Below are 144,179 nucleotides of genomic sequence, written 5' to 3' on the forward strand. Positions count from 1 at the left end.
ACTAAATGCAGGAGTTGTTTATATGGGCAATGACAATGCCTGTAAAACTGTTAGGATAGGTTCAATTCGATTGAAGAATCAAGATGGATCAACCAGAGTTCTGACGGATGTCCGATACGTGCCCAGTTTGAAGAAAAATCTCATCTCGTTGGGAGCCTTAGAATCCAAAGGCTCAGTAGTCACTATGAGAGATGGAGTTTTAAAAGTCACATATGGCGCACTTGTGATGATGAAGGGCATCAGGAAAAATAATTTGTATTACTACCAAGGTAGTACAATTATTGGAGCAGTTGTAGCAGCTTTCGGAGGTGATGATTTGGACGCAACCCAGTTGTGGCATATGCGGTTGGGACAAGCTGGAGAGAAATCCTTACAAATTCTGGCAAAGAAATGATTGTTGAAAGGTGCAAAGGCTTGCAAATTGAACTTTTGCGAGCATTGTGTTATGGGAAAGCAGAAGAGAGTGAAGTTTGGTACCACTATACATTATACAAAAGGTATTGTAGATTATATTCACTCAGATGTATGGGGTCCTTCAAAGACATCGTCTGTGGGAGGAAACCATTATTTTGTAACTTTTGTAGATGACTTTTCCAGAAGAGTTTGGGTGTATCCGATGAAGTCTAAAGATTTTCCTGAAATGGAAAAATATGATCGAGAACCAGACTGGTAGAAAGATCAAACGTCTTAGGACGGACAATGGAGGGGAATATAAAAGTGACTCATTCTTTGACGTTTGCCATGAGTATGGTATTGTTCGACACTTCACTATTAGACATACACCACAACAGAATGGGGTGGCAGAGCGTATGAATCGAACACTATTGGAGAAAGTTCGATGTATGTTGTCTAATGCTGGGTTAGGCAAGGCATTTTGGGCTGAGGCTGTGACATATGTTGGCCATCTCATTAATCGTCTGCCGTCATCAGCGATAGGAGGAGAAACACCATTGGAGGTATGGTCTGGAAAACCTGCTACTGATTATGACTCCTTACATGTATTTGGATCCACTACTTATTATCATGTGAAGGAATCCAAGCTTGATCCGAGAGCAAAGAAGGCTCTCTTTATGGGAATCACCCATGGAGTGAAGGGATTCCGCCTTTGGTGTTTAGACACCAAGAAGATAATTTGTAGCAGAGATGTTACCTTTGATGAATCTGTCCTAGTAAAGAAGGTAACAAGTGAAGCTGTCCAGACAAGTAGTACTTCGCAGCAAGTGGAGCATACTCCAAAATAGGTGGAGTTTCAGCAGATGATGATCCCAGAAGTTGATGCAGCTGATTCTTCAACTCCAATAGAAGAATCAGAAGATGAAGAGGTTCAAACCCAAAAACCATTGGAGACACCAGAAACACTTGCAGTTACAAGGCCAATGAGAGAAATTCGTAGACCTGCTCGATTTGTTGATATGGTGGCCTATGCTCTTCCCGTTGTTGATGATGATATCCCTATCACTTACCAAGAAGCAATACAAAGTTTGGAAAGTGATAAGTGGAAAAGTGTCATGGATGAAGAAATGCAATCTCTCCAAAAGAACGACACTTGGAAACTGGCACAATTATCGAAAGGTAAAAGAGCCATTAGATGCAAGTGGGTATTTGTAAAGAAAGATGGATCTCATAACATGAAAGATGTTCGCTACAAGGCACGATTGGTAGCTAAAGGCTACGCTCAAAAGGAGGGAATCGACTACAATGAAGTATTTTCCCCTGTTGTGAAGCATTCCTCCATTAGAATATTGTTGGCCTTGGTAGCACAGTTGAATTTGAAGCTAGCTCAACTTGATGTAAAGCCGACTTTCTTGCACGGTGATTTAGAAGAGGAGATCTATATGACACAGCAAGAAGGATACAAAGATGGTGGTTGTGAGAAATGGGTTTGTAAGCTGAACAAATCGCTATATGGATTGAAGCAATCTCCGAGGCAGTGGTACAAGCGATTTGATAGCTTTATGAGGAGGCAAAAGTATACTAGAAGCAAATATGATCATTGTGTATATTTGCAAAAGCTCAAAGATGGATCTTTTATTTATCTTCTCTTGTACGTTGACGATATGTTGATCGCTTCGAAGAGTCAAAAGGAGATAGACAAATTAAAGGCTCAGTTGAATCAAGAGTTTGAGATGAAAGATCTAGGTGAGGCCAAGAAGATTCTTGGTATGGAGATAAGCAGAGATAGACAGAGAGGGAAGCTTTGTTTAACACAGAAGTAGTATCTGAGAAAGGTATTATAATGTTTTGGCATGAATGAAAATACCAAACATGTAAGTATCCCATTGGCTTCTCATTTGAAACTTAGTTCTCAATTATCTCCTAAAACTAACGAAGAACGAGTGTATATGGCAAAAGTTCCATATGCTAATGCAGTTGGGAGCTTGATGTATGCAATGGTGTGTACGCATCCTGACATTTCACAAGCAGTTGGAGTTGTGAGCAGGTACATGCATGATCCTGGAGAAGGACATTGACAAGCTGTGAAATGGATTCTACGGTATCTCCAACAAACCGTGGATGTTGGTTTAGTTTTTGAACATGATGAAGCACTTGGTCAGTGTATGGTTGGATATGTTGATTCCGATTATGCTGGTGATTTGGATAAGCGTCGATCAACTATTGGTATTTGTTTACTCTTGCTAAAGCCCCAGTAAGTTGGAAGTCTACATTGCAATCTACGGTGGCCTTGTCTACTACAGAGGCAGAATACATGGCAGTTTCAGAGGCTGTAAAGGAAGCAATTTGGCTTAATGGGTTGATGGAAGACTTGGGAGTTGTTCAAAGTCACATTAGTCTCTATTGTGACAGTCAGAGCGCTATTCACTTAGCGAAAAATCAAGTCTACCATTCAAGGACTAAGCATATCGACGTGAGGTATCACTTTGTGCGGGAGATCTTTGAAGAAGGAAAGATTATACTTCAGAAAATTGCGACATCAGAAAATCCTGCAGATATGATGACCAAGGTGGTAACAGTAATCAAGTTCAATCATTGTTTGAACTTGATTAACATCCTGAAAGTATGAACACCTTCGGGTATGTGGCGCTTGTGAGCGCAATTAGAGGCACTACAAATTTGGGGAGTTGAAGAAGTTGAGTAGGCTTGGTAATTTCAAGTCAATGTCCAATCCTGTTAGATTTGTCTAGAAATTAAGTTGACAAGTTGGAAATTTCATCTTGGTTGGTGGCCAACTTATTGGAAATTTCATCTTGGTTGGTGGCCAAACTTTGAACATGTGAATTTCATATTTGGTAGCTAACTTGTACACATTGGAAAATTCTTTGGTAGGTGGCCAAACTTTGAACATATTGTTCTTGAAACTCAACTATAAATAGGCCTAAGTATTTCCATTAGAAATCATCCCAAAAACAAGTTCTCTCTTCCTCTTGTATTCTTCATTCTCCCACTTTGGGAATTCCAAAGAATTCCATTTGTTGTAATATTGGCGATATAGTGAAGTTATTATCCGGTGTGGTGCCCGAGGAGTAGACGATATTCTCGTCGAACCTCGTAAATTTGGTGTGTTCTCTCCTTTATTGTTTTTATTCGGTTCTTTTCTATTGTGTTTCAATATTCAATAGTTTGACAGGTTTATCCGCTGTGCAACCTTTGGTGGTTTTAATCTTGACATTTTAGGTCAATTTTAAAACTACGTTCGTGTGGGAAATAACTTGTTTTCCCAACAAATCCTTCATCCCAATATCCTATTAATGAAACAAGATGACGATGGCGAATTCGGGAAAAGACAACAATCTCTGTCTGAAATTCAAAAGGCCTTGGCCATGTCCTAGTTCACTCCTTTTGACGACAACTTTCTTACCATGAAACAATCCTTCATAGACTTTTCCAAATCCACCTTCTCCAATCAATAAACTGGAATCAAAGTTCTTGGTCGATTGCTCAATTTCATAATAAGGTATTCTAAGAGCAAGATTCAAGTTGGAAGGGGACATGTTGGCTGAAGATTGTATAGGCTTTGCTTTCCTGCACTTCAAAACCACAAGCACTGCCACTATCAAAATAATAACAAATGCACCCCCAACAACTGAACCAACAATAGCAAAGAGATTACTCCTTTTACTTGCAGGCTTCTTTGCAGGGAAAACAATATTCGATTTCTTCATGAACTCCATTATTTCGATTCCGTTCAAGAAGGCGTTTTGATCCTGAGAATCAGACCAAGGGCCTATGCTTATGTTCATGGTTCCAGATTCATCAGAATCAACCACAAAATTGAAGTAAAACGGAGTTGCCAACTGAACCGTTTGCTCATACGGACTAATTCTCTGGACAAACTTGTTGTAGATAGAGAGATTAAAGACAATCGAATCAAAAGAATCAGCAATTATTTCACATAATTGCAAGCGAACAGAGTGTCTAGAACTCTTACTCACATTAAAGCTCCGAGTTATATTGGACAGATTCAATTGCCCGCTCTCTTCTACATTCATTTCCTGTGCAGTCCTATAAACAGGACTTGGGGCAATATATTCAGTGACATTTCCTAATTGGTATTCAGGCTCACCACCAAAAAATGAACTAGCAGCTCTTGGATTAAATAAGAAACCATCATCTGGTATCAAGTTCCTCCACAGTACATCATTCTCTGGTGTGAGGATAGACCCTCCAACATTGATCCTATAAAGGGTATGTAGAACCTGAGATTGCAAACGATCGAAAGAATTTCCACGTCCGACCGCCGGAGTAATGAGCGGAACATTATCGTTTATGAACTTTTCAGGGGAAAGAAAGACTTCAATAGCGTTTATAAAAGCTAGATTTGATCCTTCAATAGGTACAAAGTGGATTCTAAATCTTCCTACTCTAACATTGACCAAAAATTCCCTGATGACAGGCAAACCAGGATTGTTTTTGACACTAAAATTTGACAATAGACTAGACTCTGAAGCTACAACACTGAATATATCGCTGGCTAGATTGGTAGAAAATGAAGGAACAAAGAAATGGAGACGTACAAAGTATGTTCCGCTTTCTTTCATCGTAAACTCGTAAAACGAAGGCTGTCGATAGGTTCTTGCGGACCAGTAGAGTGGAGACACGTCGGCCGAGGGACTCCTATCTTGGACAGTGCTGCTGCCTTGTCCTACGAAGAAGTAAACGCCGGAACATCGGTCGCCGACAAAGTTCCGACCGTTGTTGCCGTTGAAGTAGGAATTTGACCCATTGTTGATGAAGTACTCAGCATGGAGGCGTGCAAGCTGATGAGGAAGGTAGTACAAGAAGAAAGATGAATTGTTGGAACATAAGCTTTTTTATGGGAAAGAAATGAGATGTTTGTATTGTAGCTCTAGAGGTCATCATGTTAGGAAACTTTAAAACAGAGTAAAGGTGGTGCGAATCAACCAGGAATATGATTAGTTAAATTAAAATAAGATAAAGGAGCTTTAGAAAAATGTTGAAGACAAGAGGAAGTGGTGGTTGATTGTGTATTTTGAGTGGGAAAAATAGTGGAATGTGAAACACATGATTGACGTTGTATGTCCATGTAAATTAAAGTGACCTGTCAACAGAACAGGTTTACCCCGTCTCCCTGTTATGCATTAACAACTGATTTTCCACAAGATTTAGATTTTTGCTTTTATTAATGTTATAATATTGGTGTGGGTGCTCCAAAAAGTAGGATTATACTTTTCCTTTGCTCGCTTTAATAAAGAGTAATATCTAAACCCTAATCCAAAAGAACCCAAAGTGGTTGCGTTCATATACTGCATCCCAACAAGTAGGGGAGAGAGAGAATTTCTGCGTATAATTTAGAACATAAATAAATAAAAACTTGATCTTTCCATTTAGCATGTTCCAGCTATTTTTTTTAATAAGAAAGAGAACAAACTACTCTACGTAGAGTTTATACCCAGGACAAACTAAGCTTAGCTTTATCTAAAAGCTTGACGATGACAGGAGGAGGTTCCTCAAAAATTGCGATTCTGTCCGAGAGATCTGCTATCTTTGCTAAGGCCTCTGCAACAGCATTATTCCTACGGGGAGGTTCCACCTATTTTTAGTTGAGATTTAATTGATTATTTTGATCTATTTTTCAAAGGTAAATTTCATGGTTCCTCACTCTACTTTACTCTCTCCCTATTTTGCTCACTTTACTTTTAATTTTTCTAATTTGCTCACTAAACTTTACAAATTGAATCATTTTCCTAACTCTCATGTTTTCTTTCTAACATAGCATTTTTTTATTTAATATAAAATAATTTAAAAATAAAATAAAAAATAGAAGGTGGTCGGATGCCACCATCAACCACCGTTAACCGCTATAGATGGTGGTTGTTTGATCCCAAAATGGGATGGGTTGCTTCGCCTCAACGTCGTGAGTTTGAATCTGACCTCCATTTTGTCAGAAGTTAATCTAAAGTCCACGAATTTAAGATTGAAAGTGAGGAAATCAAAACGTTTCAGTCCAAATTCACAGGTTTTGGGATATTTTCCAGATAAACAAACACCAGATCTGGACTCAGGGGTCAATACAAATAAACCCATCCCATTTTAGGACCGAACGACCACTATCTACGGCGGTCGACGGTGGGCGGAATGAAAATGAAGTCGTGACCGGCGGAGATAAAATGGAGAAGAGAAGGCAAAATGATAAATTACACCATGAGTCATTAAACTTTACTCTATCTCATATTTTAATCATCAAAACGACGTCGTTTTATAGTATATTTGAGTTTTTCAATACATCGTCGTTTTGATTCACGTGCCACATTATAACGCCATTAAAGAGTTAACAATAAAGTGGGAAAAATAATTCAATCAGTAAAGTTCAGTGAGCAAATTAGAAAAATTAAAATATTGGTGAACAAAATAGGAGAGAGAGTAAAGTAGAATGAGGAACCGTGTACTTTACCCTTTTTAAATTGCTAAACGAATCAATTCATAAAATTTAATTATATATTTATCCCTTTAATGATTTATTTATATTTTAAAGTACACAAATAGTACTCCAACTATAAGGTATTGTTTTGTTGAGTCTCCCAACCATTAAAAGTTACAAAATGGTCTCCTAACTATAAGGTATTGCTTTGTTGAGTCTCTCGACTATTAAAAGTTATAAATTGATCACATAACTATTCATATGTTCCAAATTCATATTTAAAAAAAAATTGACGACAATATAAGATGCTCTAAATTCATTGTTGAGTCATTAGGAAAAATGATAAATTACAAAATGAGTCATTAAACTTTACTCTATCTCATATTTTACTCATCAAAATGACGTCGTTTTATAGTATATTTGAGTTTTTCAAAACAACGTCTTTTTATTCATGTGCCACATTATAATGCCGTTAAAGAGTTAACAATAAAGTGAGCAAAATAATTCAATATGTAAAGTTCAGTGAGCAAATTAGAAAAATTAAAAGTTCGGTGAGCAAAATAGGAAAGAGAGTAAAGTAGAATGAGGAACTGTGTAGTTTACCTTTTTTTAAACTGCTAAACGAATCAATTCATAAAATTTAATTATATATTTATTCCTTTAATGATTTATTTATATTTTAAAGTACACAAATAGAACTCCAACTATAAGGTATTGTCTTGTTCAGTCCTCTAACCATTAAAAGTTATAAAATGATCACATGACTATTCATATGTTCCAAATTCATTTTCTTCGTAAAAAATTTGATGACAATATGAGTTGGACGTTGATATGTTGATTGTGATATGATAGTTGTTTGAGATTTTGAGATTATATTTCATCATATCACAGTTAACATGTTAACGTCCAACTTAGATTGTCGTCAATTTTCTAACAAAATGACGAGTTTGAAACATATGAATAGTTGGGGTCTCAATAAAACAATGTTCTATACTCAAGGGACCATTTCATAACTTTTAATAGTTTGAGACTTAATAAAGCAACACCCTATAGTTGGGAACAGTGGCGGATGTACATTGACAGTATGGTAGACACGTTCCCACCCTGAAATTTCCTAAAATTCGAATTTTCTTCTTTAAAACTCGAAGTTTTCTTCATTAATATACACATGTTCACCCTAAAATTTGATCATATAAAAAAATTTATATTATTAATATATATGTGCCTACACTCAAAATTTTTTCTAGATCCACCATTGGTTGGGAGACTATTTATACACTTTACCCATATTTTTGTGAAACTTTGTCTATTTTTTATGACAAATTTTAACCCTTAAACTATTAAAGATTATCTCTGTTATCCTACTTTTTTAACACTGTTGAAAATATTTATCAACTAAAGTATGTTATGTGACAATTTTAACTGTATAATTTTAATGAAAAAGATGAATAATATTTTAAATCTTTGACAACATGATGTCCCAGAATTGGGAGAGCCAAAGTGCTTGGCGGAAGATTTTTGTGAGTTGTTATTGCATGTTTTAAGAGCTTGATGTTGTGGTCTTTCACGTTGATATCGAATAGCTAACTAGTACAGTTGGGAATTTGGTAATGGACCACAGTGGGTTATTCCAGTCACGAACCAGCCTGAATTTTATTGAAATTGGCTCGTTAAGCTGCACGAGCCTTGTGGGGAATTAACTGATCCTAACTAGTTCGGGCCTAAATAGATATACTATACGGGAGTAGGCCCAGCCTAATGAAACAAACAAAGCTTTTAATAAAGGAAATTTAATAGATACTCTATATAAATTAAAAAAAAGAACGCTCGTTTGTCTCTCCGTTCCGTTCCGTCCCTCTTTATCTCTATCTTGCTGCAAAATCTAATAGTAGGAGGCTCTCTTTTTATTTATTTTTACATTTCCCTTGCTCTTCTTCTCTCTCAGGCCTTGGGTCGCTCACTTAATGATAGTTTGAGCTTTCTATTGAAGCCGTTGGATTAGGCGGCTTTCGTAACTATGACCTCCATCACCTCCGTTGAGTTGAATTACCTCGTCTTCCGTTATCTTCAAGAATCAGGTCACTTCAAAATTTTCCTTTAATTTGTAGTCTCTCATTACAGCGATCCCTATTTTTGTTTTTTTTCTTTCTTTCGTTTTTATTTCGTTATAGTTCTATACTTATTGCATTTCCCCCTTTTTGCTGTATTTTCAACGAATAACTTGTAATTTAAGCAGTTATTTCATTGCTCCTGTAACTAATAGGAAAAAAAGGGGAAAATTATTAATTAGAGTGTAATTTTGAGGTTACTTTCTGGCATTATGATGTCCAGAAGAACTTTTTGGTTCTAATTAAAGAGGGATATAGAGTGTAATTGTGGTTATTTTGAATTTCATAGCATTTATTACCATGATTCAATGCTACTGTCTAGGGCACCGGATATTGAAATGAGAATCCCTTTATGAACTGTCTTTTTCTGAAAATATAACATATAATAGTTGCACTGATTGAGGTAGGCATCTCCTGGTTCACATTTTGCATACTCATGGTATTGAATTGAAAATCTACACATACTATACATATTTTGTTTATGAATTATCACTGTTTGGTAGGACTAGAGTTAGGAAAGAAAAAGTTTGAAAGGAAAATGGTTCTTTATTTCGTTGTTTTGGTGGAAGGAAAATAGCAGGGAAGGAAAATGGATGGCTAAGTACCTTTAGGTACGCTGCATGTTCTAGTTTTCTGTGTTTAAATCATTAAATGTAAAGATGTTATCATTCGTTAATTTACAAGATGTGGCTAGCTGCAAGAACCTGATTAGCTGCCCAATACAAATCACCTAAGTGGGAGGAAAACACTTATTTGACTTGAATCATTTTTTTTTCTTTCCTCACCTTTTTCTATTTCCTCCAATTTCCTTTCTTCAGAACAAGCAGAGCCTAAATTTGAATTCTAAGAGAACTAAGAAACAATTTTGCTATTTTTTCACATTTGTTTACATAGTGATTTTTATGTAGAGAAAAATTGGGAGAGGAATCCTTCGTTATACACAATTGTTTCTCAACTTTCAAATGAACCATCTTCTGCTTATCAAATGCCCGCAGGTTTTACGCATTCAGCATTTACTTTAGGATATGAAGCAGGCATTAATAAGTGTACTATCGATGGGAGTTTGGTTCCACCTGGTGCGCTTATCACATTTGTTCAGAAAGGACTTCAGTATTTGGAGATGGAAGCCAACCTGAGTAATGTTAGGATCCTTATTATTACCATTATCTTCATTATTGATATTTTTTTCATGGGTGGGGGAATCAGGTGATTTCTATTTGCTAATTCTATTATGTAAATACTCATCACAATTTGCTTTGTGTTTGTAGAATGATGCAGAAATGGATGAAGATTTCTCATTCTTGCAACCTTTGGATATAATAACAAAGGATGTAAATCAATTGCGGCAAATGATAAAAGAGAAAAGGAAGAATATCCGAAAGGATAAAACAAAGATAGGGATAAAGATAAAGAGGTTGATCGGGAGCATGAAGGAGAGCGTGGACGAGTGCGAGAGAAAGAAAGACACGAAAAGGAGAAGGAACGTGAAAAGGAGAAGGAACGTGAAATGGAAAGGAGGGCTGAAAGCAATAAGGAGAGAGAAAAGCAACCGGAAGAAGTTGCTTATAGAGAGATGGTTTTGGATCAAGAAGACAAGGATGTTGTTACGCATGAAGAAAATGGAACTTTTGTAGGTTAGAAACTCCTTTGTTATATTTATGCCTATTTTGATGTCAGTATCTTTCTATTAGCCTTGACCTTTTGTGTAAATCAATATTGACAATTCACATGAAATTTTGTTCATATATATTTGAAAAATAGCTCTGTTACCAGTGTGACAGGTCATTCATTTTAATTTTTATTGCTTCTCATTATGTAGGACCAGAAACCTATGGATATTGCTACTACGTCGAACCCTGCATCTGAAGATGCTTGTGAAATTCCTAGCTCTGAGGTTACCATTTTGGAAGGGCACACTTCTGAGGTTTGAGCCTTTCTGAATCTTCTTACGTGCCAACATGGACTTGCACATATGCACATTTATTCCGCCTCTCTCTCTCTGAGCATTTATTACTGCAGGTTTGTGCATGTGCATGGAGCTCGACTGGTTCACTTCTTGCATCAGGGTGAGTATTTTTCTGTAATGAAGTGTTTCTTATATTGATAGTTTGGTCTTTTACATATGTATTTTTACTTTATGCATTTCCACTCATTTTTACCTTTTCCCCCTTCTGTCAAAGCTTGTTGATTTGTGTTGCTACACGAGATGTATTTTTGTGTTAGATCAATGAGCAAGATTAGAAGTTCTAAAATGATACAAGTTAAGCCTTTATTGGTAGCAAACCATTTTAGTAGTCCTGCCCATCAGATAGGTGGTCTGTAAATGGAAATGCAATTGTGCACTCTCCAGTTATGTGACTATAGGACCTGTAGTCAGGTGTATTGTTGTTTAATATGTTCTGGGGCTGGACAGTTGAAGTTTTCGTCTCCATCAGAGATGCCTATTTACACTGTTATTATTGATACTGATTGAGGCCTTTCAGAAAACCAAACTGAGGTCACACTGCTCTTTGCCAAGAGTTCCATTATATATGATTGATTCTCTTGTTTTCTGATTTCTGTTAATTTACATGTCATCCGGGTAATTGATAAGCGTGTAGCATGGGTTTTAATCTCTGCTGCTGAATAGTGGAGTGTCTTTAATCTGTGTTGTGTGCATTCATAAAGTTTCTTTGTTTATGTCACTTCCTGAACTCTCATTGCATGAATTTCTAGATCTGGAGATTTACGGCTCGTATTTGGACAATATCCGATGGGCTTTTCAATCTGACGCACAAAACAGTCCTTCAAATGTTCTAGTTCTGAAGCATGTGAAAGGAAGAACAAATGAGAAAAGCAAAGATGTGACTACACTTGATTGGAATGTGAGTACTGTTGGAGGCTTAAGTTGTTGACTAATTTTTGGTTCCTTTTAGTACAGAACAGACCCAACACTGTATCTTCTCATTCACTTAATTTGATTATGGATTGCCACTTTATTTGACATACTTTGGCATAGAGCTGACACTACGCAGGAGAACTAATAAAATTTAATGTAATAAAAGAAATGACTTGATATCACAAAGAAGAGACAACAAGAATAGTTGGTAACTTTTTTTATGATAATACACTTCCTGCTTAGTTTTCCTAGAATACTTGGCTGCAGGAATTAGGTTGGCTTTGCAGCAGTCTTCTTCAGTTAAACTTGATCTGGTTTTCTCAAGATCATATAATAAACCTGATTAGCTCAGTTGTTATGACTGTATATAACATTGGTTCTTTGAGCGATGGATTTGGAGTGGCAGCCATTTTTTTTTTACATTCAGGTGTTGATGGAACAAAGGAATTGTTTTATCATCCTTGGATGGTTTTGTTTGTTAAAGCTTAATGGAAGTTGACCATGTCATTTTTACCAGTTTGTTTTCTGATGGATGGTCAGTTCATAAGGATTACAACTAATCCAAATACTTTTTCTCTTCAATGGTGTCTTTTTCTGTAAGAAGCAATTATTTCTATCTAAAGTGTGTATTTTTAGTTGGTCTTGCTCAGTAAGTGCACTTAACTGGAAATTCTAGAAATGGCAGTGTAGAATATAGGTGCTTGCCTATTTGTTTGTCACTCTACATTCCATTTAAAGTGTCTTTTTATTTGTCTTGTGCAGTGAGTGAAATTTTGGAAATTCTATAAATTGCACTTTAGCTACTTGCCTATCTGATTGTCATTCTTTTCAATATAGAACAAGTATAATTGCTTTTTCCTACTTGTATTCAGGGTGAAGGGACATTGCTTGCAACAGGGTCATATGATGGCCAAGCTAGGATTTGGACTACAAATGGTAAGTGGGGTTATATTATTGATGCCATTCTATACCCTGAAATTAAAGGCAACAAATCTATTTTGTTAAACCAGCCTTTGAGATGTTCAGATATACCAACTCAGTTTTTCCCTGTGTTTTTTATGCTCATAACATTCTTTTTTTATTAAATTAATAGCTGGTTGCCCGGGTAAAATAAGAGGTTTATTTGTGTTTTTAACTGAACTTGTTATACTTTTAGTTATGTATAATTACATTGCTATTTTGGAGTGATTTGTGAGAATTCTAAACCATCTTCCTTGACCCCTTTTTCTCTCTTTCACTCAATTTTTCTTGGTTTAGGCGAACTAAGGACTACATTGAGTAAACACAAAGGACCTATATTTTCTCTGAAGTGGAACAAGAAGGGTGATTATCTTCTTACGGGAAGCTGTGATAAAACGGCAATTGTGTGGGATGTGAAGGCAGAGGAATGGAAGCAGCAGTTTGAATTTCACTCAGGTGGACCATTGGACTAAACTTTAATCTATGGCTTTTGGTTGCATAGCCGATAATCATTTCCCTGAGTTTCACCGTTTTTACCTTTTAGGTCCAACCCTTGACGTTGATTGGAGGAACAATGTTTCATTTGCAACAAGCTCCACTGATAATATGATATATGTTTGCAAGATTGGAGAAACGCCCTATTAAAACCTTCGCAGGGCATCAGGTTGTTTCTGGTCTTAATGGTCCATAATCTCATAACGTTCTGGGTTGGTTCTTTTAGTTTTATGCAAAAGAGTAAGCTAACTGTTGGATCCAAACAAGATTCAAACTGACCAGGAAATGCCTAACCCTGATTGCTTTAGGTTTTAAAAATTCTAATCTTGATGCAACTTGTAGGCTGTATGAAATGCTTGTCTTCTACTGTAATGTCCCCATAAATTCATCTCTTCTCCACCCCTCTTTTTTTTGTTTCCCTTGTATCTAGATTAAATTTTGGTTACGTGCATATGATAAAGAAGGATTTAATAACACTTAGGTTGGAGATCAAGGTTCAATCTGAGCTGGAAATTTCAAACCCTAACTTCCCTTGTATGCTTGAACTGATATACTAATGCATCTCATAGCTTTTGTTTGTGTGAAATGAATGTTTATACGTCTTGGTAGTGTCTCTAAATTCTAAAATCCTTTTCTCCTTTAAAGGAGAATGTTTTAGGAGCTACTTATTTTTCATTTGCTAATCTCTCTTGTTTTTCTGCAAAACAAATTGCGAGGTAAGTTTACAACAATGAACAAGCCTTATGGCTTCAATAAGTTGCCAACAATGGGCTTTAATTTGCAGTGAAAAACAATGTTTGATTTGGGTTTTGATAAATAAAGCTTTGAATTGAATTTTATCTCTCTTCTTTTCATGTATCGAACTTTTTCAGGGTGAAGTCAATTGCGTCAAATGGGATCCTACAGGTTCACTGTTGGCCTCTTGTTCTGATGATATTACTGCAAAGGTTGTATATACAATCCTTTTATCATTACTTAGCAGACATCCTTCATGACAATATACAGTTTTGTTTGGTTTCACCTAGTCTGATTTTTTCCTTTTGGAAAATATATATATACATGTATATAAATTTTAAAATAACATGCCACCTTTTTGGATTGATATGCATTCATTTCTGTTGGTGTTGCGTCCGGTTCTCTTATGTTGCTGCAGCTTTATAATTTATTTTTTTTGGGTATTTGTTCTTATTCCAAACTCAACCACGGTAACACCATCAGCACATTACACAAAACATATAAAATCACCTAAACTAAACTTATCTGTACACTCGTAAACAAACTATATTAACTATCAAGTCCCCACGCTGTACAAAGGGCACTATTTATTAGACCTCTAGAGTTAACCTCCATACCGCTAAATTTCAACCGAACCACCCCCTTGATTTGATCAACCAAGCTACCCGCAGATGAAGCAACACCTTTGAAATGTCTACAATTACGTTCTCTCCAAACCAAAGCAATACAACAATTCCATGCAGCTTTATATTAGTTTTCATTAGTTTTTTCTTATATGTTTCAACTAATAGCAAGTCCTGATGCAGATATGGTGTATGAAGCAGGACAAGTATGTTCATGATCTGAGGGAGCATTCAAAGGTGCTTTTGGGTTCAGTTTCTTTATATAATTTGTTTGTGCATGTCCTGGTGCATATATTTGTAATTTTAGGGGAAATTTTAAACAAATGATCTGCAGGAGATATATGCCATCAGATGGAGTCCTACTGGGCCAGGGACAAACAATCCTAACCAGCAACTAGTTCTTGCAAGGTAAAATTAAGTTATGGATTCTTATTAGGTCTAACATTTCAAGCCACTTGATAGACCCACTTGACTTGGTTGTCTCAAATAGCAAAATACTGTCCTTTACATTTAGTCTTTTCAAGTTTGAACTTGATTGAACTTACCGATAAGAAGGGTAATTATATGTTTGTCGCTTTCTCTCCACGCTTTATCTCCATTATTTTTTTCTCTTTCCGGACACATTTTATGACAATTTTCAAAATTTTAATTTGATATTTCACGCTATGTAAGAGTGGGTCGTGACTTGTGAGACAAAGGCATTGTTTGTAAACTTGTACTGGTTGATTCCAATGTAGGATGCAGTGTTCTAGGATTAGATAAAGTTAAAAGAGCTATAGTTTTTTTTTTATAGGAAGAGCTATAGTTTTTTATTACAGATCGACGATATTGCAAGAACCTGAAGAGAGAAGGGAGAGATAAAGGAGAAGGATAACACGTGTCTGATTCATTCTTTGTTCACTATCATGCTATTCGGTGTGAAAGTAAATCCTTTTTAGTTCAAAGATGAACTTCTCGACATGCTCGTCTTTTTGTTTTTTTGTAGTGCATCATTTGACTCCTGTGAAGCTGTGGGATGTGGAACTAGGGAAGCTTATCTACAGCTTGAACGGACACAGGTACCAACCCAAATCTGTTATCTATTTCTTTCTTCTATGTAAAAGGATGGCAACACTATAAATACTTTTATAATTATGCACCATAAGATCTACTAGCATTGCCGATGCTGAAATGACCAATTAATCAAGCATGATTTAGGCAAAAATGTTGAGTGTAATGTGTTACACTTTTTTCACCGCATTTATTGATTGGTTATGGTAGGGACCCGTATACTCGGTTGCATTTAGCCCAAATGGAGAGTATCTAGCCAGTGGATCTCTTGATAAGTCATGCACATCTGGTCCTTGAAGGAAGGGAAGATTGTAAAAACATATACTGGCAACGGCGGAATATTTGAAGTCTGTTGGAACAAGGAAGGTGACAAGATCGCTGCTTGTTTCGCAAACAATACACTATGCGTCCTAGACTTCAGGATGTAACAAACGTAGAAACTTCCCGACATGTGGGGAAGAGGCAGCAAGCTCTTAAAATAATAAGTTAAATAGGTAGGTATTTTCATTGTAGTGAAAAGGGGAAGCTGTAACTATAGCGTAGGTTTTGTGCTTCGTGGATTAGGCATTCCTAACGGAATTTGGTGTGGTAATTTGTAATTGTGTACTATGGGTGTCTGAGTTGTGAGCTAAGTAGCCAATTATCAATGATGTATAGAATCGTTTTGAACTTCATAATCAAATTTTAATCATGCGTCTTTGCTACGACGTTGAAAGTCATGAAATGGATAATAATAATAATAATAATAATTTATTAAAAAATAAAAGAGATTTTAATATATTAAAGTAAAGAATGAAAAGAACAGTAAACTATATTTGTCACAACCCTAATAATAGAATAATAAATTAAAAATATAAAGAATTGATTGGTTGAAATTTGGGAACTAAATTGTAAAATCATGAAGTTGGCAAGTTGTTTAAGGAAGTTGTAGAAATTTTAGGGACTTGAACTCGAATTTTCCCTTTTTTATTATTCAGTGAAAATAACCCTATTCCCTTTCGGTTAACCCCAAAATTTTCCCCAAAATTATCAACCCAAATCCCTAACCTCTCGTCTCCTTCACCGCACGTTTTCCCCGTGTTCGCCGTCATAGCCGATGCGCACCCCCAAATAACCGTTGCCTTGCTCCGATCAAACGCACCCCTATCCTATCGTGAATCGGAGCCGTTCGTTGTAAAATCCATCATGAATTTTTTAATATTTTCAACCTCCGTCGCTCGTTTTCCTCGATTTCGGCCAGACTGTTGACCATCGTGCCTCACTGCCTTCACCGTTGCTTTCGCTGGTGACGTGCGACCAAAACCCGGTAGGGTTGGTTCCTTATCGTCGCGCCGCCGTCAATACCATTGGGTAAGTTAACGATCGGTTGGTGGTGATTTTTGGTATGATTTATTGGTGATATTGGATTGATTTTGGATGTAATTGAGGCCATAGTTGAATTGGAATAATCGACATGTGAAAATGGCCCCTGTCCGGTAATGCGCGTGGTGGTCTCCAGCCGATCCAAGATGTTTCTAGAACCAGTCCAGGAAGAATCGAACCGAGTTGACCCAACTCGAACTAAGTTGACCTGACTCGAACCGTTGACCGGCCAGGTTGTTGACTTTGATCGATTTGACCGTTGACTTTGACCAAAAAAGTCAATTTTTTTTGAAAAGTCATACTTTATGTTTTTCGACATCATGAGTTCGATTTTGAAGTCTATTTCGCCAAATTCTAATTCGAAAAACTCCAAATTGACCATCAAACCCAAACATGCTTTGTAATTAAGTGTTTTAATTTCAAATAATTAAAGTAAGGCTTGAGACTGATTACTTGTTGTTATTTGAAGGTTCATGAAACTCATCTGATCGCTTGCCAGCTCAACCCAGCTCTTCTCGATCTGCTAGACCTCGTGAGCCGATAATACTCGTAGACCATAACCTTATGAATACCCAGATTTGAATATTACTTCGATATTAACTCAATTTGCTATGAATTAGTCCGGACACTGTAGCAGAGATTAATGAGACCGGTGCTCAGTATATTTTGCTGTGTGACCCTATTTTGCGAGGTGTGTTCCCTATGTGCTACTCGATTATTTATCTGATTTGAAATATGTTTCACTGAAATTATGATTTACTGGTTGATGATTTATGGACTATGATTGAATGATACATGATATTGGAATATTTGTTTTCACTAGAAAATATAATTTTGCCGAATATGGATCATGGAAATTACTGTTCATTATGTGAACTGATTTATTGAAACATTTTCTTTGGGTAGGCTGAAGAATGAAGGTTCAGCTCTGATCAAGCTGGTAAATCCTTACGGACATAGGGCGACCCTTGGGTAGGCCTTGGCCCCAAGATCTTTCTTGGGTAGGCCCCGTGGCCCTGGGAACTTTCTTGGGTAGGTTCTCAGGCCCCAAGATGCTCTCTTAGGTTGACTCTTTATATCCAATAGGTATAATGTAAGCCCTATGGATGCAGTTCAAGGGAACTGCATATGGTGTACGGGAGGAGGGTAAACTACGAGTTTTAAAAACTTAAGCTTATCAGATTTCGATGATATTTTACTGATATTACTTGATTATTTTACATACTATGTTTTTATTGCACTATTGAGACACTGAATCCTAGCTCACTTTTCAAACTGTTTTTCCCCTTTTCAGACACTTTTAGATAAGCACCCCGAAACAGACACAGACACTTGGAGGATCGACACATTCTTGCAGAACTTTTTGTTGTAATGTTTTCCATCTTCCGAATTGCTTTCAATTACAGTGACATGTGCCTTTATTTTTAACTACTTATTTTTATGACGATGCTTACTGCTTTTGGCTACTAATACTCGATTTACCGTGATTTAGATTTATGATATTTTGTTTTACTCAGTCAATTTTTAGTTTATATTTACAAGTTGAGTTTTCTTTATCGTTAAGTATTATAGATTTTATGAATGTTATTTGTAATATGATTTTAAATTATCGAATAACGTTTTTGAAAAATGTTTTAAGAATTTTTTGTAATCCGTTAGACTTAATCGAAATGCGTAGGTTGGGGTCAAAGGGGTTACAATATTTATATTAAAGGTTTTTTATTAATCTTGGTTCATCAAGATAACAATCATCCTTTTAACCACAACGTCGTTTGATTCATGTTATATTAAAGGATTTTTAAATTTGATTTCTGTTCCACTTATTATAACTCAACATAAACATATATTATGAAGTAATGTATACATTATATGGATATATTTTTAATTAATACGTAAGTATAAAAAATAGGTTAAATAGTTTGCAAAATACATATTTTTCAGAATATATTTGAAATCTAATTTTTGTAGATTATGTTTCGAATGTATAATCTTTGGTTATTATAAGATCTTCTTTATAGTCCTCTCTCATCCACCGTTTTATTAGATACAAAAAATCTCAAACTTCCCATTCCATTGCTTTACAATAATTCAAAATCCCTCCATTCCATAAACATGTTCTCCATTTTGAATGCAATGAATCAACTAAACTCCATGACTTTATGGTGAGTCCGGATGCCAGTTTTTATCGGTTATTTAATCTTCTCACAATTAAAACAACGTATGATGATACAGGATGGTGAAGTAAATTGCGTAACACCCTTAGTTCTTTGCGCACTTAGTGGCTTATGTTGCAATTCTAGGTGAGTAATAAGGATTGAAAATGTCTACTTTTTTCATGGATTAAATGGAACCGAATCCTTAAATGGCCTTTTGCAGCCGTGATGGTGGTGGTAATTTTGCTGGTTCTCAAATACTTGACTGAGTTTGGTGACGAGAACGGTGACAGGAAGGGGTAAGGGCAGCAGCCGAGTCCGAGACAGACCCTTTATGCTCTGAAAAAACGTTTATTTTATCAGGTGGGCAAAAATGCATTTGGTGAAAACCTTTTTTTTTATAGGAAGTGTTTTCTGCTTATGTGATAAAAGACGGCAATTTTGAAGATTGAGTTAAACATGAAAAAAAATAACCAAAATATAAAATTAGTAAACTATATTAATACCTAAACTATTTTATTTCGTTTTGATAGTTAATTTATTATTTTTTAAAACCATACCTAATGTTAGTTATGTTTCATTTTGGTACCCCACCACTAAAAACTCAACAAAATTGTTGTATGTTGCATATTTTTATGGGTAAATTACATCATTCATCACTAAACTGTCTTCTCATTCTTATTTTTTTGGTCACTAAAGTTTAATATATTTCAATTAACTTTTCAACTTTCAAATTGCTCATATTTAATCATTATAGTTTATTTATTAAATTTTGTGATATGATATTTTTATTATTATTTTATCAATATATAATTAAAACAAAAAACTAAATTTGAAAGTTAAAGTGATTAAATTAGGAATAATGAAAAGTTAAGTAATTAAATTAAAAAAAATAAACTTCGATGACTAAATAAGAGTAAGAAGATAATTGAGGATGAATGATTAATTTACCCATAAAAAGTGCCACGTACAACAGTCCCATTAATTTTAACGATGAGGTACCAAAACGAAATAAAAAATAACTTTAGGTATGATTTTGAAGAAAAATGAAAGCTATGTACTAAAACGAGACAAATGTAATAGTTAGATACTAAACTTGTAGTTTACCTAAAAATATATATTTTTTAAATAAAAGTAGCTAATCTTATAAATAAATAAGAAAAATCTAAAATTACAATAAATTTACGACAAAAAATCGTAAATAGATACATAATTGAGAAATTCTAAAATCATTAAGAAACTAGCCACTCAAGATCATATCAAGACTATACAAGGAAAAGATGAAAATCTCATCCAAAAAAACTCGAACAAGTAGATATGATCATATCTGACTGTCATAGAAAACCAACACAATAGAAGATTTAAACTACTAAAACCATAGACAAAATGTAAATCAGAGCCAAGCATCACGAGATAATTATTTGCGATCGCAAGTTACGTATCCAAATCTAATTTGAGGGTCCAAAGCAGGGAAGATCAACGAGATAACAAATGAGCGTCATCTTGGTCAATCATGACAATGTCAAATCTAATCCTGTAAGAAAAAAATGTACCAAAAGACAGAGAAAAAAAGTGCTATGAAAGTAGAGAAATTCCTGTCATAAAGACATAGTTATTCTAAAAGAAAAAAAAAGACAAATATATGAATAAAGAGGAAATATTGGTGACGACTACCAGCATAAGGTGGTGTCGTCCCTACTAATGAAAGAGAAAAAAGACTAGTGCAGAGAGAAAAAAAAGCAAATCGCTAGGGCTTTAATTTGTAAACATATTTAAAAAATATATATGAATTTATCTAAAAAGAATAAACTATGTGAATATATAAATTTTATCTAAAAAGAATAATTATGTGCAATATATAACAAAGACAAAAAATAAGTACAAGTCAAGTTGAATAGCAACTACATACACATGTTAGTCCTATTTCAATCACTCAACAATATATGTTTAAAAGATTATATTTAAAATTTCAAACATCATATCTAAATAATGTGAGATTGATAAACTCGTAGAAAATTTTAAGACTTCTTAAACCTACTATGTATATATGAAATGTTTTAAGGTTAAATACAACTTTTGAGTGTTTAAAATGTTTCAAGCGATCGCAATTTAGTACTATAGGTGATATTTGAAGTTTAATTGGAGAGAAAGATGTTGCATATTTTTATGGGTAAATTACATCATTCATCACTAAACTGTCTTCTCATTCTTATTTTTTGGTCACTAAAGTTTAATATATTTCAATTTAACTTTTCAACTTTCAAATTGCTCATATTTAATCATTATAGTTTATTTTATTAATAATTTTTGTGATATGATATTTATTATTATTTTATCAATATATAATTAAAACAAAAACTAAATTTGAAAGTTAAAGTGATTAAATTAGGAATAATTGAAAAGTTAAGTAATTAAATTAAAAAAAATAAACTTCGATGACTAAAATAGTAAGAAGATAATTGAGTGATGAATGATTAATTTACCCATAAAAAGTGCCACGTACAACAGTCCCATTAAATTTTAACGACGAGGTACCAAAACGAAACAAAAAATAAACTTTAGGTATGATTTTGAAGAAAAATGAAAGCTATGTACTAAAACGAGACAAATGTAATATTTAGATACTAAACTTGTAGTTACCCTAAATATATATATATATATATATTTAAATAAAAGTAGCTAATCTTATAAATAAATAAGAAAAATCCAAAATTACAATAAAATTTACGACAAAAAATCGTAAATTAGATACATAATTGAGAAATTCTTCTAAATCATTAAGAAACTAGCCACTCAAGATCATATCAAGACTATACAAGGAAAAGATGAAAATCTCATCCAAAAAATCGAACAACAAGTAGATATGATCATATCTGACTGTCATAGAAAACCAACCACAATAGAAGATTTAAACTACTAAAAGACCATAGACAAAATGTAAATCAGAGCCAAGTATCACGAGATAATTATTTGCGATCGCAAGTTACGTATCCAAATCTAATTTGAGGGTCCAAAGCAGGGAAGATCAACGAGATAACAAATGAGCGTCATCTTGGTCAATCATGACAATGTCAAATCTAATCCTGTAAGAAAAAAAATGTACCAAAACAGAGAAAAAAAGTGCTATGAAAGTAGAGAAATTCCTGTCATAAAGACATAGTTATTCTAAAAGAAAAAAAAAGACAAATATATGAAATAAAGAGGAAATATTGGTGACGACTACCAGCATAAGGTTGGTGTCGTCGCCTACTAATGAAAGAGAAAAAAGACTAGTGCAGAGAGAAAAAAAGCAAATCGCTAGGGCTTTAATTTGTAAACATATTTTAAAAATTATATATGAATTTTATCTAAAAAGAATAACTATGTGTAATATATAAATTTTATCTAAAAGAATAATTATGTGCAATATATAACAAAGACAAAAAATTACATAAGTACAAGTCAAGTTGAATAGCACTACAATACACATGTTAGTCCTATTTTCAATCACTCAACAAATATGTTTTAAAAGATTATATTTAAACATTTCAAACATCTCATATCTAAATAATGTGAGATTTGATAACTCGTAGAAAATTTTAAGACTTCTTAAACCCTACTATGTATATATGAAATGTTTTAAGTGTTTAAATACAACTTTTGAGTGTTTAAATGTTTTAAGCGATCGCAATTTAGTACTATAGGTGATATTTGAAGTTTAATTGGAGAGAAAGATGAAGAAATCATAGATGGAAGGAGCTAAAGCCCATGAAGGATCATACGGATCATGAATCGCAAACAAAGAAGAAAAGTGTTGGGAGCTTATGGTCGGCCGCTTCAGTTTTCAACAATGGAGGCACAAACAAAAGGTTAAAAGGATGAAAAATGGAGGTGGGTCTGTTAGATTGCCAATGGAGAATTCCATATAGAGAAGACCTTGTGATGTAAATCCAAGGGGAATGAATTTGAGTGTTAGATTTGTTTATACTTTTTTTTTTCAATTAATTTGCAGTGAAGGATAAATCCATGGTCCTAACAACCATTTCTTCAAAATAACTACCCACACCATATCAAAACCCGGGAAAATCACCCCTAGCAAAATCACAATCAAGAAACATGAATGAGTATTTGAATCAAGTTAGATTGAATTAAATGGAAAAAAATTTAAATTCGATGAGTTTAATTATATTTTATAACTTAAATTTTATTTGAATTTTTTTTTGAATCTATTCGAATTTTTGCTTACTTTTTGTTGTAAATATTAATCGTAAGAATTAATAAAAAGATGCTATATCACCATGCTGTTAAAGAGAAAACGAGAGTGATAAAAAAATTTCAAATTTCAAATTCGAGTGAATAAATTAAAATTTTTATCGTTTAGTGATCAAGAATATACTTAAGTGATGAAGGGTTAGATTACGCAAACTGAAATTAAAAGACGTTGGCAGATAGCGTGGTGCTGCCACGCTTGGTTGTGGTCGCCACATTGTTGGCGACATCTCCACTCGGCCGACGTCCCTTGGTAATAATTAATGCCACGTGGTTTAGCCACATTTGATTTTCTTTTCTACCGTCATATACATAAGATTGTAAAATCAGAAAATCGTCCCTCTTTCTCTTTTATAATCCAATCTGAGGAACACAGCATGTAACTTGCCCGAAATGTACTATATAATTTGATATTGATTTGTTTATTTATACTTATAATACCAATTCAAAGGTTGATATGGTGGCTATTATTTTTTAGTTTATTTAATAATTTATGAATAAAGCATAAAATACAATTATATCCCACATGCCATTGCATCGTCAGAGATTGAAATTTAACTTATAAATTACTAATTAAAGTACGATGGAAATTTAGGCCGGAAAACAAGAAGACATCCAAGGTTTACATTGAGCGAAAAGAGTGGGAAGACCCCCGTGGTTTTCATTTTTATTTCAATCCAAGGAAGCTTTCCTTTTCTTGGGTAGCTAAAGCAATCCTCCCCGGAAGCCTGCACATCGGAATATGCCATCAGAAGACAACCGGCTTCCGCTGTTATCCGACCGGGATTCGGACCAGGATGCGGCGTACGAGTCGGGTGAAAAAATCCACATCGTCGGAATCAATGAAACGGGGGATGAAGGGTCACTGGGTGTCCCGCCTTTTTCCTGGAAAAAGCTTTGGCTTTTCACCGGACCCGGTTTTTTAATGTCGATAGCGTTTTTGGATCCTGGTAATTTAGAAGGGGATCTTCAAGCCGGAGCTATAGCGGGCTACTCTTTGCTGTGGCTGTTGATGTGGGCCACGGCTATTGGGTTGTTGGTTCAGCTGTTGTCGGCTAGGCTTGGTGTGGCGACGAGGAGACACTTGGCTGAGCTATGTAGAGAAGTATCCGACTTGGGCCAGGATGATTTTGTGGGTAATGGCGGAGTTGGCTTTGATTGGGGCTGATATACAGGAAGTTATTGGAAGTGCTATTGCTATTAAGATTTTGAGTAATGGTGCTTTGCCTTTGTGGGCTGGTGTTGTTATTACAGCTTTTGATTGGTCAGTATTCTTATGATTTTTGATGAATTATTTTCTTATTTCAATCTTTCACTAGTAACTTTTTCTCCAGTAAATTTTTTTATTACATATGATCTCTGAATTTTGAAGATTTTTGAGCTATTTTAGTAATATAAAACCAATTTTCTGAGCAAATGATAAAGTGGACTTTTTAATGTTATAATTTTGTCAAACCCTGATTAAGTTAATTTATTCTCGTACCTTTGCGAAGTATCGGGCTGTAACATCATAGCAACTTGTTGCAGTATGATCACTTTTCTTTCTCTACCTTGTTTCAGTTTTATCTTCTTGTTTCTTGAAAACTATGGAGTGAGAAAGCTGGAAGCATTTTTTGCTGTCCTTATTGCTACAATGGCAATCTCATTTGCTTGGATGTTTGGTCAAACAAAACCCAGTGGCACCGAAATTCTACTTGGTGAGGCACTCGGTTCCATTGTTGGCTGTAGCAATTTCTTTCGTACAATATTGTGTAGTTGACTTATCAGTTATGATCAAATGGTTTGGTTTTTCAGGTGTTTTGATTCCAAAACTTAGCTCCAATCCATCAAACAAGCTGTGGGAGTTGTGGGCTGCATTATTATGCCTCACAATGTATTCTTGCACTCTGCTCTCGTGCTATCACGTGAAATCGATCACAGCAAGAAAAGCCGAATGCAAGAAGCTCTCAATTATTACTCAATAGAGTCTGCCGGAGCACTTTTGATATCCTTTATAATCAATCTTCTTGTCACAGCCGTCTTTGCCAAGGCATTTTATGGCACAGAAATAGCCAGTGGCATTGGTCTTGTGAATGCTGGGCAGTTTCTTCAAGAAAAATTTGGAGGTGGGGTATTCCCGATTTTATATATCTGGCAATCGGGTTGTTAGCAGCCGGGCAAAGTAGCACTATTACCGGCACTTATGCAGGGCAGTTCATCATGGAGGTTTCTTGAACTTGAGGTTGAAAAAATGGCTAAGAGCATTGATCACTAGGAGTTTTGCAATTATTCCTACTATGATAGTTGCTCTTATTTTCGATACTTCTGAATCAGCGCTAGATGCATTAAATGAATGGCTTAATGTGCTTCAATCTATTCAAATCCCCTTTGCCCTTATCCCACTTCTTTGTTTGGTATCCAAGGAGCAAGTCATGGGCACCTTCAAAATTGGTTCTGTGCTCAAGGTATGCTACTGCTAATGTACTTGTTTTGTTGTCCAAAAGAATCCATGTGTCTATGTTACCATGCCACCGTTTCTGTTTATGCTCTTAAACGTTTCCCGTCTCTCACTCTCTCCTTTGCAGACAGTTGCATGGCTCGTGGCCATTCTGGTGATGTTGATCAACGGGTATCTTCTACTCGACTTCTTCTCCTCCCAAGTCACTGGTGTAATATTCACAAGTGTAGTTTTTTGCGTTCACCGGCGGATATGTTGCGTTTATAATCTACCTTGTTTCTGGAGGTTTACTTCATCTGCTTGTTACCCTCAAAGCAGACAAGGAACTGAGTGATGGATCTTACCCTTGTCAAGCGATGATATCAGCCAATTGATTTAGGAACAGTCAAGCTCTGCTTTCATTGATGAATTTCTCCATTAAAAAGCATATGGCTTTCTTAAGGCTAAAAATGTAGCAAGTACCAATTTGAAAACTGAAACTAGGTTCAAGTACCAATTGAAAAAGGTATAAATATCACTAAAAATCATAAAGCTAAACTGAGGTGCACGGTAGTATATTAACCCAAGACGTAACGGCGGCGTTCTTAGGGTTTTATACATTTTTTTTTTCATTCAGTTTGACGCAGAGTGCAAACCTATTTCTGGTTCGATACAAAACAAATTCTCCCTCTTTGCTGTTCAATTACTTCGCCTCTGCCCGTGCCACCGTAGTTGCCATCATGGCACGGGGCTCGTAACCCTCACCGTTGAAACCGTAGCTTGCGTCTCATAACTTAAGCTTTTAATGAGACTCTTTTGGTATTCAGCGTTAAAATTGTATTTCAATGGAATTCATACCACATTCTTAAGCAAAGTTCGGAAATATCTCCAATTTCAATACAAAAGCTTTACTGTGATGCCATGAAATTGTGGGTCTGGCTTTATTATTTTCTTATTGTGATTGCTTCTCTAATAGGACTCTATTCCGCACCGCTGAAGATGGTGATTTTTGTTGGTAGGTCCATTCCGTGAGCACTGACTGGTGCATGAATAAGGTTGAAGAGAATGTAAATTATCCTTTATTTTAGAGTTTTTAAACGGTGAATGTATTTTTCAAGTTTATTGGAAATTATTTATAAGTATGTACTAGTTCTAGTCCTAGTGTGTCCACCGATTCAGTACTGCCTACTTCGATTTTAACCTATTACAGGACTAGAACTCCAATCTATTTATTTTATAGAAAGACACATAGATTGATGCTTTTGTTGATTGTGTGTTGCTAAGTGATTTTTTATATACTATATTTAACTCTTAAGTTGATATTAATGGTTCACAGGTTAAACAAATGCCAACGGAGCATTTGATGGCAATAATTGATGAACTGTTAATGCAGACCTGCAGGTTAATTAGAATTTTAAAACATCTTACGGAAATGTTTTGGAAGATTTCTGGTCCGTTCATCAACCTACATTTCTAATACCACTGCAATTGTACGTCTTCCTTTAGATCATTCAAACTCTTTCAATATAAATTGTTTTCTTGTTTAAGTTTGCTTGCTGAACATAGTGTGAAGCCTCCATACCTTCGCAACTTATAAGTTGCTGCAATGGAAGTTTAGCCATCTACACGACAGTTTATTACAGTGTGTGCATGCAAATTTTTCTAAAAATATTTTTAACAGAAAAAAGAAATGTGTCGACATTTATTAATCACATCAAAAAAAATTGAAAACAAAAAACGATGAAGTGAAGAAAAACGCCCGAACCCAGCATCAGAATAGTCAAACTGGGGTATTATTAATTTATTTTCTTCTTATCTGTTGGGAAATAACCGAGAACGAGTAATTTCCCTATAACCAGATTAGTGAGAATGCGAAATAAAAGAGGAAAAATAATATCCGAAATTGATACAAAGTTCAGCCAATTTACTTACGTCTCCGGACTGCTGCAGATTTTTTACTAAGAGGAAAATTTACAGGTGTTTACAAACACTCACCACTCACAGAAAACTCTTAGCATTGGGAGAAAGAAAATGATTGGTATGGTTTTGAAGCTAAATGAGCTAGGGTATTTATAGTTGAAGCTTAAGAATCTTGTAAATACCCTAAAGTCTAGGGATTAATTGTGATTATCCCATTATCATTTTTCAACAAACATCTATTAAACTTTGAAAAACTATTTTTCAAAGAAGCATTTACCAAACTTTGAAAACCATTTTCAAAAAACTTTACCAAACTTTGAAAATACGAAATTTTTAATTGCCAATTCACCCCCTCTTGGCCGATTCCGTCGATCGATTAACTCAACAATTGGTATCAGAGCCTAACTCATTTGAAGGTTTAATCGCCTCTTAAGTTGATTCGGGAAGAGTTATATCGATTATTAAAGTCATCAATGGCCTCCGCTTCAAACTTCGACTCCGGTCTCGATTCGATGCCCGTCAACAAGCCTCATTTCTTCAATGGAGCTAACTATGCCTATTGGAAGAATAGAATGATGTACTTCATTCAAGCAAGTGACATGGGAGCATAGAATGCTGTAGAAGAAGGATACATCAAACCTCTCACTCATCCAAGGTTGTGGAGTGAAGGAGAGACAAGAATGTTCCAGCTCAACTCCAAAGCCATCCATATTATTTTGTGCTCTTGGACCAGATGAATACGGAAGAGTTTCATCGTGTACAACCTCCAAAGAAATATGGGACAAGCTTCAAGTCACACATGAAGGTACATATGAGGTAAAGAAATCAAAAATTAGTATTCTAACGCATAGCTATGAAAATTTCAGGATGAAACCAAATGAAGACATCAAAGCTATGACGGATAGATTTTCAACGATTGTCAATGGTCTCAAATCATATGGAGAGATCATCTCAAATGAAAAGCTTGTGAGGAAGTTAGTCTACTCCATCCCAAAATCATGGCAATCAAAGAAGACGGCAATCATCGAGTCTAAGGACCTATCGTCCTTAACTCTTGAAGAACTTATCGGTTCACTCCTCACTCATGAGATGATGCTTGAAGATGAGGTGGACCTTGATAAAGTTGAAGAGACACCAAAGGAAAAGGAGAAGAAGAAAAATATTGGAGTTGCTCTCAAATCCATAAAAGATGAGAGTGATTCTAATAATGATGATGACGACGAGGAAATGGCATTGTTTGCCAAACGGTTCAGAAAAATGATGAGACCTTACCAAGAAAGAAAATTCAAACGAAACGAAGGCCTAAAAAATGAACCAAAAGAAAAGGACCCAATCATTTGCTATGAATGCAAAAAGCTGGGGCATGTCAAATATGATTGCCCACAATTGAAGAAAAAGGGTCAATCAAAGAATAAGCACAAGGCTCATGTGGCTACATGGAGCGATGAAGAAAGTTCCGATGAAGAGGAACAAGAAGTAGCAAACTTGTGCTTGATGGCATTCGGGGAATATTCTAAGGTAACCTCTAACTCATCCGATTTTGATGATTTATCTTATGATGAGTTATTTGAGGAGTACAATGGGTTGGCTTCGGATTATGAGAAATTGTTTTTAAAATATAAAAATGATGTTTCAAAATTGAAAATTGAAAACAAACTCATATCCAAAACCAACAACGATCTTGAAAGTAAAACCAAAGATTTGCAAATCAAACTAGAAGAGTTTGAAAAGAAAATTTTAGATTTGCAAAATTTACTTTCAAAGATCAATGATGATCATCAAAAGAAAATTGATGATCTTAAAACTTCTTTTGATAAAGTTGGAACAAAACATTTTGAAAAAGGTGGAAATTCAAAATCCAACTTTGTTAGAAAAAGTTTTAGAAACTACAATAATCATAGAGGTCCCCAAATAACCTCTAATGGAAAAATCATTAGAAGTATGTGGGTTCCTAAAGAACTCATTACTACTAAAGATAAAAATATCCTACACAAATGAATACCTAAGGGGACTAGGATTTTGGAAACTAATGAATATGGACCCAAAAGAATTTGGGTACCAAAAATCAAAAATTAATCTATGTTTGTAGGGAAAGGATCATTGCTACAAGGCACGGGAAACAAATTCAAATTCATGGTACCTTGATAGTGGATGCTCAAGACATATGACCGGAGAAAAAAGCCGGTTCATTGGCTTAACGCCAAAAATGGAGGAGAAGTGACTTTTGGAGACAATTTAAAAGGTCACATTGAAGGTATTGGTACAATAGGTAATACCTCTTCCATACAAATTAAGAATGTTTTATATGTGAATGGATTAAAGCATAATCTATTGAGTATTAGTCAATTATGCGATAAAGGATTCAATGTCTTATTTGAAATTAATGGTTGTAAAGTCATTGACATTGCATCTAATCGGATTATGCTTGTTGGTCATAGAATAGGAAACATTTACATGGTGCATTTAGATTCTATTGATATGACTAATTTATGCCTAGTTACTAAGGATGAGCATGATAGTTGGTTATGGCATAGGAGACTAGGTCATGCTAGTATGAGTGTTTTGCAACGGTTAATTCAAGGAGACTTAGTAAGAGGGTTGCCTAAGCTTAAATTTGATAATGATAAAATATGTGATGCATGTGCTAAAGGAAAACAAAAGCGAGTTTCTTTTAAATCTATTAATGATGTATCAACTAGTAGAGTATTACAATTGATCCATTTAGATCTTTTTGGGCCAACTAGAACTACTAGCTTGGGAGGAAAACAATATGCATTTGTCTTGGTAGATGACTACTCTAGATACACTTGGGTTCTATTCTTAAGTACTAAAGATGAAGCATTAGAAAATTTCATCACATTTTCAAAAATAATCCAAAATGAAAAAGGTTACTCTATCACTAGTGTTAGAAGTGATCATGGAACTGAATTTGAAAATCGGGATTTATTGAGTTTTGTAATTCTAATGGTATTAGCCATAATTTTTCAGCACCTAGAACCCCTCAACAAAATGGAGTTGTTGAGAGGAAAAATCGAACTTTAGAAGAAATGGCTAGAACCATGTTTTGTGAAAATAATTTGCCAAAATATTTTTGGGCGGAAGCCACAAATACCGCTTGTTATGTTGTAAATCGAGTAATGATTAGGCCAATTTTAAAGAAAACTCCATATGAAATTCTCAAAAATAAAAAGCCTAACATTAGCTATTTTCATCCTTTTGGATGTAAATGTTTTGTTTTAAACAACGGTAAAGAAAACCTTGGCAAATTTGATGCTAAAAGTGATGAAGGAATTTTCTGGGTTATTCCTTAAATTCTAAAGCTTATCGTGTATTTAATAAAAGAACTTTAGTTGTAGAAGAGTCTATACATGTTGTTTTTTATGATAATCCCCTTCCGAGGAAGGATTCTTCTGTTAATGATGATGCAGGTATTGTACAAGCAAATGACGTTAGACATGACGTTGGAGAATCATCATCAAAGGAAGAAACAAAAGATGAGGAAACTCATGATCCCCTCGAGAATCCAACCGTGAAGAAAGGGAAGTATCTTTTCCAAGAGAGTACAACTATGTCAAGGATGGTGAAATTATAGGTGATCCATCAAAAGGGGTAACTACTCGATCTTCTCTTAGAAATATCTGTAATTATGTTTCATTTATTTCATGCATAGAGCCTAACAACATCAAAGAAGCATTAAAAGATGAACTTGGATTAGGCTATGCAAGAAGAATTAAATCAATTTGAGAGAAGTAAAGTATGGACATTAGTTGAAAGGCCTAGTAATAAATCTGTAGGTACTAGATGGGTTTTTAGAAATAAACTTGATGAAAGTGGTAATATGAGGAACAAGGATAGACTTGTGCTCAAGGCTATACTCAGAAGAGGGCATAGACTATGATGAAAATACGCTCCCGTAGCTAGGATGGAAGCATTAGAATGTTATTAGCATTTGCATGTTTCAATGAATTTAAATTATATCAAATGAATGTTAAAAGTGCATTTTTAAATGGTTTTATAAAAGAAGAAGTGTACGTGGAACAACCTCCAGGTTTTGAAGATTCAAATTTTCCGGATCATGTTTTAAAATTGATAAAAGCTCTTTATGGTTTAAAACAAGCTCCTAGAGCTTGGTATGAAAGATTGTCAAATTTTTTAATTGAAAAAGGTTTTTTAAAAGGAAAGGTTGACGCTACATTGTTTTTAAAGAGAAAAGGTAAAGATTTATTAGTAGTTCAAATTTGTTGATGATATAATATTTGGTTCTACTAATGATGTTCTTTGCCAAGAATTTTCTAAGCTAATGCAAAGTGAGTTTGAGATGAGCATGATGGGGGAGCTCTCATTTTTCTTGGGACTCCAAATCAAGCAAAGAAAAGATGGCATCTTCATTAATCAAGCTAAGTACATCAAAGATATGCTCAAGAAGTTTGGACTGGAAAATGGGAAACCTCATAACACTCCAATGAGCTCTTCAACAAAGCTTGACTTAGATGAAGGAGGTAAATGTGTAGATGTTAAATTATATAGGTCAATGATTAGCTCTTTGCTTTATCTAACCGCAAGTAGACCGGATATTATGTTTAGTGTTTGCTTGTGTGCTAGGTTTCAATCATGTCCTAAAGAATCACATTTACTAGCTGTTAAGAGAATCTTTAGATACCTTAAGGACACTCCTAGTTAGGACTTTGGTATCCTAGAGACTCTAGCTTTAGCTTGCATGCCTTTTCTGATGCGGATTATGGAGGATGCAAATTAGATAGGAAAAGCACTTCCGGTACTTGCCAATTCCTTGGAAATATGCTGATTTCTTGGTTTTCAAAGAAACAAAATTGTGTTGCATTATCTACCACTGAAGCGGAATACATTTCAGTCGGTAGTTGTTGTGCACAAGTTTTATGGATGAAACAACAACTTTTTGATTATGGAATTGAAGTAGGTACCATTCCTATCAAGTGTGACAATACTAGTGCTATTTGTCTCACTAAAAATCCCATCCAACACTCTAGAACTAAGCACATTGAAATAAGACATCACTTCATTAGAGACCATGTCACTAAGGAAGATGTAGTTCTAGAATATGTTGATACTTTGCATCAATTAGCGTATATCTTACAAAACCCTTAGACAAGGAAAGGTTTGGACACTTAGAAGAGAATTAGGTTTAACTAACCTATCTTCACTTAGTGTTTAAAATAATTTAGCACTTTTAATAAATACTGAAAAATGCTTATATAATAATTTTGATTGCATTCTTGCTATTAGTTAGGGGGAGTTTATGATTCTTAGTGAAAATTAATTTTATGTTCAAATAATGTTTAAAGATTAATTTAATTGTTTGAACATAATTATTTTTCAATATGAGTTGCCTATACCTAGAGAAGATTAATTTAGCATTTATGTGCTTAAAAGTCGGATTTTAGCATTTGGTGCAGAGGGAATCGATCCCCATGGGGAACCGATTCCCCTTTGAAGGGGAACCGATTCCCCCACAGGGGAATCGATACCCCTGGGGTTCTGTTAAAATCGGGCAAGAACACCCAAAACCCCAAAACCCTAAAAACTATTCCGCCGTTCTCTCCTCAAACACTCAAATCTCCATTCTTGCCTCAAATCATTGATTTTAATCGGAAATCACTTCAAATATCATCTCCTAAACTTGCAATCATCATTAAAATCGTGCAAACAACATCTAAATCCCCTCAATCTTCATCTTTCGAGGTAAATTTTTCTAAACTCTCTATTTCATTGATTTTGAACATAGGATTAGTTTTAATTAGTTCTAGGTTGAAATAGTGATCGGGCATTGATTGTTTAGTGATTAGAAACTAGATGTTACAACTAATTTCATCAAAAACACAAAAATTTTCCAAAAATTTTAAATTTTCAAAATTAAAAAAAAAATTATTGTTGTTTTTCAAATCATTGCGTTTTGATTAAATTATGTTATTGTTATGAAAACTATACATATATTGTTTCTCAAAACCATATTTTTTTTAAAAGTTTTTCAAAAACTTTGCCCATTAGGATTGATTTAGAGAACCTTGAAATATTGAGGACTCAATTGAGTTTTGGGATTAATTGACTCGGCTTACATAGCCAATACATTCGGATTAGATAATGAAGGGATTTCAAATGAAAAACAGGTTTTAGGATCTCGTTATAAAAGAAGGGATAGTGCAAGTGTCCTAGACCTTCATGAACGTTTTCTTCATCTAATGATTTCTTGGTGGTTTCGACCATCTGGAGGTCGTTATTCTACTCTTAGAGCCTTAGATCTTTGGTGGTTACATTGTTTCGAAACAATATTAAAATCAACCTACCTCAGATTATTTTTGTTGAAATTGTTGAAACCGTAAATCTTGTTCCTAATAAAAAACTTTGTTCATCTCTTGTTTACGGTTGTATTTTGAGTAATCTGTTTTCCAAAGCTGGGCTTAGAGTCGGTCTAGATGCCGTTTTCCTCTTAAGAAACAAATTAACATTCTTTCCTTAACGAGAGCGGGATGGATTAAGGATAAGGAAACCGGGGAATGGGTTCGAACTTCTGCAACTACTCCGGGAGCTAGTTCTTCACAAGCTCCACCCGAAGCTGACGAAGATCTCGAGCTTGAGCAACTAATGCGAGACATCGATGAAGCTGAAGCTGAACCTGAGCAGGCCGAGGAGCAGCCCGAAGAGCAAGCACAACAATCGACTCAAATGCCTCCATATTTTCAATCTTTTATGGAGACATTTGATTACCGATATGCGACCATGAATTCGCGCTTTATTTCTATAGAGTCCCATTTATCCACAATGATAGCTCAACAATTAGAAATTCTTCGGGAAATGCGTGCAAATAATGAAGCAACCAACGCACGTATTAATGACCTCACTAACGAAATGGCCGCTATGCGAGCTCGTTTTCCTCCTCCTAATCCGGATATATGATTAAATGTTTTACTTTGTTTTCCAAACTTATTGTTTTAACATTTTGAATTTTTGGGATGTTTGAATTTGAGGATTGTGAATTTGTTTGGATTTATGGATGGTTTGAACTTATATGTTGGTGTGATTATTTATTATTGCATCATTACATCATTATTAGCAATATGACCAATTTTGCCATATCACATTATTTATGAATATTGATTACGGAACTAATGGCTAACGTTTCTCTTAATTGTGATCTTAGCAGCTTATGCATATATATACCTAATCAATTGGCTTAATATTTTTCACGTTTATTTGAATCTTTTTGATTTAACAAAAAGGGGGAGAAGTGTGTTTTAAGTGTGTTTTTAAAATGATGATAAATGGGAGAAGTGTTAAAGTAAGGGGGAGTAATTTCAAAACTTGATTTCAAAAATCTTAAAATTAATAAAATGTTTTGTTATATCAAAAAGGGGGAGATTGTTGAAAACATTTTGATATTTTGATATAACAAATTAAGTTAAATGAATTTTAAGATTTTCCAAAATGATTTTCTAAGTATATTCGATATAATTATTCGAATATCAAAACATTACTCAAAATATTTCAAAAATCATTTTTAATCCTTACTTAAGTGTAAAATTAAGTTTTAATCTTAAAACACTTTCAAAATAATCTTTCGAAGTATTTCGAACCATTTCAAAGCCAAAAATTCCAGATTGCTCAGAGGGAACCGATTCCCCCATGGGGGTACGATTCCCCCCTGAATGGTTTGGCTCTGAGATTTCCAGAATGCTCGGAGGGAACCGATTCCCCATAGGGGGTACCGATTTCCCCCCTGTTCAACGGTCGAAATATTTGAATTTTACACTTAGGGAACGATTCCCCATAGGGGGTACGATTCCCCCACGCTCAAACTGTTTTATTAATTGTTTTCACACTAAAACGGCTATATGATCTTCACTAATCATCCCAACGTTCAGAAGAGATTCAAGGTGTATTTAAACAGTTCTGAAGCCCTGATCAACAAGAAATCATAGAGAACAAGAGAGAAGCATCAAACACCAAGTTTGTGCAAATCAAGCTAATTTTCCTTTCAATATTCATTTTGCTTTCAAGAACACCATTTGTGCTCATTTGTAATTATCTTGAGTGTTATTTTCTTGTTCTAGAATTGTGCAAACATCTTACCTTGTGAGTTTTCTTGTAAGTTTGCAAATTTGTAATCTTCTCTTTGGGAAAAAGAGTGTTCTCAAGAGTTGGGGTATACTCTTGAGGGATTTTGTAAGGTTATCTCTTTGGCCTCAAAAGAAAGAACAAATTAGTGAATTTGTTAGAAAACCCTTAGTGTGGATAGCTAAGGTAGTGGACGTAGACTTTGTTTGAGAAAGTCGAACCACTGTAAATCGCTGTGCAATTACTTTCAATTTTTCTGCAAAAGCTTCCACGAAATTTTTAATTGCCAATTCACCCCCTCTTGGCCGATTCCGTCGATCGATTAACTCAACATCTTCCAAGAAACTTTGGAGCCAAACCATCTCCTTGCTGGCTTCCGTAACAACAACATATTCTACTTCAATGTGGAGAGCAACTATCTTCTGTAGTTGAGAAACCCAACTCACTGCAGTACCTCCTAGAGTATAGACATACCCTGTATGCTCCTTTTAATGTCAACATTTCAGCTAAGTCAGCATCTACATAGCCTGTCAGTATCGTATCCACCTTCGAACGAAGTGCTTTGTTTGTAGTAACCCGCAGATATGAGGATCCATTTGACAGCTTCCCAGTGTACTTTGTCCGATTATTCATGTACCTGCTAACAGCTCCACTGCTGAGCAATATCTGGTCTGGTACAAACCATGACTACATCAGACTTCCAATTGCTTAGACATACGACACCTTCACCATGTGCACATTTTCCTCCGTCTTTGGTGATGTTCTTTAGAGAGTCTAAATGAACACTAAAGGTGTACTATAGTTTAGCATCTTGATGTTGAATCTGGAGAGTACTTTGTTGATGTACTCAGCCTGTGATAACATCAAAGTCCCTGACTTTGTGTCTCTCTGATCCTCATCCCAAGAATCTACTTTGCAGCGACCAGATCTTTTATAGCAAACTGTTTCGACAATTTTGCTTCAAGTTTATAATCTTGCATCTGAGCCTGCAATGAGCATGCCATCAACATACAATAATAAAAAATGAAGATGAAGCCTTTTGGCTGCCTCATATAGATTTCTCCTTCAATCACCATGAAGGAAAGCTGTCTTTACATCTAACTGCTCAAGATGTAAATTCTTGCAGCTATAATTTTCAACACCAGTATGATTGTAGACATTTACGACTAGAGAGAAAATTTCATTGTAGTCAATACCTTATTTTTGCTGAAAGCCTTTGACAACCAATCTTGCTTTGTAGCGTAGCATCGTGCTCTCATCTTTCATGGAAGACTCCCACTTGATTGAATCCTCCACCTGCATGCTTCATCATAGCACTCTGGTTCACCATGTCAGTCTGTAACAAGTAGTGCAAAGAAGGCGAATAACGCTGGGTGTTTAGGAATTTGGAGCGTCTTAGTTCTGGTGTGCCTGGTTCTTCTTGAACTGCTTCAGGACTGATCTGAACATCATTTCAGAAAATCTCTCGAACTCAGCAAATTCTTTATTTCAGCTTCAATATTGAGCTACTTGATTTTATGGTTGACATGTCTTTGTACATCACATTCTCATTGAAAATGACATCTCTGCTTCTGATGATCTTCCGATTTTCGTAGTCCCAAAATCGGTAATCGAACTTATCACCACCATAACCAACAAAGGCACATTTGTTGGACTTAGCATCAAGTTTACTTCTTTCAGCAGAGTCTATGTGTACATAAGAAATACAACCAAACACTCTTAAGTGTGAAAGGTTTATTTATTTCTTGCTCCAAAATTCCTCCGGTATTCCACCATTCAAGGGAACTGAGGGCCTACGTTGATTAGGTAAGCTGTAGGTTGATAGCTTCAGCCCATAGAAACTTGGGTAATCCGACATGTATCCTCATGTTTCTGGCATGTTCATTCAGAGTTCTGTTCATGCACTATGCTACGCCATTCTGTTGCAGTGTCATGAGAACTGTTATCTCCATGTTGATCCCATTGTTTGCGCAGAAATCTCTGAATCTTCTATTTTTGTACTCTCTTCCATTGTCAGATCTCAACCGCTTGACTTTCAAATCAGTCTTATTTTCCACCATGACCTTCCATTTTCTGAAGGTATCAAAGACTTCTGATTTCTTCTTCAGAAAATAAACTCACATCTTCCTTGTAGAATCATCGATGAAGGTGACATAATATAATGAGCCTGCAAGAGATGGAAGTGGAGATGGTCCCCATACGTCAGTATGAACCAACTCTAACTTTTCTGCCTTGAGTGTCTTGCCAATCTTTGCAAAACTGACTTTCTTTTGTTTGCCAAAGACGCAATCCTCGTATAGTCCGACATCTACACTCTTTAGATCTGATATCTTCCCTTTTGACAAAAGTGTATTCATCCCTTTCTCGCTCATATGGCCAAGCCTTTGGTTCCATATGTTTGATTTTCCATCAGCATCTGCTACTGCAATGATATTCTCTAAATTTGAAGTTACATAGAGAGTATCAGTCTTCTTACCACGAGCAATGACGAGTGCTCCTTTGGTAATCTTTCATTCACAGCTTGAAAAAGTTGTATTATATCCTTCTCCATCAAGCTGTCCTACAAAAATCAAATTTCTTTTGAGGCCAGGAATATGTCTTACTCCTTTTAGCATCCAGGTGGTCTGGTTTGACAACTTTAATCGGATGTCTCCTTTTCCGACGATCTTCAAGGTTTCATCATCAGCTATATGAACCTTCCCAAAATCACCACTGACATAGTTCTCCATGATTTCTCGGCATGGGATGGAGTGGAAAGATGCTCATGAATCCAAGATCCATGATTCAATCAGACTGTTGACGCTTAGAATCATGGCATCACTTGTATCCTCTATCACGTTGGCAGATTCCTGTGCGCCGATATTTTTCTTCGGTGCTCGACAATCTTTTTTAAAGTGACCCTTCTTGCCGCAGTTATAACAGGTAAAATTTTTCTTTCATGTTCTTGATTTTCCCCTTCTGGATTTGGATCTGCCACGATTTGAATTTCTTTCTGAAGTTCTCCCTCTGAACTCCTTGTGCAAGGCTGAGGAGGTTGATGCTTCACCCGATTCTCTTCGTCAAATTTCTTCGCTTAGTACCAGATCCCGAACATCGTCGAATTTCAATTTACTATTTCCCGACGAGCTACTAACTGCTGTAACAGTAGCATTCCAACTATCTGGTAGAGATGATAAGAGAATTAAAGCTCGAACTTCATCATCGAATTCAATTTCGACGGAACTCAACTGGGTTGTGATTGTGTTGAGTTCATTTAGGTGTTGAGCCACCGATGCCCCTTCCGCCATCCGCAAATTGAACAATCGCTTCATCAAATGAACTTTGTTTGAGGCCGATGGCTTCTCATACATATTGGAGAGAGCCGCCATAAGACCCGTCGTGGTCTTTTTCTTTGCTATGTTGAAAGCAACATTGCGGGATAACGTCAGTCGGATAACTCCGAGGGCTTGTCTGTCGAGAAGAGACCAGTCTTCATTCTTCATGCCATCTGGTTGCTTTCCTGAGAGAGGTTGATATATATTTTTCTGATACAGAAAATCTTCAGTCTACATCTTCCAAAAGCCAAAGTTCGCACCATCGAACTTTTCAATTTTCACATTCCCTTCGTCTGCAACCATCGCTCCCACTCGAATCTGGCTTCTTTGGATCGTTCTGACAAATTTTGCGAACCGTTGTGTATTAGAACACCTCCGTCGACAAATTCGTATCGCCGATAAAATTACAATATTCACAAAATTCACTATTTACATGAATAGTAACCTCGCAAAAATTGAAAAAATTCACAACCAAAAGCTCTGATTACTAGTTGTTGGGAAATAAACCGAGAACAAGTAATTTTCCTATAACCAGATTAGTGAGAATGCGAAATAAAAGCGGAAAAATAATACCCGAAATTGATAACGGAGTTCATCCAATTTTGCTTACGTCTCCGGACTGCTGTAGATATTTTACTAAGAGAGAAAATTTACAGGTGTTTACAAAACACTCACTACTCACAAGAAAGCTTTCTAGTATTAGGAGAAAGAAAATGATTTTGGGATGGTTTTGAAGCTAAATGAGCTAGGATATTTATAGTTGAAGTTTAAGGACTTAATCTTGTAAATATCTTAAAGTCTAGGGATTAATTGTGATTATCCCATTATTATTTTTCAATAAACATCTATCAAACTTTGAAAAACTATTTTTCAAAAAAAACATTTACCAAACTTTGAAAATCATTTTCAAAAAAACATTTACCAAACTTTGAAAATTATTTTTTCAAAATTAGTTGTCAAACTTTGAACTTAATTTTTAACAATACTTTCAACATCATCAAAAATTAAGAGACCAAAGCAAAAACACCCCAGAATTCACAGGCTGCATTAAGGTACCATTTCTTCTTTCCGTTTACTTTTTCATGTTCTTTTACTGTAGAATATCTGTTTACTACTCACTTTTAATTTTGATATACGCATTTCGATCCTCGTTTAATTTCCCTTATTTTCATTTGCTATATATAGATGTATCGGAGGTTGACCGTTACATGAAAAGCAACCCGTTTTTTTTTGGGGTTTGTTTCTGACACACACAATGTGAAATTCTGAAACAAAATGAAGAACATTACTTTGAAGTTACCGACTTGCAGGAATTGGTCAAAAGATAATGGTTAAAGGAATTTTCTAGAACCTTACACCTTATGAAATGTTTGCTTGAATCATATCATCTCAATGCAATAACATAAGTTTGTTTGTTTTATATCCCATTTCAGATTGGACAGCGAGGAGACCATAGGCGTTATAAGAGGCGAGACAGGTTTCGAAAGGTGCTCAGCTATGGCAGCGCATATCCAACGGTTAATTAATCGAGGGTGGAGGGTACAGGTTAAGTTCGTACCGAGAGAACGTAACTCAGTGGCCGATGGCCTTGCTGGTATGGCGTGGAACGCTACCGTGGGGATGCAATTGTCCCAAGAACCTCCGGCGGCATTGCAAACGACCTGGCTTGAGGAGAGTCGGGATATGAACCTGGTTTAAAACCGTTATCGCTCTTTGTAATAAAAAAAATTAATGTTATTTTAGTTATTTAATTTTGTTAAATTCTCAGCCTTTCGTTCTAGTTTTTTTTTACACTTAGTTATTTAAATTTGAAATTGTAAATCTATTAGCATCTTTATTAAGTTTTAGATTTTAGTTATTTAAGATTTTGAGCATATTTCCAGATTGATATGGAATAATGTTTTAAACACTGGGATTTGCCCACAAAAGAGATAAAATGTTCCAAAACTTAGATTAAGTTTACAATGCATAATCATCCTGGATTTGAGTCAACAAAAGCGTATAAAACAGGGATTTTTTTTTTACAAAATGTAATTTGTTAACTACACCAGTGGAGATCATCTGGCCTCACCAACCCTCAATGTTGAGAAAACTTGGCTAGCAGTTACACCTGAACTGTCGTCAAACACTACAGTTGCATCTTCTTCGTCATTCAAAGGTAACAAACGAAGAAATGGCGTCCTGAATTCTAATGAAGCATTAGTTGTACTATCTTCATACGGTCCACCGTTCATTGGACTTAACTGAAGATGCAATGCGTACTCTAAATCGCACAACACGTCCCGCATAATCGGCCTTTCTCTATCAGATGGCCTTAAACACTTTTCGGCTGTCTCAGCAAACTTCCCTAATGAGCTGGGGTTAATTGTATCCACTAGCATTGGATCAATTATCTTCTTAAGTTGTCCATTCCTCAGCCAAAGCATTCCCCATTCAGCTAAGTTCACTTCTTCCCTCCTATTCGAGGGGATAATGGTCAGCCTGGCACAGAGTACTTCGAGAAGCACCACTCCAAAAGAGTAGACATCGGATTTATCCGTCAATTGCAGTGATTGGAAGTATTCGGGGTCGAGATACCCGAAATTACCTTTGATGTTAGCACTGTGTTCAACATCAGGAAGGACTAATTTGGAGATACCGAAATCAGCAACTTTCGCTGCTAACTGTTCATCAAGTAGGATGTTTGTGAACTTAACATCACGGTGAATGATTCCTCCAGCTGAACCGGTGTAGGTAATTAAGTCCTTTGGCTGCACCAATGCAAATTTCAAGCCGAGCACTGTACGATTTGTCGAGAGAGGGAGTTGAGTACTAGAGATTATCTCTAAGGGTACCCCTCCCATGAACTCATACACCAATATCATTTCCAATCCTTCATCGCATTATCCTATTAATGAAACAAGGTGACGATGGCAAATTCGGGAAAAGACAACAATCTCTGTCTGAAATTCTAAAAGGCCTTGGCCATGTCCTGGTTCACTCCTTTCGACGAGAACTTTCTTACCATGAAACAATCATTCATAGACTTTTCCAAATCCACCTTCTCCAATCAACAAACTGGAATCAAGCTCTTGGTCGATTGCTCAATTTCATAATAAGGTATTCTAAGAGCAAGATTCAAGTTGGAAGGGGACATGTTGGCTGAAGATTGTGCAGGCTTTGCTTTCCTGCTCTACAAAACCACAAGTACTGCCACTATCAAAATAATAACAAATGCACCCCCAACAACTGAACCAACAATAGCAAAGAGATTACTCCTTTTACTTGCAATCTTCTCTGCAGGCAAAATAATCTTCACTGAATATATTGCCCCAAGTCCTATTTTTTCCTGAGAATCGGACCCATGGCCCATGCTTATGTTCATGGTTCCAGATTCATCAGAATCAACCACAAAATCGAAGTAAAACGGAGTTGCCAACTGAATCGTTTGCTCATACGGACTGGACAAACTTGTTGTAGATAGAGAGAATAAAGACAATCGAATCAAAAGAATCAGCAATTATTTCACAAAAATGCAAGCGAACAAAGTGTCTAGAACTCTTACTCACATTAAAGCTCTAAGTTATATTGGACAGATTCAATTGCCTGCTCTCTTCTACATTCATTTCCTGTGCAGTCCTATAAATAGGACTTGGGGCAATATATTCAGTGACATTTCCTAATTGGTATTCAGGCTCACCACCAAAAAATGAACTAGCAGCTCTTGGATTAAATAAGAAACCATCATCTGGTATCCAGTTCCTCCACAATGTATCATTCTCTGGTGTGAGGATAGACCCTCCAACATTGATCCTATAAAGGGTATGTAGAACATGAGATTGCGAACGGTCGAAAGAATTTCCACGTCCGGCCGCCGGAGTAATGAGCGGAACATTATCGTTTATGAACTTTTCAGGGCAAGAAAGACTTCAATGGCATTTATAAAAGCTAGATTTGATCCTTCAGTAGGTACAAAGTGAATTCTAAATCTTCCTGCTCTAACATTGACCAAAAATTCCCTGATGACAAGTAAACCAGGATTGTTTTTGAAATTGAAATTTGACAATAGACTAAACTCTGAATCTACAACACTGAATATATCGCTGGCTAGATTGGTAGAAGATGAAGGAACAAAGAAATAGTGACGTGCAAAGTATGCGCCGCTTTCTTTCATCGTAAACTCGTAAAATGAAGGTTGTCGATAGGTTCTTGCGGACCAGTAGAATGGAGACATGCCGGCCGAGGGACTCCTATCTTGGACAGTGCTGCTGCCTTGTCCTACGAAGAAGGAAACGCCAGAACGCCGGTCGCCGACAAAGTTGTGACCATTGTTGTCGTTGACGTTGGAATTTGACCCACTGTTGATGAAGTACTCAGAAGAAGGCGTGTAAGCTGATGAGGAAGGTAGTACAAGAAGAAAGATAAATTGTTGGAACATAAGCTTTTTCATTGGAGAGAAATGAGATGTTTGTATTGTAACTCTGGAGGTCATCATGTTAGGACACTTTAAAACAGAGTAAAGGTGGTGCGAATCAATCAGGAATATGATCAGTTAAAGTAAAATAGAGAAGTGAAGGCAAAAGGATAAATTACACCATGAGTCATTAGGAAAAAGGGTAAATTACACCATGAGTCACAGATGTAACACCCATTTCTTGTATACGTTTTTGTACATAAGTCACAAATGTCACATGACTTTTAGAACATTTCTTTATTTGTAAAACTCATAAAATTTTGTTTTGAAAATAAAATAAAATATTTTGATATAGTAATAAAACATTCTTTGTAACATATTATCAAAACTTATCACTTTAATACATTTCATAGCATTAATATATGCCAACAAATTTTCAAAATAGACATGATTGTCCTACTGTTACTGATGAGTCAACCTTGGATTGATGATAGTTGCTGATGTACTCCTTAATCGACTAGTCTTTGCTCTTACCTACGCGTGAAATTAACACACGTTAAGTATTTACTTAGTGAGGTAATATAATGTAAATAAACTGCAATTCATACATAAGCATATCATGGCTATTGAAATACGAACTAAATCGTATACTTCATAAGAATCAGTTAACAATCTCAGTTAAACCAAGTTTCTTTCATATAGTCATCGAAACTATTCTTAGTATGCCCAACATACTTATTTTTTCTGTATATTTTTCCCAATTATCCTTTATTTTGCTCAATGTATGTTAAATGAGAATGTAAGGTACATGCATTGCACCGAAGTGTTGAAATGGTCATTCACCTTTTATGAATACCATGAGTGGCACCCTTTATGTTGAAAATGTACCGTTATGCATTTAACTTTCATTAGTGACACCTTTTATGCCGAAATGCACCGTTATGCATTTAACTTTTATTAGTGACACTTTTTATGCCGAAATGCACCGTTATGCATTTAATTTTCATTAGTGGCACATTTTATGCCGAAATGCACCGTTATACATTTAACTTTCATTAGCGGCACCTTTCATGCCGAAATGCACCGATTTAAACATTTATTTTGGCAACATCGATAACCATTGCACAAAATCAACATTCATCCATTCATTTTAGAGCAATTCATACTCTAAAACTTATTCATAATATCATTTCTACACACACACGTTATGAAAATATACCAAAATGTTGTATAACATACATTTAAAAAAAACATTTGAGGTAGACTCATTGCGAGTCTTCCTCCTTTTATACAAGTAAAATAAATGCACTCACATGATATGCCTCACTAGTATGCTTTAATGATTTCCGACTTATCTTTTCCCTTTTTCTTGCTTGACTCAGGAGCTTGGTTATGATCTTTGGCTATGGGGAGAGCACGGTCACGGGGAAGAAGAAGGAGAAGAAGAGAACTTTGCTAGCTTTTCCCCATTTCTCCAAACCAACTTATTAAATATCCCCTTTTAAAAGAATATTAAATTCATTCATTCTAAAAGACTAAATTATCCTTCCATTCTTCCATTCTTACTAATTAGTCTTAAACACAATTTCTAAATCATTTCTTATAATTTATCATTTATTCAATTTAATCCTCCAAAATTTTAAATCCTTTTTCAAAATAGTCACTGACCCGATATTTGAGGTATTACATAAACTTTACTCTGTCTTATATTTTACTAATCAAAATGATGTCGTTTTAGAGTATATTTGAGTTTTTCAAAACAGTGTCGTTTTGATTCCTGTGCCACATTATAATGTAGTTAAAAAGTTAACGGGCAGAGTGAGTAAAATGATTCAATTTGTAAAGCTCAGTGAGAAAATTAGAAAAACTGAAAATTCGATGAGCAAAATAGGAGATAGAGTAAAGTAGAGTGAGAAACCATGAATAAAGTAACACCTTATAGTTGGGAGCAGTGGCGTATGTACATTGACAGTATGACCACCCTGAAATTTCCTAAAATTCAAATTTTTTTCTTTAAAACTCAAAGTTTCCTTCATTAATATACATGTTCCCACCATGAAATTTGATCGTATAATTTTTTTATCATTAATATATGTGTGATAACCCTCAAAATATTTTCTAGATCCTCAATTAGTTGGGAGACCATTTGTATACATTACCCTTATTTTTATCAAATTGTCTCTTTTTTTGGACAAATTTTAACCCTTAAACTATTAAAGATTATATCCGTTATCCTACTTTTTTTAAACACTGTTGAAAATATTTATCAACTAAAGTATGTTATATGACAATTTTAACTGTATAATTTTAATGAAAAAGATGAATAATATTTTAAATCTTTGACAACATGATGTCCCAGAATTGGGAGAGCCAAAGGACTTGGCGAAAGATTTTTGTGAGTTGTTATTGCATGTTTTAAGAGCTTGATGTTGTGGTCTTTCATGTTGATATCGAATAGCTAACTAGTTGATAACTTTGTAAAAGGCCACATTTTGGGGCCTTTTAACTTAAGTTATTGAATGTTTAAAGGCTCATTTAGGACCATATAGACGTATTTAGAAGCATGTGGTGGATTTCGATTTGCTGTGGCATTTTATTTTTACAGTGGTGCTACTTTATGGGAAAGGTACTTGTCTGATGATGTACAGGTATTGAGAGCAAGGAGAAGAGGAAAGAAAATGTCGTGACATAAGGAGATTGCTGAGCAAAATGAATTTGTCGAGGTCAACCGACATTTCGAAAGTGCTGTAAGTGCGGGAAGATATTTTTGAAGCCAGCTGTATCCAGCTGTCCGAGAGCTCTGCCCGAGAAATCCACCTCGAAGATACGCCTGAAGGGATCAGCACTGCAACCGCCGGTTCTGCTGATGACGCCACCTGACCCTGCAGATCCTGGCTGTCCTTGGGCGTCTGCCACGGGATTATGCCGGTCACTCAACCAGCTACCCAGGTTATATCATCACCTGTCTTGTCCGACTCCCAAGCAAAGTTAACCATGGTTTGGGAAAGTCAACTCTTAGTTCAAGGGTTAATTTTCCCCTATAAATAGAGGATGAAGCCACATTGTTAGAGACTTTGGTTCCACCCAGATTTGAGCTTAAAAAGTTAGAGAGAGAAGGTCTTATCTTTCTCCGTCAATCCTACTTGTCGTGGTATTTTTCCGTGACAAGCCTGCAGGAGTGGCGCTCTAGGCATCCGAGAGGAGCTAGTTCGCTGGGGGCAGTTTGTGGTGGCCGAGGGAAGCTCCGGTAGTGCACGTCGAAGGCTTTTTCTCCTTCCCTTAGTTCTTTTCTTTCATATTTTGTTATTTGGGTTGTAAGGAACAAATAATCTTGCTTTGTGCTTGTTTACACCATGAACTAATCCTATTTGGTGGGAGTTCATTTTGGATGTTTAAGTTTTATTTCAATGAATGGTTGATTTTTCTATGCTATAATCTGTTTTGTTTATGGAGTTTAATGCCTTAAGGATGTAGGAGCTACGAGAGTAGCCATTCCTTAGGAGATTCTTAGGGTTTTGAGAGAATACCTAGGTAACATATCCTTAGTGTTCGAGAGAAACTAGGGAGGAACTACATAAACAAGGGGTTCTAGGTAGTAACTAGGCCTAATCCACCTTAGAGATAAGGCTAGGATTTCATTCGAATAAAAGGAGTTGTGCATGAACAATAGGTTAGATGTTAATGCTACCGCAAAAAGGTATTACCGAGACATATCCTGTTATCTGGACCAATAGGATCACTGCAGGGGTTTACGCCAATTGGGTTTGCCAGAGCATCTTTAATCTGTCGAGTCCCTTACTAGAGATATCATAGGGGACCTTAGTAGACTCTATCTGGCAGACTAGGTATAGAAGAAAGACCATTCGGAGAAGTAGACTTAGATTTCCTTAGTGACTCCTATCACTCACTTCCATAGTTGCTTGTCGTGTGAGAAAGTCAAAGTCCTATTAATCAAATCATATATTTACATTTTATTTTGCCTTGACATTTTCATTTGTTTGCATTAAACATAATCTATTTTGCCACGACATATCCATTTGCTACCACATTACCATCGTTCCACTTCCACATCATTCATTCCATTTTGCCCATGCATTATCATTTGTATATACCATTACTAACTTTACTTAGGTGACAAAGTAAAGTGCCTTGACAAACTTATTTAATTTCCTCTAATCCCTGTGGAGACGATACTCTACTTATCACTTTATTACTTGTTCGATTGTGTATACTTTCACACATATCCACACCCATATTTAGTACTCACAAAGAGCGGACAAGTTTTTGGCGCCGTTGTCGGGGAACTTGGCAACTGGAAGTTAAATTGATTTGTCATAGCATTTTTATTTTACTTGTTCATATTTTCTTTTTAGTTAGCTTTATATTTTTTTACTTTCCTTAATTTTTCTTTATTTTTTTTCATTTATTTTTCTAGGTACATGACCCGAAGTAATCCTGAAGAGCCATTAGAACCTATTGATCCTGAAATCGAGAGGCTTTTTAGACACAGAAGACGTGCTCAACGTGTAAACATATATACCAAATCGAAAATCAAGGCATCGACCATGAGGAGGATCAGAATGCCGGGGTAAATTTAAATGCTGGGAATGCAACCAGACCTCATGCCATTCGTGATCACTTAAACCCGATCTTAGAAAATTTAAATCCTGGAATTGTGGCCCCAGATATTCAAGCAGCCCATTTCGAGCTTAAACCCATCATGTTCAATATGTTGAACTCCATAGGCCAGTTTGGGGGCATGCCAAATGAAGATGCCAGGCAGTATATTCGCAACTTCTTAGAGGTGTGCGATTCGTTCCGCCAACAAGGGGTGCACAAAGATGTTCTGAAATTAAATTTGTTTCCTTACTCTCTAAGTGACCGAGCAAGGGTGTGGTTGAGCGGCGTTCCAGCGGGATCAATGGAGTCGTGGACAGATCTGTGCAAAAAAATTTTGCTGCGGTATAATCTTCTGAATATGAACACCCAATTGAGGAACGACATTGCTTCCTTCCGTCAAGCTGATGACGAGTCGATGTATGAATGCTGAGATCGATACAAGGCATTGCTTTGCAAGTACTCAAATCATGGTTTTCAAGATTGGACCCAGGTGGTGATGTTCTATAATGGAGTAAACGCACCAACGAGGATGATGCTAGATGCCTCGGCAAATGGGACGTTACTCGACAAATCACAAGCAGAGGCATTTGACATCCTGGATAAGATTACCACTAATGATTATCAGTTTCCATCCACAAGGCTTGGCGTTGGACGAAAATCTCATGGAGCTTTCGAGCTAGATTCTAAAGATAATGTGTTCGCCCAACTTACTCCTATCACCAACATGCTGAAAAATTTGCAAAGGCCAAGTGAGGTGAGAGAAGTCAAGGCGACCCATTCAGCTTGTTTATTATGCCATGGCAATCACAATGAGAGTGACTGTCCGACCAATCAAGAATCCATCGACTTCGTGGGCAATTTTAATCGAGACAACAATAACCCCTATTCTAACACGTATAATCCTGGATGGCGTCAGCATCCAAACTTTTCGTGGGGAAATCAAGGATCCAGCAATGCCCGTCAACCAGCTCGTCAGCAGAATTTTAATGACTCCCAAGGTTATCAATCGAATATGCCATGGCATAATTGTAACAAGGGAGGGCCATCTTCATTAAATACAAGTTATTTGGAGGCCACAATGCAAGAGTTTATTGCGACAATAAAGACAATGCTGCAAGACTACGCAACATCCATCAAAAATCAAGGAGCTCTGCTTCATAGCCATAGTTTGTCGCTGAGGGAGTTGGAGAGTCAAGTTGGTCAAATTGTCACGGCATTACAAGAACGCAAACCAGGACAATTACCGAGTGACACTGAAGTCACTAAACCTCATGGCAAAGAGAGCTGCAATATGCTAACTCTCCGAAGTGGTACACAAATTAACGTTGAAGACAAGTTTAGGGGAAGACCGAAGGATGAGTTACCCCTTGTGATCGAGCAAACTAAGAATGAAGTGCAAGAAGAAGCACCAGTGGAAGAGGAAACGACTAAGGAGTCGTCAAGTAAAGAAACTAATAGGGAAAATAAAGATGCCAAGGCAACTTCTGTTCGCACCCCGTCAGTATAGGAAGCCAGACCCCCACCTCCTTTTCCGCAAAGGTTGAAGAAGCATAGCGAAGATATTCAGTTTAAAAATTTGTTGACATTCTGAGTCAACTGCAAATCAATGTTCCTTTTCTAGAGGCTATGGAACAAAGGCCCACCGATGCAAAATTTTTAAAGGAAATCGTTACCAAGAAGAGAAAGGTTGAGCAGTATGAAACAATTGCCACGGCAAAAGAATTTTGCTCTTCCTTAAATAAGCTGACATGATCCGGGCAGCTTCATCATCTCATGTTCAATAGGAGACAAATTTGATGGGAATACATTATGTGACATTGGCTCAAGTGTGAACTTGATGCCTAAGTTAATATTCGTCAAGCTTGGGATAGGAAATGCGAGACCCACCTCGGTCATCTTGTAATTAGCTGATCATTCGCACGTTCGACCAGAGGGAAGAATTGAAGATGTCATTGTGCGGGTTGCCAATTTCGTTTTTCCTGTTGATTTTCTGATTCTGGACTGTGAGGTCGACGCCACAACACCCATCATCTTAGGGAGACATTTCCTAGCTACCAGTCGTATTCTCATCGATTGCGAGAGGGGCGAGCTGACCATGCGAGTGACCGATCAACAAGTCACTGTGAATATCTTCTGATCACTTAAGTACATGGATGATTCTGAAGAATGCCAGAGCATTTTGGAATTGGATACAGTAATAACAAAAGAAGCAGATCAATTTTGCCAGGATAATTTTATTCAGCTGAGACCTGGTGAGAGGCTACTGGAAGCCTTAAGGGCCATAGAGCCTCATGAATTTTCATCCGAGAAACAACATGTTAGCTTTCTCAAGGCTAGCCCAGGTACTCATTTTGAACCTTTGAACTTTGAAGAGCTTGTTCCTCCAAGCCCTCATTACAGCATGCTTCTACCCTATAACTTAAGAATTTGCCACAGCATCTTAAATATGCTTATTTGGGTAGTGATGAAACTTTGCCTGTGATTATTTCCTCTGTCCTTACTCCTAACCAAGAATCGAGTTTGTTAAGTGTTTTGTCACAGCATAAGAAAGCGTTAGGATGGAAGATGGTAGATCTCAAGGGAATAAGTCCAAATATCTGCATGCACAAAATCCTGTTGGAATAATGCCATGGCAAATCCATAGAGCCACAGTGAACCCAATCATGAAGCAAGTTGTGATGAAGGAGATTCTCAAATGGCTTGATGCTGGAGTAATTTACCCCATTTCGGATAGTTCGTGGGTAAGTCACGTTCAATGTGTGCCCAAGAAGGGAGGCATGACCGTGGTGACAAGTGAAGACAACGAATTGATACCTACTCGCACGGTCACCAGATGGCGAATCTGCATGGACTACCGCAAGCTTAACAAGGCCACCAAGAAGGATCACTTCCCTTTGCTGTTCATCGATCAAATGCTGGATCGACTTGCTGGCAATGTATTTTACTGTTTCTTGGAAGGTTACTCGGGGTATAACCAGATTGCCATCGCACTAGAGGACCAAGAGAAAACCACGTTCAAGTGCCCCTATGGCACTTATGTTTTCCGCAGAATGCCTTTTGGACTCTGTAATGCCCCGACAACTTTTCAGCGCTGCATGCAAGCCATATTCTCTGACATGGTTGAAGATTATCTTGAAATTTTTATGGATGATTTTTCCATTTCTGGTGACGACTTTAAAAAATGCCTCGGTAATTTTGCAAAGGTACTGAAGCGGTGTGAAGAGGCTGATCTCGTACTGAATTGGGAGAAATGCTACTTCATGGTAACAGAAGGCATTGTTCTAGGCCACAAGATTTTTGCAAAGGGCATTGAGGTAGACAAGGCCAAGATCGAGGTGATCGAGAAACTCCCCCCACCAAACTCTGTCAAGGGCATTCGGAGTTTCCTTGGACATGCTGGATTTTATCGAAGATTCATAAAGGACTTCTCCATAATATCCAAGCCCTTGTACACCCTTCTGCAACAGAACCAACCATTTGTGTTTAATCAAAAATGCCATGGTGCATTCAAAGAGCTGAAGCAGAGACTTATCTCTGCGCAGATCATAGTTCCCCCAGATTGGACGGCACCGTTCGAATTAATGTGCGATGTAAGTTATTTTACCGTGGGAGTTGTGCTCGGACAACGTAGAGGTAATATTTTTCATGTGATTTATTATGCTAGACGTACTTTAAATGATGCATAATTTGAATTACACTGCCACCGAAAAATAATTACTTGCCGTGGTATTTGCATTTGACAAGTTTAGGCCATACTTGATAGGCACAAAGGTCATAGTTCACACTGATCACTCTGGTACAAAATATTTAGTGAACAAGAAAGATACCAAGCCTAGACTAATTAGAAGGATATTACTCTTGCAAGAATTTGACTTAGAGGTAGTTTATAGGAAATGTACTGAAAATCAGGTTGCAGACCACTTATCTAGGCTAGAGAACATTTCAGAATACCATGATATTTTTTTATATTAAAGAAGAATTCCCTGAGGAGAAAATTTTATATGCCACGGTAATTTCGTGGTACGCTGACCTCGTTAATTTTCTTGTTAGCGGTGTTTTTCCATATGAACTAAATAGCCAGAGCAAGAAGAATTTTCTGCATGATGCCAAGTTCTACTTTTAGGATGAGTTGTACTTGTTCAAGAAATGTGCTGATCAAATGATTAGGCGGTGTGTCCCCGAAGAGGAGCAACGCAATATTTTATACCATTGCCACACAACAACCTATGGAGGGCATTTTGGAGGTTCGAGGACTGCTGCAAAGGTCCTCCAATCTTGCTTCTATTGGCCACCGTTATTTAAAGATGCCCATGAATTTTGCAAAGCGTGCGACAGTTGCCAGCTCACTGGAAACCTTTCCAGACGACATAAAATGCCGCTGTAAAATATTATGGAGATAGAACTTTTCGATGTTTGGGGCATTGATTTTATGAGTCCATTCCCATCTTCTTTTGGGGATTTATACATTTTGCTTGCGGTGGATTATGTCTCGAAGTGGGTTGAAGTAATTGCTACGCCGAGGAACGACTCGAAGACGGTGCTCAAGTTCCTTCACAAGAACATATTCACACGATTAGGAGTACCAAGAGCCATCATTAGCGATGAGGGCACCCACTTCGATAATAGATTAATTGCCAAGGGATTGCAAAAATATGGAGTGCGACATAAGATTGCCACGGCATATCACCCGCAGACGAATGGGCAAGTGAAGTATCCAATCGAGAAGTCAAGTAAATCCTTTAGAAGGTGGTGAACCCTCGAAGGAAAGACTGGTCCCCCAAGCTCGATGAAGCATTATGGACCTATAGGACGGCATTCAAAATGCCTATGGGAATGTCACCTTTTAAGATGGTATATGGAAAAGTCTGCCACCTCCTAGTTGAGTAAAAACACAAGGCATACTGGGCGATTAAGAAGTTAAACTTCGACGCACAACTTGTTGGGGAGAAACGATTGCTCGACTTGAATGAAATGGAGGAATTTCGAGCACAAGCATATGAAAATGCCAAGCTTTACAAGGAAAAAACCAAAAAGTGGCATGACAAAATGCTTTTGCCACGGTATTTTCATGAAGGCCAGAAAGTATTGTTGTTCAACTCAAGGCTCAAACTCTTCCCTGGCAAACTAAAGTCACGATGGTCGGGACCTTTTGAAGTTCACCATGTTTATCCATATGGCGCTATTGATATCAAGAACATGGACGATGGATCTATTTTTAAAGTTAATGGCCAGCGCCTGAAGGCCTACCAAGGAATCCCACATACGCGTGACAAGTCTGCACTGCTCTTGCACGACGTTGACACTGGTTCGACATCTTAAGGATGCCATGACATTTTAAATTTACTCCTGTGTATAAATAATTTTGATATTATTATTATTATTATTATTTCTAGTATTTATTATTTTTAATTAATTATGTTTGTTTTATTTTTGTGCAAGAGACTTCCCACATGACCACCACGTGAAGAGTATGAAGGAAGCTTAGGATTAAAAATTTTTAACTTTTAATTTTTGTTTTTTTCCCGCCTTGATCCCACCGTTTCTTATTTTATCCCCCACATAATCTCATTTCTTGTTTTTATCTTCATTTCCTTTTCATTTTCCTTTCACTTTTTCGTATTTCATCTTCTTCTTCTTTCTTTGACCGAAACCGCCATAACCGTCTAAGACTTCAAAGTTTTTCTTATTTTCTCATTTTCTCTTTTGTCGATGGTCTATTCCCATCCCCCGGCACCACCTTTGCCACCACGGTTTATGGATGATTCTGCCCGTGAACGATTCCAAACACTAAAAAACCGCTGAGACTTGTTTCGAGTTGGGATTTTTCTTCTCTGAGGAGGAAGATGTGTCCTTAGGGAGCGAGGTTCTCGACGTTGTCACCACACATAAGTGGCATAAATTTGCCAAGCATCCCGTAGCCGTCAACGCCACTCTAGTGAAGGAGTTTTACTCCAACATATCTGAGCCAAACCAGCATGTCGTGATAGTTCGCGACATTTCTATTCGTTTTACTTCTTCTGCAATTAATCATTATTTTAAACTGCAGGTTGCTGAAGACCATCATGCTACTCTTGCTCAAGATGTTGACAACGAAACTTACCAAGGCATACTGGAATATCTCTGTCTTCTAGACACACAATGGAATGGGCAGCAAATGAACCGCAAGACCGTGGATCGGGAGAGACTCATTCCACAAGTGAAGTTGTGGAATCATTTCATAAAGCACAAACTTTTACCCACTTCCCACAACACGGCCGTGTCTTGCAAGCGAATGCTTTTGCTTCACTCGATCATCTTTGGGCAAGCCATTGATGTAGGGAAGATTAAAGTGGAGCAGGCTCATCTGTGCCTGAAGCGCCCTGCAAGTGCCTTGGTATTTCCAAATCTCATCACCACATTATGCCATAAAAAAAAGTCCCCGAAGAAATGCTTGATGAGATTTTACCGGGTATTGATGGGATCACCAAAGCAAAAATCCCCTTATTGTTAAGATTGAAGGAAGCAAAGGGGAAGGAAAAAGAGGCATCCACATCTCGCGTATCACCGTCGCCACATGCCAAGGCAAATTCAGATGCACTGGAGCAAGCAGTCCAGGGTACTCAAGATCATGTCGGCCAGCTGTCTGATAAACTGATGATATATTTTGCCTATGCCAAACGCAGAGATGAATTTCTCACCAGTGCCTTGATGGAATTCCTCCCGCACACGAACTTCACTATTCCTATCTTCCCAGATAAACTCGTGCCACCGAATGAAGATGCCGAGGCATCTGTAGAAGCACATTGCCCTACCCATACCGATGTCCCTCAATCACATGGTGTAGAGAGTCCCTAACCTACTGAACCTAAAGAGCCTGCTGACGCCGAAGAGACCGATGATCCTGACCCAGTCCATGTTGTAGCACCCGATGCAGATCAAGAAGCCAACCTCCAACTCGCTAATATCCCGGAGCCATCACAACTTGTTGAACCTTTGGCGGTAGAACACCCTAAAGTACCACAACCCACTGACTCAACCGAAGAGTCACAATTTGAGATGCCACAGCAAGCTCCTTTGCGTAGGAGCCGACGTTGCCTTAGGAAGGCATCTCAGCATCAGGAGCCCCCGCTCCCAGCCGTTCCAGAAGGACCTAGCACTCCTCCAGTTGCAACTTCATCTGACTCAGAGCACTCTAGCCCTGCCAAGTTACGAAAGTGCACTTGCCGCGTAGCCGTTGCACCACCACCTATTTAAAGCCAAGGTACCTTGCATTTGCATTGCATTCATAGCATGTAGTTTCATTTTCCTTAGTTTTAGTAAGCATTGGGGACAATGCTTCTCTCAAGTTTGGGGGAAGTAGGGTTCTCACAGCACTACATGATAGTAGTAGTAAAATACATATGCCATGACATTAGTAATTGCCTAAATAGTTTTCTGGAATCAATTAAGGATGCCCGATGATGATGAATTTGATGACTAGGATTAAATATACATGACTAGTTGAGGATGATATAACCAACTCTAGGACTTGCTTCTTTGAAATCCTTGAACACACGATTGTATGTTTTCCATGCTTGAGAAACTTAGAAATTTTTTATAAGATAATTCTTAAAATGTCTTGACATAAAACTTTGACTGATGAAAGCCCCGTTTCTATGTTAAAAAAAGTATGAAGTTATGAATAAATGCCTCTGCATATCTGTAGAGAGACACTCCGCTATACCTTGGCATATGAGTGAATGAAAGATGTCACGGGATGACTCTATCTGACTAGCTCGGGGGTAGAAGGTATGATCCCTTTCACCTATAGTGTGGGATGATAGAGTGATGGGTTGACTCCCCTCGTAGCAGAACAAATAAAAGGGCAAGATGGGAACTGACTTAGAAAATGTCATGGCAAATTAGGAAAGCTTGCGTAGAAATATTTTAAGTTTGTTAAGCATGGACTGGATACAACACGCACATACCCACACAAAGAATCTTGCCCTAGGGGATAATACTAGATTTCTCAAACCTAATCTAGCATGTTGAGGCCATATGTGCTGAGGGCTGAAATTTTATCCCATAAGACTATTCTACTTCTGAACTTGTCAAGGTATATATGTTTTTCTTATTACTATCCATTGTTTGAGGGCAAGCAATAGCTTATGTTTGGGGGTGTGATAACTTCGTAAAATGCCTCATTTTGGGGCCTTTTAACTTAAGTTATTGAATGTTTAAAGGCTCATTTAGGACCATGTAGATGCATTTAGAAGAATTTAGTTGCATGTGATAGATTTTGGTTTACCGTGGCATTTTATTTTTACAACGGTGCTACTTTATGGGAAAGGTACTTGTCTGATGATGTGCAGGTATTGAAAGCAAGGAGAAGAGGAAAGAAAATGCCGTGACATAAGGAGATTACTAAGCAAAATGAATTTACCGAGGTCAACCGACATTTCGAAAGTGCTGTAAGTGCGGGAAGATATTTTTAAAGCCAGCTGTATCCAGCTGTCCGAGAGCTCTGCCCGAGAAATCCACCTCGAAGATACACTTGGAGGGATCAATGCTGCAACCGCCGGTTCTGTTGATGACACCACCTGACCCTGCGGATCCTGGCTGTTATTGAGCGTTTGCCACGGGATTATGCCGGTCACTCAGCCAGCTACCCAGGCTGTATCATCACCTGTCTTGCCCGACTCCCAAGAAAAGTTAACCATGGTTTAGGAAAGTCAACTCTTAGTTCAAGGGTTAATTTTCCCCTATAAATAGAGGATGAAGCCACATTGTTAGAGACTTTGGTTCTACCCAGATTTGAGCTTAAAAAGTTAGAGATAGAAGGTCTCATCTTTCTCCGTCAATCCTACTTGCCGTGGTATTTCTCCGTGACAAGCCTGCTGGAGTGGCGTTCTAGGCATCCGAGAGGAGCTAGTTCACTGGGGGCAGTTTGTGGTGGTCGAGGGAAGCTCCGGCAGTGCACGTCGAAGGCTTTTTCTCCTTCCCTTAGTTCTTTGCTTTCATATTTTGTTATTTGGGTTGTAAGGAACAGATAATCTTGCTTTGTGCTTGCTTATTTCAAACCCCACCATGAACTAATCCTATTTGGTGGGAGTTCATTTTGGATGTTTAAGTTTTATTTCAATGAATGGTTGATTTTTCTATGCTATAATCTGTTTTGTTTATGGAGTTTAATGCCTTAAGGTTGTAGGAGCTACGAGAGTAGCCATTCCTTAGGAGATTCTTAGGGTTCGAGAGAATACCTAGGTAACATATCCTTAGTGTTCGAGAGAAACTATGGAGGAACTACATAAACAAGGGGTTCTATGTAGTAACTAGGCCTAATCCACCTTAGAGATAAGGCTAGGATTTCATTCGACTAAAAGGAGTTGTGCATGAACGATAGGTTAGATGTTAATGCTGCCGTAAAAAGGTATTACCGAGACATATCCTGTTTTCTGGACCAATAGGATCACTGCAGGGGTTTACGCCAATCCGTTTTTCCAGGGCATCTTTAATCTGTCGAGTCCCTTACTAGAGATAGCATAGGGCACCTTAGTAGACTCTGTCGGGTAGACTAGGTATAGAAGAAAGACCATTCGGAGAAGTAGACTTAGATTTTCCTTAGTGACTCCTATTACTCACTTCCATAGTTGCTTGTCGTGTGAGAAAGCCAAAGTCCTATTAATCAAATCATATATTTACATTTTATTTTGCCTTGACATTTTCATTTGTTTGCATTAAACACAATCTATTTTGCCACGACATATCCATTTGCTACCACATTACTATCGTTCCACTTCCACATCAGTCATTCCATTTTGCCCATGCATTATCATTTGTATATACTATTACTAACTTTACTTAGTTGACAAAGTAAAGTGCCTTGACAAACTTATTTAATTTCCTCAAATCCCTGTGGAGATGATACTCTACTTATTATTTTATTACTTGTTCGATTTTGTATACTTGCAAACATATCCGCACCCATATTTAGTACTCACAAAGAGCGGACACTAGTACAGTTGGGAATTTGGTAATGGATCACATTGGTTTATTCCAGTCACGAACCAGCCTGAATTTTAATGAAATTGGCTCGTTAAGCTGCACGAGCCTTGTGGGAAATTAACTGACCCTAACTAGATCGGGCCTAAATAGATATACTATACGGGAGTAGGCACAGCCTAATGAAACAAACAAAGCATTTAATAAAGGAAATTTAATAAATACTCTATATAAATAAAAAAAAAAACGCTCGTTTGTCTCTCCTTTCCGTCCCTCTTTATCTGCCTTTCTGCAAAATCTAATAGTAGGAGGCTCTCTTTTTTTATTTATTTTTACATTTTCCTTTCTCTTCTTCTCTCTCAGCCGTTGGATTAGGCGGCTTTCGTAACTATGACCTCCATCACCTCCGTTGAGTTGAATTACCTCGTCTTCCGTTATCTTCAAGAATCAGGTCACTTCAAAATTTTCCTTTAATTTGTAGTCTCTCATTACAGCGATCCTATTTTTGAATTTCTTTCTTTCTTTCGTTTTTATTTCGTTATAGTTCTATACTTATTGCATTTCCCCCTTTTTGCTGTATTTTCAACGAATAACTTGTAATTTCAGCAGTTATTTCAATGCTCCTGTAACTAATAGGAAAAAAATGGGGAAAAGCATTAATTAGAGCGTATGAAATGTAATTTTGAGGTTACTTTCTGGCATTATGATGTCCAGAAGTACTTTTTGGCTCTAGATCCGTAAAGAGGGATAGCTGATATTGAGTGTAATTGTGGTTAGGGTTTTGAATTTTATAGCTTTTATTACCAGAATGATTCAATGCTACTGTCTAGGGCACCGGACATCTTGAAATGAGAATCCCTTTATGAACTGTCTTTTTCTGAAATGATAACATTATAATAGTTGCACTGATTGAGGCAGGCATCTCCTGGTTCACATTTTGCATACTCGTAGTATTGAATTGAAAATCTACACATACTACACATATTTTGTTTATTAATTATCACTGTTTGGTAGGACTAGAGTTGTGAAAGAAAAAGTTTGAAAGGAAAATGGTTCTTTATTCCATTGTTTTGGTGGAAGGAAAATAGTAGGGAAGGAAAATGGATGGCTAAGTACCTTTAGGTACGCTGCATGTTCTAGTTTTCTGTATTTGAATCATTAAATGTAAAGATGTTATCATTCGTTAATTTACAAGATGTGGCCAGCTGCAAGAACCTGATTAGCTGCCCAATACAAAACATCACCTAAGTGGGAGGAAAACACTTATTTGACTTGAATCATTTTTTTCTTTCCTCGCCTTTTTCTATTTTCTCCAATTTCCTTTCTTCAGAACAAGCAGAGCCTAAATTTGAATTCTAAGAGAACTAAGAAACAATGTTGCTATTTTTTTCACTTTTGTTTACATAGTGATTTTTTGTAGAGAAAAATTGGGAGAGTAATCCTCCGTTATACATAATTGTTTCTCAACTTTCAAATGAACCATCTTCTGCTTATCAAATGGCCGCAGGTTTTACGCATTCAGCATTTACTTTAGGATATGAAGCAGGCATTAATAAGTGTACTATCGATGGGAGTTTGGTTCCACCTGGTGCGCTTATCACATTTGTTCAGAAAGGTCTTCAGTATTTGGAGATGGAAGCTAATCTGAGTAATGTTAGGTTCCTTATTATTACCGTTATCATCGTTATTGATAATTTTTTCATGGGTGGGGGGAATCGGGTGATTTCTATTTGCTAATTCTATTATGTAAATACTCATCACAATTTGTTTTGTGCTTGTAGAATGATGCAGAAATGGATGAAGATTTCTCATTCTTGCAACCTTTGGATATAATAACAAAGGATGTAAATCAATTGCGGCAAATGATAAAAGAGAAAAGGAAGAATATCCGAAAGGATAAAACCAAAGATAGGGATAAAGACAAAGAGGTTGATCGGGAGCATGATGGAGAGCGTGGACGAGTGCGAGAGAAAGAAAGACACGAAAAAGAGAAGGAACGTGAAAAGGAAAGGGAGAGGGCTGAAAGCAATAAGGAGAGAGAAAAGCAACCGGAAGAAGTTGCTTATAGAGAGATGGTTTTGGATCAAGAAGACAAGGATGTTGTTAGGCATGAAGAAAATGGAACTTTTATAGGTTAGTAAACTCCTTTGTTATATTTATTCCTAATTTGATGTCAGTATCTTTCTATTAGCCTTGACCTTTTGCGTAAATGAATATTGACAATTCACATGAAATTTTGTTCATATATATTTGAAAAATAGCTCTGTTAACCAGTGTGACAGGTCATTCATTTTCATTTTTATTGTTTCTCATTATGTAGGACCAGAACCTATGGATATTGCTACTACGTCGAACCCTGCATCTGAAGATGCTTGTGAAATTCCTAGCTCTGAGGTTACCATTTTGGAAGGGCACACTTCTGAGGTTTGTGCCTTTTTGAATATTCTTACGTACCAACATGGACTTGTACATATGCACATTTATTCTGCCTCTCTCTCTCTGAGCATTTATTACTGCAGGTTTGTGCATGTGCATGGAGCCCGACTGGTTCACTTCTTGCATCAGGGTGAGTATTTTTCTGTAATGAAGTGTTTCTTATATTGATAGTTTGGTCTTTTACATATGTATTTTCTCTACTTTATTCATTTCCACTCATTTTTACCTTTTCCCCCCTTCTGTCAAAACTTGTTGATTTGTGTTGCTACACGAAATGTATTTTTGTGTTAGATCAATGAGCAAGTTTAGAAGTTCTAAAATGATACAAGTTAAGCCTTTATTGGTAGTAAAACCATTTTAGAAGTCATGCCGATAAGATAGGTGGTCTGTAAGTGGAAATGCAATTTGTGCACTCTCCAGTTATGTGACTATAGGACCTGTATTCAGGTGTATTGTTGTTTGTAATATGTTCTAGGACTGGACAGTTGAACTTCTTCGTGTCCAGCAGAGTATTATTGTTACTGATTGAGGTCTTTCAGAAAACCAAACTGAGGTCACGATGCTTTATGCTAAGAGTTCCATTATATATGATTGATTCTCTTGTTTTATGATTTCTGTAGGAATTATAGAAATATATGATTATGTAAATATCCTTTAATTAAGGGATTATGTAAATATTTTATAATCCCTTATTTTAAGGGATCATATCTCCTAGGATTAGTATCTTTCCTTTCTTAGAGTTTCCTACTTTAGAGAGATGATTTGTATATAAATATGTAATTTGTCCTATTGAAAAGAATAAGAAATTGTTAGAGTATGCCCAAAGACCAATCATATGATGATTGTAATAATACTTTTATTTATCGATTTTATTGAATAAAGGCATTGCCGCCATTATTTTCAGTTATAGATATGTGTTTAACATAAACTGGAAGATAATAAAGTCTATATAATGACATAATTGTTATTATTAAAAGATCCCTTGTCAAGTATTATTATGGGCATGAACAATAATAATACGCTTAAGACTAACATGTTATTGATTGATGACAACGAGTTGTCATTGACATAGAGATGTCAGAATTGATACATGATTATATTGTTAGAGAACAATGTATTGGATTGACCCACCATGAGTATATGTCTTGGATTATTATGTGACAGTCATAACATTGCTCATGGTGATGACTATATGTATGGTCCTCAGACTTGAGATCAATACTATCCCAACATATATTGTTGTATGTTTTGATGCAGCTAAACAAGCTCCGTAACTGGTTGCTCTATAAAGACTGTTATTGAATATATCTCAATATATGTAGTGGGTGTGTATGATTAAGATAGGATATGTCCTTCCTACATAATAGGAAATATATCACAGGCCACTTGATTGAGTAAGACTAGAAACACATGACCATGCTCGAATAAGTTGATATGAGATATCATAAACTATTCGTTAATTAAAGTCTACTCTAGAAATCAAGAAACAATAGATGAGTTATACAAGTGTGACTATTCCAAAACTTGTGCCTATTCTAGATATAAAGGACATAAAGATATAATACATAAAAGAGTTAATCACCAAGATGATATGTCGAATCATATTTTCTTGTAACTTAAGTGACAATGATATATTGCTAGATGTCACTCATTGTATGTAATATTATAATTGTTCTAATAATTACTTCTAATGTTACAAGAACCTATAGACTCACACCCTAAGATTGAAACGAGCAAAGATGTACAATTTGTTGTACGTTACTAAAATATATCTAGAGTTATTTAAGTATATATTTTAATAATCCCGAATATTTAATTTCAATTAATTAAATATAGATTTAATTAATTTGAAATAATAAAATCCCTGATATGATTAGGGTAACTTGGATATAAAAGGATTATTAAATTTCAATTAATTAAATATAGATTTAATTAATTTGAAATAATAAAAACTCTAATATGACTAGAGTAACTTGGCTATAAAAGGGTGTGTTAGGTCTAGCAGCCGTTTTTGTGAGAACACACACAAAACCATCAACCACTTTCTCTCAAAACTGTTTTGGGGGAAAACAAAATTGCTCTCAATCGGGTGAACAGAGTAGAGACCGAGACGTGATTTCGTGGAGGCTTACGATTCAAATCGATCTACACCACCAGAATTCACTGCTTTCCTTGAAATTTTTCAAGGAACCCGCTGTAAGTATTCGCATCTCTTCCTCCCGATTTCAGTTTTTCGTACTTGGATCGCTGGTGAGACCGTCGAGTTTTGTTTCCGTTGCGCCATGGGGTGCGCCGACGGTCCTAACAGACATTACAGAGAATTACTCTGATTTCTACATGGTATCAGCTTAGGTTACGATTTCTTTCCAACCTAGACGATGTCCACAACTTCTTCTCCTACTCCGGAGATCTCTTCGAATCCAGAAAATTTTTCTGGTTCTGCTATTCAATCAGAAGGTAATCTGGTCATGAAAGAACCAGAAGGTAAACCTCATGCTAAAGTTTTTTTCTCCTCCCAGTCGACCCCTAATTGGATCCTCGATTCTGGTGCTACGGATCATATGACTGGTAATAAGGATTTGTTTTGCAATTTTTTTCCAAACTTTGGTAAAGCTGTCTAAACGGCTGATGGTTCTTTGTGCAAAATAGGACATGTCACTGCTATTCTCAATGACCAGATTGTAATTAAAAATGTCCTCTTCGTACCAAATCTGGCTTGCAATCTCGTTTCCGTTAGTAAACTTTCCACCGACTTGCACTGCTCTGCAATTTTTAATGATATTGATTGTACTTTGCAGGTTCTGAACTCGAAGAAGATGATTGGTAAGGCTAGCTTGCAGAATGGTCTCTACATTCTTCCTGCCTCTATTAAAACAAAAATCTCGAAATCTTTCACCGCTTTAGAAAAAGTTGATAATGTTATGTTATGGCACTATCGTTTAGGTCATCCTAGTTTTCATTATCTTGCAAAAGTTTTTCCTGCTCTATTCATTCATAAAAGGCCAAATTCTTTTTCTTGCAAAGTTTGCTCTCTTGCCAAACATACTAAATCAACTTATTCTCCTTCTACATATAAGCCTTCTCACCCTTTTGCTTTGATCCACATTGATATTTGGGGCCCTTCTCGGGTGAAGAATGCTGATAATTGTAAGTGGTTTATCACTTTCATTGATGATCACAGTAGGATAACTTGGACTTATTTGCTAAAAGATAAATCTGAAACTGCTGGTGTTTTTATCCAATTTTATAACATGATTCTCACTCAATTTGGGTCTAAAATTCAGCTCTTTAAATCTGATAATGGCAGTGAATTTTTTGCTAAGTCTTTGGGTGCGTTTTTCAGGGAAAAAGGCATAGTTCAGATCAGTTATTGTGTTGACACCTCACAACAAAACGGTATTGCCGAAAGAAAAAATAAACACATAATTGAAGTTACTCGTTCTCTTCTATTTACCACTAATGTTCCAAAATATTTGTGGGGGGAAGCCTTATTAACTGCCACATATTTAATCAATCGAATGCCTAGTAAGGTTTTACAATTTCAAACACTTCAATCTATATTTTTTCAATACTTTCCCCATTTTAAACCTATCTCCTCCATTCTTCCACTTAAAATATTTGATTGTACTGTTTTTATCCAAAACATTGCTCCTAATAAGTCAAAGTTAGATCCTAAATTATTAAAGTGTGTACTGGTTGGGTATTCTTCACTTAATAAGGGTTATAAATGCTATCATCCTCCTTCAAAACAATTTTTTACCACTATGGATATAACATTTTATGAGCAGGATCCCTATTTCACTCAGGCTGAAATTAAGGGGGAGACATGGAAAGATTTTCAGTCACATCAGGTATCTCCTCCTACTCTTCATTCTCAACCTTCAGAATTGCCACCAATTTTGTCCTTACCTACAGATTTGTCACCTGTAACTACTTCCATTGATCCACCGGTAGTACCTATCACTACTTCACCCATACCCACTTTAAATACCCTTCCTGAAAATACACCTACTCCCATTCAAAATATTCCACAAACAACACCAATCAAACAGCTCCGTTTCTATACAAGGAAAAGAAAACATATTCCTGAGGTTGTTTTGCAATCTGATGCTTGTCGAGAATTGGATTTGGGTCCAGCTGCCGAAATAGAAGAAGAAATCAGTAAGTCCACTTCCCCTACTCTATATGACTTCCCTATTGCTATTAGAATAGGGGTTAGATAGTGCACCAAGCATCCTATTGAAAAATTTGCTGGTTATAATTCATTGATGCCGTCTTTTTAAGCATTTACAACAAACTTGGATACAAAACAGGTTCCCACAAGCATAATTGAAGCTCTAAAGAATTCAATATGGAGAAGGGATGTTGAAGAGGAAATTTGTGCACTAGAGAAAAATGCTACTTGGACCGTTACAGACCTTCCTCAAGGAAAAAAGGCTATTGGCTGTAAATGGATCTTTACTGTAAAGTATAACTCCAATAGTAGCATCCAACGATACAAAGCGAGACTAGTGGCCAGAGGCTTTAAACAAACATATGGGATAGATTTCACAGAAACTCTTGCACTTATGGCGAAGCTGAATACTGTTCGAGTACTCCTAAGTTTGGCTGTAAATTGCGATTGGAAATTACACAAACTTGATGTAAAAAATGCTTTTCTTAATGACAAGCTAGAAGAATAAGTCTATATGAAGTTGCCACCTGACTTAAAGTCTATTGAAGGAAGTAACAAGGTTTGCAAGCTCAACAAGTCTCTATACGGGTTAAAACAATCACCCAGAGCTTGGTTCGAGAGGTTCACTAAAGTCATCCTAAAAAACGGCTACAAGCAGTCCCTCGCCGATCATACTATTTTCATCAAGGTAACTTCTACAAATAAGAAAGCTATCCTTATTGTGTACGTGGACGACATAATTCTTACCGGAGATGATGAAGAAGAGATTTGCAATTTGAAGAAGTTGTTAAATAAGGAATTCGAAACCAAAGACTTGGGAAAGCTAAGGTATTTCCTAGGAATGGAGGTGGCAAGGTTAAAAGGACTTGTGATCAACCAAAGAAAATATGTACTTGCTTTACTCAAAGAAATTGGTTTTCTTGGTTGTAAGCCGAATGATACACCAATGGAGGCAAGCTTGAAATTTAACAAAGAAGATGAGTCCTTAGTAGACAAAGAGAAATTTCAAAGATTAGTTGGGAAATTAATTTATTTATCCTTGACAAGGCCAGATATAACATTTCCTGTAAATGTGATAAGTCAACACATGATTAATCCTACTGAAGAGCATATGACAGCAGCAAATAGAATTCTCAAGTACTTGAAGAAAACTCCAGGATACGGTTTAATGTTTAAGAAGACACAAGACAAAATTGTTAAGATCTTTACAGATTCTAGTTGGGCCGGAGACCTTACTGAAAGGAGATCCACTAGTGGCTACTGCACCTTTGTTTGGGGAAACCTTACAACTTGGAGAAGTAAGAAACAATCTGTTGTTTCAAGAAGTAGTGCTGAAGCTGAATTCAGAGCACTAGCATTGGGAATATGCAAAGGAATTTGGCTACTTAAACTATTGAAAGAACTTGTCACTAATCAAGAGGATCACTTTGAAGTTTTGTGTGATAATCAATCTGCTATTCAAATTGCTAAGAACCCAGTTCAACATGATCAGACAAAGCATATTGAGATTGATAGACATTTTATTGTTGATCAAGTTAACAAAAAAACAGCCATACTTTCATACATTCCTTCAGAAGAACAAGTTGCAGACATTCTTACTAAGGCTTTGCCAAAGCCTGTTTTCAATAAATTCCTATTCAAGCTGGGATTATACAATGTATATTCTCCAGCTTGAGGGGGAGTGTAGGAATTATAGAAATATATGATTCTGTAAATATCCTTTAATTAAGGGATTCTGTAAATATTCTACAATCTCTTATTTTAAGGGATCATATCTCCTAGGATTAGTATCTTTCCTTTATTAGAGTTTCCTATTTTAGAGAGATGATTTGTATATAAATATGTAATTTTTCCTATTGAAAAGAATAAGAAATTATAGAGAATTACTCTGATTTCTACAATTTCTGTTAGTTTAGATGTCATCCGGGTAATTGATAAGCGTGTCGAATGGGTTTTAATCTCTGCTGCTGAATAGTGGAGTGTCTTTAATCTTTGTGTTGTGTGCATTCATAAAGTTTCTTTGTTTATGTCACTTTCACTGAACTCTCATTGCATGAATTTCTAGATCTGGAGATTCTACGGCTCGTATTTGGACAATATCCGATGGGCTTTTCAAATCTGGTGCACAAAACAGTCCTTCAAATGTTCTAATTCTGAAGCATGTGAAAGGAAGAACAAATGAGAAAAGCAAAGATGTGACTACACTTGATTGGAATGTGAGTACTGTTGGAGGCTTAAGTTGTTGACTAATATTTGGTTCCTTTTAGTACAGAACAGACCCAACACTGTATCTTCTCTCATTCACTTAATTTGATGTTATGGATTGCCACTTTATTTGACATACTTTGGCATAGAGCTGACACTATGCAGGAGAACTAATAAAATTTAATGTAATAAAAGATATGACTTGAGATATCACAAAGAAGAGAGAACAAGAATAGCCGTTGGTAACTTTTTTATGATAATACACTTCTTGCTTTAGTTTTCCTAGAATACTTGGCTGCAGGAATTAGGTTGGTTTTGGAGCAGTCTTCTACAGTTAAACTTGATCTGGTTTTCTCAAGATCATATAATAAACCTGAATAGTTCAGTTGTTATGACTGTGTATAACATTGGTTCTTTGAGCGATGGATTTGGAGTGGCAGCCATTTTTTTTTATTACATTCTGGTGTTGATGGAGCAAAGGCAGTGTTTTATCATCCTTGGATGGTTTTGTTCGTTAAAGCTTAATGGAAGTTGACCATGTCATTTTTACCAGTTTGTTTTCTAATGGATGGTCAGTTCATAAGGATTACAACTAATCTAAATACTTTTACTCTTCAATGGTGTCTTTTGCTGTAAGAAGCAATTATTTCTATCTAAAGTGTGTATTTTTAGTTGGTCTTGCTCAGTAAGTGCACTTAACTGGAAAGTCTAGAAATGGCAGTGTAGAATATAGATGCTTGCCTATTTGTTTGTCACTCTATATTCCATTTAAAGTGTCTTTTTATTTGTCTTGTGCAGTGAGTGAACTTATTGGAAATTCTATAAATTGCACTTTAGCTACTTGCCTATCTGATTGTCATTCTTTTCAATATAGAACAAGTATAATTGCTTTTTCCTACTTGTATTCAGGGTGAAGGGACATTGCTTGCAACAGGGTCATATGATGGCCAAGCAAGGATTTGGACTACAAATGGTAAGTGGGGTTACATTATTTGTGCCATTCAATACCTTGAAATTAAAGGCAACAAATCTATTTTGTTAAACCAGCCTTTGAGATGTTCAGATATACCAACTCAGTTTTTCCTGTTTTTTATTCTCATAACATTCTTTTCTTATTAAATTAATAGCTGGTTGCCCGGGTAAAATAAGAGGTTTATTTTTGTTTTTAACTGAACTTGTTATACTTTTAATCATGTATAATTACATTGCTATTTTCGACTGATTTGTGAGAATTCTACACCATCTTCCTTGACCCCTTTTTCTCTCTTTCCCTCAATTTTCTTGGTTTAGGTGAACTAAGGACTACATTGAGTAAACACAAAGGACCTATATTTTCTCTGAAGTGGAACAAGAAGGGTGATTATCTTCTTACGGGAAGCTGTGATAAAACGGCAATTGTGTGGGATGTGAAGGCAGAGGAGTGGAAGCAGCAGTTTGAATTTCACACAGGTGGACCATTGGACTAAACTTTAATCTATGGCTTTTTGGTAGCCGATAATCATTTCCCTGAGTTTCACTGTTTTTACCTTTTAGGTCCAACCCTTGACGTTGATTGGCGAAACAATGTTTCATTTGCAACAAGCTCCACCGATAATATGATATATGTTTGCAAGATTGGAGAAACGCGCCCTATTAAAACCTTCGCAGGGCATCAGGTTTGTTTCTGGTCTTAATGGTCCCACAATCTCATAACGTTCTTGGTTGGTTCTTTGAGTTTTATGCAAAAGAGTAAGCTAACTGTTGGATCCAAACAAGATTCAAACTGACCAGGAAATGGCTAACCCTGATTCCTTTAGGTTTTAACTAATAGTAATCTTGATGCTACTTGTAGGCTGTATGAAATGCATGTCTTCTACTGCTTGTAATGTCCCCCATAAATTCATCTCTCTTCTCCACCCCTCTTTTTTTGTTTCCCTTGCATCTCTAGATTAAATTTTGGTTACGCGCATCTGATAAAGAAGGATTTAAGAACACATAGGTTGGAGATCAAGGTTCAATCTGAGCTGGAAATTTCAAACCCTAACTTCCCTCTTGTATGCTTGAACTGATATACCAATGCATCTCATAGCTTTTATTTGGTGAAATGAATGTTTATACGTCTTGGTAGTGTCTCTCTAAATTCTAAAATCCTTTTCTCCTTTAAAGGAGAATGTTTCAGGAGCTACTTATTTTTCATTTGCTAATCTCTCTTGTTTTTCTGCAAAACAAATTGTGAGGTAAGTTTTACAACAATGAACAAGCCTTATGGCTTCAATAAGTTGCCAACAATGGGCTTTAATTTGCAGCGAAAAACAATGTTTTGTTTTGGTTTTTGATAAATAAAGCTTTGAATTGAATTTTATCTCTTTTATGTATTGAAATTTGTGCTTTTCAGGGTGAAGTCAATTGCGTCAAATGGGATCCTACAGGTTCACTATTGGCCTCTTGTTCTGACGATATTACTGCAAAGGTTGTATATACAATCCTTTTATCATTACTTAGCAGACATCCTTCATGACAATATACAGTTTTGTTTGGTTTCACCTAGTCTGATTTTTTTCCTTTTTGGAAATATATATAATACATGTATATAAATTTTAAAATAACATGCCACCTTTTTGGATTGTTATGCATTCATTTCTGTTGGTGTTGTGTCTGGTTCTCTTTTGTTGCTGCAGCTTTATATATTATTTTTTTGGGTGAATTTGTTCTTATTCCAGACTCAACCACGGTAACACCATCAGTACATTACACAACATATAAAATCACCTAAACTAAACTGATCTGTACACTCGTAAACAAACTATATTAACTATCAAGCCCCCACCCTGTACAAAGGGCACTATTTATTGGACCTTTGGAGTTAACCTCCATACCACTAAATTTCAACCGAACCGCCCCCTTGATTTGATCAACCAAGCTACCCGCAGATGAAGCGACACCTTTGAAATGTCTACTATGACGTTCTCTCCAAACCAAAGCAATATAACAATTCCATGCAGCTTTATATATTAGTTTTCATTCTTTTTTTCTTATGTGTTTCAACTAATAGTAAGTCCTGATGCAGATATGGTGTATGAAGCAGGACAAGTATGTTCATGATCTGAGGGAACATTCAAAGGTGCTTTTGGGCTTTCAAATTCTTTATATAATTTGTTTGTGCATGTCCGGGTGCATATATTTGTAATTTTAGGGGAAATTTTGAACAAATGATCTGCAGGAGATATATGCCATCAGATGGAGTCCTACTGGGCCAGGGACAAACAATCCTAACCAGCAACTAGTTCTTGCAAGGTAAAATTAAGTTATGGTTCTTATTAGGTCTAACATTTCAAGCCACTTGACTTAGTTGTCTCAAATAGCAAAATACTATCCTTTACATTTTGTCTTTTCAAGTTTGAACTTGAACTTACTGATAAGAAGGGTAATTATCCTATCAAAAAAAATAAGAAGGGTAATTATATGTTTGTCGCTTTCTCCCCACGTTTTATCTCCAGTATACTTCTTGTCTCTTTCCAGTACACATTTTATGATAATTTTTAAAATTTTAATTTGATATTTCACGCTATGTAAGAGTGGGTTGTGACTGGTGAGACAAAGGCATTGTTTCTAAAACCTGTACTAGTCAATTGATTCCAATATAGGATGCAGTGTTCTAGGATTAGATAAAGTTAAAAGAGCTCTAGTTTTTTATTAGAGACGCGACGATATTGCAAGAACCTGAAGGAGAGAAGGGAGAGATAAAGGAGACGGATAACATGTGTCTGATTCATTCTTTGTTTACTATCATGCTATTCGGTGTGAAAGTAAATCCCTTTTTAGTTCAAAGATGAACTCTTCTCGACATGCTCATCTTTTTTGTTTTCATGTAGTGCATCATTTGACTCCACTGTGAAGCTGTGGGATGTGGAACTAGGGAAGCTTATCTACAGCTTGAACGGACACAGGTACCAACCCTCAAATCTGTCATCTATTTCTTTCTTCTATGTAAAAGGATGGCTACACTATAAATACTTTTATAATTATATGCACCATAAGATCACTACTAGCATTGCTGATGCTGAAATGACCAATTAATCAAGCATGATTTAGGCAAAAATGTTGAGTGTAATGTGTTGCACCTTTTTTCACCGCATTTATTGATTGGTTATGGTAGGGACCCCGTTTACTCGGTTGCATTTAGCCCAAATGGAGAGTATGTAGCCAGTGGATCTCTTGATAAGTCCATGCACATCTGGTCCTTGAAGGAAGGGAAGATTGTAAAAACATATACCGGCAACGGCGGAATATTTGAAGTCTGTTGGAACAAGGAAGGAGACAAGATCGCTGCTTGTTTCGCAAACAATACGCTATGCGTCCTAGACTTCAGAATGTAACAAACGTAGAAACTTCCCGAGCTGACATGTGGGGAAGAGGCAGCAAGCTCTTAAAATAATAAGTTAAAATTAGGTAGGTATTTTCATTGTAGTGAAAAGGGGAAGCAGTAACTGTAGCGTAGGTTTTGTGCTTCGTGGATTAGGCATTCCTAACGGAATTTGGTGATGGTAATTTGTAATTGTGTACTATGGGTGTCTGATTTGTGAGCTAAGTAGCCAATTATCAATGATGTATAGAATCGTTTTGAGCTTAATAATCAATTTCTAATCATGCGTCTCTGCTACGACGTTGAAAGTCATGAAGTGGATAATAATAATAATAATTTATTAAAAGAATAAGGAGGGATCTTAAGGATATCAAAGTTAAGAATGAAAAGAACAGTAAACTACATATTTATATTAAAGGAATTTTTTTTATTAATCTTGGTTGATCAAGATAACAATCATCCTTTTAACCATTAACGTCGTTTGGTTCATGTTATATTAAAGGATTTTTAAATTTGATTTCTTGTTCCACTTATTATAACTCAACATAAACATATATTATGAAGTAATGTATACATTTAAATGGATATAATTTTTTAATTAATACGTAAGTATAAAAAATAGGTTAAATAGTTTGCAAAATAACATATTTTTCAGAATATATTTGAAATCTAATTTTTATAGATTATGTTTTGGAATGTATAATCTTTGGTTATTATAAGATCTTCTTTATAGTCCTCTCTCATCCACCGTTTTTATTAGATACAAAAAATCTCAAACTTCCCATTCCATTGCTTTACAATAATTCAAAAAAATCCCATTCCATTCCATAAACATGTTCTCCATTTTGAATGCAATGAATCAACTAAAACTCCATGACTTTATGGTGAGTCCCGGATGCCAGTTTTATATCGGTTCTTTAATCTTCAACTCACAATTAAAACAACGTATGATCTGATACAAGATGGTGAAGTAGAATTGGGTAACACCCTTAGTTTCTTTGCGCATTTAGTGGCTTATGTTGCAATTCTAGGTGAGTAAATAAGGATTGAAAAATGTCTACTTTTTTCATGGATTAAAATGGAACCGAATTCCTTAAATGGCCTTTTGCAGCCGTGATGGTGGTGGTAATTTTGCTGGTTCTCAAGTACTTGACTGAGTTCGGTGACAAGAGTGGTGACACAGAAGAAGTAAGGGCAGCTGCCGAGTCCGAGACAGACCCTTTATGCTCTGAAAAGGCAATACCGATAACGTATGGAACATGTGAAGATATAGAAACAGGAAGTTACAGTAGTGGTGAGGAATTATATGATGCAAGGATTCGTATGATTTGCTATGATGAACAAAGGAATTGTTTCTTTGTTCCTTGCGGCCATTGTGCTACCTGCTATGACTGTGCTCAAAGGTATTCGTTAGTGATTTCCTCTTCGCTTTTTCATTAGTAAATGATAGCTTCAGAGATCTATTATCTGTTTTTTCCCTGCAGGATTTATGAGGAGGAAAACAAGGTGTGCAGAAGAATTATTGGCAAAGCCAGCTCCATAACTCCATTGATTACTGCTTCACTTTTCTTTTCTTTTGAATGCAAGTATTTTGATTCAAGGACCGAGGTGATACATGAATCAACTTTAAAATTTGGAAACTGAGGCCAACAGCCTCAACAATCACTTGACTCCCATTATCTGCTGTACAGTCCTCAGATTATTTTTACCCAAAAATAACACTAATTTTAGATTATTTTTCGGATTGATACTTTTTTTATCAGGTGGGCAAAAATGCATTCGGTGAAAAGCGTTTGTTTTTTGTAGGAAGTGTTTTCTGCTGGTATGATAAAAGACGGTAATTTTGAAGATTGAGTTAAAAATGAAAAAAATGAACCAAAATATAAAAATATAGTAAACTATAGTTTTAGTATGTAATACCCCAAATTTTATCTAGTGATTAAAATGTAAGTTTTGAAAATTTAGAGACTAAATTATAAACTTTAAAAAGTTTAGGGACCAAAATTTTTATTTTTAAAAGTTATATATTTTAGCCCATAATTGAACAGTTTGGATTAAAACAAGAATTTTTGTGAGAATCATATTTTCGGTACGGATTTCTGTTAAAAGCTATAAAGCGATAAAGTTCGATATTGAAATTTGATAATTGGATCGAAACGGAATTTTAAGAAAATTTGAAGGATGTTAGAAAAGGGTAGAAAATATTATTTTTATATTTTAGATCAGAGAAATTTGACTCAGAACAGTGTAATTTTTCAGATTTGACCGAACAGTGGATTTTAGTGATTAAAATGCAATTTTCAAAAATTGCATGCCAAATTAGAAAGTCAAAGTCAAGTTGATTCATCTTTGACCAAGGAATATTTTAATGGAAGATATTACAATGACATTTGGTAATTTTCAAGATTTATTAAGGGTATTTTTGAGATTTCTCATTAATTGAATTTAAAATTCAATCAATTAGATAAATGCCATGTGTTTTATCTTTTTTTATACTAGAATAATCAAGAAAATCAACACATTTTCAATTATTCTTCTTCATTTGGCCGAAACTACAAGTTCTCCCAAGAGGGACTAAAATGCAAAAATATGCTAAAATTAGGGGACTGAAAAGCTAATATACTAACACACGTAACATGCATAAAAAAGGGGAAATAACAAAATGAGTGTAATATAAAAAAAGAAAAAATAACATATTTGGTCTTTGGAGGTGACCAAAGTGCAAAAACACGATAAAAGTAGAGGGATCTAAGACGAAATAACCCTTATGTTTATATTATAAAAGCCAATTTTCTCCTTTTTTCATTTTGTAACCTAAAAAAACTCTCATTTTCCTCTCAACTCTCTCTTCTCTCTACTCTACTAAACTTTAACTGATCCAGAAATCAACCGTGTCCTCCGTACATTGGTGCCCATGCTCGCCTCCGATCACCGCCGACGATGGTCGAACTAACGAAACCTTACCACAAACAACCCTAGATCCCTCATTTTAAACCCTCTACATAGATCTAAGCATAAAAATAACAAATAACGACCATAAACCCCACAAAATAGCCTTTGACCCTTCGACTTCTTTGATCTCCGACGACCAAATCTCGATGATAAGCCCTCTCCCCTCAGGTAAACCCCTCTACCCCTTTATTATTATTTTTTTCTTATATATATTGCTTCGATTCATAGACAAGATTTTTTTGAAAAAAAACACTACCTTAAAATTTTGCTTGGTATTTCTTTTCGAAAATGAGGGAAGAAATCCATTTTTACATGCTGATTTTTATACCCAAGTTTACAGAAATAAAAAAGTAAAACCTAATCTATTGCTTTCTGACCATCACTGTTGGTGATGACTTACGTCTTTTAATGTCCTGGATTTTTCGGGATATGGGTTGGATTTGATTTGATTTTTTCTTTTGTTGTGTTTATGAGATGATGATGGTGAAACAGTGAAGATGGTCAGCCTTACGGACGACGTGCGGCGACGTCAACAGAGATGCTTGCTGGAATAGGCGGCGGCGCAAGCTTGGACAACAACTATTAGAGTTAGGGTTAGGTTGGTTTCGGCTAGGGTTTATAATGGGGCTCGGTTTGGTTTTGTAATTGAGCCGGATTTATATGTTGGATAAATGAATTTGCAATAAATATTTTATTTATTTATAATAAAAATAATAATAATTTAGGTCGGGCTAAAAAGTGTGATTACAATAAAGATATTGTTATTCTAAAAGTTAAAAAAACAAATATACAACATAAAAAGAAAATATTGGTGACGACTACCAGCATAAGATTGGTGTCGTCCCCTATTAATGAAAGAGAAAAAAGACAAGGGCAGAGAGAAAAGAAAGTAAATCATTAGGGCTTTAATTTGTAAACATATTTAAAAAATATATGAATTTTAATGTCGATAGCGTTTTTCATCGGACCCGGATTTTTAATGTCGATAGCGTTTTTCACCGGACCCGGATTTTTAATGTCGATAGCGTTTTTGGATCCTGGTAATTTAGAAGGGGATCTTTAAGCCGGAGCTATAGCGGGCTACTTTTTGCTGTGGCTGTTGATGTGGACCACGGCTATTGGGTTGTTGGTTCAGCTGTTGTCGGCTAGGCTTGGTGTGGCGACGAGGAGACACTTGGCTGAGCTCTGTAGAGAAGAGTATCCGACTTGGGGCAGGATGATTTTGTGGGTAATGGCGGAGTTGGCTTTGATTGGGGTTGATATACAGGAAGTTATTGGAAGTGCTATTGCTATTAAGATTTTGAGTAATGGTGCTTTGCCTTCGTGGGCTGGTGTTTTTATTACAGCTTTGATTGGTCAGTATTCTTTTTTATTTTTGATGAATTATTTTCTTATTTCAATCTTTCACTAGTAACTTTTTCTCCGGTAGATTTTTTTTTATTAAATATGATCTCTGAATTTTGAAGATTTTTGAGCTATTTTAGTAAATATAAAACCCAATTTTGTCTGAGCAAATGATAAAAGTGAGACTTTTTAATGTTATAATTTTATCAAGCCCTGACTAAGTTAATTAATTCTCTTACCTTTGCCAAGTAGCTGGCTGTAACATCATAGCAACTTGTTGCAGTATGATCACTTTATTTTCTCTGCCTTGTTTCAGTTTTATCTTCTTGTTTCTTGAAAACTATGGAGTGAGAAAGCTGGAAGCATTTTTTGCTGTCCTTATTGCTACAATGGCAGTCTCATTTGCTTGGATGTTTGGTCAAACAAAACCCAGTGGCACCGAAATTCTTCTTGGTGAGGCACTCGGTTCCATTGTTGGCTGTAGCAATTTCTTTCGTACAATATTGTGTAGTTGACTTATGAGTTATGATCAAATGGTTTGGTTTTTCAGGTGTTTTGATTCCAAAACATAGCTCCAAATCCATCAAACAAGCTGTGCGAGTTGTGGGCTGCATTATTATGCCTCACAATGTATTCTTGCACTCTGCTCTCGTGCCATCAAACAAGCTGAAGTAGCTAAAAGAATTGTAGAAGTTGAGTTCATTGGTCAACTTATTGCTCTTCTAACTCGCATGCATAGTCGCCTTGTCTTAATAAAACAATCTCAGACCTGTAGCCCAGTTCGTATACCTCCTGAGTTTATATGTCCCCTTTCCCTAGAGATAATGGCTGATCCAGTGATTGTCGCATCAGGACACACCTATGACGGGATTTCATCAAGAAATGGATTGATCTGGGCTGATCGGGTGCCCCAAGTCACGGCAGACTTTGGCTCATGCCATTTTTATACCTAATTACACAATGAAGGCACTAATTGCAAATCGGTGTGAATCGAACAATGTGAACTTGCTTGGTCTCATTCAGTCCATGAGTTTAGATCAGCCCTATCCTCTTCTTGAAACCGAGGTTAAGAAGCTGGTTGATGTCTTGAAGAGTCCATCGATTGAAGCTCAAAGGGAGGCGCAGCTCATCTCAGGTTACTTGCCAAGCAGAATAGGGACTATCGGATTAAAATAGCAAGCTGTGGGGCGATTAGCTTGTTACTTGATTTACTTTATTCACCCGATACAAAGACTCAGGAAAATGCTGTCACATCACTGCTCAACTTATCAAATATTGATAGCAGCAAAACAGCTATTATTGACGCAATGCAATTGAGCCTATGATTCATGTGCTTGAGATAGGAAGTCCTGTTGCTAAAGAAAACACGGCTGCCGCTCTTTTCAGCCTTTCAGTCAACGAGGATTACAGACTCAAGATCGGAAGGACTGGGGCAATCAAGCCTCTTGTTGATATGCTGAGGAAGGGTACTCCTAGGGGAAAGAAAGACTCAGCAACAGCCTTGTTTAATCTGTCAGGATGTCATGAAAATAAGGCTCGAAACGTTCAGGCTGGTGCCGTAAGACATCTTGCAGAGTTGATGCAACCATCAGCCGGATGGTTGATAAGGCAGTATTTCTTTTGGCAAAGCTTGCTGTGCTTGTTGAGGTTGTGGAATTGGGTTCAGAAAGAGGGAAGGAAAATGCGGCTGCTGCACTTTTACTTCTATGTACATACAGTAATAGGTATTGCAATTTGGTGCTGAAAGAAGGAGCTGTTCCACCATACTGGCATTGTCCCAGTCTGGCACCCCAGAGCTAAAGAGAAGGTGATACTGCTTCTGGTCTTCTTTTTTGTTTTTTTTCAATCAATTCCTTTCTTTCAACTCTGGAAAATTAAACAACATAAAGCTGATGTTTGTTGCAGGCACAGGCACTTCTGAGCTTCTTCCGAAACTACCAACATGATAATGCTGGAAAAGGTTGAATGTATTGCAGTGAGCTTGGGGTGAGATCAGTGAATAATCTTTGTTCCATTCACCATTTTTTTGTTTAATCATTATTTTTCGTACTCTATTAAACAATTTCACTGATTTGTAAGCTGTGCTTCTTGTCCAAGACCATGAATTTACTGATCTGTTTTCCTTGTTTAAACTACTCATCAGCTATCAAAATCCATTCTTTATAATATACTCGATGGAAAAAAAATAACTCTTCAAAATTGTTTATTATTTATGGATTTATAGATCTTAATGCAGTGTTACAAGTGTTTTATAAAGAAATTTAATACTGTTCTAGAGAAGTTTACTCTCAAGGTGAGAGACTATAGGAGTATATTATCTTTTATACAATAATAACATGATTAAAACAATGGATTATGATACACAAAATAGGTTGTACAACGATTACAAGTAGTCTAGGAAATAAATTTGAAGATCAAATTTGCTCTTCGTGGCCGTTCACCCTTACTATTTTCCGCTCATCATCATTAAGAGTCGATTCATGCATCAGCTTAATTTATGGCGAGGAGAACCTATTAAGTGTTTTTAGCGGTAAAAGGAAATTTCATTTTTACCATAAAACTTAGGTTCGAATAGTTGTATCCGTAGAGTATGTATCATTATCAATAGACTAGGAAAAATTTTGAATAGATATTACCATGTCAAACTATGCAAAAAAAAAAAAATTATAATGAGTCATGGACAGTACACGTTGACAAATTCATTAATCTATCTAATTGTATGCTAACTTAGTATTTTATTATTAATTTTTTAGACTGGCCATTGAATGATCGCTATTGTCAACGGCTGTTAGACCCTTTGTCAACCGCCATTGTGTGCTAAGAGAGGATCCAGATATATTCGAATACAATACTGTTGAATCAGTCAAATGAGATTCACCATCAAGATGAATTCGAAGAGATTATTTTTGAAAAATCATCGAATAAGCTTGATTGACGTTTGAAAGAGGTTGAAGAAACAATATTTCATTTCGAATGACTGAATATGTCTCATTAAGATCCATCAAAAAATTAAAAATGTATTGTTGAAAAAGACCACCCAGATTAATTTGATAATTAGGACATTCACAAGACGAGAAAGGAATCAGTGCGTCCTACCTGTCCCAAAGCAACTTCAGCTTGGTGAAGTAAGTAGAAATAGAAAGATCCCCTAAACAAATACTGCAATTTCTCTGTACAAAAATAAGATGTGAGAACCATCAATATAACATACAATATGAATAGACATATCATATCCGTATACATCAACATATCATAATTATTATATTAAAATTATAACATATTCATTATACATGTTTAACCATAAATGTGCATCGTTTGTAATCATATATTCAGACAATTTAATAAAAAAATAAATATGATAATTTAAGTAATAGCATAGTCTCATCAACAACAATGTATTAGGATAAGCATAAGTATAAGCAAAACACCCATTAACTTGCTGGTTTTTTTCCTTTTTCTTTGTTTCAGAAACAATTCGTACGCACGTTTTTAGCTACCCCTTGGCGTAGTCCGATATTTTCTTCTCTTGTGGGTTATCATTTGGACCATTTCCTACACCTTTCACTATCTAGGCCATATTCTAAATTTAATGGTCTCTTAATTTAAGGATTATTATCTTTTAACTTAGGTTTAATAATAACTGAGTTTTTTAATTTTTTTTCCAAAAAAATATATATAATCCCTAAATATTTTTGTATTCAATATGGTCTTTAAACTTAAAAAAATCAATTTGATTATTTAGTCAACATAAAGGAATATTGATCATTATGATGGTAACATAATAATTTATAATTGTGTCGCGTTCTACAATATTTATGTGATACTCCATAGTAGTCGATGATGTGAAAGATAAGTTTGATTGATTTTTTTATTCAATTCAAGGGTCTAATTTTTTTTATTAAGCTAAGGTGATTGCAAAATAGTATATGTTCTAAATACTTTTAATCATTTGACAATGAACGCTCAATCACACTGTTGTAATTGATGGTGCTCAAACCGGTGACCTTTAAGAACAACGATTCTTTTAACCACTGAGATAAGTTGGTTCGTACAATTCAAGTGTCTAATTATTTTTATTAAAAAAATACGAGATCTTAATTAATCTTTTAGAGAAAAAATAAAAAATAATTTTAATTTAATATATTTAAATATTTAAAAAAATTAAATATAAAATACTAAAAATTAAAATTACCGAAAAATTAAAAAGAATCTATAGACACTATATCATAAACTATAAATGTTGGAGAATTGTTATGATAAATTATAAATTATTAAAAATTAAAATTATTTTTAAATATATATATATATATATATTATAATAATATGTACGTGCAATAGAAAGATACAAATGTAAATTAAACATATTCATATAGTCGAATTAGCAAATATTTCATGATTTTAATTTTATATACATATCAATCATTACTCCATATGTCATACATTTTTATATCATACATGTACACATATTAAATATGATTTTATTATCATATAATTATATACTAATACTTATACAAAATATTCTTGTTGAATTAGTTGATGTGTACGAATTTTACATCTAAACATAATTAAGAAAAATCAAAGTTATTCACATCAATATACACATTTAATCACATTTAACACAATTCAAAGAAATATTCACAGATCCTTACACATCATAAAATAAGTTAGTATATAAAAAACACTTACCTTACTTCTAAAATTCTATATTCATATTTTTATGATATTACGTTCAATTGTTTTATATAAGCCAATATATACAACGCATTTATCTTGTTCCTAATCATATATAAATATATAACGTATTATAGTAGTTTACTAAACGATATATAAAGATTTATATTTTTCTTTGAAACTTTTTGAAGACTTTAGATGTTATTAAACTTTTGTTTTTTATATTTAAGATTATTTTATTTTTTATAGAAATTTCAAGAAAATGGTAGCTTCCAATTCAAACTTTAGTTTCAAAAATAGAAAATTAAAAACCATGAACAGAAGAGCAAAAGAATTGAGGTAGATGGAATCCAAGAAATGGTAGTCAAACAAAACCAATAAAGAAGAACGTGTGATTGGATCAGAAAAGAAAGAAAGAATTACTGGTGTGATCCGAAGAATAGATCAAGAGCTAAGTAGAAGAAAACGATGATGAAAAAGAAAGAAGAGCATATATCCTAAAAACAAATAGGAGGAAAACCAAGAAAACTCCAACTTCCCCCAAAGAATTGCAAAGCAAACGTGGCAGAGTAAAACCACACCAGCTATCTCACATATGAGAGTGCTGCTTTATTTCTTTTTTTAAAGTCGCACTGCCAGGCTCTATAAAGAAAAGGAAAACTAAATAAATAAAGCAGCATCAGATCCAAATCTCTCCTTCTCTAGAAGATCAATGCAATGGCCGCCCATCCCAACGCCAATCCTCCTATTATCTTCTGCACGCTCTTCATTGTGTCTGCTCCACTCTGGAATTTGTTTTTATCCATTTACACAATTATAATCCTAAAACGGCAATTAGTAATGCATGGTGTTCGTGTATCATATCGTATGATGTAATTGACTCATTTTTTTGCTGTTCTATATCTGATTTTTAGACATCATAATTTTTTGCTACAGATCAATTCATATTTTTTCCTAAAAACTAATTGCTCAAGTTCTATGCGCTTAAACGAGTTCTACTCTCCATTTTGAGCTGTAGTTCAGATTCTAAATTCTAAGGTTCATTAGCAAATATTTGAGTCACAGTTACTAAATTATGCTCGTGTAGCTAGCCTAAATTTCAGATCTGGTGAAGTGCATTGTTGTACGACATAACTTATAGGCCAAACAGATTGAAATGTGAGAAAAGAGAGTGAAATGTACCTCATCCGCAGCGACAGAAGGGCCGGGAGAGGAAGCGCCGAGGCTAGGTCCGGGAGCTCCAGTAGGTGGAGCTGGAGGTCCAAGAAGATCAGGTGAAGGTGCGGGAGCATTGTGTTTCTTAGACTTCTTACTCTTGCTTGGAGCAGGTGCAGGAACCTCAGCTGCGGTTGGTGCCGCAACAGGAGCAGGAGGAGAGGCGGAGCTCTCTGGAGGAGTTGTCGGTGCAGCAGCGGGGGGAGATTTCGCTGCTGGAGGAGAGCTCACAGGGACTGGAGCCGGTGAAGAACTTTCTGGTGTAGCAGCCGGTGGTGAAGAAGCCGGAGAAGATTTAGATGGAGCCGGAATCGCTGCGGACTTCTTCGGAGCTGCAGTCGGTGGCGACGAAGCAGGTGGTGAAGAAGTTGGTGGAGAAGTAGTAGGAGCAGCAGTTGGAGCTGGAGTTTTAGGTTTACTCACGGGAGCAGTAGCTGGCGTACTCGCTGCCGGCGGAGCTTTAGAGGGCCCGGCGCTCGGAGCTTGGGCGCCGACACCAGCTACCACAATGCAAATCAATGCAACGGCAAACGCGCTTCTGCGATCCATTTTTCTCTTAAATTATTCTTATGGTTTTTATCTTTTGAGAGTTGAGACTGAAGTGAACGATGAAGAAAAATAGTGGCAGAGAGAAATTATAAATAAACGAAAAAGAGTCGCGACGATAGTATTCGTGATTAACGGACTTGTTTAGAAGATGTGCACACCAACAAAGAAAAGGGCCGCACAACCACATGGGTCAGACGTAGCCGTTGGATGAAGGATGTTGGGGACCACAAGCATCAAACAACGAAACAAGGGTACATGTGCTCTATATGAAGTTCCCCCGCCCCCCCCCCCCCCAAAAAAATGTACTAATTATGGTAAAATGAGTGTTTTCAAAATAAGTTTACTAGTTATGTAGGGAGCTAAAGATGTTTTCAAAATATAGAACGAAGTAGGACAGTTTTGTTGTGTGAAAGTTTAATTTAAGATGATTTTTAATTTTAAATGTTATTAAATTTTAAAAAAAGTAATCACATTAATGATTCTTAAAGTTTGAATAAATTTTTGTTTTTTTACGAAACTTTCAAAAATTATAAATTAATCATTAATATTATTAATTTATAACTAAATGATTACTTGACGCTAACGCGGTTAACATAAATGATGGAAAGTTGAATTGGACCATTGAGTCTCTGTTTGACAGACTCTTCAACTAATATTATAATATATTAAAAATAATATCGTTTAATGTATATTTAATTGATTAACACCCATTGAAACTCGACAAAACTTTCGAGATAATGTTCTCGAATAAATTAATTCGTGAGATAATGCACTTCCCAGATTAATTGCTCAAATAGGGTGAAATCCATAGTGTTGGCCATAGGTCGCCATGCCATCCGGGCGACCTACTAGGTCACCATTTCTTCCCGGTGAGCTACGAGAGATTTTGCATGTGCCATGCACGTCCCAACACGCTGGGCATCCGAGGCCATCCGAGTGAGCTATGCGAGATCATCCGAGGCCATCCGACCGAGGGCATCCGAGCGCATCCGACCGAGGTCATCCGAGGGGTAGGTCACCATGCACGCTAGGCGACATGGTAGGTCTCCATGCACGCTAGGCGACCTTGTCCTGCGCCTGCTCCCCACTGCATGCTCGCCTGCCTGCTCCCCCGCTACTCCATGCACCGTTATTCGCTGCATTATTGCAGCGTAATTTTCGTTGCTTCATGTAGCAATTATTGCTGCAATTCATGAGAATCAACGACTCGTGATTCTTCAATTATTGATGCATGGCAGCCGACCCTTTAATATATAGGGGGTATGAATGGGGTTAAGGAAGAATAAGAAAGAAAGAGAGAAGAATGTCGAGAGAAAGGAAAGGAATAAGAGGAGGAAGAAGAAAGGGAGTCCGACAAGCAATCATCGAGGTAAATTTTCATTTAATTTAATTTAAATTAGTTTATTATTTTAAATTATTAGTTTGTTAGTTTAAGGTTAGGGTTAGTTTAGGTTTAGAGTTTAGGGTTTAGGGTTTAATTAGTTAGTTTGTTAGTAGTTAGTTATATATAAAAAAATATGTAATTAATTTGTGTTAGTTAAATAGTTAAGTTGCCATATGATTTGTTGAATTTATATTATATAAAAAATTTAGTTAATTAGTTTTTTAGTAGTAAATTATAATTAAAAAATCATTTATTAGTTTTAGTTATATTAAAGAATAGTTTATTAGTTGAAGTTATATTAAAGAATTGTTTATTAGTTGTTTAAGGGAAAATTCACGTTTAAGTTATATTTTAAAAAGTTTAGTTTGTTACTTTATAAGTTTATTATATTATAAGTTATTATATTAAATTTTTTTGTTGTGTTGTAAATTAGTTAGTTAGTTACTTAACATTAGATTATATTAAATGATTTTTTAAATACTGTTGTTTAATATTTTTTTACAGATTCATTCCAATGGCTTACCAAATTCCACTGGTGAGAATTGACAATGAACATATTTCAAGTCATTTGAGAATAATGGTGCATAAAATATTTGTTTAATGAATTATAATTAATAAATATTTGAATATTATTTTATGATGATTGTGATAAATTTTTTGCATTATTTAATTGCAGGAGGACGAGCAGCGAGTCCTTCGTCTTCGGCTACATAAAGTGCCCAAGCCACACCCATTGATAGAAGAAAACTTGCAAGAGGCTATATTTTGGTATGTAACATTTGTGCGAGATTACAAGTTGGTCCCAGGTTTGATCAGTGCGTTTATTGAACGTTGGAGACCAGAAACGCACATGTTTCATTTGTCGCGTGGCGAATGTACGATAACTCTGGACGATGTGGCAATGCAACTCAGGGTCCAAACTAATGGGATGACGGTGGTAATGTCACACGAGTTTAATAATGTGGCACAACTTTGCAACTTGTTTCTTGGGAAAACGCCCGTACCACCGGAGTGTAGAGGGTGGCGTGTGAGGTTGTCATGGTTGAATAATGAATTTCAGCTTCAACCAAATAATACAGAGCATGAAATTATATATGCAACATGAGCATATATATTACAGTTGATTGGGGGGATTTTGATGCCTGATAAATCCGATAGTTATGTTCACACTCAATATCTTCTTTTTTAAAGAAATTTTGAGAATAGTAGGCAATATAGCTGGGGTTCGACGATATTGGCGTTATTGTATCGTGAGATGTGCAAGACGTCATTAATCGTGAATAATAATAATATAGAAGAAATCAGTGGATGTCTGTTACTGCTACAATCATGGGCTTGGCATAGACTTCCATTTTTGACACCGATTAGTCGGACAACGGTTGACTTTCCACTTGCCGGAAGGTAATATGAATCCTCTATTTTAATATAAAATATTAATTTGAAAATATTTATTTTGATTAAAATTATTGAACAAAATGGTCATATTTTTGTTTTGATTGATATATAGATGGAGGCATAAAATTGAAGGCACGAGGTTGGTGCACAACAACATTAAAGAGTTCAGGCTGTAGATCGATATTAAGGCCAAAAAGGAGGTATGTATAATTTTTTATTTTTAATTATTATTTAAATTCACTATATTATTTGATTTAAATCAATTTTATTATTTTTGTAATTTTACAGTTTTATTGGAGACCATATATGAATGAAGAAATTGTTGAGATCCAATTTGGGGATAGAGTGCTGAGGCAATCCCACTTCCATCAACCTATTCCGTGTAGTCCATGGGATCATGACTTCCTCCAAAACTTAGATGGTCGTCTCCAAAACTTAGATGGTCGTCGTCAGGTGAATTGGGTTGAGACGCATGATGACCTGCACAGATTTGATGGTCGTCGTAAAGAAAATGTTAATTGGGTTGAGAAGCATGCAACCTACATTAATGCTTGGAACAATAGGGTTTCATTCATGCCAACTCTTGACGACATTCAAGACGACGACTTTAATTTTGAGACTTCAGCTTACCTTGCTTATTTTTGGGATAATGGAAAGCCGTTCCTGACAACAATGACAGAGAGGCGACAATTTTTGAGGTTTAAGTAAAGATTTGGTAAAGCTGAATACTCTCTACCGAGTGAGAGTGAGAGTTCATCTCAACAACCTGAAGCAGAAATGACCAATGTGGATAATAGCGCACCACAACCGTTCGGAGATGCGGGATTGTTGCATCACGTAGTTGATGATTCTATTGTCCCAGCATACATACCAGAGTTTATGCAGCCTGAGGCACCCATCTACTCTTCTATGTTTTTGTCGACGTATGACTTTGAACACATAGCAGTTCAAATGCCCCCAATGAATGAGGAGGATGGGTACCATACTCCTGAGCAACCACAACGGCCACAACGCATCAGACGTCTGCCCTGACATTATCATTCAACAACACCCCGGCATCGACAACAATTGTAAACTCATTTGCTATTTGTTACAAATTATATATTGAAATTAGACTAGTTTTTTTAACCTTAACAAATTCGACATATTTATAATGATTTTTAGTATCAAATCATTATTATAATTTCATTACTAGTATCATTAGTATTAAATAATTAAATATTAATAATAAATCATTATTAATAATAATTACTAAATCATTAGTATCAAATAATTTAAATATTTAAAAATCATTAATAAATTCGACTATGTATTAATTTAAATTCGAGTAGTTCACACTTGTACACTCATTTGTTATTATTCCATAATTATATTAGTAATAATTATTAAATCATTAGTATTAAATCATTATTATAAAATCATGACTAAATCATTATTAAATCATTACTATTAAATCATTATTATAATGATTATTATTAAATCAATATTATAATTATTATAATGATTATTACTAAATCATTATTATAATGATTATTACTAAATCATTATTATAATGATTATCACTAAATCATTATTATAATGATTATTATCAAATCATTACTAAATCATCAAATCATTAAATATTAAAATAAATACTAAATCATTAAATATTAAAATCATTATTATAATTATTATTACTAAATCATTATTAAATCATAATATTAAAATCATTACAAAATCATCAAATCATTAAATATTAAAATCATTATTAAATCATTTTTATGGTTAATTGAAGCACACGTCCATTCAAATTTGTTCAAGTCCTCGAATTATAAATGTCATATAATAATTTATCACCCTATCAGTATCAAATTATTATTATAATTTCATTATTACTAATAATTACTAAATTATTACTATCAAATCATTAAATATTAATAATAATTTCATTATTACTAATCATTACTATCAAATCATTAAATATTAATAATAATTTCATTATTACTAATCATTATTACCAAATCATTAAATATTAATAATAATTTCATTATTACTAATTATTACTAAATAATTATTATAATTTTAAATATAAATTCATTATTAAATCATGATTATCAAATCATTACTAAAGAAAATCATATCATTATTACAAATCAAACAAGTGTTCCATGGATGAGTATTAGTTATGTAACGAAAATGACGTTAATTGAACCACACGTCCATTCAAATATGTTAAAGTCCTCGAATTATAAATCATTACAAAATTAAATCCGGATAAATATATAGAAATACATATATGATTACTAATGATGAGGCCTATATCTTGGTAAATTAGAACAATTGTTTTTTGAATGGCCTTCACCCCTACATAATCCACATTTCTTTGCTTAACCTCTCTCTCTAGCATGGAAATCCATATTGGTATGAAAACGAGTAGACTCAGGTCGACCCTTTGGTCTTCTGCGAAGCATTGGTTCCAATATCATGTAATCCAACCATGGTTCCAATATCATCTTCTTCTTTAAGTGGAACTGCAACATATCTGATTGGGTTGGGGCATATCATAAACCTATACCTCAAACCGTCAACTGTAGCTCGAATTTTTCTTTCTATCTTATGCTTCATTTCTATAAATGTGATGTCTTTTTTGAACATCATATTTATTGGTTTTCAGATTGAAAAACTACTCCGACCTCATTTTCCATAATCTGTCCATTATAATGGACAATCGTGAAAAAGTTGTTGCTCATTTTCTCTACAAATAAAAAAAATAAATTAATTTAGATTAAAAAATTAGATAAGATAATTTCATAAATTATTAAATAATTAAATATAATATAATATATTATTATATTAACGATCAAATAAAATTTGTTATTTAACTTGATTGATTGATTACTAATATTACTAATAATGATTTGATATTTAATGATTTAATAATAATATGATTTAGTAATGATTACTAATAATTATTTATTATAAATATTTAATGATTTAGATTTGATACTAATCATTTAGTAATGATTACTAATAATAATGATTAGTTTGATAATATTTTTTTATTATTTTAAAATATCAAACAAATTTGTTAGGCAAAACTTTGAGATAATGTTCTCGAAAGAATTATTTCACGAGATAATGCGTTGGCCGGATTATTTCATTCAATTAATTTTTACTCCTTACTAATTTACGCATATAATATAAATTAAACAAAATATTTTTTTTAAAACAACACTAAATATTTTTAAACACAATATTGTTTTAAACGAAAATTATCTCGCACAAAATAGTTTATATAATCTAATATACACTTACTAACTAACTAATTTACACATACACAACAACAAAAAATAGACAACAAAAAATAATAAATTACCCGCGTATTTATGTCTTCTTCCTTTCCTTTCTTTTCCTTTCTTGTTTCTTTCTTCGAATCAATCTATACGTGGGCAAATGTTGTGGAATAATGCCCTGTATGTGTAAACAAAATATTACTTTAAACAAAAATAAATTCGACAAATTAATTTTATATAATCTAATATATTATAATATAACTTAAACTAATAAACTATTTCTTTATTATAATATAACTTAGTTAAAATAACAAACTAATTAAGCACTAATTAATTTTTTTTATAATATAACTTCAACTTCAACAAACAACCTAATATACACTTAAAGACACTAACAAATTAATTAATTATTTTTTTATATTTAATAACTTAAAGTAAGAAACTAATTAACTAATTTTTTATATAATATAATATATAACTTAAACTAACAAACTAATAATTTATACTAACAAACTAATTAACTAAATTTTAGTTTTACCCTAAACCTTAAACTAACAAACTAATAATTTCATATAATAAACTAAATTAAACAATAAAAAATTACCTCACGAACGATGTTTGAGCCTTTATCTTCTTTTCTTCTTCTTCTTTTTCTTTCTCTCGGCAAAGTTTCTATATGTGTTTCTGCTTCTGCTTCTACCCTAAACCACATATCCTTTATATAAAGCAAATGAGCATTGGAGAGCGTCATTAAATTTGACTGTTGAAGCAAATAATATTAGCGTTGAATCGTGTAACTATTGAGCGTTGAAAGGCTGCAATTCAATAACAATATTTGCTGCATTTAGAAGCTAAATTAACGCTGCAATAATGCAGCTATGGATGCAACGCATACATGAGGGAGCAGAGGGTTAAAGCTTGGTCGCCGAACAGGAATCTCCCAAAGCTTGGTCGCCGGGTGTGCATGGCGACCTACCATGTCGCCGGGACTCCATGACGACCTACACCAAGACAATTCGACGTGCATGGCCCATGCACAGCTCTCACATGCATGCATAGCTCGCACTCAACATGCATGCATATCTCGCCCTGAGTTCATGGTGACCTCTCCTTGGTCGCCCGGAGTGCATGGAGACCTCCTTGGTCGCCCGGAGTGCATGGCGACCTCCTTGGTCACCCGGAGTGCATGGCGACCTCCTTGGTCGCCCAGAGTGCATGACGACCTACGGCTTCACTGTAGAATTCACCCTATCTCAGCAAATAATATGTCCAAAGCATTATCTCGTGAAATAAAAAGTTCGAGAACATTATCTCGTGGATTTTGCAATTGAAACTCTTTTCTTCTTCATCTATTTTCAATGGTTGTTGCTCATGGAAGCTACTCTCACTAGTTTTTGTTCTTCAAGTCCAAAAATCTTGTTTAGATCCCCACGCTCAGCTTTCAACTCGACGCCTTCATTCCCTTTCTCTTCCTCTTATGGGTGTGGTCATCCTTTTTTCCAAATCAATTGCTCCACTCTTTACCCCATCTCCATTAATAACTACTTTTTTTTTACTCAACTTCGATCCAAACTCATCTTCTCTCACTTTATCTCTTTTACCCCCATCGACTACACTCTTTTTCACTTCCACTTGCTCTTCTTTCCTTTTCCTCCCTATTAATCTCTCTCGATCACCATTTCGATTCTCTGATGCTTCTTGCCCTAGACTATCATTTTTGCGTTCTTATTCCCCTTCGAGTCTTCCCAACTGCACCCAATGTGCCCGGGAATGCGGGGTTATAAAAACACGGTCAAGCTCCTCCATGGCTGCGAGTTAATCTGTCCTCTTCATGAGCTACGATGCCAAGCTAATGTACTAGGTTACCTCGAACATTTCTTCTTTGAAATGGGTTTTCAGATTGAATGGAACGAAGCTCAAGACTCTTTTCGAGCTGTAAAGATTGTAAGCGAGAAATGGTGATTACGGATTCAATTCCTCGGATCCCCGTTAGATTATCTCAAACCCTTTCTCTCAAATCGGTTCTTTCTAGGGTAGGAAGAAGAAAGGGATTTAAATATTCATTAAATGATATTATTTTCAATATATTATATTATTTGTTGAAGAGTTGGTCATCAAAGACTCCAGCGTGGCGGTCAATGGTCCAGGTAAGCATTTAACTATTCAACTCAACTTTTTGTCACGGAGATTAACTACTATTAAGTGATCATTTTATCATAAATCAATAATGGTAATGATTAATTTGTAATTTATGAAAGTTTAGTCAAAAAATGAAAACTTATTCAAACTTCATTGACCATTGGTGTAATTTACCTTTTAAAAATTATATAATTTATAATAATTTCGATTGTAATTAAAAAAAGTAACATTGCAATGTAATTAGGCTTTACAATAAAAAAATATATAATTTATAACAATTTTAACTACAATCGAAAATATTATAAAGTGCATAATATTTTTTATTTCAACCTCGTGTTTTTATGTTAAACCAAAAAAATTATTTTTATAAAAAAAATTACAACTGATTTACATCGTTTTTAATTTTATATTAACAAGTTATATTGTTTACTCTCCCCTGAAGTAGTAGGTTGTAACTTTATTCTTTACGAAAGTATTTTTTAGATAATTTTAAGAATTTGTCCTTTAGTATAAACAATTTTTCTTTAAATTTTAATTATAGGTTGTTTTTTTAATAATGTCTTTAGTGGAATCTATCAAGAAATGATAGTATTATTATCTTTAGAGATTTTGGATTTAAACTGTTACGTTTGTAAGTACATATTTGTTATCAATGATTAAAAAAGACAAATATTACATTGTAATTATCTTAACCTATTATAAATATCTAGTTATTTCGGATAATCTTTGTGACAATTAATGAAATGATACTCTTTTGTCTATTTATTAAATGGGTAAAGTATATAAATGTTTTCCCACTATAAGGCGTTATTTTATTAAGTCATTCGACTATTAAAATTATAAAATAATCTTCTAAATATAGGATATTATTTTTTTAGTTCCCCGAATATTAAGTTACATAATGATCATTTGACTATTCATATGTTTCAAAGTCGTCATTTTTCATTAAAAATAATGATAATCTGAGGTAGACGTTAATTTATTGTCTGATAAATATAATAAAAATTGATTTTAAAATCTCAAATAATTATAAACGTTTGCATATCTCAGTCAGTAGGTTAACATCCAGTTCTGAAGATCATAATTTTTTTAACAAAAAATGACGAGTTTAGATCATATGAATACACATATGATCATTGTGTAACTTTTAATAGTTAAAATATTTAATTAGATAATGTCATATAGTAAGAGATAAGTATATATATTACTATTAGAGTATATCAACTTATATAAACTTCAGCTTGTAATTAGTTTGTTTGTTATCAGTTAGTTCAAGTTAGTTCATTAGTTAGCTGATTAGTTAGCAGTTGTATTTCGGTTAGTTAGTTAACCTTATAGTTGTATATAAACTAGCCTTGTGATCCTTCTTTTAATGCAAGAAAACATTATTCATTTACAGCTTCCTTGATCGTTATATGGTATCAGAAGTTTGTTTCTCTCTTCTCACGCTTCATCATGGTTGAATCATTGAATGACAGTTTTGATAATGGGTTAAATCCCTACTACTTGTATCAGTCTGACAATCCTGGCATGATATTGGTGAGCCAGCTGCTTTCCAATAATAATTTTCAGCTGTAAAAGGTCGATGATGCTTGCTTTATCTGCCAAGAACAAGCTTGGATTTGTAGATGGTTCCATTCAAGTTCCTGACCCTTCTATGGTAAACCAATTCAATGCTTGGACAAGAGCCAACAATTTGCTCAATTCTTGGCTTCTTAATTCAGTCTCCAAAGACATTGCTGCAAGTTTACTATATTATACTACTACTGCTGAAATGTGGAAAGATTTGGTTGATCGTTTCCAGAGTCGAATGAACCACGTTTGGTTCACTTAAAGAAACGATTATGCGAGCTCGTGCAAGATAAATTGTCAGTAAGCAATTGCTATACTCAGTTGAAAATTGTTTGGGATGAATTGTTTTCAATTCGACAGCTATGCAGTTGTCTCCAATGTAATTGTGGAGGAGTGCAACGCATGCTTGCTGAACAGTAGTAAGAACAAGTAATTCAATTCATAATGGGGTTAAATGAGTCTTATGTTCATATAAGAGGACAGATTCTTTTAATGGATACTCTTCCTCCCATTTCAAAAGTTTTCTCTTTAATTGTTCAAGAAGAGAATTAAAGAAATATAAAATCTCTTCATCCTATTTCTGAGCCTACCTTTTCTGTCAAGGCTCATTCTAGCACTAATGCTTGCAAGAACAAACCCTTGTGCAGTCATTGTAACCTCCTTAGTCATACAAAAGACGGGTGTTACAAATTGATCGGTTATCAACCTGGTTATAATTCCAAGAATTGGCTGTAAAAGTTCTCAAGCCATTCATACCAACTCTGTTGTTTCTCAACAAAGCTCTCCTACTGTCACTGAAGCCTTTACTCCTGGGCAATGTCAACAATTGATTGACATGCTCACTTTCCAGTTACAATCCGCATCATCTTTGGATATTCCTACCACTTCCATCAATACTGCCATGCAAGGTAAGATCATATCACACATAACTGCTTATAGTGTTGGAATATCTGACTACTGGATTTTGGACTCGGGAACTTCAAGACATATATGTCATTCAAGAAATAATTTTGAATCAGTATTTCCTATAATGAGCTGCTCAATCACTTTACCTAATGGATCCATCATCCCAAATAGCTTTGCAGGGATAGTTCGATTTTCATCTGATTTTGTTTTACATGATGTGTTATTTGTTCCAGACTTTCAATTCAATTTGCTTTCAGTCAGCGCATTGTTGAAATTCTCTGACCTTAGTGTGTTGTTTTGCAAAACGAATTACTTAATTCAGGATCTTCATCAAGTGATTGGGAAGGGTGAGCTGGTTCAAGGACTTTACTTGCTGCATATGTCTTCATTCAGGTATAATATATCATGTAATAATATGTCTAGCATTTTGTCTAGTGACTGGCATAACAGATTGGGCCATCCCAGTCTCCATGTCATGCATCTTCTTAAAGATGTTTTGCTTTTAAAGAATGTAAAAATGAAAGACTCTTGTCAAGTTTGCCCATTGCCAAGCAACAAAGATTGCCATTTCCAATTTCTTGTTCTCATACTACATGGTTGTTTGAGTTAGTTCACTATGATATATGGGGACCTTACAAGCACAAAACATATTTTGGACAGGCTTCTTTTCTAACCTTGGTTGATGATTTCTCGAGATCTACTTGGGTCTATTTGTTACAGGATAAATCAGATGTCAATACCATTATACCCGCTTTTATATCAATGGTTAAAAAATAGTTTGAAATTGATATAAAATCTTTCAGGTCTGCTAATGCTCTTGAGTTAAAATTCATTGAATTGTTTACTAACTTGGGTATAATGCACCAGTTTTCATGTGTGGAAACACCCCAACAAAACTCTGTAGTTGAAAGGAAACATCAACATCAACATCTGTTGGCTGTTGCTCGTGCTTTGTATTTTTCAGTCAAAGGTGCCAATCAAATTTTGGGGTGATTGCTTACTTACTGCAACATATCTAATTAATAGACTTCCATCACCTGCATTGAACAATAAATCTCCTTATGAAGTCTTACATGGTCATCTACCAGATTACAGCAGGCTACGAGCTTTTGGTTATCTTTGCTTTGTTTCTACTTTGAAGTCTCAACAGGATAAATTTTCAGCTCGAGCTTTACCTGGGGTATTTCTTGGATGCCCTCCAGGTGTAAAGGGATATTGTGTTTATGTGTTGCAAAGCCATAAGACAGTTATTTCTAGAAACGTGGTATTTCATGAAGGGTTATTTCCTTTTCGAAATACAAGCTTGTCTGACAATTCTGTTGACATTTTTCAGGACTTTTGCCTGCCAAAGATTGTAAATGGCATGGTCGATGCTTCAGACGTTCATGGATTTCAACAGATTCCTCTTGAACCTGCTGGCTTGAATGGTGGCGCTTCTTTTGGCTCTAATGACTCAACTAGTAATGTTTCCCTGGGCTCCACTGACTCGAATGGTGGTGCTTCCCTTGGTCCTACTGATTCAAACACTAATGCTTCTCCTGAGCATTCTGAATCACACGCGGATGTTTCTTTAGAACCTACTACCTCGACTGACGATATTTTAATATCAGTTCGACGTTCTTCTCACACCATTTAGAAGCCTTCCTACCTTCAGCATTATTATTGCAATAGTGCTTCCTCAAAATGCTTATATCCCATCAAAAGTTTTATTTCTTCTTCAAAACTTTCCACTGAGTATTGAACATTTGCTGCAAATATCTCGTCTATTGCTGAGCCCTCTTATTATCATCAAGTTGTCAAGTCTTCAACTTGGAGAAATGCTATGAGTGATGAACTTCGAGCCATGGAAGAGCTTGGAACATGGACCATCGTTTCATTACCTGATAGAAAGAGTGATGTTAACTGTAAATGGGTCTATCGGGTGAAATAATGTTTGATGGCTCAGTTGACCATTGTAAAGCCAGGCTGATTGCTAAGGGCTTCACACAAGTTGAGGGCATTGATTACACGGACACGTTTTCACCTTTTGCAAAGATGACCTCTTTTCAAGTCATGCTTTCTCTTGTAGCAACACGTAACTGGCATTTGTTGCAATTAGATGTAAACAATGCCTTTCTAAATGGTACATTAGATGAGGAAGTTTACATGAAATTACGTCTTGGATACAAGTCTGAGATCAAAGGATATAATATGGTCTGTAGGCTTCACAAATCCATTTACGGTCTGAAGCAAGTATCCAGACAATGGTTCACTGCATTCTCGAACGTTGTTATTCAACTTAGCTTTCAACAATCTCCATTTGAACACTCATTGTTCACAAGGGGATATGTCAATGGATTTATTGCTCTTCTCGTATATGTAGATGACATCGTTTTGGCTAGGGTAGATCTACAAGCTCTTTATAAAATACAAAGTCTTTTACAAAGGAACTTCAAACTAAAGGAGTTGGGGCCCCTACATTATTTTCTAGGCTTTGAAATTGCTAAAAATAGCTCTGGAATTATTCTATCCCAAAGAAAATACGCGTTGCAGTTGCTAGAAGATACAGGTTGTTTGGTACCAAACCAGCCGAATCACCCATGCTTTTATCCTTGAAGTTGAGTGCAAATGAAGGAGCATTACTTTCTGATTCTCAGGAGTATCGACGATTGATAGGTCGTTTGTTGTACTTAACTAATACTATGCCATATATTGTTCATACTGTGCATTTGTTGAGCCAGTTTGTTTTCTTTCCTCGTCTGCCTCACATGATTGCCTTAAAACACCTTCTGGCATACATTAAAAGTTGTCCTAGTCTTGTTTTATTATTCTCAATTCACTCCACTAATCACTTGAGCATATTTGTTGACTCAGACTATAGTTCTTGCCCTGATACAAGACGCTCCACGACTGGTTTTTGTGCCGTTTTTGGTAACAGTTTGGTATCCTGGAAATCGAAGAAACAGAATGTTGATTATGCAAGATTATATCGCGATAATCATGCTGCAATTAACCTTGCAACTAATCAAGTGTTTTATGAAAGGACAAAAGCACATAGAAGTTGATTGTCATTTTGTACGAGACAAAGTGAAAGCTGGTTTTCTGAAGTTGTTTCATGTCCGTTCCTCATACCAGTTGGCTGACATCTTCACCAAAACCCTTCGGCCTCCCATACATTGTGCTTTCATTGCCAAGTTGGGTCTCCTTAACATACATGCACATCCAGCTTGTGGGGGGTATTAGAGTATATCAACTTATATCAACTTCAGCTTGTAATTAGCTTGTTTGTTATTAGTTAGTTCAAGTTAGTTCATTAGTTAGCTGATTAGTTAGCAGTTGTATTTCAGTTAGTTAGTTAATCTTATAGCTGTATATAAACTAGCCTTGTAATCATTCTTTTAATGCAAGAAATCATTATTCATTTACAGCTTCCTTGATAGTTATAATTACACTTATTAAATTTACTTTTTTTAATTAATCAATGGAAAATGACTTTTAAACGACCGATATTTTATGTTCAATGTTAATGTTATTTGACGGGATGGAACATAAAAGGACTTATATATCATATGGAATATTGATATATAGGATGTTTTAAATCAAATAAAAAATATTATAAGAAAAAAGTTGATTAAATGTTTAAAATTAAAGAAAATCGTGTATACATAAAGAAAATGGTGAGATATTTGTAAGTATTTGGGGTCCACTTGGAAGACAGCTTATAAGCAGCTGGCACATAGCTAATTACGATTGTTTTTTTTTTCACTCATTTATTATTTATTACAAATTATTTTCAATTTATTTTTTATTAGTTTGACAATCTTTGTCATGTAAAGGGTAGATTAAAATGAAAAAGAAAAGAAAAAAGAAGGATAAAATTTTATTCAAAAGGAATAAATATATATACTGTGTGTGTTGAACATACGTAATTGCATAGTACGAACACAAATCAGGTTGGGTCAGATTAACTTATTAAATTTGATGTTTTTTTATATGAAATTTTTAAGTGTTTAAATATATTTTTGTAAACATAAAATTAATACTCAATACATATGTGTCATCATCATTTTTCGGCTTTTACTCGTACAAATACATTTCTTTGACAAAGATAACAAATATTTATTTTTTTTAAATACAATTTATTCAATATCTTTTACCCTTATTTTTCCTTTTCTTTCATTTTGATCAAACCTTTAAATTCTAATTGATGTCTGTTATATCAACATAAAACGCATCCTATAAAAAGTGGCTTCCGAAAAACACTTTCTTTATGAACTGTCTTTGCCGTATTCTATAAACAATAATATTAATTCAGGAAATAATAAAAAATAAATTTCAGATTAAAAATATTTTTAATTCATGATATTTGGGTAAAAAACCCTATTATGATAGAGAAACATTATTCGGATATTAAATATACGGGGTAATTTGTTTTTGGATAATTAATATACGGGGTAATTGGTTCACGCTTCAGGGGAAAAAATGAACTTGTTCTTCTGCAGGCTGGAAACGGCGTGACTGAGGGGTGAGACAGCTGGATGTGCGTCAATTTGTGCAACACGACAAGTAGCTTAACGGTAAGGCTGTAAAATAAGGTAATCGAACAGGTTTTAATCGGATCTTGGTAGGTCGAATAAAATCGGGTACATGTCAACTCAGGTCAATTTGATGGTTTGACTCGGATCAGGTCGGATACGGGTCAAATTAGTTCGGGTTATTTTCAGGTTAATTTGACACCAGTTCCAGATCGGGTTCAAGTCAGATCATTTTCAGTTCGGATCGATGTCAGTTCAGGTCAAAACAGGACCAGGTTAACTCAGGTTCAGGTGGATTTCAGTCGGATCTCGTTCAGATCGGGTCACATCATTGACAGATAAAATTCAGGTCGGATGTTTATCGGATACGGATTGAGTTCAGGTCGGGTCGTTTTTATTTTTAGATTAATTATTTTTTCATCTTTCGTGATTGTTGAATTGTAGTTGTAATTGTATATGATTTTGAGTAAATTAAGAGAAAAATAAATATTCATGGATCAATTTTGTAAAAAATATAAATTTAAGGACAAAATTAAAGAAATGTAAAATTACAAATAAAATTTTAAAATATAAATTAAAAACACACATAGGTAAGGGACTAAATCAAAATAAATTTAAAATGTGAGGTTTAAATTAATATAAAAAAGGACTAAATTAAACACATTTAAAAAATTATAGGCCAATTACAAAAATATAAATAACAACTAACAATAAGCCAAATGAAGATTCAAATATAAATTTAAGGACTAAATTGAATACATATAAAAATGAAAGACTTAAAATTGAAATAAATTAAATAACACAAAAGAATTAAATCGAAATAAATGTAAAATGTGAAAAAATAATGAAAAATATAGTATATTGCATTCATTTAAAAAATTAAAAAAAATATAATATATATAATATAAGTTTATATATAAACTATATTTATATTATAAACTATATAATTATTATAAGCTATATATAAAAATTATGTTTATGTGAACTATATATATAAACTATGTATATAAACTATATATGTATAAACTATAAAAAGTATATATTTTATAAAATATAATTTATTAAAGAAATACTATGCATAAACTATATAAAGTAATAAATTATATATGTAACATTAACCTATAGTCTATAAATAATAGTTAATATATGTAACTTATAGTATATGTATACATGTAAACTATATATGTAACTTATAGTACATGTATGTATAAATTATGTATAGTATATATAAACTATATATATATATAAACCATATAAAGTAAATTGCTTATATAGTTTATAGAAACAATATGCATAAACTATATAAATTAATAAAGTATATAGGTTATAAAAACCCTAAACCCTAAACATTAAATCATAAACCATAATTCATAAACCCTAAACCCTAAACCCTAAATACTATACATAAACAATAATTAATATATGTAACCTATAGTATATGTATACATGTAAATTATATATGTAACATATAGTACATGTATGTATAAACTATGTACAATATATATAAACTATATATATATATATAAACTATAGTATATGTATATATATAACCTATAGTATATGTATATATACAATCTATTTATATGTTATATAAACTATATATGTAACCTATAGTTTATAATCAATAGTTTATAATAATGTACTATATAGTTTATACTTTATAACCTATAGTATATAATTTATAATCAATAGTTTATAATAATGTACTATATAGTTTATACTTTATAACCTATAGTATATAATTTATAAACTATAGTTTATATTAATGTACTACATAGTTTATATTAATGTTAATTATCTTAACTATAATTTATATTAATATAGTATATAGTTTATAAACTATACTATATTAATATTAGTTATATTAACTATAGTTTATAAACTATACTATATAATTTATAACATAGTTTATATATTAATGTATAGACTATTTTATATTAATATTAATTACAAATTATAAACCATATTATATTAATATAAGTTAATATTAATATTAATTATATTAATATTAATTATAATATATAATTATTTTAATATTAATTATAAATAGTTAATTAATAAAAATTATATAGGGATGAAATTGAAATAATTTAAAATATAACGATTAAATTGAATCATTAAATTTTGACTAAATTGAATAAAATTAAAACAAGGGGACAACGGTACAATGCGAAATGAAATTAAAAAATACGCAGATCCTTAACCTGACCCGAACGGAGCGACTATATAAGGTTAAATTTTTTGTTTTTGTTCTCATTTTCGATTTCATATTCATTCTCTCATTTTGCTCTCTCTCTCTCTCTCTCTAACTCTCTGTTTCTCTCAAATTCTCTGCCTTCTCTCTAGAACTTCATCCGTGTTCTTCATTTTTCTTTGAAAAAACCTTCATTTGATCTTCAAAAAACCAAATCAATTTTTTTTTTGGATCAAACACACGAAATTTCATCCTTGTTCATACCAAAACCCTTATTTGATCTTCATAAATACCAAAACCCATACGTTTTCTTATTTTTTTCAATCAAACACCCAAACTTTTCTCCTATGTTCATCTGTATTCATCCCAGTTCATATTTGTTCTTCACAAAAATTGTCCGTTGATCTTCACAAACACTAAAACACATACCATTTCCTGTTTTTTTAAGATCAAACCCCAAACTCAAACAACAGTTCATCCTTATTCTTCCCCAAACCTTTCTTTAATCCTTATAAACACTTAAACCCTAAAATCATTTTATTTTCTTCAATCAAACCCAAACCTATTCATCTTTTGTAACACAAACCTAACTTAAACCCTAAATCAACACCCAAACCCAAACCTAAACCCAAACCCAAACTCAAACCCAAACCCGAACTCGAAACGAATCCAAACCCAAATCCAAAACCTAAACCCGACCCAAATCTAAACCCGAACCCAAAACTTGAACCCTAACCCTAACCCAAATTCAAACCTAAACCTAAAAAACCATAACTGAGCATCTTCACTTGTTGTCTCTGTTGATATTCGAATCCTTATTTTTTTCAAGGGTTTCACGGACAACCTTTCTTACGAGTTGAATTATCCAGATAAGTTTAGTATTTTATTATTTTGTTTTTGATTTTAATATTGTTTATTAATATATTATTCATTTCTTTTGTAAGAGAAAACCAAACAAATCAGAATGAAGGGTATTCTGAAAGAGGTAAATATACTGTAATTTGTAGTTAATGTTGATTTGTTTCCTCTGTAGTCCTTGTTTGTGTTGTTGGTTGTTTATTTGGATTACTTGTATAAGGTTGTTAGCTGCCTTTATTTAGTATTTAAATAAACTATTTAATTTATAGTTATTGTTGATTTATTACCTCTGTAGTCCTTGTATGTGTTGTTGGTTGTTCATTCGGATTGCTTGTATAAGGTTGTTAGCTTCCTTTATTTAGGATTTAAATAAACTGTTTAATTTGTAGCTAATGTTGATTTGTTTCCTCTGTAGTCCTTGTTTGTATTGTTGGTTGTTCATTCGGATTGCTTGTATAAGGTTGTTAGCTACCTTTATTTAGGATTTAAATAAACTGTTAATTTGTAGCTATTGTTTAATTTTTACCATACTAACCCTAATTTTTTTTGCAAGGGGAAGTAAATGATATATTGTCTGAAGCAGTTGATTTAAATAAATCCTCTAGCAGGAAATCCATTGGTTCATTCGAATTTGGGAGAAGAACCTCTCCTGTTTGGGACCACTACACATTCACCAAATCTGATGTTGGTTCTGTTTATGCCGAGTGTAAGTATTGCAAATTGAAAAGGTATAAAGTTGATTCTTCTATTGGTACATCTAACCCTAGAAGGCATACTGAGTAATGCCAAGCGTATAAGGATTTTCTTGCTGAAAATCCAGGTAGTGTAGGTTCTTTTGATCAAAACAAATACTGTGAATTGTTTGTTGAGGCTATTATGTGTCATGGTTATGCATATAGTATTGTTGAGCATAAAAAACTTAGGGATTTACATCATTACCTTAATTATTATGTTAAGGATATATCTAGGTATATTGTTACTAAGTATTTCATGTTGGAGCATGAAAAGCATAAAAAATCACTGCTTGATTCAGTTCATTTTGTCTCAAGTTGTGTTTGTTTTACATGTGATGCTTGGTCTGCCTACACTTCACGTTCTTATTTTGCCCTTACTACTCATTACGTTGATAATAACTGGAAACTTCAGTCTAAAATAATTAATTTTCATCATTTTCCTCCTCCTCATGATGCTGAGTCTATCTTTAAGTTTGTGAAAAAGATTATATGTGAACGGGGTCTTAAAAAAAGCATTTACCATTACACTTGATAATGCTTCTGCAAATGATAGAATGGTTAAGAGACTGAAAGATGATTTGAATGTCATTTCTCCTCTTCCCTACAATGGTAAGTACTTCCATATAAGGTGTGCTGCCCACATTTTGAACTTGATAGTTCAAAAAGGTTTGAAGATAATTGATTCTTCTGTTAATAAATTATGTCAGATTGTTAAGTTTATTGATTCTTCTGACTCTCGACTTTGTGCCTTTGAATTAGCTATTAAAGACTGTGATTCTTCTTTCTCTGCTAAGTTAGTATTGGATGTTCCTACTCGTTGGAATTTGACTTACTTGATGATTCATATAGCACTTGAGGCTAGATTAGGAATTAACTTGTTTGTTAATAGGGAAAATGAGTTGGATATCATTACTGATCATGAATGGGAAACAGTTCAAACAATCTGTGATTTTCTTAAGTCTTTTTATGAATTACTACTCTGTTCTCTGGTTTTAAGTATCCCACTTCTAACTTGTATTTGACTAACATTGTTGCAATTGAGAAATTGTTTTGTGATGCTCATAATGATCTTTGTGAAGGTATTTGTGCAATGGCAGGACCCATGCTTGAACTTTATGAGAAATATTGGTCTGATCACTCTATGATTCTGTCTTTTGCTGTTTTACTTGATCCTCGATATAAATTACAACTTCTTAAGGAGTTGTACAATGTTCTTTATGTTGAGGATGAGGTTCAACGGAGGGTAAGTCTCATTTATGATGAGTTTATTGAGTTATATGTATTTTATTCAAAAAAATGCACCTTGTGTTTCTTCTTCTTCCTCTTCTTCTTCTTCTGTCAAAAGTAGAACATCCTTTAACATAAGTGGCTGAAGTTCCAATCGGCCTCGAACATTTAGAAAATTATATTTATTTTAGGTTAGTTAATATAATTTCTAGTTGAATTTTAACTTATCTATTTCCTGTTTTATTTACTAATTTCTTGTCTTTTGTTTTTCAGAATTTTGATACCAATTTAGCTGCTTCATGAAGTGGACGATCTGATGTTGACTCATACATTAGTTTTCCCCTTGTCCCTCGTATTGGAGAATCAAACTTTTATATTTTGGTGTATTGGAAAAATCAACGTGTTTCATATCCTATACTTTCTCGCATGGTGAGAGATATATTGGCTATTCCAATTACATCAGTTGCATCTGAATCATCCTTTAGTATGGGGGTAGAATTTTGAACAAATTATGAGCTTCACTCTTACCAAAAAATGTTGAGATTTTTGTTACAACCCATAATTTGTTGTATGGTTTTGAGCCGGAGGATAAGGATGAAGACTACCTTACTTTGGTTAATGACTCTGCTATGTAAAGGTATGATATAATTATTTTATTTTTTATTTTAATCTCAATATTTCAAACTGTTTATTAATTATTTTAATTTTAATTTTTAGGGTGTTAACGTTAAGTGAAACCATTGGAATTTACGATTCAATCTTGTTTCTTCCGTTTACATGTAACTTTTACTTATTAATTACTTATTGTATTTATTATGTTTAACAGTAACAGAAACAAATTTTTATTGATGTTTTTGTTTTTTTGTAGGATGCTTCTGTCCAAAGTAACACATTCTGATTTTGTTTGATATTAATTTTACTTCCATAAACGGTGTTGAATGTTTGATTATGTAAGAGTTTGGTAAAGTCGGAAATGTTTGGCACTGTTGACCATCGTATTCCCTTTGGCTTTACCGCTGATTAAATGTTTGTTTAATGCAGAAATTCTGCCTGCAGCTGCCTGCTGTTACCTGTTGCTGCCTTTTGTTGCCTGCTATTGCCTGTTGTTGCCTGTTATTGCCTTGTAATTTATTTTGTTGGTTTGACTTAAATAGATTGTTGAAACTGCCATTTTTTCCGAAATAGCTACTCATGTAAAATTATGTTGGTAGCTTTAAAAGTTGCCCGTAATTTAACAATTTTGGCAGCTATTTCGATATAAAAGCTCGATGAAGAAATTTCTGGTAGCAAAGTTAGGCTTTTAGCCTTATAACATTTTTTTATAAGATTTGAGAGCTTTAAAAAACTCTTTTTTTTATCATTTTATTGTATTCAACTTGAATTGACTCAAATGTTATTCAAATTTTATATTAAATGTTATTTAAATTATTATTATCAATTAAATTTATATTTTTTATTATTTTTTATTTACGTTATAATTGTTAGATAATTTTTTATACAAAAATTAAACGGTATAGTTTATATTTATATTTTAGAGAATTAATCACGTTCAATACTAATATTCATTTATTATCAAATTAATTATCATTTCATTGCCAAAATATTTATATTAATAATGTAAAACGTTAATATATATTACATAATAAATACTTTCATTATTAATATTATTTTTTCTTTATATAAATTAAACTATATAATTTATATAAATTAAATTATATTAATTTTCCTTTTCATTATTAATCATGTTTTATCTAATTTACATATAAATAATTTTATTAAATAATTTTATATAATAGGTATATTTATTAATTTAATTATCAAAATAAATATTTTATTATAACATTTAAAAAGTAGTCATATTAATTTTTTAATTACATCATAAGCTAAAAAACTCATAATTTTATTAAAATCTTATAATTTCGTCCATGGTAATATATAAGTCAGGTAAAAATCAGATCATGTTATTAACAAGTCGAATCATTTACATGTCATGTTAAAAACAAGACAGGTTAAAACAGGTCAGGTTGAAAATAGGCCAGGTTGAAAACATGTCGGGTAATACCAATTATTTAACTGGTCAATCTCGGTTTCAGGTTCATATCAGTCGGATGCAGGTCGGTTTCAAGTATCATTTTTTCGGTTCAATTCGAGTTCAGGTCGTTCTCAGGTCGGATGCATATCGGATTCGGATTCACAATTTCCAGGTCCAACTTGTATTTAGGTAAACACCAATTCCGACTCGAGTCGATTTCGGATCGCTACAACGCATGTTAAAATAGTTTTGACTCGAGTCGTTTTAGTTAGTTTTGCAGGTCGGATCAGCTTTTTACAGCCCTACTTAACCCACAATGATTTTGAGGTCTATTAAATTGTTATGGGATAATGATCCTCAATTCATATGTAAGTTGAAATGTGATATATCATTTGATTTATGATTGTATCTAATTTATTTTATACTAAATTACGTCTTATTTATGATGTTTATAAAAGATAAAATTTTACGTTTATATATTATTAATAATTATTAATACTTTAATTATTTTATTTAAATATTATATAAAAATAAAAAATAATATTTATTATTATTTTAAAAAATTATTAATTTTCTTAATTAAATTAAGGCCAGTTGACTCATGAATCTAATATAATTAACTTTGACACATTTGACTTGATATGGTTCATTGATTTTGACCAACTCAACCCGATCCATTAACTTTGGCCTAACTCGTTAACTATCAACCCTTTCGATCGTTGACAATAATTGACTTTGACTATTGATCTTCATTAGATTTGACTGTAGACAAATGTTGACTTTGATTGTTGATTGATGTTGATTTTAACTGTCGACTAACATTAACTTTGATCATTGGCTAACATTAATTGTAACACCCTGATTTGATCCGACCCAAAATTCAGAGGATCAAGACATTACACGAAGTCACCGAAATGACTAACCATTTTTTTAAAATGTTTCATTCAACATCAAAAGCATAATTTAAAATATAAGTAAATTGAGTTTACAAGGGTGGAAAGCTCCCAAAATAACATCCCAAATCAAATGTAATAACAAATATGACAAAATAGAGTTATGGCTCAAATATACATAAGGTAATAGATAATACATGTCCACTAAAATATACTCCAAACATATTTTGGTGCCTCGAACAATCTAGAATATGAACTCGGTGATAAGCAACTCGAGAATGCACATAAGAACTTGCACATATAAACATATTCTGGACGCTGAGCTCACAAGCTCAATGCTACACAAATAATTTACTATACTACGTGCATTCACCATACGTGCATAGTAGCATATATAGTTATAAACACAAACGAATATTAATACACAAACAAGAGTATGCATCATGGTGTAGTGCAGGATCACAGAACATCTGAGACTTACACTTTTCTAGCCTACCCAAGGTACCCTAGATAAGACTCGAGACACTTACATGCACTTACATGCTACATGCACTCAAACAAGCAAGACAAACACATGTAATGACCTACAAATGGTATACGTAAGTTAGAAATGTGTTACCTTACTCTTAAGTTGTAAGAAACCACTTCAAGCTCACCCAAGAACAAACTTCTATTTACCATTACCTTTGGAGGCTTGTCTCACTTCTTTAACTAATCACAAGGTAAAGAATGAGTTACTAACTCCTATAAAGACTTAAGATGTGAATGAACTCAAATTCTAAGTAAAATAAAAGGATTAGAACCATCATCGGGTTCCAAAACTCAAACCCCTCTAAAACAACCACCATGGTCAAACCTTGAGAAGAAGTGCTTGAATAAGAGCTTTATAGATGCTAATCATCTTTTTTACCTTCACAAATCCATACTATGAATGCATGTGAATAAAGTTCTCTCCTTTAGGTTTCAACTTGGGACAAAGAAATAAAAGATGAAGAGGAGTAGAAAACAAAAGAATGGAGAAAATGAGAAGAGAAAATGTACAAATTTTTGTCTCTCTTCTCAGTTGTGACCTCACCAGCATCGAAAATTGGCCTTTTAAACTATAAATGGCTTAATACTTCATTGGTCCTCGCTCGTTTGCCCCCAAATAAAAATATCATTTTTATGGATACATGGGCTCAATCTCAATCCAAAGTAAGCCCACTTAACCTAAAGCTTCCTAATGGATAATTGGGTTCACCTAAAATCCACTCTGGTCAATATGAAATTATTAACCAAAATTCAAGGCGTTACATTAACTTTAATCATTGATTATTGATTTTACATTTTTTGATACCCTGTTATTTCGCCGAAATTTGACCCAAAAGTCCTTTTTTATCCCGTATTATTTTGAATTGCATTTATGTTTAGAATATTTTAAAATTAAAGGATTTATTCTTTAGTTTTATGTTATGAAGGTGGTCACTTATCTCTACGTTGTTCTCCAATAAATCAGGACCACTCCTATTCAACTTAGTTTAACTTCGCACATTTAACTAGAATCACGCTTGAGTGTTGTTAATTGAATTAATGATTTTCTTTCGTTTAAGTATCGTGTTTTAGTGTTCATTTAGTGATATGTTATCGTAGGTTCCACATTGCATGACCTATTATTATCTCATGGAAAGTGTATTATTTAGTCGATACTATTTATAAATATTATAGGTGTGTTTCTCGATTCGTGTTACACTTTATATTTTAATGTCGAATCATGTATGTTTTACCTTTTATGGGATCACATTGTGTATGCGACGACATATATATATGTAATATTTATGTTGTATGATTTTTTATTACGAGCATGTTCTATTTTCTCATTTTATATATGCACGTATGCTTAAATATCTGATTTACGTTATGATTGTAAATGACTCGTACTTATTTATATACTTGGGTTTTGGGATGATATAATGGAAGATTCCTATTTTGAGAATTTTTTTATAGGTTTTGAAGTTCTTCTTTGGTAGGTAAATCCTCATCATGTTTCTTATTTTAGGTCTCCCTTTGGATGGTAAAGTCCTCATCATATACAGTGTAATCGCCATTTTATTACCCAAACCCAACCAGGCCTCAAGCCCAAACATGACCAAAAAATAGCAGACCCGACTCGTGGTACAAACTAAGACTCGACCCAGAATCCTAAACCTAACCCTAGCCCTAGGATAGCCACCCCCTTTTTCCCCACCAAAGGCCACCATTCTCTGCCCTCAATACCATAAAAGCTGCCCCAGCACACCACCAGGCCCCAACTCCACGCCACTAGCATCAGAAAACAACAAGGAAGAAAACAAAGAACAATCATTTCTATTTTTTAGAAAATGGGTATAAAACCCGAGCAACAACAATGTAAAAAGCTCTTGGTTTTTTTTTGGGTTTTGAAACTATGTTGTAACACGGATTTTTCAAAGCAAATAAACAAAGTTCCAAGGTTATTTTTTTTTTCTTTTTTTAATATTGAATAGCTTTTTTTTACTACTCTTAGTATTTTCTTAGATTTACTGAAAATCGACATTTAATCTTGTTTTGAAAAAAAGATGATAACATACATGTACTTCGAATAACAAAAAATAGTTTTTTTGTCAAATATCAATAATAAATCATTTTCAGTAGCAACAACACTAAAAAAATAAAAGAAATAACAGATCCGTTATATTACATGAGTCGGAGGCGTCGCCAGAGTCCGGGAAAGCCGAGGGGTCATGCATGTTTTGGGAACTTTTTGGGGTTATTTAGGGGTTTTTAGGTAATTTCGCCCAAATATCTAGGCTTAGGATAGTGGGAAGAGCGTTTTGGGAAGTTTTGAGTTGTTTTGGGATTTTCGGCCACCATGTGTGTCAGCCGGAGAGAAAAAAAAAAGAGAAAAGGTTTTTCTTTTTTAAAACTCGGTTGCAAAATGAAAAAAAAATAAGTGGTATATATAAAGTAAGTTAGGGGAAATTGCACTTTAGTCCTACTAACTTACGTGCATTTTTATAAAATAGTCATTGGAAGGGACCTATTTCATAATTTACCCATTTCTGTTTGTGCTTTGTAATTTTTGGTTTATTTATTGTTTAGTCCCCCTAGTTTAGCCGTGTTTTTGCATGTTAGTCACATATAGGGACTATTTTATGATTTACCCTTTTTATGCATGTTATAGTTTTTTTGGTAAATTCATTTTTTAGTCCTTGTAGTTTTCACATGTTTTCATATTTCAGTCCCTAAACTATTTTTTTATTTTATTTAGATTTAGACTTTTAATTTTGATTTCGTTTAATTTACCCCCATTGTATGTCTAATATTTTTCTTCTTTAGCTTGGTAATTTAATGTTTATGCAATTTAGTCCTTTAGTTTTATTTTTATTTTATTTTATTTTTACCCTTCATTTTTTACCTTAATTTTAGTACTTTTATATATTTTATTTCTCTTTAATATTTGTATCATTTTAGTCCCCATCTAGATTACTTTTATTATAGATTTAGTCCTTAAATTAGGAGAATTCTTAATTTGGTCATCTCTTTTGCTCAAGGTTCCAATTTAATTATTCAAATCTTAAAATTAATTTAGATTAATGTTAGAACCTTTATTTTAGTTAGACTTCAATTTAGTCTCTTGAATTTAGGGAATAATACGAGGTGTCCTTCTCTTAAATGGTCGAGGGACCATCTCGATTATTCGATTCAATAATTGGTTTAAAAATTAAATAGGGTTAATATTAAAACCTACACATATAGGATTGTGTTTTTAGGTCCTTTAATTTTCATAATTCGGCACTTTAAGCTAAAAAACCCTAAATTCACCTTTATCTTAATTAGGATGAATAAAAATTTGTTTGATTGCATTTTATTTTAAACCGAAGGCAATATTCACTTATTAGGGAATTAATGGTATATCTCCCGCAAGTATGCTCAGGGGGTGACTACTGGTGATTCCTGAAATAGGTCAACATCCTTTTCAAGACCGCATCATGATTTCTAAATTAAGACAATGTCCAATTATTAGGTACAATTGTTGATCTCCCTCATTTATGCTAGGGGGCAAATGTTATCAGCTTTAATAAACAAATACAATTTTCAACTTTACATCCGTAATGATTTTTAAATTAAATAAAGTTCGAACTCAAAATTTCTAAGGGTAATCAACTAGGTACCAATGTTTTGGCACTTGTTGGGGTGTTAATCTTTCCCCATGTGTAACTGACTCCCGAATTCAATTTTTGAATTTTTTTACAGACCCTAAAACTTGGTATTTTGATAAAAAAATAAAATATTTTATATTAAAATCACCTGATTTTTATGGAGTTCCAATCGCACCTTAAGTTATTGGTGGTGACTCCTCACATTTCAAAAATTCTTTTTAAAAGAAACCCCCCCCCCCGAGTCGGTATCAGTCTTTCCCCGCCTGGGCGAAAAAACGGTGTCGACTGCTTGGCGACTCTACTGGAGACATTTTGTTTTTAAAACAACTTGAGAGTCGAGCCACAAATTGGTTACCCTATATTTAGGATTATGGAAATTATGAGTTCGATCTTATTTTAATTTACAGTTCATTATGATTTTTTAAAAGAAAAAAGAGATTTTCTCTTTGGTTAATGCTTACACTTTCGTGAAATTATTTAACACTATTGCATATCATAGTTATAAACCCGAGATCCAACCCGGTTTACCTAAGTAGGAAGAAACGTCACACCTCACGAAAAGCATTGGGCTTCCTTGTGTGGGCCTGACAAAGTATCTATGAAAAGCATCCTAAGTTGTCTATCCGGATATCAGATTTGAGGTATGCTTTTAGTGGTGTGATCCCCTGAGCCGAATTCGATTAGCAAGTCTTTAATGGGCCAGAATCAGAGTCAACCTTAGCATGTTATAAAGATGGCTTGAGAACCCTTTGCTAGAACCCAGCCTCATGTAGATAATTTAGTAAACCTACCCCGCTAGAGCCATGTGGATAACCTAGGAGAACTAGAACACATGCGGTTAGGTCTATTAATTTCCTTTGTATGCGTTATTTTTCAGTCTCAATTTTGAGTCAAATTTAATTATTGTTGCTAATATTGTATTTCTTTGACTATTCATTTCAACTGACTTGATTCTTTTTATTTATACTAACATTGATTTCCTTTTCTCTAGGGTTTTTGCATTTTTGCATGAACATTACATATCCTTTAAAGCTATTGATCCCTGAAATAATTGATTGTTTAGAAGGTTCTTGAAAAAGAATTCCTACATCAATGCCTTTCATTGGGATCAGTAGAATTTTGAAAATGCTCTACGTAGATCGAGTAGCGTCAAGAGAGAGTCTACCTACTATGGAGATGAGCCAGACTTATGCCTATTAAGGTAACAAGTTGGACTCAAGAGGATTTGACACTGAAGCCAACAGTTGAAGATCACGAACCAGCTCGAAAGATTTTTTGAAAGTAGGAAATGAAGTAGGAAATGAAGTAGAAGCTTTGTAGATAATGCAATACCCAGATACTCGCATGAGCTGGACAACTTACAAATGGACCAGATTTTCACTTCCCTATTGTACCAAGACATTATCGATTTTTCAAGAATTGTTCAAGGAACAATTATTTTTGGGATAAATTCCTTGTTGCATTTGCATCTCGCATTTTGCACTCCCATTTTCGCATCTTTGCATTTGCATGTGCATCTTTGCATTTGCATGTGCATCTTTGCATTAGTATATATACATTATACATTATATGGTATACATTGCATCTCTACGTGCATTAATCACGGATCTTGAGAGTAACTTGCAGAGAATCTTACGATAAAAATTTTGAGGTAAGATGAAGTCACCCCATTCGTACCCAAAAAAAAAAGATTAAGAGCTGTGCATGTGATCACCGTTTGAAGTTCAAGGCGCATCACTAAGAATTGTGGGCCATTGAAGTGCAAGGTTTAGAATTTAATCAATTCAGGGGCATGGACATTTGAAGAATGACGAGACATTCTGATGCAAACCGAGAAAAACCATTACAATCACTATGAACTTTTGATGCACTCGCATATTGTCTTGTTTAAATTTCTTTTCTCTCTCTTTTCGTTAAAAGGGTTGTAACTCACTAGACAATCGAACATATTAAATAAAATGCTATCTTTTGAGGTTATGAGCAAGAGTAATTTTCAGACTTGAAATTCTTTAAGTATTCATTGCATTAAAAGATCTTTCAAAAATCAGAGTTATAGATCTTTGACAAATGACAAGATTGAAAAATGATAAAACAAAGACCCTTGACCTTATCACATATGATACATTAGAACACCATATCCTTCTCTTACAGGGACCAATATAGCATTCTTCTCTCTTGAGGAAATGGTCAAGAGGCTTGGCATTCAGGTATGAATAGGAGCGGACAACATGTGGCATTTCTTGTGTATGATATTGCAAAACTACCTAGACTACACTTATGTTGAAGACGTTCAGTGATGATACTAATCTTCCCAAATGAAATGGTGGAGTAGACGAATTTAGTTTAGGTCAGTTGTTTGGGATATAACTCTAAATGTGGGATTTCCTTACTATCAATGACACATAGACTATAACAGGTTCTTCTCGACGAGCTTAAGAAATTCTAAATGGTGGAAGTTTTGACAGAAAATAGAAATAATTTGCACAACGATTTAGAGTTTTCGACTTTCTCATTCAAAGTCTACGTCCACTACCTTAGCTATCCACACTAAGGGATTTTCCACAAATTCACTAATTTGTCTTTCTTTTAAGGAGAAAGAGTAACCTTACAACTCCCTCAAGAATTATACCCCAAATTCTTGAGACACTCTCTTCTCAAAGAGAAACTTACAAATTTTGCAAATTTACAGAAAAACCTCACAAGGTAATATGTTTGCATAATTCTAGAACAAAGAAATAACACTAAAAAAATGAATACAATTTAGCACAAATTGTGTTCTTGAAAGCAAAATGAATATTGAATGGATTTTGGCTTGAATTGCTTAAACTTGATGTTTAAGACTTTCTCTCTTGTTTGTTTTCTCAAATCTTAATCACCAATGGCTTCAAGACTTGTTTAAATACACCTCAGATCAATTCTAGATGTTGGGGATGATCATGGAGTCAATAGAGCCGTTGTAGTGTGAAATCCACTTGAAAATTCTACTGGGAGCGTATGTTATCGGTACTCCTTCATAGGGGTATCGATACTACCTGTATAAAATTCCAAATATTTCGACTGTTGCAAAACCAACGGTATCGATACTGGCCAGAGGGTATCGATACTACTATTGACTAGTACCGATACCGGTCATGGTATCGGTACCCAATTTGCATTATGTTATTTCTCGGAGTCAAAAACAAAGGAGTAGTATCGGTACCATTGACTAGGGTATCGGTACTACTATATATAAGGGTATCGATACCTTGTAGGGTATCGATACCTCTTTTGCATTCGATGTTTGGGGGTATCGATACTGTTGAGGAAGTATCAGTACTACCCTTATGAAATCTCAATTTTGACTCGATTGTGGTTCAAAATACTTTGTAAAAATTGTTTCAAATATATTTAAAGTATAAATCACAAATTTTCATTTAGTAAGTAGTAAAAATGATATTTGAAAACTTTGAGTAATATTTAAAATATTTGAATAATTGAATCAAATATAATATTTTAAATCAAATATAAAATCTTAAAATTACTTAACACTTTATTTGTTATATCGAAATATCAAAATGTTTTTAACAATCTCCCCCTTTTTGATATAACAAACATTTTAGAAATTTTAAGATTTTCTTTTGAAAAATCATTTTGAAGAAAAAATTACTCCCCCTTAGTATAAGATTTTCTTTTTGTTAAATAAAAAAGACTCTATAAACTTTTTAAAAAAATAGCCAATTGATATATATTTCTGCTAAGAACAATCCAAGAGAAATATTAGCCATTAGTCGACATAATCAAAATTCATAAACAATATGCAATAGGAATTGGTCATTATATTTCTAATATGTAAAAGGTGTATGAACTAAAGAAAAAAAACACTCAATTAAGTTCAAAATAAAAATCATTCAAAATCAAGCATTCAAAACACAAAATATCCAAACAACCAAATATCCAAACACATAAATCCATCAAAATGTTAAGATAATGTTTAGTTTATAGTTTAACCAAAGAAAACTAGAAAGATTAAGTCAGTCATCCATCGGAGGATCGGGAGGAGATAGTTGTGCTCGAATCGCAGCCACATCTCGTGCAAGATCATCGATCCTAGCATTGAGTGCTTGATTTCCCTATTGTTTCTCTAGATGTTGAGCAGTGATTTGGGACTCTAGGGATACAAACCTCAAGTCGAATGTCTCCATGAATGATAAAAATATAAAGGCATCGGACTCTCTTACCTTACTGGCTCATCATAGGGTTGATTTATGGGATCGTCGACATCCCTTAAGAGGTCTTCAAGCTCTTGAGCCAGAGCCGGAGAAACTTGTGAAGAGCTAACACCGGGGGTTTTCTTTGTTGAGTGAATCCAATTATCCTTGTCTCCACTCCACCACAATTTTCGTAAAGATTTGAGATTAATTTCGGTGGTCAAAGGGATGGATATGTGTAGGTATACCTTAAGACCTTATTTGACGAACATGTTACTTAGTAGAAAACCATAAACTAAGGTTTCAACTCATTTTGAAGGAATGTTGTTTACGGTTTCTACAAGTTCCCCAAAGATAAATTAAGGGAGATTTATTTTCTTATTATGTTGGATACAATGGATCCACCATAAGTCAAGAGCTCTAAACCCAGAGTATTTATCTTCGGATGGTCTAAACCACTAAGAGATCATGAAGTGGAGGAAACACTCGTGATAGTCTAGAACACTTGCACTCTTATTGACTTCATATTGGGATGGTACTAAATTTCTCTCAATAACTAACCTTTGATTATCTAATCCAAAGGGTGCAGCTATATAATCCGAGTCTATATTAATGTATTGGCCCAAGAGATAGGATCGAATACTGTCAGTGGCGGTTTGGGACTCATTTTGTATGCAAATGACATTGGAATAGAATATGCGTATGAGTTGTTGATAGAAAATAGGTTTGACTTTGAATAGATTATCAAACTTTCATGCTTTAAGGGTAGGGAGGTACTTAAATTTCCTCTCCACCATGGCTTGTAAAGATGGGATACGCTCTTCCCGAATGTTGTATGACTCGAAATGTTGAACGTACCTAGTGTAGAGACCCCTACTGTTAGGTTCGTTAAAACATGAATAGAGAATAGTCATTTCAGGTTCATTTGGATTTATATTCGGAGGTGGAATAAGAGGTGGGTTTTGTGGTTGGTTTGATCGACTAGATGAAGATCTAACACGTTTAAACATGATTTAAATTGGAATAGGATACCTGCAATTAAACAACATATGTATGCAACAATTAATCCCAAATCTCAATATGAGTCCTCAAATTCAAGGTTCTCTAAAAACTAATGTCTAATGAGCAAATTTCGAAAACTATTTTGAAAACGAAGTTTGAAAATGATAATATGTATAGCTTTTATGAAAATAATTTAATTAAATCAAATTTTTTTTTTAATTTTGAAATTAAAAAAATTAGAAAAAATTTTGTTTTTGATAAAATTATTTGTAGATTCTAGTATAAAACCATAATCTACGAAATGCATGATCACTAATTCGAACTAGAACTAACTAAAACTAGTCCTATTTTCAAAAATCAATAAAATAGTGGTTTAGAAAAAATTACCTTGATAAATTCGAGGTTGAGTGCAATGTAGTGCTGTTTGCACGATTTTAATGATACTAGCAAGATTTGGAGTTGAAAAACTGTTGAATTTCATCTTGAAATCGAAAGAACGAAGCAATATGTAGATTTGGGTAGAGAGAGTAAATGAACGACATGAGTTTATGTTTTGAGAATTTAGGCAAAAAGATGTTATTTTAGGGATTTTAAAGCCTAAACCCGACAGTAGGTATATGTACCCCTCGAGGGGTATCGATACTTCAAGGCATTTTTTGAGTAATATCGATACCTGGGTATCAATACACATTCAAGGAGTATCGGTACTATTAAGAACAGTATCGATACCTATTGAAGAAGTATCGATACTATGCTAGTAGTATAAATACCTAGCAAGAGAAGTATCGGTACTGGGTGACCAGTATCGATACCAAATGCACAAAATGGTCAAAATCTGTATTTACTTTTATGCAAAATTAATTAGCTCTAGTGGTATTGACAACTCATATTATGAAAATTAATTATGTTCAATCAATCAAATCTACACTTAAGCATAATTTGAACATATTATTAATTTTCACTAAAGATCATAAACTCCCCCTAACTATTAGCATAGAAGGCATTCAAAAATGTTATTTTTACATGCATTTTTCCTTAAAAGTGCTAAAATTATTTTAAACATGAAATCAAGGTAGGTTTGTTAGACCTAATTATCTCCTAAGTGTCCAAAATCTATCTTTATCCAAGGGTTTTATAAAAATATCCGCTAATTGATGCAAAGTATCAATATATTCTAGAACTACATCTTCTTTTAAGACATGATATCTAATGAAATGATGTCTAATTTCAATGTGCTTAGTTCTAGAGTGTTGGATGGGATTTTTAGTGAGACAAATAGCACTAGTATTGTCACACTTGATAGGAATGGTACCTACTTCAATTCCATAGCATAAAAGTTGTTGTTTCATCCATAAAACTTGTGCGCAACAACTACCGGCTGAAATGTATTCTACTTCAGTGGTATATAATACAACACTATTTTACTTCTTTGAAAACCAAGAAATCAGCATGTTTCCTAGGAATTGACAAGTATCGAATGTGTTTTTCGTATCTATTTTGCATCCTCCATAATCCGCATCCGAGAAGGCATGCAAGCTAAAGCTAGAGTCTCTATGATACCAAAGTCCTATACTAGGAGTGTCATTAAGGTATCTAAAGATTCTCTTAATGGCTTGTAGATGTGATTCCTTAGGGCATGATTGAAATCTAGCACATAAGCAAACACTAAACATAATGTCTGGTCTACTTGCAGTTAGATAAAGTAAAGAGTCAATCATAGACATATAAAGTTTAACATCAATTCATTTACCTCCTCATCTTTGTCAATCTTTGTAGATGAACTCATAGGAGTGGCTTGGGGTTTCACATTCTCCAAACCAAACTTTTTGAGCATATCTTGAATGTACTTTGCTTGATTGATGAAGATATCATCTTTCCTTTGCTTGATTTGGAGCCCCAAGAAAAGTAAAAGCTCCCCCATCATGCTCATCTCAAATTCACCTTGCATTAGCTTAGAAAATTCTTGGCAAAGAGCATCATTAATAGAACCAAATATTATATCATCAACATAAATTTGAACTAATAATAAATCTTTACTTTTTCGTTTCATAAACCTTTTTCAATTAAAAAAATTGACAATCTTTCATACCAAGCTCTAGGAGCTTGTTTTAAACCATATAGTGTTTTTGTCAATTTAAAAACATGATTTGGAAATTTTAAATCTTCAAAACTAGGAGGTTGTTCTACATACACTTCTTCTTTTATAAAACCATTTAAAATGCAATTTTGACATCCATTTGATATAATTTAAATTCATTTAAACATGCAAATGCCAGCAACATTCTAATTGCTTCCATCCTAGCTACGGGAGCATATGTTTCATCAAAATATATTCCTTCTTCTTGAGTATACCCTTGAGCAACAAGTCTAGCCTTGTTCCTCACTATGTTACCACTTTCATCAAACTTGTTCCTATATACCCATTTAGTACATACAATAGATCTATTACTTGACCTTTCAACTAATGTACATACTTTACTTCTCTCAAATTGATTTAACTCTTCTTGCATAGCCATAATCCAATTTTCATAGATTAATGCTTATTTAACATTTTTAGTCTCTATGCATGAGATAAATGCAACATAATTACAAATATTCCTAAGAGAAAATCGAGTAGTTACCTTTTTGGATGGATCACCTAATATATCACCATCCTTGACATAGTTGTACTCACTTGGGTATGTGACTTCCCTTTCTTCAATGGTTAGATTCTTGAAGCATGTTGAGTTTCCTCATCCTTCACTTCTTCCTTTGATGATGATTCTCTCACGTCATTTGTATTCAATATACATACGCCATCATCAACACAAAAATCCTTCCTCGGAAGGGAATTATCATAAAAAACAACATGGATAGACTCTTCTACCACTAAAGTTCTTTTATTAAATACACGATAAGCTTTAGAATTTAAGGAATAACCTTGAAAATTCATTCATCACTTTTAGCATCGAATTTGCCAAGATTGTCTTTATCGTTGTTTACAACAAAAAAATTATATCCAAAAGAATGAAAAATAGCTAATGTTAGGCTTTTTATTTTTGAAAATTTCGTATGAAGTTTTCTTTAAAATAGGCCTAATCATTACTCGGTTAATTACATAACAAGCGGTATTTGTGGCTTCCGCCCAAAAATATTTTGGAAAATTGTTTTCACAATGCATGGTTCTAGCCATTTCCTCTAAAGTTATATTTTTCCTCTCAACAACTCCATTTTGTTGAGGGGTTATAGGTGCTGAAAAATTATGGCTAATCCCATTTGAATTACAAAAATTAGTAAATCCAAGATTTTCAAATTCAGTACCATGATTACTCCTAACACTTGAAATGGAGTAACCTTTTTCATTTTGGATTACTTTTGAAAAAGTGATAAAATTTTCTAATGCTTCATCTTTAGTACTTAAAAATAGAACCCAAGTAAATCTAGAATAGTCATCTACCAACACAAAGGCATATTGTTTCACCCAAGCTAGTAGTTCTAATTGGCCCGAAAAGATCTATGTGGACCAATTGTAAAACTCTACTAATTGATACATAGTTAATGGATTTAAAGGAAGCTTTCTTATGTTTTCCTTTTGCAAATGCATCACAGATTTTATCTTTATCAAATTTTAGCTTTGGCAAACCTCTCACTAAATTGCCTTGAATAAGTATTTGCAAAACACTCATGTTTGTATGTCTTAGTCTCCTATGTCATAACCAACTATCATGCTTATCCTTGGCAACTAGGCATAAATTAGTCATATTAATTGAATCTAAATGCACCATGTATATGTTTCCTATTCTATGACCAATAAGCATAATCCTATTAGATGTAATGTCAACAACTTTACAACCTTTTGTTTCAAACAAGACATTGTATCTTTTATCACACAATTTACACTTAATAGATTCTGCTTTAACCCATTTACATATAATACATTTCTTATTTGTATGGAAGATGTATTACCTATAGTACCTATACCTTCAATGTAACCTTTTGAGTTGTCACCAAAGGTTACTACTCCTCCATTTTCAAAACGTTTTGATCCAACTCTATGGAAAGAATCTTTAAGATCATTAATTTCCTTTTGATGATCATCAGAAACTCTAGAAAGTAAGTTTTGTAAATCAGAAATTTTCTTTTCAAAATCATTGATTTTGACTTGCAAATCTTTAATCTTACTTTCGAGTTCAATGTTGGTCTTGGATATGAGATCTTTTTTATTTTTTAATTTTGAAATATATTTCTTGTATTTTGAAAATAATTTCTCATAATCCAAGGCCAACCCATTATATTCCTCTAATAACTCATCAAATGAATATCTTCTAAATTAGATGAGTTAGAGGTTACATGAGAATCCTCCTTAGTGGCCATTAAGCACGAGTTTACTACTTCTTGTTCCTCTTCATCGGATGATTCATCATCGCTCCAAGTAGCCACGTGTGCTTTATATTTTTTCTTTGAAAGACTTTTCTTCTTCAATTGTGGACAATCGTATTTAACATGCCCAAACTTTTTGCACTCATAGCAAATGATTGGGTCATTCTCCTTGGACTCATTTTTGAAGCTCTCATTTCATTGGAATTTTCTTGCTCTATTTGGCTTCATTAATTTTCTGAGTCTTCTGGAAAGCAAAGACATTTCTTCATCCTCATTATCGTCAGAGTCACTCTCATTTTTTTGTGGATTTGAGTGCAACACCAACGTTTTTCTTTTTCTCTATCTCATTCTTTGTATCATTCTTCTTCTCGTGATCTACCTCACCTTGAATCATCATTTCGTGAGTGAGAAGAGAACCAATGAGCTCATCGAGAGTTAAAGACTTTAGGTCTTTAGCTTCGATAATTGCAGTATTCTTCGATTGCCAAGCTTTTGAAAGAGAATAAATTATCTTCCTCACAAGTTTCTCGTTAGGTATTATTTCTCTAACTTCCTTGAGGCCATTGACAATCACCGAGAATCTATCCGCCATAGCTTTGATATCTTCATCTGGTTTCATCCTGAAATTTTCATAGCTGTGATTAAGAAGACTAATTTTGGTTTCTTTTACCTCATCGATTCCTTCATGTGTGACTTGAAGTTTATCCCATATCTCCTTGGCGGTTGAGCAATATGATATTCTTCCGTATTCATCTGGTCCAAGTGCACATAAAAGAATATTGATAGCTTTTGAGTTGAGTTGGAATAATCTTGTCTCTTCTTCACTCCATATTTTCGGATCTATGGATGGTTTAGAGTATCCTCTCATCATGATTTTCCATTCTCCCATGACACTAGCTTGAATTAAGAACTTCATCCTATTCTTTCAATAGGCATAGTTAGCTCCATTGAAGAAAGGAGGCTTGTTGACGAGCTGAGAATCAAGAACGAAGTCGAAGTTTGATGTAGAGGCCATTGATGACTTGAATATCGATTTAACTATTCCCGGATCTTCTCAAGAGGTGGTAAAACCTTTCAATGAGATAAACTCTGATACCAATTGTTGAGTTAATCGATTGGATGAAATAGGCAAGAGGGGATGAATTAACAATTAAAATTTTGGTGGAAGCTTTGACAGAAAAATAGAAATAATTTGTACAGTGATTTAGAGTGGTTCGAATTTCTCAATCAAAGTCTACGTACACTACCTTAGCTATCCACACTAAGGATTTTCCACAAATTCACTAATTTGTCTTTGTTTTAAGGATAAAGAGTAACCTTACAACTCCCTCAAGAATTATACCCTAAATTCTTGAGACACTCTCTTCTCAAAGAGAAACTTACAAATTTTGCAAACTTACAGAAAAAAACTCACAATGTAAGATGTTTACACAATTCTATAACAAAGAAAGAACATTAAAAAATGAATACAATTGAGCACAAATTGTGTTCTTAAAAGCAAAATGAATATTGAATGGATTTTGGCTTGAATTTCTCAAACTTGCTGTTTAAGGCTTTCTTTCTTGTTTGTTTTCTCAAATCTTAATCAACAATGGCTTCAAGACTTGTTTAAATACACCTCAGATCAATTATAGACATTGGGGATGATCATGGAGTCAATAGAGTCATTGTAGTGTGAAATCCACTTGAAAAGTCTGCTGGGAGCATATTTGTATTGGTTCACCTTCATAGGGGTATCGATACTACCTGTATAAAATTCAAATATTTTGACCGTTGCAAAACCAACGGTATCGATACTGGCCAAAGGATATCGATACTACTATGTAAACTAGTATCGATATCGGTCATGGTATCGGTACCCAATTTGCATTCTGTTATTTCTCGGAGTCAAAAACAAAGGAGTAGTATCGGTACCATTGACTAGGGTATCGGTACTACTATATATAAAGGTATCGATACCTTGTAGGGTATCGGTACCTCTTTTTGCATTCGATGTTTGGGGGTATCGATACTGTTGAGACAGTATCGGTACTGCCCTTATGAAATCTCAATTTTAACTCGATTGTGGTTTGAAATACTTTGTAAAAATTGTTTCAGATATATTTAAAGTATAAATCACAATTTTTCATTTAGTAAGGAGTAAAATTGATATTTGAAAACTTTGAGTAATATTGAAATATTTGAATAATTGAATCGAATATAATATTTTAAATCAAATATAAAATCTTAAAATTACTTAACACTTTATTTGTTATATCGAAATATCAAAATGTTTTCAAAATTGATTATTCTAGTTGCGTCATTTTGTCAACATCTAATTAAAATGTCAAGCCAAAGAAGAGGGGCATGTCGTAAGGTTCGCAAGGACTAAGAAAGAAATGACATATTTGATGACTGAAACCATAGAAACTTTAAGGAGCTAACCTAAAACCAACCCATCAATTTTGACACTTGTCAAAGAGGTGTAACTTTAAAAGATTAAAAGAGCTGTTGATTCTTTTGATATTTAGTGAACTCATGTTATGTGATTTGCTCCAATTGTGAGCCTAAAAGAATGACATTTTTCTTAAACGAACTTTCCATATTTTGAAAATAAAAAGAAAGAAAATATTTTCAAACAGGACAATATTTCTGGAGAGTTTAATTGAAAAAGGACCCTCAGACCTAGAAGCTCGAAATCCGAAATTGGGGCAAAGAACTTGAATTTGAGGGAGCGAGAAATTTTTTTTTTGCAAAGAAATGCAATGGTATACCTTGGTGTTGGAAGTCAATGAAGACAAACAGATCAAGAAGAGAACCAAGATTGCTTGAGCACCTCTTCACTGCTATTAATCAAGAAAAACATGCATTACACATACATGAATTTGCATCTTTGCATCAAACATCCACCATCATGTACAATAAAAATTTTAATTTTTCCCTCTCACGAGGGCACCATTAAAATTTCTCTTGAAATCATGTCTTTCTCAAAGACATTTTATCTTCTCAAGAGGACATTCAGGATAGTTACATTCAGATATATCTTTTACAGATCTTTCAGGAAAAAAATGAGATTAAAAGACAACAAGACATCCTCAGCAAGAGGGAGAAATCAACTTTAGATTCAACATTTTCAAAACAAAAAATTGTCTCGCTTTAGAAAGCCTCATTTAATACGAAGATTTATCTCAATTGAGATGGTTTTTCTTAAAACAAGATTCATCTCACTTGAGATAGTTTCACTCAAAACAGAATATTAGTCTCACTTGAGATTATCTTTCTTAAAACAAGATTTACCTCGCTTGAGATAGTTTCACTCGAAATTGAAGATTCATTTCACTCAAGATTGTTTTTCTTAAAACAAGCTCGCTGGAGATAGTTTCACTCAAAATTGAAGATTTATCTCACTTGATATTGTTTGAGATAGTTTCACTCAAAACTGAAGATTCATTTCACTCAAGATTGTTTTTCTTAAAACAAGATTCATCTCGCTGGAGATAGTTTCACTCGAAACAGAAGATTTATCTCACTTGAGATTGTTTAAGATAGTTTCACTCGAAATACAAGATTCATTTCACTCAATATTGTTTTTTTAAAACAAGATTCATCTCGCTTGAGATAGTTTCACTCGAAACAGAAGATTAGTCTCACTTGAGATTGTTTTTCTTAAAACAATATTTTACCTCGTTTGAGATAGTTTCACTCGAAACATAATATTCATTTCACTCAAGATTGTTTTTCTTAAAACAAGATTTGTCTCACTTGAGATAGTTTCACTCAAAACAAAAGATTAATTTCACTTGATATTGTTTTTCTTAAAACAATATTTGTCTCGCTTGAGACATTTTTTACTCGAAACAAGATATTTCATTTCACTCAATATTTTTTTTCTTAAAACAAGATTCATCTTGCTTGAGATAGTTTCACTCGAAGCAAAAATTTTATCTCGCAGGAGATAGTTTCACTTGAAACAAGAAGTTTATCTCACTTGAGATTGTTTTTCTTAAAACAGACTACACCTCACTTGAGGGATTAACATTTCCTTTTCTAGGTTCATGGCATTTCGAATCAGCGAAACCTTACATGAGGGACCAAAATTTCCAATAGAGAATTCATGAGAAGAACTTATTAAACCTTGGCTCGATTCACGACATTGTAAATCAGCGACACCTCACTCGAGGGACCATCATTTTCAATAGAGAAATCATAATGAAAAACTTGTTCAACCTTTTCTCGATTCACGATATTTTGAATTAGCAACTCCTCACTCGAGGGATCAACATTTCCAATGGAAAGACCATGATGAAAAGAACCCGCAGCTTGAAGAATAGAGAATGAGCTAATAAAATGGCACTTTATTATCTATGCTTCATTTCTATTTCACAGCAATGAGAAACTAAGGGCAACTATAATCGCCATTTTATTACCCAAACGAGCCTCAAGCCCAAACAATACCAAAAAAAGACCCGATCAGGGGCCCAAACTAAGACTCGACCCGGAATCCTAAACCTAACCCTAGCCCTAGGATAGCCGCCCCTTTTCCCCCCAACCAAAGGCCACCATCTTTTGCCCCTAATACCAGTAAAGCTGCCCCAGCACACCACCAGGCCCCAGCTCCACGCCACTTGTATCAAAAAACAACAAGGAAGAAAACAAAGAACAATCATTTCTATTTTCTGTAAGATATGTATAAAACCAGAGCAAGAACAATGTAAAAAGCTCTCGGTTTTTTTTTTGGTTTTGAAACTCTATTGTAACACGAATTTTTCAAAGCAAATAAACAAAGTTCCAAGGTTATTTATTTTTTCTTTTTTCAATATTTGAATAGCTTTCTTTCTTTCTTTCTTTTTACTACTCTTAGTATTTTCTTAGAATTACTGAAAAACGATATTTAATCTCGTTTTTAAAAAAAGATGATAACAAGCATGTACTTCGAATAATAAAAAAAAATTTTTTGTCGAATATCAACAATCAACCATTTTCAGTAGCAACAACACTAAAAACATAAAAACTAACATATTTGTTATATTACATGAGTCGGAGGCATCGCCGGAGTCCGAGGAAGCCGAGGGGTCGGGCTTTCTTTGGGACCTTTTTGGGGTTTTTAGGTAGTTTCACCCCTAGATCTAGGCTTAGGATCGTGGGACGAGCGTTTTGGGGAGTTTTGGGATTTTGGCCACCGCGTGCGACTGCCGAACGGTGGCCAGAGGCGAGTTGAGGCAGCCGACCATTTGAGAGAAAAAAATAGAAAAAGTTTTTTAAAACTCGGTTGGAAAATGAAAATAAATAAATAAATGGTATATAGAGAGTAAGTTAGGGGAAATTGCACTTTAGTCCCCCTAACTTACGCTCGTTTTTATAAAATGGTCACTAGAAGGGACTTGTTTCATAATTTACCCATTTCTGTTTGTACTTTGTAATTTTTGATTTATTTGATGTTTAGTCCCCTAGTTTAGTAGTGTTTTTGCATGTTAATCACCTGTAGGCACTGTTTTTGTAATTTACCCCTTTTATGCATGTTATATTTTTTGGTAAATTCATTTTTTAGTCCCTGTAGTTTTCACGTGTTTTTACATTTCAGTCCCTAAACTAATTTTTATTTTATTTAGATTTAGCCTTTTAATTTTGATTTCGTTTAATTTACCCCCATTGTATGTCTAATTTATTTTCTTTTTTAGCTTAGTAATTTAATGTTTATGCAATTTAGTCCTTTAATTTTTATTTTATTTTATTTTATTTTTACCCTTCATTTTTACCTTAATTTTAGTACTTTTATATATTTTATTTGTCTTTAATATTTGTATCATTTTAGTTCCTATCTAGATTACTTTTATTTTAGATTTAGTCCTTAAATTAGGAGAATTCTTAATTTGGTTATCGCTTTTGCTCGAGGTTCCAATTTAATTATTCAAATCTTAAAATTAATTTAGATTAATGTTAGAACCTCTATTTTAGTTAGACTTCAATTTAGTCTCTTTAATTTAGGGAATAATAAGAGGTGGCCCTCGCTTAAATGGTCGAGGGGCCATCTCGATTATTCGATTTAATAATTGGTTTAAAAATCAAATAGGGTTAATATTAGAACCTACACTTCTAGGTTTGTGCTTTTAGGTCCTTTAATTTTCATAATTCGACACTTTATGCTAGAAAAAACCTTAATTCATCCATAACTTAATTAGGATGAATAAAAATTTGTTAGATTGCATTTTATTTTAAACCCAAGGTAATGTTCACTTATTAGGGATTAATGGTATATTTCCCACAAGTATGGTTAGGGGGTGACTACTGGTGATTCCCGAAATAGGTCGACATCCTTTTCAATACCGCATCATGATTTCTAAAATTAAGACAATGTTCGGTTATTAGGCACAATAGTTGATCTCCCGCGTTTATGCTAGGGGCGAATGCTATCGACTTTAATAAACAAATCCCATTTTCAAATTTGCATCCGTAATGTCTTTTAAATTAAATAAAGTTCAAACTTAAAATTTTGGAATATAGGGTAATCAACTAGGTATCAATTTTTGGGCGCTTGTGGAGTGATAATCCTTCCCCACACGTAACTAACTCCCGAACATGATTTCTGGATTTTTTGCATACCCTAAAACTTGATATTTTGATAAAAATAAAATATTTTATTAAAATCACCCGATTTTTATGGTGTTCCAATTGCACCTTAAACAATTGGTGGCGACTCCTTACATTTTGAAAATTCTTTTCAGAAGAAAAACCCATGAGTTGGTATCGATTTTTTCTCTCCCGTACGAAAAACGTTGTGGATATACAGTTTTAAGAAGACATGAGTTCATAAAAATCCTCTATTATAACGTTCGGATGATGAGTAGTAGGTCTATTAATTTAGAAGACGTCAGAACTAACTAGAGTTTTTAAAGGTTTATTTATTTTTATTTCATTCGATATTGAAATTAGAATCTAAATAGTCCTATAATGGTTACAAATCCTTAGTTAAAAATGCCAACAGACATTAAAGGAATTTAATTATTTTTGTTCTGAAATTAATTATTTGTAGCTTACAAGGTAAGTATAATAAAGAAAAAGGATACCTTTTTCCTTTATTATTAATTTTTTTCTTAAGATTTCTAAATTCCTTTCACGATATTAGCATATGTAAATCGGAGACGAATATTCACAGATTCACAGTTTTTCCGAGACTTTAAATAGGTTATTGATCTTTGATCTTCTCTACAACAACAACAACAACAAAACCCTATTCCCATATGCAATGAGGTAAGGGGGAGGTGGGGTAGTAGGTTGTCCCCAACGTCAGATTGAAAGCAGCTTCCGTGGAAGACCTCCGGCAGTAAGAAAATTAAAAATAAAGATAAGATACAATGCCTGCATAAATAAATCAATAAATACATAGTTGAATAGTCTTCATATGCTGTCTTCATATCTGCGTCGGTAATGGTTAGTAAATCCCTGCAAATAAATCCCTGTGTAAAAATCTCTACTTATAGACAGAAACGTAAGTCCCGGTTAAATATAAAAAGAGAAAAAATGAAGATAAGGATATACAGGAGTCATAGATAGCAAGCTACGAGAAGGATTAAAGTCAAATGGTTTAAAACCTAAACTAAGGCAACACTACTCCGTTATCCTAGTTCTAAGCCTTCATAAAATCTAATAACAGAAACGTATAAAAAATAGAAGTCATGGAGATTACTACGAAGGCATTAAAAGGAGACAGATATGCTACACCCTATGGTTGTGACCCACACTACTCGACTACCCTGGTCTTAAGTCTCCATACTTTTCTATCAGAGGTCATGTCCTCGGTAAGGGCTAATTCCTTCAGATCAGATCTCAAGCAGTCTACCCACTTCCTCCTTGGTCGTCCTCTCTTTCTGGCACCGTCAAACGTATAAAAAGTAGAAGTCATGGAGATTACTACGAAGGCATTAAAAGGAGACAGAGATGCTACACCCTATGGTTGTGACCCACACTACTCGACTACCCTGGTCTTAAGTCTCCATACTTTTCTATCAGAGGTCATGTCCTCGGTAAGGGCTAATTCCTTCAGATCAGATCTCAAGCAGTCTACTCACTTCCTCCTTGGTCGTCCTCTCTTTCTGGCACCGTCGAGTGTAATTGACTCTACCCTCCTGACTGTATCCGACGTTTGTCGCCCAAGGACATGCCCAAACCACCGTAGTCTTCCCTCTCTCAATTTTTCGGATACAGGAACCACCCCCAAGGACATCCTAATTGCAGAGTTTGGTGTCATGTCCCACAGAGTTTTACCACATGTCCATCGAATCATTCTCATTTCTGCGGCCTCCATCCTCCTTACATGATCCTTCTTGATTGCCCAACATTCTGATCCATACAACAGCGCTGGTCTTATTGCCATTCTATAAAATTTTCCCTTAAGTTTTAGAGGCACCTTCTTGTCACACAAAACTCCAGTTGCAGCCCTCCACTTTAGCCATCCCGCCTTTATACGGTGTGTAACATCATCATCTATACCCCCATCTTTATGTATCATAGACCCCAGATACTTGAAACAATCCCTTGTGGGGAGAACGTGTCCTTCTATGCATACTTCTAGATCTTCATCGTTTTGGTTCCCACTAAAGTTTGAACATAAATACTTTGTCTTTTCAATATTGATCCTTAGACCTTTGATCTTCTCTATTTTTCTTATTTTCTTCTCTCTTTCCCATCCCTTTTTAATTTATTTTATAAATTTATTTTAATCGATCTGAAAATTTTATTTCATTTTATTTTAAAATTATCATTTTTAATAAAAATAATGGATGTCTTCTCTTTATCTTTCATAAAATTATGTCTTCTTTTTATATTTTTAAAGATAAATTTATTGTGGTTTTTCTAGGTAGTACTTATATATTTATCTTATTTTTTATTACGTTAAAGTGATTACAATGTAGTATTTATTTTAAGTAATCTAAATCATTTACAATAAGTGTTCAATCACCATTGCAGTCGCTAGTGCTGGAACTCGTGACTTCTAAGATATTTGTATACTTTTCTTATTAACTTTTCTTTACTATGATTTCTTATATTAATTCTGTAATTTTGATATGTGCTCACAATCATTATAAATATATCTTTTTGAACTTGATAAAATTAGTTGTCAATATATTATCATATATTATTATTATATTATATTGATGCTATTTATTTTTTTACCGTCAATAATAATAATTTTTGTTCGTATATATATTTTTTAATATTTTTATATGATATTATTGTATAAAATAAAAAGATTATATTTTAGTATATATCATATTAACTTATATATATGTATTGATTCTAAATTATTTAATTAATTTGATTTTAAAATTGTTAGCCCTAATAAATTTATTTCATTAAGTTTAAATACATTAAATGCATAGTTTTTCTTTAAATTACGAATTTAACGATTATTAGTCCTCTTTCTTTGTATATTCCAATCATTTTTTTTGTTACAATGTATTTCAATCATTTCGTACACACACAAAAAATGTCTTAGAAACTCAGCGAAGTACAAAAATCTGACACGAATATTATATTTTATAATAGGAATAATATAAATATCATTATGATGTAAAAGCACATTATGAATATATATATGATTATGAACTCATTAAATGATTTTATTAATTAAGGAAAATGTTGTTCTCATTTGAGGTTAAAGATTCAACTAATTGTATCCGTAAGATATATTGTCCATTATTAAGGAATAGTCTGAATAAATATTACCTTATAATCATTCTAGAATATTTTTTAAAAAAAATATGGAAAACATATATATATATATAATAACTTTTTGATACATAGATCATGTAAATTATATTGTTCTTTAAATTTTATTGATAAACAAATTTTAATATTAAAATAAAAAATAATTTTAAAACCTTAAATAAAATAAATAACATTAAAATAATATATTTTTATAAAATTCAATTTACAGAACTTATATATCACATAATTTTCATATATATATATATATAAGAAAATGGTCCAACAAATTCTGAAAGTGGGCAGGCATTGGTTGTGAAAGTGAACATTTAACTGGGCCTAAGCTTGGAGAAAGTCCACCATGAATTTTCTTTATAACAGATTCGTCAACATGTTAAAATGTGAAACTGTTGAAATAATTATAATTCCATATGGCTCAGATATGACCCACAGTGCTCCGAATGAATAGACTGTCAGATTTAAAAAGTAGTTCATAATTAATTCACTCCTCTCTATAAGCAGGATAAAACAGTAGGAGGTAGTATACAAAACCATTGAGCCACATGTCAAAGCGACACTGATTTATCATTCTACAACACAAGTTGTTTAATTAGTATTCCATATTCAAATGATACAATAACAAATTCTTTTAAATCTTCCTGGGGCTTAAGGCAAGGTCACCTACTATGGTCTTGCATTTTCGTGCTATGCATGAAAAGATTAGCCCAAAACATTTCGAAGGAAGTCAAGAAAGGAAACTGGAAACATTGAAGATGTCCCGTTCAGGTCCAGGTATTACACATTTATTTTTCGCTGACGACCTCTTTCTTTTCGCATAGGCAAATAAGGAACAACAATAGGTGATAAAGATGGTGCTCCATAACTACTGTTTGAGCTCTGGACACAGTCAGCATATCGAAAACCAACATGTACTTTTCCAGAAAGGCGCCTCAACAGCAGCGGGAAACCATAAGCAAGAGTTTCGGATTCAGTGAAGTCGATAACCTCGGACGATATCTTGGCGTCCCACTCCTTCATAAAAGAGTTACAAAAGCCACATATCAAACAATTATTCAGAAAGCTCGTGATCGGCTCTCGTGATGGAAGGCAAAAGCCCTCTCGCTGTCTAGGAGAATCATGCTTGCAAAATTGATGCTGTCGGCTATTCTCTACTACTCCCCAAATGGATATGTGATGAACTTGAACGCTTGATACGTAGCTTTTCTGGGGACGATACGCAAGGAGGGGGAATTCATTTAGTCTAGTGGGAGTCACTGTGCAAACCTATCAAAGAATGAGACACGGGGTTCAAAAAATTAAGGAACCAAAACGAGGCCTTTCTCATGAAAATAGCTTTCCAGTTGGTTACCAAAACAGATCTGCTTTGGGGGCTCTGCGTAGCAAGTATAAAATTAAGAATACTTTACCTGACAACCTTCCCCAAAGAAATGGCTCCCACCTCTGGAGAGGGTTAAGATACTTATGGCCAATATTCAGAAACAATGTCAACTGGCGCTTGGATAATGGCAAGAACACGCAATTCTGGAACGACGACTGGCTCCATGGAGAAGGACCTCTTCGCAACAAATATTTTCATTCCAATGCAATTGAAGGATCCTTAAGGATCCTAGAAGCTACTTCACCGCTTATAAATCATAATATGACCGACACACTAGGGTGGAAAGCTTCTCAGAACCGGCTTTGCTCAGTTAAGTTTGCTTACAAAACCCGACACAAAATGAAGATAGAGACAACTAGAAGATCTAGAACATTGGCGTTTTAACGCAAAAAGCACGTAAAGAATCAATAATTGAGCACAAAAAGAATCAATAATTATATGTTAGACACTCATTGTCTAAATTTTATTGATCTAAGACTCATTTACTGACATGAACGGAAGGCGCAAATCACCAAACGTAAATTCTTTTGGTTTTCGTCCGAGCTAACGTCACGCGGGTAAAGCGTGAATTACTATTCACACGATAGGAAAACAAACAAGCAGTGTAAGATGCGTATCACAATCCGTGTCTTCCATTATTTACAATTATTGAGTACTCCATTATTACCTGAGCCTTAAAGTTCGAAGACTCACACATCTACTTCCCTATAAATACCCTTGTATGCAAACATCAAACTACACAAAAATTACTTTCACATTCTTCTTTCTATCAATTTATTCTATCAAGCTAAGTAGATTTTGTTATAGTTCTTAGAAGGTAAAATTATTTTTTTTATATATTTATTTTTTATTTAATTATTTAATCAAAAAAAATTACTAACTATTTCGCATTATTTTTTGCGGTTGTAAAATGGAAGGCGAGATGAAATCTTGAGACATTTTATCGATACAATAACAATATTAAATTGTGTTATTTAATTTACTGTTAATTTTTTTAAAATTTTTTAGCATTAGTTTATATTTTAATTCGTATAATATTTATTTAATTAGGCGTATTTCAGCTATTATTTTTGCATATATAAGACTCACAATCTTTCAAACTCTCAAAATGAAGCGTATTTCAATTATTGTTTATATGATGGAGAAATTCAGGAATATGAAACCGACGTTGTCTTCGCATCAAATCATTTTGTCAAAATATCCTTCAAGAGAAACATCACTCTTGAGGAGCTGATTACTAAAATTTTAAGAAATGTTCATGTTAGAAGTATTAGAAGACTATCTTCACTTCAATACAGATTTTCAACCATAGTATTTTCGTTAATTTATATTGTGTTCGAACTCTCCAATGATGACGATGTTGCTATGATTGTTGATTCTCAAAATCAAAATTAAGATGCTGATACAAAAATATATGTGACATTTGTTGAAGTGTCTACAGTTCGTGGTATGTCATTATTCTCCCACTATGGGCTGGCTCAACAAGCTGATCAAGTTGACAACCCAACTAAAGTAATGTGTAATGATTTTAACTCGTTAATAGGAAATCCGCATCTTGGTACCATCCCATCAAGTTCAATCAGCAACTTGTTACGATCTCTATCGAGTTGGCTCTACGAACAATCAATATGGCAACATCGCTTCCAGTTCAAGGGGAAGACATTTATATGCCAATTTTTTTTAACTTGAATATGAGGATGCCCTTGACACAACAATTTGTTCAGTACCCATTTGACACGATGCCTTCAAGTTCCAAGGGGAAGCATTCAACTGTGAGCTTTTTCGACCTCAATGTCGAGATGCCTACGACACAACACTCAGTTCAAACCCTGTATGACACGATGCCTTCAAGTTCAAGAGGAAGACATTCAACTACTAGCTTGTTCGACCTAAATATCGGCATCACAGAGGAACACTCATATTCACCAGAAGAACCTCTTTGTGATCCAAGTGCGGCTGGTGTTGAGACTGGACTATTCATTGAGCCAGAATCACCGTAGTTCAACATGAACTCCGATGATGATGATGATATAAATGAAGTTCCTACAAATATGATACACACTGAACCTCCAGTACACATGTATGAAGCTGACTACGGTGCAATGTATGAGCCAAAATTTACGAATATGCCTAATGTTGGTGACTACGGATTTAACTCATCAGTCAATGATGGTGAGTTATATATCAAATGTAGTTCTATCGAAAGAATAAGTGATGATTGCAATTAAGAAATACAACATTCGTAATTCTGTTCACTCTAGAGTCAACCGATCCACCACCGAAAAATATGTATGTTATTATTTCCAGCGTGATAACGGATGCAACTGTATAGTTCGTGTATCGAAGAGGAAAAGGAATAATAACATATGAGAACTAACAGTATACAAATGTCCTCATACATGTTGTGCTAGAAGGATCAACCAGGACCATCCCAATTTGGACTCCGACATTATCTGCCAAACCATCATGCTCATGGTCAAAGCAAGCTCCCATATAGCTATTGCGGTGTTGGTTTCAGCTATACAGTCTCAATATAGGTACATCGTCTCCTATAGCAAAGCATGGAAGGCAAAGCAGAATACCATTAAAAAAGTTCAAAGTTAGTGGGATTCATCTTACAACGAACTACCAAGTTGGTTTAGGGTAGTGCACAGACTGAATCCTAGGATAATAGTCAACTTCGAAACTTGTCATGCATACAACAATGATCGAGTGTTTTGCGATCGATACCAATTCTACTGGTTTTTTTACTTACCCACAGTGCATTAATGTTGTGAAATACTGCAAGTCCGTGGTCCAAATTAGCACAGTAAAATATAATAAAACAATATACTATTTAATGACTATAATATAATAAAATAATTTACCTTCTAAAAACAATAACAGAACCCACTTAAAGTTTGTTAGAAGGAATTATAAAAGTAAAAAGAAAGTGATTTTTTGGTACAGATTGAGATTTGTATGAGGTGATATTTATAGGGGATGAGTAGCCACGTTGATGGAAAAATAGATTGGACGACATTCTTTAGTACCTTTCTATGGGCCCTTTGGAAGAAAAGAAACATGTCTATATTTGATATGGATTTGTGCGATAGACAAATAATTCTAGAGAAAGGAATGAGATGGGCCTATGATATCATTAATGCAAAAGTTGAGTCCGACCAACATTACAAAAAGAAATGCGAGAATTAGTCCAGATGGCACCCACCGAAAATGAATTGGTGCAAAATAAACACTGATGGAGTAAGATGTTCCCACTTGGGAGAAGTTGCCTACGATAGAGTGGCAAGAGATCACAATGGAAGATGGAAAATGGTATTCTCTAAGAATATAGGTATTTGCTCTACTTTGGAGGCAGAGCTTTGGGGTATCTATGAAGGTATGCAAATGGCATGGAAGATAGGTGAAAAACAAATAATTATTGAGACGGAACTTAAAGAAACCATAGATTTAATACAAGGTGTAATGAGAGATGATGGTCATCGCACTATCTTAAAATACATCGATACTCTTATTCAAGAAGATTGGTTCGTTATCTTTAAACACACATTAAGAGAAGAAAATATAATAGTTGATTCCTTAGCTAAACATGCTAGAACCCTTCGGAATTAGACACGTGAATTCCTCTATCCCCGAGTAGGGATGGAAAACGGGCTGGCATGTTCGGAAAGCCTATCCTCATACCTATGATGAGTAAAAATTTTAAATCCACACCGTCCACGTGGATGTATTCTCAAATCTATCCCCACACCCACTATACAACTAGATAACCATCATCCATCTCATATATGTCTGTATCTACCCCTACCTGTCCATACCCACCAATTTGAGATAGGAAAAACAACAATCTTCAATTTTAAAAATGTTTATACTCTAACATTTGGTTAAATTATAAGTTGTGTCCTATAAAATCTTAAGATTTACAGAATAGTCTCTATAATTATATCTAAATTCATAATGGTCTAAAATTTATACGGTAAGTACTTAGCGAGTGCGCGGATGTGGTGAGGGTGGATGCGGGGTGGGTAAGGTCTCAAACCCATCACCTACCCACTATCCATAGCGGATATGACTTCTTACATCCACATCCACTACCCACTAAACATTTACCCATCCATGCTCTAATTAGAGCTGGTACGATGCGAAACCCATGAAATTATACCCGTCTGTCATCCTACGAGTACATGGCTGAAAAAGCCCAGCTCAAAGGTATTGTAATATTCTAGGTTTTTAACCGCCTTACACAACAACAAAAAAACGTATTCCACATTCAAATGCACAAGCCTTGATTAGATTTAGAGTTAATTTCAGCATTGCGGGATTAAGGGCCGTCATTCCACATAGACACACCTACAAAAAAACAAACCATTATTATTGAGTTCAACTTTCTGTTTCTCTTCCATTTATCGCTAATGACCGAGCGCATTGTAAACTTCCAAAAGGAACAACACAAAGGCTATAGTTTTTCGACCTTTCCAATTATAGCAACAAGACTTGCAAGAATAGGATCTGAAATACAATTCATTCAACTTAATTTTAAATCTAACAACTTCAAATTATTTGGTTTTATATAAAAAATTAGGGTTGACTACTTCAAATATCACAAACCTTTCAGCGTTGGCTTGTTTATACCATCAACACTTTAATTTTGTCAATTTTAGCACTAACGCTTCTTTTAAGTGCAATTATATCACTCATCTGTTAATGATTTAACGACACGACGACATAGAAGATCCGCGTCATGATGTTGCTTATATGGATGTCTCACCAAAACGACATCATTTTGGAGTGACTGTTTTGATGCCTAAAAAGTCAAAACGACGTCGTTTTACTTGAAGATATTTTTATTAAAACTTGAGTTTAATGGGATTCAAACTTTAGACCGTTAAAAATAAAGGATAAGGCTTAACCATTCAACTAGCTTAAGATTTTGGTTACATTCTTACAAAATATAATATACAAATACATTCTAAAAATAATAATTTTTTCAAAAAAACACCTTAAATTTTCAAAATTCCCAAATTCCCCTAAAACACCCTAATTACTAAGTCCCAATTTCACCCATTATCATCATCGAATCAACGACCACTATCCACCACTTTCGTCGGCAAACCCTCACCACCAATTACCCCACTCTCCCGTCGCCAGAAATCAAAGAAATATATGCTAATCGATCGTCAAAACACTGAATATACAATGTTCTAATCGAACCATGAATGACGATCAATTGATGGGCCAATGGTGAATAACGTGCACAACAAGAGGATGAGACTTCAGTGCGGTGACACCGGCGTGCTATCGATGATGATGATTGGTGAATTTATATATTATGATTTAGGGTTTCTAGTTTTTTGGGAATTTAGTTTTTTTTTGGAATTTTGAGGTTTTTTAAGGAATTTTAGAATTTTTTTAAAAAATTAAAATTATTTATGTCAACAAAGTGGCGGCTTTTTAGGTTTTTTTTTGCATCCACGACAGCAACGTTATGGGACGGAGTTGTCGTGTCATCGGGCCGTTAAATCATTAACGTCATAGTAATATAATTATACTTAAAAATAAACGTTAGTACTAAAATTGACAAAATTAAAACATAAATGGTAAAAATGAGTCAGCGCTTAAAGCAACTTTTTTCTTCATTTTTTTTATCTGTTAGACACTAATTTTATGGTTAAAATGAACTTTTTAGCTAAAAGTGTTTTTGGAAAGTTGTACCAAATTCATTGTAAGATAAAAATATAAATTCAAATTTACAAATAATATTATTAAAAAAAGTTATAGACTTCAATTATAAACAAGATGCACGTGCATGTAAGATAGTAAATAAATAATTTTTAATAACATGAAGTGGTTACAATATATTATCTATTCATAATCTTTCTTAATTATTGATGATGCATACATAAATGCTCGAAACTAAAATCTCTAAAAAGAATAATATTTTTTTAACCACTAAAATCACTTAATAAGTTCGACATAATTTTTAATATTTAAACATCAAGTTTAATGCTAATCATCTACTTCTAATTCAATTAGTCCATTTATTGATCTAGTAATAGAAGAGTAATATATATATATATCAATCAGTGGCAACTGTTACTGAATTATTTACAAAGATTTAAATTAAATTAAATTTAAATAAAAATAAATAAACTTCTATGAAAACATTATCAAATCAAAACCCAAAGTGCAAAACCCCATCAAATATCTTCCCATTGCCATCCCTGTACATCACTATCCTAATGGCTAATTGAGTCTGACAATTTTGAATGTTTCACCAGAAACAGCTCACCGTCCAACCAGCATACCGCTTACTCTCGATCTACCGTAAGATTCTATAATAAATAATACAATGATTGTGTATTTTTTTAATCTTAGAAATTGTCCTTTTTAGGAATATCATTCTATCAGCCACTTTTTTTTTATTTTGTAATATCTAATTATCATATTTTCAAGCCGGCATTGCAAATTTACTGTCAAGCCATTGAAATACTCTAGAACCCGACGGTCCGTTCAAAGTTTTGACACGTTAGATCAAATCACTTTTTATTCCATAGTGCACATTTGAACACATCGACACAACTATCCACATACACGTCATTTTCCAAATAAATGATCTCATAATTCTGAATCTAACTAATTGCAAAAAGAAAAAGAAAAAGCAGTCGCCCGGTAAAGAGCTTTGCTAATAATCAAAATCAACTTCATAATAACTTGAGACTAACATTTGAAATTATTAAAATTAAAATCATTTTTAATATATTTAATAGTCAATCGCAGTACTTAATTTCATGCAGTACTGATATCATAACGAATGTGCCTAAGCAGCACTGGGATGACGATATCAGGCGAGCTTAGCTGCGGGAGGTGACCCTCGGATGTCATGACTTCGACGATGGATTCGCTGCCCAGGTTTTGGTGCAAGTATTCAGAGACGACGACGGGAACAGCCAAGTCTTTAACACTTTGGATGATGCGGCACGGCACGGTGACAAGGCTGAGGATTGTCTCATGTCGCTTTGGAATATGGTCTGAGCCACGCTGAGGGCTATGTCGGGTCTCATGTTGAAGAGGGTGCGGCTGAATTCCTGAACCGCCACGGATTCCATGTCGCCACCCACCGCAAGTGGCGCAAAACCGGAACACCAGGCATTGTAATTGGATCCCATTGCTTCGAAGAGTTGGTCCAAGTCTTCTTGCTCAAATCCTCCATAGTAATCCACGTCATTCAGATACCTACAACAACAATAAACTATGGGTTTAACTTGAATATAAAAAATAGATTAAGAAAATAACTCCTGGAATCTCTGATCTCACTGAAAGCAACCTTTTTTTTTTTGTTAATTGAATTACTACCTTGGGGAAGCTGAGATCATGATGATTTGGAGAAGAGATCAGGCCGGGAAATGGAAGCTATAACACCAACCATGGCGGAAACCGAATGGCCAACGAAAATACAAGAATCAACCCGGAGTTCTTCGAGAATAGCGAGCAAATCAAAAGCGAAACCTTCGAGAGTAGCGTACCGATTGAAATCAAAGTAATCGGGGTTGGTGGTTCCAGCACCCATGTTATCGTATAGAACCACACGGAAATCGTCGACCAGGTGAGGAACTAAGTGCTTCCACACCGATGGTCCGTCCCGAACCCATGAGCCAAAACTATGAGTCGGTCGCCTGAACCCAAAAACTTGAGGTTGTGAGCTTCTTCTACGATCGCCATTAATCACTTTTTTCTTCTATTTCCGCCCCCACAAAGTCTAACTTGCGCAAGTGTGGGGAAAACCCAGAAAAAAATAGGACTTTTGGTTTCACATCTGGGTTGGGTTGTATTTATATTTGTCAAGTTAGTACAAACTGATCTCTCCCACGGTCTTCAAGTGAGTTATGTTTTACAAGGACCTCACAGGACGATATTTTCATTTTGGGGTAAGATTTAGTAGGGGTTTATTACATAGTTGTCGGACGTAGAGTTACTGTTTATGATCGACACCTGAGATGACCTTTGCATTCGTGACATAGTGTCGATGATTGTTTTATTCACCCCTCATATTTTTGGTAATTATACTTAAAGGTCATTGAGCTATATCTTTTATAATAATTTTACTCAGTAATTTTTAAATATACAATAATCATTAAACTTTTGAAATGGTTTCAAAATGACCCCTTTATCGTGAAAATACTATTTTGTAACAAATTAATAAATTTTAATAACCATTTTGTAATAATATGGAAAGTTCAATAACCATTTTATAACATTGAAAGATCACTGACTAAAAAAAATCATTTTTATAATTCAACGATATCTAATGTATTTTACCCTATATTTTCATATGAATTATGGAATATTTATTTTATTTGATGCATAAATGATGTTTAATTCTATCATCATTAAATTAAAAATGATAATTTACCGGTAATAAATTAAATAAAACTACCCCTATAATTGATAGTTTAAATGTGACAGTCAATGGCTTGATTGATATAATTTAAATAGTTAAGTGACTTGATTGATAGAATTTTCAGTTTAGTGATGAAAATAAACTACCCTTATAATTTAATGGCTGTACATATAGTTTACTCAAGATCATAAAACAATTGGAGTTTTGTCATCAGTAGACACGTAGGGACAGGGTTACCGTAATTGCAAGGTTAGGCTTGGCTTGCCGTACTGTGGGGCTTACATAAAACGATTGCAAAGTGGCGGAAGGAAAGGAAAGTCCCGTTCTCAGTTTGCTGCCCTTTTTGATTTTTCCGCCTCTCTTCTCTTTTTCCTCGATGAGTAATGAGAAGTGATCGAAATCAATTTCTTATAATTGATAATATCCAAAGTAGAATAAAAGTGAAATTCAATTCGATTCTAGAGTGCTGCCATTTCAAGACATAATAATTAGGAAATTCAGTCATAATTATATGGGCTGAGTTCATAATATTCCATTATCATATGGTGTAAACTATTAATAAGGCATTAGACAAGTTGTTACGTTATGTTATATTCGCAAATAATTAAACTACGTGCCAAATTAAATGAACATAATGTTTTTTTAATAAAAGATTCGTTTGGATAATTAGTTAGTATCATATTTTTAATAAGCAGCTTCTACTAACGGCCGAAATAAGAAATATCAGCAATCTTTTTTTTCTTTTGCAAATTAGCAATCTTTTACTCAATTAGGAGTTGGGGGCGAGGAGGTTCGATCTCCCTCTAATGTGTTTTAGATACTTTTTAGAGATCAGTACATTCAGATTGGGTTTTTCCTTAGCTTGCAATAAATTTGTCATATATGTATTTTAAAATGTTCATCAATCCTAAGATTTTATATAAATGATATATTCATATATTTTAATAAATAATTATTGATGTTGTTGTAAGAAAATTTTATATGAATTCTTTGATTTCGTATTTGACCCGTGTGACATCTTGGATCTTCTTAATTTTTTTTTTTATTCTGCTTTGATGTGTTATATAGTTAGTTTCAACCAATTTACTGTAGGCAATCTCGACATCAAAGCATTGTTTAAGTCTTTATCGCTACATACAACAGTCTCGTATCACACTGACCATTCACATAGCGTGTCATAGAGAGGGTATGAGATTATCAACCATTAAGTTCATTGCACATTTTATCAAGAATGCATTCAAAATCGATTTACACAAACTGTACGTTCAGCGAGAAGTTCATTCATGTTCGTTTATTTATTAAACGAATGAACATTAACAAATTTTTGTGTTCGCTTAATTAAATGAACGAACACGAACAAATGACTCATTCGTTCATTTACGTTCGTGAATGTTCATTCATTTATGTTCGTTTATGTTCATTCGTTTATTTTCGTTTGTTTATATTCATTTATGTTCGTTCGTTTATGTTTAGGTTAATCTCTCTAGACCCATTTAAAATATTAAGGCACAATAAATTATAATTTGATACTCATTAATATTTTAAAATTCAATTAATTTTAAATACAAATAAAAAAACCCTAAAACCATTAAATAAAATATAATCCCAAAATTTTTAGGAAAGATGAAAAAAATTATTTTCAAATCTCAATATTATCGCTCACGGCTCACACTATTTGGTTTTTGTCCACTGCTGTCTAGAACTCGTCACCAAATCACTGGAAACGACTCGGTCGGAGCCTTAGATTAAATCTTTTTCAAGGCTTCAAGATGTTACTGTAAAATAAATTCATTTATGTTAGTTTGTTTTGTTCATTTAAGTTTGTTTGTGTTCGTTTATGTTTGTTTACATTCATTTATTGTGTTTGTTTATGTTAGTTTACATTTGTTCGTTTATGTTTGTTTATTTGTGTTTGTTTATCATTTAAATGAACAAACATGAACGAACACGAAAAATATACATTCCTTAACGAACGAACATGAACAATAAAATATAATATATTAGGTCTGTAAATGAGACGAGTCAAATCGCGAGATACTTGAGATCAACTTGATCAAAGCTCGATAGTCGAGTCGAGTTCTTAATGACCCGAAAAGAGCTACTCGATACTCAATTTGAAAAGCTCGTGAGCAGCTATAAAATATAATATATTAATTTTTTTTTTCAAAAATAAATTATTAATAATATTAATATTTATATGTTGATTTTTTTTAAAAATACAGTATAAGGTTTTCATGTATTTAAGGTTTAGGTTTGAGTTTGAGGCTTCGATCGAGTTAAGTTTATTTATTTTTTTTCATTTCAAGCCTTTTCAAGGTTTCACGAGCTTCAGTTCATGATTTCGAGTTCGAGTCGACTTGAAAATTTTAGGCTCGCGAGTTTTCAGCTCATTTCTCTCGAGCTCAGGTCGAGCGACTCGACTCGTTTATAGACTAGTGTTTACATGGCAAAAGATTCCAAATAATCATCTTGCTTGGATAGGGTTGAGAACTTGAAAAATGACATCCAAGGTTGGATTGTCAAATAATGAAAATTTTTCCCAAGAATCAATAAGAAAGAGCATTGAAGTAAGCTTTGAAGTAATTGGAACGTGTAAAAAACGTAGCCAAGAAATAGTTATTTTCAATTTCATGAGTCGAGTGGCTTGAGAGTCATCTATAAGTCATATATCATGCTGCTGAAGTGTGTTATAGCCAACAACCATTTAATCCAATGTTTTAGTTATAAATACCTAAATCATATTAGAAAAACCAATAGAAATGATATCGTCCATAATATATCTGTTCACACCGCCGCCTTCAAAGATTTTAACATCCTCTTTGGTGATTATAGCATCAATACCATCACTCATAAATTGTATTCATATCTTTTAAGAAGTTACATGAGGTACTGGTTCGTTATTGGGCTTTCTTGTTTCCTGGTTTGTTTCCTTCTAGGGTCTCTTTTTCGTCCAAAATTATGCCGTCGTCTTCTGATATCCTTACGATCGACTTCACTCATCCGCTATGCTTACATCCGTCGGATACGCCAGGGACTTTGCTCGTGTCTCATCAACTCACTGGATGGGAGAACTATAGCGTCTGGAGAGGTCTATGCAGATCGCATTGCTCGCAAAAAATTAATCTGGTTTTGTGGATGGTACCTGCAAACACGATGGTTTTGATGAGTTTTTTTGGCCAGTGGGATATGTGTAACGCCATTGTTTTATCCTAGATCTTAAACACGGTGAGCAACGATTTGTCTGCAGTAATCGTATTTGCCTCAAACGCTGCGTCGATTTGGGAGGATTTGAAGGAGAGGTTCAGTAAAATCGATGGTGCGCGCATCTTCTATCTGCATCGCAAGATTGCGACGATGACTCATGGTGATTCCTCTGTTGCATCCTATTTCAATCGGCTAAAATTATTATTGGACGAGCACACTGCTTTGGTGCCCTACTCTTCGTGTAATTGTGGCAGTGGCACAGGAGAATTTGAAGTTTTTGTTGCAACAACGATTGTTTCATTTATTGATGGGGTTGAATGAGTCGTACTCGGTAGTTCAGAGCCAGATACTTCTCATACAACCATTGTCTACCGTCAACCAGGCTTACTCTATGGTTGTAAAGGAGGAGTCTCATCGTGCTTATGTTGGTGGTATAAGTCCACTTTCTGATTCATCTGTTATGCTAACCAATGCCTCTCTTCGTAAAAGATCCAATGGTGTTTGCGATTTTCGCAAAGGACAGAAAGAGTCTTTGTAACAGACTCATTGGATTTCCACCGGACTTTAAGTTCAGAAAGAAGTCTGTTCCTACAGTAGCTTCTGTAAGCTCGGGGAAGAGTGATGAGTCCTAGGTGGGTCACTCTGCGCCTGTAGCTTCTATTCGTGTAGCTTCTATGATAACACAAGAGTAGTATAGTCAACTTTTGAAGCTGCTACATAAAGATCCGGTGGATTCTGCGGTTAATATCTCCCAGTTCTTCTCTAAAGAATCTGTTACTTGGATCTTGGACGCTGGTGCCACAGATCAGTGTTATGTGACTTAAGGCCTTCCAAAATCCTGTTTCTTGCACTAGCTCTAGGCTTGTTCATTTATCCGATGGTAATGTGTGTACTGTGTCTCACTTTGGTAAAACGCAGTTTTGTTCTGACCTTACGTTATCCAACGTTTTTTATGCTCCTACCTTTAACCATAATCTTATTTCTGTTTCAAAGCTAACCAAAGATTTGGGATGTGCTGTTATTTTCTATCCTAACTTTTGTGTTTTACAGGACCTCTCAAGTGGAAGGATGAGAGCGATTGTTAAGCAACGTGGAGGTCTATACTTGTTTGGCTCTTCTTCACAACCAAAGCACTCTGCTGATTCTCGGGTTTCCCAGTAGAATGGTGTCTCATTTGTTTTTACCTATTGATAAAAACCTGTTACCTATTTCTACTTATTGTATGTCTACTATTTCCAATAATACAGGCATATGGCTTGCTCGTTTAGGGCATGCATCTTTATCCAAATTATATCATTTACCTTTTTTACAAACTAAAAAACATGATCCAGGCTGTGTGGAAACTTGTTCTGTTTGTCCTTTGGAAAAACAATGTAGATTGTCTTTTCCCATTAATACTTCTCGGTCTGACAAACCTTTTCATCTTATACAGATAGACCTATGGGGGCCCTATAGGATTTCAACCCATAAAGGACATCGTTACTTTCTAACTATTGTTGATGATTGCACAAGAGTTTACTGGGTTTATCTTTTGAAGTTGAAGTCTGATGCTATCCTTCAACTTAAACATTTCTTTGCTTTCGTTAAAAATCAGTTTCTACTATGGTTAGTATAGTGCGCAGTGATAATGGCAGTGAGTTTTTTTACTCAGAGTGTAATCCATGTTTGCTTCTCTTGGTATTTTACAGTACTTGTGTTCATACACCTCAAGAATGGTGTAACTAAACGTAAACACAGACATTTTCTTGAGGTAGCTAGGGCTCTCAATCTAGAGTGCTTATAAAGTTTTGGGAAGAGTGTGTCTTGACAGCTTGCTAAATCATTAACTTCTTACATTCTTCGGTGCCCAATTGGAAGTCTCCCTTTGAGCTTCTTCTTAAAAATAACTTTTTTTTTATCTCGTTTAAGGGTCTTTGGTTGTCTTTGTTATGCAACTGTGCCTAATGTTACTGATAAGTTTGCTGCTAGGGTAGTTCCTTTAGTTTTTATGGGGTATTCTCCTACACAAAGAAATGTCTTGTTCAACTTACAAACTAAGGTTTTTTTTGTCAATAGGGATGTGGTCTTTTATGAGTCCATTTGTTCCATTTCATAATTTTCTACTTTTTCAGAGTTCTTTTTCCTTCTCAACCGTTTGTCCCAAATTGAGTTTCTTGTTCTTGACTCTTGTGTTCAATCTCCATCACTTCCTGTGTCACCTATGGTGTCTTCGGTTTCTCCTTTACCTTTCTCTTCACCTAATGTGTCACCTAGTTCTGCTGGTCCTGATTCCACAAGTTCTAGTGTTCCTGATTTGGTAAATGCTCCTGGTTGTATTTCTGTTGATGATTCCTGTTCTGAAGTTAGGGTTTGGCATGTGACCAAAACCCGACGGGTTCTGTCCCAACCCGATCTGATTGGTTTTTTTTTTTAAAAATTCGGGTTCGGGTCGGGTCAGATTTTTTATGTGGTGTTCGAGTTTAGAGTGAAAAAATCTAATCCGACCTAAAAAAATATATAATTTTACTATATATATTTAGGAATAATTATAATAATATCTATCTATATATAATTTTTTCAATTAAGTCACTGTTTTTATGAAATAAAAATATATATTTTTATTATTTCGGATCGGGTTAAACCT

At 34.5% G+C, this 144,179-nt stretch overlaps 2 protein-coding genes, 1 long non-coding RNA gene and 6 pseudogenes across 4 annotated transcripts; 5 read left to right on the forward strand and 4 right to left on the reverse strand.

Annotated features, from left to right (window-relative positions):
- LOC120216504 overlaps positions 1 to 6,504 on the reverse strand; it is an 8,947-nt pseudogene extending 2,443 nt beyond the window's left edge.
- A 2,231-nt stretch (positions 6,505 to 8,735) lies between these two features.
- LOC120216386 lies at positions 8,736 to 16,141 on the forward strand (annotated as a pseudogene).
- Positions 16,142 to 24,086: 7,945 nt separating this feature from the next.
- LOC120216387 lies at positions 24,087 to 26,342 on the forward strand (annotated as a pseudogene).
- A 14,884-nt stretch (positions 26,343 to 41,226) lies between these two features.
- On the reverse strand, positions 41,227 to 43,659 carry LOC120216505 (annotated as a pseudogene).
- A 14,763-nt stretch (positions 43,660 to 58,422) lies between these two features.
- Positions 58,423 to 71,549, forward strand: LOC120216384 (WD40 repeat-containing protein HOS15-like). The gene is made up of 14 exons (XM_039213827.1): positions 58,423 to 58,612; positions 59,669 to 59,814; positions 59,943 to 60,294; positions 60,482 to 60,585; positions 60,681 to 60,727; positions 66,837 to 66,987; positions 67,886 to 67,949; positions 68,267 to 68,425; positions 68,510 to 68,631; positions 69,351 to 69,425; positions 70,023 to 70,076; positions 70,176 to 70,249; positions 70,828 to 70,902; positions 71,112 to 71,549. The coding sequence occupies exons 1-14, from the start codon at positions 58,552 to 58,554 to the stop codon at positions 71,329 to 71,331; spliced, it is 1,704 nt and encodes a 567-aa protein (XP_039069758.1). The 5' UTR covers positions 58,423 to 58,551; the 3' UTR covers positions 71,332 to 71,549.
- Positions 71,550 to 75,332: 3,783 nt separating this feature from the next.
- LOC120216388 lies at positions 75,333 to 76,474 on the forward strand. Its single transcript, XR_005525047.1, has 3 exons — positions 75,333 to 75,625; positions 75,931 to 76,067; positions 76,165 to 76,474. It is a non-coding gene; the product is annotated as an uncharacterized LOC120216388 (long non-coding RNA).
- An 11-nt stretch (positions 76,475 to 76,485) lies between these two features.
- Positions 76,486 to 77,425, forward strand: LOC120216506 (annotated as a pseudogene).
- Positions 77,426 to 78,971: 1,546 nt separating this feature from the next.
- Positions 78,972 to 82,141, reverse strand: LOC120216389 (lysine-rich arabinogalactan protein 18-like). Of its 2 annotated transcripts, XM_039213830.1 has the most exons (3): positions 81,468 to 82,141; positions 80,948 to 81,070; positions 78,972 to 78,987 (listed from the first exon to the last, which is right to left on the reverse strand). In XM_039213830.1, the coding sequence occupies exons 1-2, from the start codon at positions 82,047 to 82,049 to the stop codon at positions 80,987 to 80,989; spliced, it is 666 nt and encodes a 221-aa protein (XP_039069761.1). In that variant the 5' UTR covers positions 82,050 to 82,141; the 3' UTR covers positions 78,972 to 78,987; positions 80,948 to 80,986. The 2 variants fall into 2 exon arrangements, with proteins under 2 accessions (XP_039069761.1, XP_039069760.1); XM_039213829.1 differs by lacking the exon at positions 78,972 to 78,987 and having other exon boundaries at positions 80,831 to 81,070.
- A 54,540-nt stretch (positions 82,142 to 136,681) lies between these two features.
- On the reverse strand, positions 136,682 to 137,688 carry LOC120216390 (annotated as a pseudogene).
- Between the last annotated feature and the right edge of the window lie 6,491 nt (positions 137,689 to 144,179).

The sequence above is a fragment of the Hibiscus syriacus genome, unplaced genomic scaffold (genome assembly GCF_006381635.1).
Source record: "Hibiscus syriacus cultivar Baekdansim isolate YM2019G1 unplaced genomic scaffold, ASM638163v2 tig00110160_pilon, whole genome shotgun sequence".
Taxonomy (NCBI): Eukaryota; Viridiplantae; Streptophyta; class Magnoliopsida; order Malvales; family Malvaceae; genus Hibiscus; species Hibiscus syriacus.

What these genes read in the sequence shown, in the direction of transcription:
- LOC120216384 (XM_039213827.1), top strand. Translation starts at nt 58,552, where the DNA reads ATGACCTCCATCACCTCCGTTGAGTTGAATTACCTCGTCTTCCGTTAT. An exon ending in CCGTTATCTTCAAGAATCAG is followed by an intron (nt 58,613 to 59,668) that starts GTCACTTCAAAA and finishes AAATGGCCGCAG; the next exon opens with GTTTTACGCATTCAGCATTT. An exon ending in TACAGCTTGAACGGACACAG is followed by an intron (nt 70,903 to 71,111) that starts GTACCAACCCTC and finishes TGGTTATGGTAG; the next exon opens with GGACCCCGTTTACTCGGTTG.
- LOC120216389 (XM_039213830.1), bottom strand. Translation starts at nt 82,049, where the DNA reads ATGGATCGCAGAAGCGCGTTTGCCGTTGCATTGATTTGCATTGTGGTA. An exon ending in CTTCTGTCGCTGCGGATGAG is followed by an intron (nt 81,071 to 81,467) that starts GTACATTTCACT and finishes AACAAATTCCAG; the next exon opens with AGTGGAGCAGACACAATGAA.